This window comes from Bubalus bubalis, chromosome 17 (genome assembly GCF_019923935.1).
Source record: "Bubalus bubalis isolate 160015118507 breed Murrah chromosome 17, NDDB_SH_1, whole genome shotgun sequence".
In the NCBI taxonomy this organism is placed as follows: Eukaryota; Metazoa; Chordata; class Mammalia; order Artiodactyla; family Bovidae; genus Bubalus; species Bubalus bubalis.
The window spans coordinates 9,449,749-9,561,724 of NC_059173.1; the positions used below are offsets into that span (position 1 = coordinate 9,449,749).

The window sequence follows — 111,976 nt, forward strand, 5'->3', positions numbered from 1 at the left end:
ATCCCATGATCTTAGTTTTCTGAATGTTGGGCTTTAAGCCAACTTTTTCACTCTCCTCTTTCACTTTCATCAAGAGGCTCTTCTTCTTCACTTTCTGGCATAAGGGTGGTGTCATCTGCATATCTGAGGTTATTGATATTTCTCCTGGCAATCTTGATTCCAGCTTGTGCTTCTTCCAGCCCAGCGTTTCTCATGATGTACTCTGCATATAAGTTAAATAAGCAGGGTGACAATATACAACCTTGACATACTCCTTTCCTGATTTGAAACCAGTCTGTTGTCCCATGTCCAGTTCTAACTATTGCTTCCTGACCTGCATACAGACCTCTTGCTTTTTCAATGATCCAGCGGATGTTGGCAATTTGATTTCTGGTTCCTCTGCCTTTTCTAAAACCAGCTTGAACATCTGGAAGTTCACAGTTCACGTATTGTTGAAGCCTGGCTTGGAGAATTTTGAGCATTACTTTACTAGCATGTGAGATGAGTGCAGTTGTGCAGTAGTTTGAACAGGCTCTGCTAAATGTCCAGCCAAAAGCACTTGATAACTGAGGCTCTACATTTAACTCTTGCATGTATCTGGGTCCTGGTATCTCCCAGACTTGACCGGAAGTGAATCTTTAAGTACTGTAGCCATGGATCGTGTGTCTCCAGTATTCTTAAGTAACTGGAAATATGGGCTCTTCAGTGACACTGGAAACCAGAATCTCAAGTTTCTTTTTTAATACTACCCGAGTTTTGCATTCGAAAGTTCTTAGAATTCTGAAACTGTAAAGAATATCTGCAGACCTGAAGGAAAACTTTGAGTTCATTTATTGTCAGTCAATGCCTGGAAAGAAATCTCTTATTGCTATCATCATGTTTTATGGCATAGGGAAATATTAAAACGTAGGTGTATCAAAAACATGATGAGGCTTATTTTAAATGTTTTTGAGATTCAAAATATGAGGTCATAATGAAAGTTTATAAATTTTACTTAAAAAAAAAACCTTTATTACTAAACTCTTGAAGAAATCTGAGAGTTTGTTGATGTTGAACATGCTCCCACATATTTTGGATTTTTTTCTTCAAATATTTTAAACCCTGGACAGGCTTTAATTCTTGAGTGACAGTTGCAGACATATTTAATATTTGATTAATGTTGTTGCTGTTCATCTGCTAAGTCGTTTCTGATTCTTTGCAACCCCATGGACTGCAGCACACCAGGCTTCCCTGTCCTTCACTGTCTCCCAAATCTTGCTCAAATTCATGTCCACTGAGTCAGTGATGTCCACTGAGTTCATTCATAGTGAGAGACTTTATTTTCTTGGGCTCCAAAATCTCCACAGATGGTGACTGCAGCCATGAAATTAAAAGAGACAATTGGAAGAAAAGCTATGACAAACCTAGACAGCATATTAAAAAGCAGAGACATCACTTTACTGACAAAGATCTGAATAGTCAAAGCTATGGTTTTTCCAGCAGTCATGTGCAGATGTGAGAATTGGACCATAAAGAAGGCTGAGTGTCATAGAATTGAAGCTTGTGAAGTGTGGTTCTGAGAGTCCTTTGGACAGCAAGGAGATCAAACCAGTCAATCCTAAAGGAAATCAACCCTGAATATTCATTGGAAGGACTGATGGTGATGCTGAAGCTCACAACACTTTGGCCACATGATGCGAAGAGCTGACTCATTGGGAGAGACCCTGACGCTGGGTAAGATTCAAGGCAGAAGGAGAAGATGACAGATGATGAGATGGTTGGATGGCATCACCGACTCAAGGGACATGATTTTGAGCAAGCTCTGGGAAGCCTGGTGTGCTGCAGCCCATGGGGTTGCAAAGAGTCAGAAACGACTGAGGGACTGAATATGTCCATTGAGTCAGTAATCATAAAAGGGTCTAGCCGTCTCACAGCAACCCGCTAGGTGGCACTGTGTCAAAGTCTATGAAAGGACCTTGCTTTTCCCTGTTCTAAGCCAGACCTCATTGAGTTAGACAAGGCTATGGTCCGTGTGATCAGACTGACTAGTTTTCTATGATTATGGTTTCAGTGTGTCTGCCCTCTGATGCCCTCTCGCAACACCTACCATCTTACTTGGGTTTCTCTTGGACATGGGGTATCTGTTCATGGCTGCTCCAGCAAAGTGTGCTACGGACAGAGGTTCATGACATTGTACAGGAGACAGGGATCAAGACCATTCCCATGGAAAAGAAATGCAAAAAAGCAAAATGGCTGTCTGGGGAGGCCTTACAAATAGCTGTGAAAAGAAGAGAAGTGAAAAGCAAACGAGAAAAGGAAAGATAAAAGCATCTGAATGCAGAGTTCCAAAGAATAGCAAGGAGAAATAAGAAAGCCTTCCTCAGTGATCAATGCAAAGAAATAGAGGAAAACAACAGAATGGGAAAGACTACAGAACTCTTCAAGAAAATTAGAGATACCAAGGGAATATTTCATGCAAAGATGGGCTCAATAAAGGACAGAAATGGTATGGACCTAACAGAAGCAGAAGATATTAAGAAGAGGTAACAAGAATACACAGAAGAACTCTACAAAAAAGATCTTCATGACCCAGATAATCATGATGGTGTGATCACTCACCTAGAGCCAGACATCCTGGAATGTGAAGTCAAGTGGGCCTTAGAAAGCATCACTATGAACAAAGCTAGTGGAGGTGATGGAATTCCAGTTGAGCTATTTCAAGTCCTGAAAGATGATGCTGTGAAAGTGCTGCACTCAATATGCCAGCAAATTTGGAAAACTCAGCAGTGGCCACAGGACTGGAAAAGGTCAGTTTTCATTCTAATCCCAAAGAAAGGTAATGCTAAAGAATGCTCAAACTACTGCACAATTGCACTCATCTCACACACTATTTAAAGTAATGCTCAAAATTCTCCAAGCCAGGCTTCAGCAATACATGAACCGTGAACTTCCAGATATTCAAGCTGGTTTTAGAAAAGGCAGAGGAACCAGAGATCAAATTGCCAACATCCGCTGGATCATCGAAAAAGCAAGAGAGTTCCAGAAAAACATCTATTTCTGCTTTATTGACTATGCCAACGCCTTTGACTGTGTGGATCACAATAAACTGTGGAAAATTCTTCAAGAGATGGGAATACCAGACCACCTGACCTGCCTCTTGAGAAACCTATATGCAGGTCAGGAGGCAACAGTTAGAACTGGACATGGAACAACAGACTGGTTCCAAATAGGAAAAGGAATACGTCAAGGCTGTATATTGTCACCCTGCTTATTTAACTTATATGCAGCGTACATCATGAGAAATGCTGGGCTGGATGAAACACAAGCTGGAATCAAGATTGCCAGGAGAAATATCAATAACTTCAGATATGCAGATGACACCACCCTTATGGCAGAAAGTGAAGAGGAACTTAAAAGCCTCTTGATGAAAGTGAAAGAGGAGAAAGAAAAAAGTTGGCTTAAAGCTCAACATTTAGAAAACTAAGATCATGGGATCTGGTCCCATCACTTCATGGCAGATATATGGGGAAACAGTGGAAAAAGTGTCAGACTTTATTTTTTGGGGCTCCAAAATCACTGCAGATGGTGACTGCAGCCATGAAATTAAAAGACGCTTACTCCTTGGAAGGAGTTATGACCAACCTAGATAGACTATTGAAAAGCAGAGATATTACTTTGCCAACAAAGGTCTGTCTAGTCAAGGCTATGGTTTTTCCAGTGGTCATGTATGGATGTGAGAGTTGGACTGTGAAGAAAGCTGAGCATTGAAGAATTGATGCTTTTGAACTGTGTTGTTGGAGAAGACTCTTGAGAGTCCCTTGGACTTCAAGGAGATCCAACCAGTTCATCCTAAAGGAGATCAGTCCTGGGTGTTCATTGGAAGGACTGATGCTGAAGCTGAAACTCCAATACTTTGGCCACCTCATGCAAAGAGTTGACTCATTAGAAAAGACCCTGATGCTGGGAGGGATTGGGGGCAGGAGGAGAAGGGGACGACAGAGGATGAGATGGCTGGATGGCATCACCGACTCGATGGACATGAGTTTGAGTGAACTCCGGGAGTTGGTGATGGGCAAGGAAGCTTGGTGTGCTATGATTCATGGGGTCACAAAGAATCGGACACGACTGAGCGACTGAACTGAACTGAAGCCAGACCTCTCACCTCCCTTCCAAGTTCTGAAATATCCACCAGAAGGCAAGGACCCATCTGATCTTATGATTGTTTAGTTTTGTAACTGTTTCTGTCTCTTGATAACTACAATATCCTGACTATCTACTCCTCACAAGATTATTAAAAGTTCAGTTCAGTTCAGTCACTCTTGCTGCTGCTGCTGCTGCTGCTAAGTCACTTCAGTCAGGTCCAACTCTGTGCGACCCCATAGACGGCAGCCCACCAGACTCTCCCGTCCCTGGGATTCTCCAGGCAAGAACACTGGAGTGGGTTGACATTTCCTTCTCCAATGCATAAAGTGAAAAGTGAAAGTGAAATCTCTCAGTTGTGTTCAAATCTTACGACCCCATGGACTGCAGCACGCTAGGCTTCCCTGTCCATCACCAACTCCCAGAACTTGCTCAAACTCATGTCCATCGAGTCAGTGATGCTATCCAACCATCTCATCCTCTGTCGTCCCCTTCTCCTCCTGCCGTCAATCTTTCTCAGCATCAGGGGCCTTTCCAATGAGTCAGTTCTTTGCATCAGGTGGCCAAAGTATTGGAATTTCAGCATCAGCATCAGTCCTACCAATGAATATTCAGGACTGCTTTCCTTTAGAATCAACTGGTTGGGTCTCCTTGCAGTCCAAGAAACTCTCAAGAGTCTTTTCCAATACCACAGTTCAAAAGCATCAATTCTTCAGGACTCAGCTTTCTTTATAGTCCAACTCTTATATCCCTACATGACTACTGGAAAAACCATAGCCTTGACTAGACAGACCTTTGTTGGCAAAGTAATATCTCTGCTTTTTAATATGCTGTCTAGGTTAGTCATAGCTTTTCTTCCAAGGAGCAAGCATCTTTTAATTTCATGGCTGCAGTCACTATCTGCAGTGATTTTGGAGCCCAAGAATATAATAAAGTCTGTCACTGTTTCCATTGTTTCCTCATCTATTTGCCATGAAGTGATGGGACTGGATGCCATGATCTTAGTTTTCTGAATGTCGAATTTTAAGCCAACTTTTTCACTCTCCTCTTTCATTTTCATCAAGAGGCTCTTTAGTTCTTCTTCGATTTCTGCCATAAGGGGGGTGTCATCTGCGTATCTGAAGTTACTGATATTTCTCCCGGCAATCTTGATTCCAGCTTGTGCTTCATCCAGCCTGGCATTTTGCATGATACACTCTGCATATAAGTTAAATAAGCAGGGTGACAATATTAAAAATTACAGCAGTTTAAATTCATAGGTAAATGTTCAGCTTTCCTTCTTTTTCAAGGTTTTTAACCCTGAATGACAGCAAAATTCCACTGCACCCAATGCCCATTGATCAGCTGTTCCTTACTCTAAGAACCATTCCTTTTGTCTCCAGGCAAAACATTGGTTTATGTTGCTCTCCCAGGACAATTTATAAACATTTCTAACAGAATCTGTTACCAGTTTTATTTGGATTGTGCGTGCTAAGCTGCTTTAATCCTGCCTGACTCTTTGAGACCCCATGGACTGTAGCCTGCCAGGCTCCTCTGTCCCTGGGATTCTCCAGGCAAGAATATTGGAGTGGGTTGCCATTTCCTTCTCCAGGGGATCTTCCTAACCCAGGGATTGAACCCTGGTCTCCTGGATTGCAGGCGGATTGTCTGCCAACTGAACCACCAGGGAAGCCCATTGGTGTGATCTTAAAAATTCTTTAAAGAGATAAACTTAGTAGAAAGCGGAGTCTGTGGCCTTGATTTTGGAAAAATACAAAGATATCCAGAAAAAAGTAGGCCACAAACAGTTACTGTGGGATGATAAACAATTGTGTGTAATAATTTGAGGTACTTTCCTGGTGTTCCAGCGGTTATGACTCTGCGCTTCCAATGCAGGGGTTCGATCCCTGGTGGGGGGACTAGGATCCTGCATGCCTCAAGGCGTGGACAAAAAAAATATTTTTTAAAAAAGTAATAATTTGAAATCAGTCTGACTCCCTTTATATTTTCTCCCAATTTTCATCCTCCCTACACTTTTCTGGTCCTCTAGGTGTCATCTAAGACAATAAAAGGAGTCAGCTGGCCTCACACCTCCAGACCCTGAGAAAGGAATCCAATTTAGCCAGAATGGATTTCTGACTTACAGAACTGTGTGATAATTAATGGCTATTGTTTTACGGTGGAAAAAATTATGAATTAATAGTGTAATTTTATTCATTGACCAAGTGGGTGGTATTTATCCACTTATACTTATTTTATGACCAAGACGGGTGTACGGTATGTCACTTTGTTTGCTGTTTAATTCATTGAAGACACCTAGAGAAGACAAGACTTGTTTTCAACCTCAACCATGATGCTTCTGTAAAAAATTAATAAACAGAAACCACAATCAAATAGAGTTGGGAGGCAGAGTGGGAGCTCTCATGTCCTTTGACCATAGCAGAGCACAACAGGAAGAAGGAAGACTCCTTTTCTTTCCTGGCAAGGTTTCAGCCAATGAAAAGCCATGACCTCTTTTCTAGAGCCCGCCCAACTTCCTTTCCCCCTCTATAAAAACGTTCTCCTTCCCTTGCCCATTGGGGACTTAATACCAAGCTGTTAACACTTAACACCGCAGAGTGGGGGGTGGGGGGTTGGGGGGGGTGAGGGTTAGGGTGGGGAGAAGCTCATGACAACTATAACAAAGAGCAAAGGGTAACAAAATCTATATTGCTGTAAAGCCTCTACATTTTACGTGGTCAAAGCAAAAATTGCGCCCAAAACAAGTTAAACAGGGGATTTCCATGGAGGTCTGGTGGTTAAGACACCAGCTTCCACTGCAGGGTTCCAACCCCAGTGGGGAACTAAGAACCCTCATGCCTGGTGTGGCTAAAAAAATAGGAAAAAAAAAAAAAGTTACACTGCCGAGGAAGATGATATTGAAGACTACTGCAGTAATGGAGAAAGGCTAAGACTCAGTCTGAGCTCAGCTGAAACAAAAGGCAGGAGAGTCTCTCAGTGCTGAGGTGGGGTTGACCTATGGGGTGTGTCCAGCCCACTGAGTTATTCCTGAGTTCACAATGGATTTTCTCTGTGATTAGGACATCTCTCTGTGTTATTTAGTACCCATGAACTTAGACTCCTCCTCTCCCACTTGCACTGGGAAATATACAGGGAGTATAGGTCCCTCCCACCTGCCCTGGCTGCCATTTCAGTTGTCACCCCAACTGATGTGAGTGGCGTGGGTGCTTCTGTTCTTAGCAGCTCTCTCCAATGTAACCAGGTGAGAGGGCAAGAGGACCCGCAGTTCAGTTCAGTTCAGTTCAGTTGCTCAGTCATGTCCGACTCTTTGCAACCCCATGAACCGCAGCACGCCAGCCCTCCCTGTCCATCACCAACTCCGGGAGTTCGCTCAGACTCACATCCATCGAGTCAGTGATGCCATCCAGCCATCTCATCCTCTGTCGTCCCCTTCTCCTCCTGCCCCCAATCCCTCCCAGCATCAGAGTCTTTTCCAATGAGTCAACTCTTCGCATGAGGTGGCCAAAGTATTGGAGTTTCAGCTTTGGCATCATTCCCTCCAAAGAAATCCCAGGGCTGATCTCCTTCAGAATGGACTGGTTGGATCTCCTTGCAGTCCAAGGGACTCTCAAGAGTCTTCTCCAACACCACAGTTCAAAAGCATCAATTCTTCAATGCTCAGCTTTCTTCACAGTCCAACTCTCACATCCATACATGACCACTGGAAAAACCATAGCCTTGACTAGACGGACCTTTGATGGCAAAGTAATGTCTCTGCTTTTCAATATGCTATCTAGGTTGGTCATAAATTTCCTTCCAAGGAGTAAGTGTCTTTTAATTTCATGGCTGCAGTCACCATCTGCAGTGATTTTGGAGCCCCCCAAAATAAAGTCTGACACTGTTTCCACTGTTTCCCCACCTATTTCCCATGAAGTGATGGGACCAAGGAAAGATATAAGCATCTGAATGCAGAGTTCCAAAGAATAGCAAGAAGAGATAAGAAAGCCTTCCTCAGCGATCAATGCAAAGAAATAGAGGGAAACAACAGAATGGGAAAGACTAGAGATCTCTTCAAGAAAATTAGAGATACCAAGGGAATATTTCATGCAAAGATGGGCTCGATAAAGGACAGAAATGGTATGGACCTAACAGAAGCAGAAGATATTAAGAAGAGGTAACAAGAATACACAGAAGAACTGTACAAAAAAGATCTTCATGACCAAGATAATCATGATGGTGTGATCACTCACCTAGAGCCAGACATCCTGGAATGTGAAGTCAAGTGGGCCTGAGAAAGCATCACTACAAACAAAGCTAGTGGAGGTGATGGAATTCCAGTGGAGCTATTTCAAATCCTGAAAGATGATGCTGTGAAAGTGCTGCACTCAATATGCCAGCAAATTTGGAAAACTCAGCAGTGGCCACAGGACTGGAAAAGGTCAGTTTTCATTCCAATCCCAAAGAAAGGCAATGCCAAAGAATGCTCAAACTACCGCACAATTGCACTCATCTCACACGCTAGTAAAGTAATGCTCAAAATTCTCCAAGCCAGGCTTCAGTAATACGTGAACTGTGAACTTCCAGATGTTCAAGCTGGTTTTAGAAAAGGCAGAGAAACCAGAGATCAAATTGCCAACATCCGCTGGATCATCGAAAAAGCAAGAGAGTTCCAGAAAAGCATCTATTTCTGCTTTATTGACTATGCCAACACCTTTGACTGTGTGGATCACAATAAACTGTGGAAAATTCTGAAAGAGATGGGAATAGCAGACCACCTGACCTGCCTCCTGAGAAATCTGTATGCAGGTCAGGAAGCAACAGTTAGAACTGGACATGGAACAACAGACTGGTTCCAAATAGGAAAAAGAGTACATCAAGGCTGTATATTGTCACCCTGCTTATTTAACTTATATGCACATCATGAGAAATGCTGGGCTGGAAGAAGCACAAGCTGGAATCAAGATTGCCAGGAGAAATATCAATAACCTCAGATATGCAGATGACACCACCCTAATGGCAGAAAGTGAAAAGGAACTTAAAAGCCTCTTGATGAAAGTGAAAGTGGAGAGTGAAAAAGTTGGCTTAAAGCTCAACATTCAGAAGAGGAAGATCATGGAGGACCCGCAGTGTTGATGTCAAAGCTGCCATCCCATGCAGTGGCTGCTGAGCCAGGTACCCTGATCCCCAGTGTCCCCACTCTGCTGGGCAGGGACCAATCCTGTACAATTAGATCTCAGCCCCTGAGAAGGGGTGCCTGTCCTGTCAAGAAGCTCGTCACTTTCAGGGCAAACACCTCCAACCCACAGCCCCTGGAGATCTGGAAGCGCCCAAGCTCGGCAGCGCATCCCTATGCTGCCCCAGGGACACACACACACATACACACACTCCCCCGCGCATGCGCCGTCCCTCTAGAACCTTCGCGCCCCACACATGCGCGCCCATTCTTTGCTCACAGGTTCTAGAGCTTTGTCCCAGCAACACCCCAAGCAGTGCTCGATTCGCCTTTGGCTGACTTGGCAGCTGAACCAGAGCTCTCTGAGCTCAGCTCTCTATCCAAGCGCCGAAAACCCACACGTGCCCTATGGGCAGTTACCTGGGCAGGCCCTGCCCCTCATCCCCACCCCAGAGCCTGGGGGGCCAGCACCTGCCAGGAGGGCTTGACCGCCCCCAGCCCGATCCCCGCACCCGCCAATTTTCCGTGGCCGGCCCAGATCACCCAGCTGTCGCCCCGCTGTCCACTCGCAGGCCAGCCCGCAAGTATCCGGTGACTCTGCCTCTGCGCTTTGTCGCAGCGTCTCTGAGACGGTGTTCTATGATTCCGCAGACCCCGCGCTCCTTCCTGGGGGTCCTCACCTCCCTCTGCAGGCGACGCCATCAGAGGAAGGCGGTGCTGGGTGCTCGCATCTCCACGATGTGCCGCGGCTCAGCGTCCGCAGAGGGCACGGTCACCGTGTGTGGTGGGCACCAGCAGCAGGTCACCCCCGTGCCGCCCACCACACTGAGGTGTGCCCCGGGCTCCTGCACAGAGAAGATGGTGAGGAGGGCCCTGGGAGAGAGCGGGAAGGGCATGGCCCAGCAGGAGGAAGGCCCCGCATTCACAGGGAAGGACCATCAGAAAAGGGGCCCCGATGGCTCTCGGGGTGCACGATCAACATTTAGGCCCCTGGGGGCCCAGGGAGACCTCTCTGCCTTCGTGCCCAAGCCTGGGCCTCTGCGGAGAAACCTCCACGCCAAGAGCTCAGTAGACAGATCCTCCAAGACACTCCAGACCTCTTGTGTGAGCTTCTGCCCCCAAAGAAACGCCATCACGAGCTCCTACAGCTCCACCCGAGGTTTCACGCCAGGGCGGAGGAGGACGGGCCCCCGCATACCGCGAGGGCTGCCCTGGAGGTCCTCGAGGAAAGCGAGCGAGGGGGGCCCGCCGCTGCCCTGTGCCGCCCCGGTGGCTTCCCAGAGCAACAGCCGGTCTGACGAGGACGCGGAGGCAACCAGGGGGCAGAAACGAACCTGGAAGAAAGGCGCCCCTACGTCGGACAGTCCCAGGCCCGGAAGACGCAGGTTTGCTCTGCTGCCGCGCAGGCGAGGGGCGCCACTGAGGCTGCCCCCACCCCCTGAGCTGGGTTTCCGAGTCACCGCGGAAGACCTGGACGCGGAGAAAGCAGCGGCGTTCCGGCGCATCAACAGCGCGCTGCGGGTTGAGACCCCGGCCCCGCAGCCCTGCGGTCCCTTCCCCGCGCCCGCCGACCCTCCGGCCCCCGGCAGGGCTCCTCGGCCCGAGAGAGACCAGAGGGACTCGGGCTCCCCAGCGCCAGTGGACACCCGGGCGTCTGCTGGAGGGGCCTCCTCTGCGCATCCCTGGTTAGGAGGGCGGCACGGCTCCCCCGGGCCCCTTTCCCCCCGGTCCCAGCCCCTCCCAGGCCCTCCTTCCCACTCATGGCCCCCCGCCCCGTTCACCCTGCCCACCCGCGCTTCCTCCCCAGGATCGGGCAGCGCGGGCCTGTCTGCTCGGCCCCCAAGCCCCTCTGCCCCTGCTTCGGCCCCCGGGCCAGGCACGGCGGGTGCGACGGGAAGCCTGGCTCCGGCCCCGGCTGCAGCTTGGCTTGCCGGCTTCCAGAAGAAGCCCGTCTGGGGGCCTCTTACGAACGCGGCAGGAGGAGGAGGCCCTTCCCAACCCCCGGCGTGGGGCCCGGCTGCGGAGGATGCCAGACCAGCCTTCCCTGCAGCGCCCGGCTCCTTGGGCATGGGGTCCCCCACACCCATGTGCCTGGACTCTCCTGTCTTCACCCCCAGAGCCGCCCTCCCGTATCTGACCCTCGATCCCTGCCCCCCACCAGCCAGCTCATCCCGTCTGCTCTCCAAACCAGGCCCTCACCCTGCACATCTGGGGACCTGGCTCCCCACCCCGCTTCTGACACTGAGGTCACCCCCGTGGACACCATTCCACCCTCCCAGTCTCCCCTCTTCGGGTCTCCCCCTGGCTCCAGCGGGAGCCTCTTCCCATCTTCCCAGGCCCTGCAGACGCCCCCCAGGGACAGCGCGGCCTGTCACAGTCAGCGCCAGCCTGCCTGGACTCTTCAGCGGCTCCTCTCACACCGGAGCCCCTGCCCAGCCCATCGCTGGGGCCCCTGATGTGCAGCAGCAGGGAGCCCCCGCCTGGGACCACTCTCCACACTATGGAAACCCGGCAGCTCCAGCCCTAACCGGGACCCAACCTCTGCTCCAGGCCCCCCAGCTCCACACACCACCTCCCCCATGGGCACCCATGCCAGCACCCAGCCGGCCTTGGCTGCCACCGCAGCTGTATTCCCATCCGGCCCAGCCCCTGCCCCTGGCTCTGCAGCTGACACCTGCATGCCCCAGGCCGTGCCCAGTGCTGGGCCCAACAGCGGGCCTCGCTGCTCCACCGTTGGTGCATCGAGCACAGCCCCCTGCAGGCCGGGAGTCTCTGCAGAACCTTGGGGCATTGGGAGCAGAGCATCTGTCCTGGAGTTGAGCTGCCCCTTTGCAGCTCTCAGTATTTCAATGGAAAGAAGGCGAGCCCGGAGAACCACACACAGCAGAGTGGGAAGAGTGGCCAGCCACACTGGGGCCTTCCTGGCCAGAGCCCCCCCATGGTGACCATGGGGCCTAGGGCTAAGAATAAGCCCAGCGCTAAGAATAAGCCCAGCACTAAGAATAAGCCTGGCTTTGGAGGTGCTACTGCCCCCATCTTCAATCACATGCCTGGGGGTGCACCCAGGCAGAGCCCCCATACTTCCAGCCCAGAAGACAGCCCACCCCCAGCCAAGGTTGCCTTCAGGGGCGTGTCCACCCCACCATCTACCCCCAGCAGCCCCAGCTCCAGGGGGGTCACAGCCAGGAAATGCCATGCTGTTAGGGACCCATCACCTGCTGAGAACTTGGCTGGACACAAGACCGTTAGGCCATCAACCAAGTCCTCCTCCTCCAGGGTGAGATCCACTCCTTTGGAGTCTAAGAGGCGGATGAAGACCTGAGCCGAGAACTTTGGGGACAGACAGTGTCTACCTTCCTCCCAGGCTGGGCCTCGTGTGGGCCTTGTTTCCATGTGAAACCCAAGTCTAGCCCTAACCCCTCTAACTCCAGAGCAAACCCGGCGCCTTCCGTTCCCCCGCCTTCCATCTTCCCCTCTCAAAGGTGGGTGGTTCGAGGCTGTTGTCCCATCCAGTGGTCAGTCCTCAGAACAGCAGACAGAGGCCCTAGTCCTGTTCCCTTCGCTGTCCACCCCCTCCCCCGTTGCCTACAGCTGACTCCTTTCCTCTCCCTGTCTTCCTTCCAGAACCCTCATGTTAGCTTCCTAATGTATAATAAAGTTTTTTCCTCATTACTTTGCACAGTCCTTATATGTGTCAGTGATCTGTTGATCAAGTGTGGGAAAGTACCGGCTTGTACAAGTGGTTGGGCTTCCCAGGTAGGGCTAGTGGTAAAGAACCCGATTGGCAATGCGAAGAGACACAGGTTCAGTCCTTGGGTTGAGAGGATCCCCTGAAGAAGGGCACGGCAACCCATTCCAGCATTCTTGCCTGGAGAATCCCATGGACAGAGGAGCCTGGCAGGCTACAGTCCTGAGGGTCTCAAAGAGTCGGGCGTGGCTGAAGCAGTTGGCACGCATGTGGTGACATGGAAAGCCAGACCTGTTTATAGTTCCCTGTGATCTCTTTAATGGGTTGTGGAGAGTAGTACATTGTGACGGCTACAAGCACCAAATATTAAAAGTGTGTTTTGAGTTTAAGTGATGAAGCCCAGGGTGAAATGAGGCCAAGGTAGGGATAAACAGGGTCATTCTTGTCTGTTGGAATTCCTGCTTCTCACCCACATTTCTGGGCTTCCCAGGTGGTGCTAATAGTAAAGAATCCTCCTGCCAATGCAGGAGACACAGGTTCGATCCCTGATCTGGGAAGATCCCACATGCTGAGGAGCAGCTAAGCCCACGCATCGCAACTATTGAGCTTATGCTCTAAAGCCTGGGAGTCACAACTACTGCACCCCTGTGCCCTAAAACCCACGCTCCACACCGATGAGAAGCTCACACATGGCAGCTAGAGAAAAGCCCTCGCAGCAACGAAGACCCAGCACAGCCAAAAATAAAAGTAAATAAAATTATTAATAAAATAAAATGCTGAGAGACTTGGTAGATGTCAGGGATTCTAAAAAAAAAAAAACCTAAGAAGTAAAAAAATAAAATAAAATCCTTCAGATAGGCTCTTATTACATACAGAATTAAGTTCAAGTTCCTTTGTTTGGCATTCAGGATTCTTATCATTTACCCCTTGCTGGTCCTGCAGTCATTCTTCATCACTCTCAAAACATATCAGATGTGGCCAAACACTTGTAATTCCAGAACATTTAATGCTGGCTCACAACTCCATGACTTTGAGTCAACTACCCTTTTCCCCCCATGTCATCATCTTTCAGTACTCAAACCTCTGAATCATCAATTCTCAAAAGTAGAGATGGACCCCAGACCAGCAGAATCGGCATCACCTGGGAATCTCTGTGAACTACAAATTCTCAGCAACTATCCCAGACTTACCTGAGTCAAGTCCTCTGGTGGTAGGACTCACCAGACTGTGTCTTAAGACTTCCAAGTAACTATGAGCACAAATGGAAGTTCTAGGGACTTAACACTGCAGGGGGCAAGCCTTGCCCCCTGGAAAGACAGGAACTAGTGAGTACATACTCCCCTCTTCCACCTCTCAGATAGATAATTTTGATGCATGTTCTACATTGATCTCTCCAGTGGGATCAAACTGTTGCAGGAAGTGGAACGACTTCCAAGACCCAAAAGTGGGCTCTTGTCTAACACTCGGAAATGAATTGCCCAAGGAGATACATATGCTGACAAAGCAAGAGACTTTATTGGGAAGGGATGCCGGGACTGAGAGCAGCAGGGTAAGGGAACCCAGGAGAACTGCTCTGCCAAGTGGCTCGCAGTCTCGGGTTTTATGTTGATGGGATTAGTTTCCGGGTTGTCTTTAGCCAATCATTCTGACTCAGAGTCCTTCCTGGTGGTACATGCCTGGTTCAGCCAAGATGGATGCCAACAATAAGGATTCTGGGAAGTGGTTGGGCACGTGGTTTCATTTTTTGACCTTTCCTGAGCTCTCCTGCTTGGTGGTGGTTTATTAGCTCTGTGTTCCTTACCAGGACCTCCTGTCAAACAACTCATCCAAATGGTCACTATGGTGCCTGGCCAGGGTGGGAGGTTTCAGTCAGTGTGCGTACCCTAACAAAACCTCAGCTGCCCACAATAGTGATCGCTTTTGTGAAATTTCTTGGATCGGTTTTCCCTCCTCAGTCCCCCACACCCATCTCTTGGGATCATTTCCTAAAACAAGTCTTACGCAAATCATTGTCTCAGGGTTTGCATTTAGAGGTATACAAGTGAAAAGAAAACCCTTCTTTATGTATCGTCCTCCTTCCCAAGACCTAGCCCACACCCTTTCTAACCACTATCTCTTCCCTCACCCCCATAGAAACGTGCTGAACTGGGTGGCATTTTGACAAACCATAAAATCAACACACAATCTGAGACAGACTGGGACCTGGGACACTTTGCTCCAGTGCTCGCACATGGACACACCCCTCCTCAGGCAACAAAATACAACGAAACTGCAGAGGACTAAAAATGACTGCCTGTGGGTGCAGTTGGGACAAATGCTGGACCCAAAAGATCAAAGACCCAACTGCCAATTTTGAGGAGCCTGGAGCCAAAAAACAAGGTGTAGGGAGCAAAAACAGGGTACTGCCCATTCCACCCCACTACCCCTGCACACACCACCACCAGAGGGGTGGGCAAAACACCTAAGCCACCCCTCTGGCCAGACCCCTGGACACACCCCTACGTTCACCCCATGTAAGGAAGAAATGCGCCCATCCCCTTCGGGAAGGAGTGAGCCAGGGAACCTGCTGGTGTTAATTTGTTCTCCCTCACCACCCCCGCCCCGCAGGTTCGATCCCTGGGTTGAGAAGATCCCCTGGAGAAGGAAATGGCTACCCACTCCAGTATTCATGACTGGAGAATCCCATGGACAGAGGAGCCTGGTGGGCTGTATAGTCTATGGGGTCACAAAGAGTGACATGACTGAGGTGACAACACGCATGCACAAGGACACATCTATTCTATATTTGGGCTCCAAAATCACTGCAGATGGTGACTGCAGCCATGAAATTAAAAGACACTTACTCCTTGGAAGGAAAGTTATGACCAACCAAGACAGCATATTAAAAAGCGGAGACATTACTTTGCCAACAAAGGTCCGTCTAGTCAAAGCTATAGTTTTTCCAGTAGTCATGTATGGATGTGAGAGTTGAACTATAAAGAAAGCTGAGCGCCGAAGAATTGATGCTTTTGAACTGTGGTGTTGGAGAAGACTCTTGAGAGTCCCTTGGACTGCAAGGAGATCCAACCAGTCCGTCCTAAAGGAAATCAACCCTGAATATTCATTGGAAGGATTGATGCTGAAGCTGAAACTCCAATACTTTGGCTACCCAATGTGAAGAACTGACTTATTGGAAAAGCCCCTGATGCTGGGAAAGATTGAAGGCAGGAGGAGATGGGAACGACAGAGGATGAGATGGTTGGATGGCATCACTGACTCAATGGCCATGAGTTTGAGCAAGCTCCAGGAGTTGGTGATGGACAGGGAAGCCTGGCATGCTTCCATGGGGTCAAAAGGAGTCAGACGTGACTGAGCAACTGAACCGAACTGAACTGAACTGATATCTATTCTACAGCACAGAAAGTGAAAGTGAAGTCACTTAGTCGTGTTCGACTCTTTGTGACCCTATGGACTGTAGACTACCAGGCTCCTCTGTCCATTGAATTCTCCAGGCAAGAATTCTGGAGTGGATTGTCAGGCCCTCCTCCAGGGGATCTTCCCAACCCAGGGATTGATCCCACATCTCCTCCATCTAAAGCATTGAAAGTGGATTCTTTACCTATTGAGTCACCCGGGGAAGCCCTTTAAATGGAGTATAATCCGTAAAACTATTGAATCACTTTGTTGTATACCTGAAGCCAATACAGCATTGTAAATCAATTATTATTTCCAAAAAAAATGTTTAACTAAGATGTCAAGTCTGAATGTTCATTGCTTGAATAACTTTTCTATTTTGCCTTGAACCTCATTATCTGTCATTATAAACATTGGACAAATGTTTAGAATCTCAGTTTATTGTTGACTACCCTTTGCAAAACTGCTCTTGTCTTTTAAACCATTGTAATATAGGAATGTTTAAGGACCAAGCACCACCAGACTCGGGAAATCTGGATATGTTAAGAATTTATGTAATTAAAAATATGATTCTCTCCATTTGGGGTTAGCCAATTGGAATGTTTACACTGAAATGTGTCATGATTGAGGGTTTTCATTTTATTTGTCCACAAACGGCGTTTAAGACACTAAACAGACTTTACTTCACCACTTCGTCCAGGTCACACCCTGTCTTTCTCCATCTTTCACAACAAAGTTCTTGAAAGGGTTATCTCCACTTCTGGCATTCATGCCCCTCACCCAACCTACTACTCAACACCCACCCCAGCCTGGCCTCTGCTCCCAGCTCTCCCTACACTTGAAACATCATGATCACCAGCAGCCTCTTGGGTGCATCTCAAGCCTAGATTCCTGAACTCACCAGAAACATTAAGCAATATGGACACCTTTTTGAAGCTCTCTGGCTTAAACAGTTACCCTTCTAGACCTCCCTGCTTTCCATTCCTCCTTGTACCTTCCTCCCTTTGCTTTTGTTTGTTTTTCATTTGGGGTAGAGTTGCTTTGCAATATTGTGTTGGTTTCTGCTGTATAACAAGGTGAATCAGCTATATGTATGCATATATCCCTCACTGTTGACTCTCCCTCCCACCCTCCCACCACCCGCGCCCATCCCTCCCATGTAGGTCATCGCAGAGCACAGAGCTGAGCTCCCTGTGTTATTCAGCAGGTTCCTACTAGCTATCTGTTTTACACATGGTGGTGTATGTATAACCCAGTCCAGTACTCTTGCCTGGAAAATCCCATGGACAGAGAAGCCTGGTAGGCTGTAGTCCATGAGGTCACTAAAAGTCAGACATGACTGAGCGACTTTACTTTCACTTTTCACTTTCATGCATTGGAGAAGGAAATGGCAACCCACTCCAGTGTTCTTGCCTGGAGAATCCCAGGGACGGGGAGCCTGGCGGGCTGCCGTCTATGGGGTCGCACAGAGTTGGACACGACTGAAGCGACTTAGCAGCAGCAGCAGCAGCAGCAGCAGCAGTGTATGTGTGTCAGGCCCAATCTTCCAATTCATTCCCCTCTTCTACCACTGCCCCCAGCCATGCCCACAGGTCTGTTCTCTACCTCTGGGTCTCTGTTCCTGCCCTGTCTCTATTCCTTCACCCATTACCCAGGTACCCAAACCAGAAGGATGATAGCCATCCTGTCTTCTCCCTCACCTCCTACCTGTAGTCACCAAATCCTGTCCTCCCTTCCTTCAACATAGACCTAGAATCCCATCCCTTCTCCCACCTCCAGTGCTTCCAGTTGAATCCAGGACACCTTCTCTAACACCTGGGTCACAGTTCAGCATCCTGACATGTCTGCCTATATCTACCTTTGCCCCCTGCAACCCACTCTCCCTACAGAAGCAGCCAGGCCAATCTACCCAGAGTGGTAACCTTTCGTATGGTCACTCATCTGATTTGCCACTGCCCTCAGGACACAGTCACAGATTTGCCTGACATTTGACCCAGTGGATCACTTTCTGTTTCCCAGAACAATGTCTCTACTTGGCTATCAAGATACAGTCCTGATTTTTCTTCCACCTCCCTCGATACGCCTCATTCTTGTTTGCTGGATGCTTGCATTTCTCCAATCTATTAATATTATTAAGTGTTTCAGGGCTCAGTCTTTAGTCCTTTTCTCAACCTGTTCTATACTCACTGCCTTGGTGAAGTCATCCCGACTCATGGCTTTAAATACATCTTCGCTGTGTGCGCGTGCTTAGTCACTCATTGTGTCCAACTCTTTGCAACGCTATGGACTGTAGCCCGCCAAGCTCCTCTGTCCATGGGATTTTCCTGGCAAGGATACTGGAGTGGACTGCCATTTCCTTCTCCAGGGAATCTTCTCAATCCAGGGATTGAACCTGCATCTCCTGCATTGCAGGCAGATTCTTTACTGACTGAGCCTCCAGGGAAGCCCCTGTGATGTCCGGGATTCACTTCCAAATAATACAAGAGGGGAGATGGGGACATCATTCAAGAAAGACTGTCTCTAGATTGGGACTTCTCTGGAGGCCCAGCAATTAGGACTCTGTGCTTCCACTGCAGAGGTTCTATTCCTGATTGGGAAATTAAGACCCTGCAAGCCACATGGCCACACACACACACACACACACGCACACACACACAAATAGGCAGAAGACCTGAATAAACATAAAAAATTGTCTATAGGTTGATAATTGTTGAAGGGGTTTCCTGGTGGCTCAGATAGTAAAGTCTGCCTTCAATGTGGGAGACCCAAGTTCGATCCCTGGGTTGGGAAGATCCCCTGGAGAAGCAAATGGCAACCCACTCCAGTATTCTTGCCTGGAGAACCCCAGAGACAGAGGAGCCTGGCGGGTTACAGCCCATAGGGTCACAAAGGGTCGAACACAACTGAGCTACTTCACTTTCACTTTGATAATTGTTGAAGTGGGAGATGATACATAGACATTCATTATATTCTACTTTTGTTCATGTTTTAAATTTTCCATAAGAAAAATAAATAATACCACATCTCCCTCCCTTTCACTGCTAATATTCTCATCCAAGCCACCACATCTCTTGTTTGGACTGTTGCAGTAACTTCTTAATGAATTCCTGCTTCTGCTCTCACCACCTCTCCCACCCTCCACTTTTAATCTAATTCTCCCACCGGGAGCCAATGTGATTCTGTTAAAAGTCCAACCATGTCCCTCTTCTGCTTGGAACTCCCCCATGGTTCCCCATTTCATTCAGTGTGAAAGCTAGTTGCTCAGTCATGTCTGACTCTTTGCCACCCTTTGAACCGTGGCCCGCCAGGCTCCTCTGTCCATGGGATTTCCCAGACAAGAATACTGGAGTGGGTAGCCATTCCCTTCTCCAGGGGATCTTTCTGACCCAGGTATCAAAGCTGGCTCTCCTGCATTACAGGCAGATTCTTTACCATCTGAGCCATCAGGGAAGCCCATTTCATTCAGAGTAAAAGCCAGAATCTTAGTAGTCTTCAAGATCCTGCACAATTTGCCCCCAACTCTGTACTACTCAAACCTCATCCCCTCCCACTTTCCCCCCTTGATCATCCCATTTCCATCACACTGCTATTCTTCACACCCACTAGGCACACTGCTACCACAGGGCCTTTGTACTTGCTGCTCCTTCTCCCATTATTTCCTCCGACGTACATACAGCTTACTCTTTGCCTCCTTCATGTTTTGCTCAAATATTTGCTTTTCAGAACTTCCTTAACCGCCTTACTTGAGACTGACCTCCCAAATACCATCACCCCTCACTATCCACAGATGTGGAATAGAAGATGGTTTAGTTGCTAAGTCATGTCTGACTCTTGTGATCCCCATGGACTGTAGCCCACCAGGCTCTTCCATCCATGGAATTTCCCAGGCATGAATACTGGAGTGGGTTGCCATTCCTCCTCCAGGGGATCTTCCCAACTCAGAGATCGAACCCATGTTGCCTGCATTTGAGGCGGGTTCTTTACCATTGAGCCACCTGGGAAGCCTCACTAGATGTATAGTAAATGACTAATAATACTTGCATTTATTTTTTGTTTTTGGCCACGAGGCATGTGGAATCCTAGCTGCCCAGCTAGGGATCAAACCCATGCATTGGAAGCACAGAGTCTCGACCACTGGACTGCCAGGGAAGTCCAATATGTACATTTACTTAATACTTTCCCTTCTAAATATTCTCAGGCTTAATCCACACACCCTATGGGATAGGTATTATTCCTAAACCCATTTTAAGGATTATTTATGTGAAGGTCAGAGAGGTTAAGAGTCTGACAAAGGGCAGACTGGAATTCCAGAGTTTGTACTAGGGACCCTAGAATTCCCATGCTTCAGTTCAACCTAGAGCAAGTCCTGCTCTTTGTCAGCCTGTTTTGGATGACATCATAGGGGGATGGGATTGGTGGATACCATCCAACTGGAGGAGTTGCCTCTTTCAGGGCCATCCTCAAGCCAATGTCAGTTTGCAACTTATAAAAAGAAAACTAACAGTTGAGACATGAAACCTGCCACAGGAAGGGTGACTGAAAGCCACACCCATTAAGGTGGCACCTGACCTTCCAGTCATCACTCAGTATCTGGGGTGTGCCAGCCACAGTACACAGCCTCAATAAAGAGGAGCCCCAGGTCAGCCAGACACCCCTGGTTTCCTGTACACTCTGGCCCTTTATTCCACAGGGTACTGGAGAGGAGTGTCCTTAAAGAAGGGTGAGTGTGCCAGCAGATAGGTAGGTGCATAGCTGCATACCCAGCCACATGTGGTATTCTCAAGACAGATGGCAGTATCCCTGGAGCTGTTTGATACCCCAGCTTCTAGGCTGAACTCCTTTGTGGCTCAGTGCCAGCATAACATCAAGGCATGGAAAGAAGACGTGGTGAAGGCTGTGCAGTCCGTGGAGAAGTTCCTGAAGAAGCAGCACTTCCGGGGGGACCATGGGCTGGACCAGAAGGTGCTGAAGGTGATCCAGGTGAGACTGGTCCCCTCCACTTCCCAGCCAGGGCTGGGCAAAACCCAACCCGTGGGTCCATGTCTCTGAGGATGCTAGGGACCTCTTGCCTCATTATCCCTAGTCCATGCTACTGACATCTCAAGACACAGCATCCCAACACACTGCTGCCTCGAGCAGAGCAAGTTGAGTAAGGAAGCTAATAATAGTAGTGCACATTCTGGATGCACGTGCCTAAGCCCTTCACATGTACTGCCTCTAATTTGTACACCCTCTGAAGTGTGCGCCAGTCTTTCCAGTTTACAGATGAGCACAGTGCAAACTCAGTGACTTAAGATCTATAATGGCTAAATGCAATGCAAGGTCTCTGGTTGAATCTTGGTGTGAATGGACCATCCGTAGAATATAATTTGGGAACAACTGGGGAAATTTCAGTATGGCCAGAATATTAGATTTTATATGTATATATATGGGAATTTTTTTTTTTGAAGTGTAATAGTTTTGTGGTTGTGGGGGCAAATGTTCTCTTTGGTTGGACATAAATGCTAAAGTATTTATGGACAATGGTCCTTAGTTTCTGTAATTTATTTTATTATTATTATTTTTTAAGATTTTTGGATGCAGACCGTTTTTAAAGTCTTGAATTTGCTACAATATTGCTTCTGTTTTATGTTTTGGTGTTTTGGTCTCGAGACTTAGTTCCAGACCAGGGATTGAACCTGCATGCCCTGTGTTGGAAGGTGATGTCATAACCACTGGACAGTCAGGGAAGTCCCTGTAAATTACTTTAAAGTGGCTTAGTTGAAGCAAACATGGCAAGTTTAGACTTGTTGAATCTGATGGGGCGGAGGTATAAATGTTCTTTGTTTTCTCTTTCTATTTTTATGTTTACAATTTTTGATAAAGGAAAGTTTTTTTTGTTGTTGTTGTTTTTAAATGGAAGATCAGGGAGATGAGGACTTACTGAAGGTCACACAGCTGGTGGTGAAGCTGGGATTTCTTAGTCCACTCTGGGCTGCCCCCACTGAGCTTTTTCACCCCCAAACCCTTTCAGGAGCTGCCTCTCGTCACCTCTGGTCCTAACTAGGATAATACTCCAAGCGGATCAAAACTAGAAAGGTGTGATGAGAAAAAATTACTTTTGAGGTGTGATGAGGAAAAACAAAAAAACAATTTTCTTTTTCTGAGTTGCTGCCTAGGCGCCTTACAATATGATGATCCTGCTAACACCAAAAGTCCAGAGTCTGGACCTTTAGATAAATTTTGGGCACCCTGCAAGTTTATGCTTTGCTTCTCCTGGTAGAACCTTTTAAAATAACCAGTTATTAGGCTTCACCGGCGGTCTGGTGGTTAAGACTCTGAACTCCTACTGCGGGGACACGGATTTGATTCCCGGTCAGAGAAATTCCATAAGCCACACAATGCAGCCAAAATAAATAACGAAAATTTTTTTAAGTTTTTTTTAATATAGAGTCAAGATGGACTTTTTAAATTAAAAAATAAAATAAAATAACCACTTCAAAGTTAAGCCTGCGAAACGTTAGTAACCTCTGCCCCAATCACCTTGTAAGAACTAGATGCTTTCTACCCTGCTAAATTGTGACCTGGGGAGAAGGCCTGCTCTCTCCCCAGTTCACTGAGTCCCCTTGCTTCTGGGATCTGTAGTAATAAGCCTTTTTTTAAATTAATTTTTAATGAATTTTTATTGGAGTATAGTTGCTTTAGAATGTTAGTTTCTGCTGTACAGCAAAGGGATGCAGTTGTACCTGTATATATATCCACTCCGTTTGACATTTCCTTCCCATTTAGGTCACCACAGAGCACTGAGTAGAGTTCCCTGAGCTGTACAGTAGGTCCTCAATAGTTATCTGTTTGTGTAAGTAATAAATCTTATACTCCACTTCCTCTGTATGGGTATACTGAAACTGTGTCTTTCCTCCAAATGGCCCCGTGAGTTTCATTACCCTACAGGGGAGCTTGCTGGGGCAGCTACCTGCCCATATGGATGGCTTGTGCCCCCTCATTCATCAAGTAAAAATCTACATATTCTTAAATTTATTTATTTATTTTATTTTTGGCTGCACTGGGGATTTTGCTATTGCACCAGGGCTTTCTCTAGTTGTGCTGCGTGGACCTCTCAACCACAGTGGCCTGTCAGGTTGCAGAGCACAGGCTCTAGGCACACGGGCTTCAGCAATGGTGGCACAGGGGCTCAGTTGCCCCACTGCATAGGGGATCTTCCCGGACTAGGGATCAAACCGGTGTCCCCTACATTGCAAGGCAGATTCTTAACCACTGGACTACTAGGGAAACCCTACATGTTCTTAATTCAATCCACCAGCTTCAGCTTCCCAACATGAAAGGTCCTGGAGGCAGACAGTCTCAGCCAATCCTTCCTGTAAACGCTAAGGAAACTGAGGCAGAGAGGGTGAGAAACTTTCCACATTCACACAGCAAGCTGGTACAGGCAAGACTAGCACTAGGACTCCTGACTCGAAGCTCAGTGCTCTAGTTCTGCCTTTAGGAGCAGTCGCTTGAGGGAAGGATCTAGAAGCCGCAGGCCCCTGTTACTTTGTAACTCTCAAACCCAGCACCCAGAGCCTGAAGCCATGCGATTTAGAAGTGAGACACCGTACATTCTGACATGAGGCGTGGGCTTGACTCTTGGCTTCTTCCCTCACTAGCCAGGTGACCTTGGAGTCACAGTCTTGTCTCTCAAACCCTCAGTCTCAGTCTTCTCATGTGTAATTGGGATGACATCACCGGCATCGCAGTGGGGGTGGGGGGCAAGGGTTCCCCAGTGGCTCAGTGGTAAAGAATCTGCCTGCCAATACAGGAGACTCAGATTCCATCTCTGGGTCAGGAAGATCCCCTGGAGGAGGAAATGGCAACCCACTCCAGCATTCTTTTTTTTATATAATTTTATTTATTTATTTTTGGCTGTGCTCTGGGTCTTCGTTGCAGCATGGGCTTTCCTCTGGTTGTGGGTATCAGGGGCTACTCTCCATTGCAATGTAGTTTTCTCATTGTGGTGTCATCTCTTGTTGCAGAGCACGGGCTCCAGGGCACACCGGCTTCAGTAGTTGTGGCACGAGGGCTCGGTAGTTGCAGCTCCCGGGCTGTAGAGCACAGGCTCAATAGTTGTGGCACATGAGGTTAGTTGCTCTGTGGCATGTGGGATCTTACTGGACCAGGAATTGAATCTGCATCTCCTGCATTAACAGATGGATGCTTTACCACTGGTCCATCAGGGAAAGCCCCCACTCCAGTATTCTTGCCTGGAGAATCTCCATGGACAGAGGAACCTGGTGGGCTGTAGTCTATGGGGTCCCAAAGAATCAGACACAACTGAGCAACTGAGCACACACCCACACCATCATCATCATCTCTCCCTCGTCAACCAAATAGAGTGGTGCAGGCTAAATGATTAGTCAATGTTCAAAAACAAAAGCATTGTTATCAACTTTTGCTCGAGTGTTCTTCTGGGCCTGGAGCACCAGTATGACTCCTTCCAGACCAAACCCACTCCACCCCACCAGCCCTGAGAATAACGCAGATGGCATGGGGCAAGTGAGTGGGACGGAAGGATGTCTCAAACATGAGTTTTGATGGCAGGAAGTGGTATTAACCCAGCCCTCAAATCCTGCCTGCAACCTTCTCCAATCTTGAAACTAATAAATAATAGAGACACCCAAAGAGCAACGGCCATTGAGAAATTAGCACTTTATTTGGGCTTTAAACCCTCTGCCCTCCCATGAAAATCTGGTGAGCTGTGCTGGCCCATATGAGTGAATGCTTATCCTTGGGTTAGAATAGGTTTAGACCGGAGCAAATCATACAGCCTGCTCTAGAATGTTCTTCCCTCTCTGCCCATATCTTCCCACTGGGAAAGGTAGGAAGGGCACAGCCTTCAAGGGGTTGTGGCTTTCTTCGGCACACAGAGTGCCATCCCCAATGCTCTCACATGGGGCAGAAAGGCTGACTCTGAATGCAGGTGGAGAAAGAAAAATGGAAAAGAAAAAGGAGGACTTCCTTGGAGGTCCAGTGGTTAAGACTCCCACGCTTCCAATGCAAGGGATGTGGATTCAATCAATCCAGGGATTGATTCCTGGATTCCTGGATGGGGAACTAAAATCCTGCATGCCACATGGTGAGGCCAAAAACAAAGGAAGAAGAAAATAAAGATGTCAGACTTCTCTTCCACAGAAGCAGGGCCTGGCACGTAGACTTGGGTCACTGGAAATAAAGAGGCAGAAGAACCACACCCTGTGTTCTGACCTCTGTCTGATTGTGACCATGACTCCTGGTTATGAGTCCATGGCAAATCAGTTAACCCCCAATTGCCTCCTTTTTTTCATCTGTACAATGGGGATAATTATCCTAGTCCCTCCACCTCAACTGGGCGCTTCCCTGATGGCTCAGCAGGTAAAGACTCTACCTGCAATGCAGGAGACACAGGAGACTTGGGTTTGATCCCTGGGTTGGGACAATATCCTGGGGATGGAAAATGGCAACCCACTCCAGTATTCTTGCCTGAAAAGGCTCATGGACAGAGGAACCTGGCAGGCAATAGTCCGTGGGGTCGCAAAGACTCAGACACGACTGAGAGACTGACACACACCGCCACAATTAGTGAGAGTGAGGATTAAAAGACTGTTTGTATAAAAGACTTTCAGTGGTGCTGGACACAGTGAGGGCTCAGCTGGTGGCAGCTGGGTCATAGTCAATGTTCAGTGATTCCACCCACCAGCAGAGGTAACCCACCTGAGGTCTGATACATCTGTGGCAATTCCACCTCTCCATCCCGAGTGAGAAAGAGAGAAAGCCAAAGAGTTGGGGGCCTTGTATACCAGAGGCCACAGGACTGGAGAGCAAGTCCAGGATCTCGGAACATCAAAAAGACCCCTTCAAAATCATTCAGCTCAGTCTCCTTCAATTCTGCCTGAAGCTCAGGCAGAAGAGGTGATCTAAGTCAACTTGAGAAAGAGAAGGAAGAGAGCTATATGGCTGACTTCCTGTGTAACCGCACACTGCAAGCACTTGACACACATAGTCTTATCGAATCCTCCCAAAACCCGGTGACTCGTGTGCTATCGTTACTCTGAGATGACTGACGAGGAACAGGGGCAAGAGGGGAAGTCAAGATTAGGCTGCCCCATTCCCAGCCCATGGCTCTGATCCACCAAGAAACCCTGTGCCCCCTTTTTATTGAAAAAAATTTTTTTTGCTGAAGTAGAGTTGCTTTACAATGTTATGTTTTTTTCTGCTGTCCAACAAAGTGAGTCAGCCATACGTATACATATAGCCCCTCCATCCTGAACCTCCCTCCCATTCTTTTCATCCCACCCAGCTAGATCACCAAGGGCATGCATGTGTGCTAAGTCACTTCTGTCGTGTCTGATTCTTTGCGACACTATGGACCATAGCCCGCCAGGATCCCCTATCTACGGGATTCTCCAGGCAAGAATACTGGAGTGGTTTGCCATTCCCTTCTCCAGGGGATCTTCCTGACTCAGGGATGGAACCCATGTCTCCTGCATTGGCAGGCAGATTCTTTACTACTAGCACCAACTGGGAAGCCCCTAGGTCTCCACACCCTTTTTTTAATGACATAAAATTATGCCAGTGCAGGAGATGCTAAGAGACACAAGTTCGATCCCTGGGTTGGGAAGATCCCCTGGAGGAGGGCAGGTGGAGTATTGCAGGTGGAGTCTTTACCTGCTGAGCCATCAGGGAAGCGCCCAGTTGAGGTGGAGGGACTAGGATAATTATCCCCATTGTCCCTGGAGAATCCTATGGACAGAGAAGCCGGGCAGGTTATACAGTCCACAGGGTCCCACAGGGTCAGACAAGACTGCAGTGACTTTGCACACACACACAGAGCACAGAATTATTCAGACCTGCCCCTCCCATCCCCCAGAACCCTCCAACTGTCACCCTGTAGAGGATGACGGTTTCCTTGAAGTGGGGATCACTCTTGAAGATAAGGCTGAGTCTCAGAAGCAAGGCAGTGGAGTAAGTAAGAAACATGGGTTGTGGAGTCCGGCTGCCTGGGTTTGACACATCCACTGTGTGACCCTGGGTGAGCGGCTTGCTGTCTTGACCTCTCCACTTTCCTCCCCTGTAAAGAGGTCATGTGGGTACTCCCCACCCGTCGGTGAGGCGGGTAGTGATGAATGGGATCATCCGTGGAAGAGCCCTAGGGATTCCCTGGTCCCAGCAGTGGCCTTGGGGTGATGGGACTCTGTGTTCCACAGGTGGGCTCCTTCGGGAATGGCACGGTACTCAGGAACCACGTGGAGGTGGAGCTGGTGATGTTCCTGAGCGGTTTTAGCAGCTTCCAGGAGGAAGCCAGCAACCACAATCACCACGAGCACGTTCTGAGCATGCTCTGTGAAAAGCTCACGGATTGCCCGGATCTGCTTCACCTCCAGCCCCAGAACCTGAGGCTGGTCCACGGAGTCACCTCTGCTGTCGCCTTTGCCATTCAGACCTGGGAGATGGAAGAGCAAGTCACTGTCACCATCGTGCCGGCCTTCAGGGTCCTGAGTAAGGGAAAGCCCACCTGACTCACACACCTGCCCTCCCCAGGGGGGTACCCACAGCTGCTTCACCTCTCCTTTGCGGCCACGTGCAGACACCTGCATGCACCCATTCAACCCACATCCCGTGCTCGGTGCTGGGCGACTGAAATGCCTGGGACTGACTCAGCTCTGGCTATCCTTGTGGTTCAATGGGGCAAACAGATTTATCAAGGAATCACGCAGATAAATACATGATTGGAGAGGAAGGGAGAGTCAAGGAAGGGAAAGCATTAGAGCAACTCCTGGGGTGACTCTGGAATACTTACCCTGGGGGTGGGTGTTTCCCCACGCTATATATAATAGTTTGCGTCATCAGCTAAACCCGAATTTCCAATCTATCCCTACCCCACCCATCTGTCTCCCCCTTTGGCAACACAGGTCTGTTCTCTAGGTCTGTGAATCTGTTTCTGCAAAACTCACTTTTCATTGTCAAGAAGGCAAGCCTTTAGTCTCTCAAGCTATGTGGTTCCAGGCTTCCCTGGAAAGTGAAAGTGAAGTCGGTCAGTCGTGTCTGACTCTTATTGACCCCATGGACTACAGCCCACCAGGCCCTCTGTCCATGGGATTTTCCAGGCATGAGTACTGGAGTGGGGTGCCATTGCCTTCTCCGTTAACAGCGGCTAGGCATATTATATTTACTTGGAGCTGGTATACTTGGTGACAGCCTTAGTGCCCTCGGACACGGCATGCTTGGCCAGCTCCCCAGGTAACAGCAAGCACACGGCCGTCTGGACCTCCCTGGATGTGATAGTCAAGCGCTTGTTGTAATGCGCCAGGCGCGATGCCTCGCCAGCGATGCGCTCGAAAATGTCGGTGACAAAGGAGTTCATGATTCCCATGGCCTTGGACGAGATGCTGGTGTCCGGATGGACTTGCTTCAGCACCTTGTACACGTACATGGAGTAGCTCTCCTTGCGGCTGCGCTTGCGCTTCTTGCCGTCCTTCTTCTGGGCCTTGGTCACAGCTTTTTTAGAGCCCTTTTTAGGGGCAGGAGCAGACTTAGCCGGTTCAGGCATGTCTATAATGACAACACCCAACAACACAGAAAGATCTTGAAAGGCTTCCCTGGAGAGATACTCAAATGAATTAGCAGTCTCCTGAGAGCTTCCCCACGGGCTCAGCGGTAAAGAATCCGCCTGCCAATAGAGGAGACATGAATTCGACCCCTGGGTCAAGAAGATCCCCTGGAGGAAGAAATGGCAATCCACTCCAGTATTCTTGCCTGGGAAATTCCATGGACAGAGGAGCCTGGTGAACTATAGTCTACGGCGTCACTAGAAGTCGGACATGACTTAATGACTAAACAACAAAAACCCTTGAGGACTTATTAGCAACTGGGGCTTTCTAAGCCCTCACTGTCTCCCCTTTGTCTCCTCAGGGCCTTCTGTTCCCAACTTTTAGCCCTCCCCAGAGGTCTATGTGAGACTGATTAAGGCCTGCTGTACTCTTGGACAGTTCTCCCCATCCTTCAGCGAGCTGCAGAGAAACTTCGTGAAATACAAGCCAACCAAGCTGAAGAGCCTCCTGCGGCTGGCAAAACACTGGTACCTGGAGGTGAGGAGGCTGCCTGATGGGGGCAAGAGCAGAAGATGGGGGAGGGAGGGGAAGAAAAGGCAGGAACCAGACTTGTCATCAGGGGGATACTGTGAGGAGGGGCAACGGTTGTGGGGAGAGGATTTAGTTAGTTACCTGTTTTATGACAAGCTACTTTTTAGATTTCACATAGGATGTCTACATGGTACCAAAGGGTATTTCCAAATACCCAGATGAGCAGAGTCATCTCCGCTTATGAAAGGAAGACTCAGAAACAAACAAAAAATGAGAAAGAAAGAAAAAAAATGATTTCTTATTTTAAAAAAATTGGTAAGAGTCAGAGTTTAGACTGGTTTAACCAAAAAAGAAAAAAATACCAAAAAAGAAAAAAATAGTATTTAAAGATAAAAATCAAGATACTATGAAAGTTTAAGTTAGTATGTGTATGGTGGATAAATAGCATTTTCTTACATATTATCACCTCAACAAAGGTTGTGATGTATCTTCAGATATTAGCAACACTGAAGTCAAGAAGGAAATTGGTTTTTTTGGCCAGTCAGTCACTTAAACAGGAAATGATCCAAAGTTTTGTGGATTTGAAGAGATGGAACTCAAAAGAATGATCTGTTTGTTTTGTTTGTTTGGCAAAGTGTACAAAGTGTTTTCTTCCTGAATACGACATGCACATTTATTGGCAATGTCCACAGAAAAACATACCAGCTTTATTTCTATAGCCCTTTCTTTGTACAAGTCTCTGCCTCTGAGGGACTTCTCCAGCGGTCCAGTGGTTAAGACTCCACGTTTGCACTGCAGGGGTATTTGGCTCCATCCCTGGTCAGGGAACCACGGTCCCCACAGGGCCTAAAAACTAACAGCCTAAAAGACTCTGCCTCTAAGACAAGATGTTGGCTGCATATGGTTTTTTGAAAGTTTCTTGACTCAGTATTATTCATTTGATGTTTTCTTTTATTTGAGAATTTTTATTTAACCAAGTGTTACAAGACGTGTTGATCAATCCTTAAGGACACAAAGAGTTCATATTATACATTAAACAGAACTAGAGTCCTGTGATGCTAAAAAGGTTATTAGTTCATTTTTATCTGGAGACTTTGTAACATCCCAGGAGTTATCATTTACTATTATGATTCAAAAGTATTTTTTGATTCTTACCAATTCATCCACTGAGGCCAAGGAATGTGTAAGTTAGATTCTCTGGGTTTTATTTGATTTCACCAAATCTTAACTGTAAGAATATCACTGATCTCAGAGATGTCCAAGTTTGTGCATGCTCACGCACAAAGTCATTTAAAAAAATTTTTTTTGAGATGTCAGTTGGAATAATTTATCATTTAAGTTTGTACTATGTATAGCCATATACTGAGGGTGAGTGAGTGAAGTTGCTCAGTCATGTCTGACTCTGCGACCCCATGGACTGTTGCCTACCAGGCTCCTCCATCCATGGGATTTTCCAGGCAAGAATACTGCAGTGGGTTGCCATTTCCTTCTCCAATACTGAGGGTAGGAGATAAAGAAAGAAAGCTTTGTCTCCCCCCGACCACCTCATATAGCCATCAAAAATAGAACATTAACCTGGGTAGTTTTTTAGAAATTAGAAAAAATTCTAATTTTTTTCTTTTTGTTTTTTAATTGAGAGTAACAGAAAAACCAACTCTAATGGGCTTAACCAATAAAGAGAATTATCAGCTCATGTGTGAAAACCTACAACAGTGGAGAGAGCTTCAGGCATTGTTTGGTGAAGGCTCCAGCTCTGTTTCTCTGTAATTCTCTTGTGTGTGCGTGTGTGCTAAGTTGCTTCAAGTCACATCTGAGTCTTTGTGACCACATGGACTGTAGCCCACTAGGCTCCTTTGTCCATGGGATTCTCCAAGCAAGAATACTAGAGTGGGTTGCCATTTCCTCCTCCAGGGGATCTTCCCGACCAAGGGATGGAACCGCATCTCTTGTGTCTCCTGCATTGGCAGGCAGGTTCTTTACCACTAGTACCATCTGGAACAGCTTCTCTCAATATTATATGTCAACTTGGTCCCCAAGCTGGTTTCCCTCATGGTGGCAAAATGGCCACATCTGTTCCTGCCCTCACATTCACTTAGACTTCTCTTCTCTCAACCACAGAACAAAAGAACTAGATTTGACTCAAATTGAACCAGCTTAGATCACCAGGCATCTCTTGAACCAACCACTTGGCAAGGGGGAATAGGTTTATCCTCGTGATCCTGTCCAGTCAGAGCCAACCCTGGAGATGAGGATTGGGCCAATCGCATCCAAACAGCATGGCCACTAAACAATGGGGGAGAAGACATGCCTATTAGAGAAGCAACCCCAACATTCACTACAGATTCTCAGCTATTACCTAGTCCTGGAGGAGCCTGGCAGGCTACAGTCCACGGGGTCGAAAAGAATCAGACCCGACTTAGCAACTAAACAGCAATGATAACATAGTCGCCCAACACACACACAAACACATTTTTTTCCTCTTTAGCTAAGAAGATTTTTCTTTAAAAGAAATCTCCCGGAAGCCCAAATAGATTAAAATAGAGTTATTTCGGTTGGGGTGCTGGTGACAGAGCCCAACCTGCTGACTCCCTTTTTTCTCTTCTAAGTGTTTATCTGTTTGGCTGCACCAGCTCTTAGTTGCAGCATGCAGCATCTTTTGCCTTCACTGTGGCATGATCTCTAGTTATGGCATGTGGGATCTAGGTTTCCTGACCAGGGACGGAACCTGGGAGCATGGCATCTTAGCTATTGGACCACCAGGAAAGTCCCTGCTCACTCCTTGGGATACTTCTTCATCACTCCATTCCGGAAGTTATGTCAAGTACAGTTTGAAACCCACTGGACTCACCCAGTTGCTTAATTTTAAGATGGGGAAACCCAATTAAGGCCAGAGAGGAAAAGTGACTTGGCCAAGAATACGCTGCCAGTAGGTAGCAAAGCTGGGACAAGAACTTGGATTTTTCCAGTTTTGGGTCCAACGTCATCCTTCTAAGGAATCTTGGGATCTCTCTCTCTCTTCCCATGTCTTTCAGTAGTATATGAAAGCCAAGTGCCCTAGGGCGGAGCTGCCCCCAATGTATGCCCTTGAGCTACTGACCGTCTATGCCTGGGAAACGGGTACTGAGGAGAAAGAGCGTTTCAGGTTGGACAAAGGCCTGATCACTGTGCTGCTGCTGCTCACGAAGTATCAGCATCTCTGCATCTACTGGACCAAGTACTACACGTTGCAGAACCCGGTCATTGAGGACTTTGTCAGAAACCAGCTCAAAGAAAAGAGGTACTGGATCGTCGCATGCCAGCCACATCTCAGAGAAAGAGAATTAAGGGAAAGGTGGTATCGAGTTTCCTGGGTGGGTTTTATTTTATATATAAAATCAGTATATATAATATATATATTTAAAGATTTGTCTATTTTATGGTTTGGCTGTGCTGAGTTTTGTTGGTGCACATGCGCTTCTCCCACTTGCTGCGAGGGGGGTGCCCTCTAGCTGCGGTTCAGAGGCTTCTCACGGCAGTGGCTTCTCTTAGTTGTGGAGTGCTGGCTCTAGGGTGCACGGGCTTCAGTAGCTGTGGCTACTACGGGCTTCACTGCATGTATAATTTTCCTGGACCAAGGATAGACCCTGTGTCCCCTGCATCGCAAGGCTGATTCTTAACCACTGGACCACCAGGGAAGCCTGGGTGGACTTTATTAAATAGAAAAGCAGATATCTCACCCCGACACAGCTGACATCTCAAGCTGATTGATTGCCTTTCAAATCGCCAGGCCCTTAGGGGCTATAAGCCTTTTCCTTATTCCTTGAGCTATCACTCCACTCTACGTTAATCCTCTTGCCCTCAGAAGACCATTTCAGTGTTTTTTCCCAACATGAGAAACTAAAAAGAACCACGGAGACCCAAGTTAAATCCCAGCTCTGCCATTTTCTCATCTCTGTAAGCCTCCATTCCTCATCTGTAAAACAGGAGTTGTTGTTGTCCAGCTCTTTCGAGACCCCATGGACTATAGCTTGCCAGGCTCCTCTGTCCATTGGATTTCCAAGGCAAGAATACTGGAGTGTTTTGCCATTTCCTTCCCAGCAGATCTTCCCAATCCAGGGATTGAACACATCTCCTCCATTGGCAGGCAGATTCTTTACCGATGAGCCACCACGGAAGCCCAACACAGGAGTAATTGGCACCAGCCATGCAGGACTCTTAGGATAGTCAGAGAAAATATACATAAAGGGCAACTGTATCTAGTCTATGATAGATGCCAGCTAAATGTTCAGTATTGTAACACACATTGCTTGTACCCATTTGTATCCTCTGGGCCTTTACCATTTCAGGGAAGGTTGGTTCAACCTCCAGCTGTCGGCACCTATGTCCCTTTGCCTGTGGGTTTTCAGCTTCCCTTAGTGACTGGTGGGGATTGGTGTGTAAATACCTCAGCTCCCTGCCATCTCAGATGGAGGGACTCTTTCTGGGTCATGTGTTCTACACTAGTTCTCAGAGTCCAAGCCCCAGATGCTCACAGGGATAATTACCTTGATGCATATCTTTTATTGGCATCCTTCCCGTCCCTATCTCACTTTCCCACTTGCTCCTGGCACCTCCTTCCAAATAAATGACTTGCACTCAAATCCTCATCTTAGGTTTTGCTCCTGGGAGAACCCAGCCTGAGACAACTCTTTGTACTAGAAGCTTTAGGTCATTGTAAGCAATATCATAAGAATATTTATTGTTCCCTCATGTGAGTGTCCAGAGAAGGCAATGGCACCCCACTCCAGTACTCTTGCCTGGAAAATCCCATGGACAGAGGAGCCTCGGTCCATGAGGTCGCTAAGAGTCGGACATGACTGAGCGACTTCACTTTCACTTTTCACTTTCATGCATTGGAGAAGGAAATGGCAACCCACTCCAGTGTTCTTGCCTGGAGAATCCCAGGGACGGGGGAGCCTGGTGGGCTGCCATCTATGGGGTCGCACAGAGTCGGACACGACTGAAGCGACTTAGCAGCAGCAGCAGCAGCAGCAGCATGTGAGTGTCAGGTCTTTTTTTTTTTTTTAACAAGAAAGAGTAACCAGGTCTCCTTATGAAAAGACAGTTTATTGTACGGATGCCCCGAATATTGACCTAGGAAAACCATTGGGACCTGAGGCAAACTAGTATAGACTCCTCCTGTCATTCCTTCTCACGGCCCATGTGCTTCCTCCCCTCTCACTGCCTCTGTTTCTCTCTCCATACCTGCCCTGCTCCCCTCTTACTCCAAGGTGATGAGGAACATCCATTATTTCTGGTCCAAACTCCAGAGGGAACTAATTTGATTACTAGGCAGAGGCTCCACATGCCAGCTCACCTGGTGGGTCACTTGGATCAGGTGAGTTGAATCCACAGGACAGAGTGGCACTGCTCCCTGACTCCATCAGGCAGGAGCATTTCGGGGAGCCAGGGATGCTGAGGGTTGAAAGCATGGAGCCTAAAGTGTCCAGTTCATGTCACTAGCATGCTAACACATTCTGTCACTTAGATAAAGTCTCAGCTGCTGCCTAAGTCAAAAGTTCCTGGGGCACAAGGGCCAGGTCTTGGGACTTCCCTGGTGATCCAGTAATTAATGCTCCATGCTCCCAATGCAGGGAGCCTGGGTTTGATCCCTAGTCAGGGAACTAGATCCCACAAGTCACAACTAAAAAGAACCCCACGTACCGCAGCCAAGATCCTATGTGCCACAATGAAAACTGGCAGACCACAACTAAGACCCAGCTCAGCCAAATAAAACAACAGGAAACCACACAAGGGCTAGGGCTTCATCATGGGCTTGACATCCAAGACCTATGGTCACCCCATGCAACCTCAGTCAGCTGTTAGACCCCTTCAAGCCAGTAGTCTTTAAAATATCTATTCAACAGTCAATTAGAGGAGAGACACTTGGAAGCTCAACCTCCCCTCCGTTGAGGCAGAGGAGATGGATCAGAATCCCATGTTCAGGTTGGGAGAACCTAGGGAGGTCTGTGCCTCAGTTTTCTCATCTGTAAAGTGGGGAGAAATTACCATCATCATCATCACCACCACCATCATTGCCATACCTTAGAGAATTGTTGCAGGGATTACAATAGGTTACTTAGAGATTGACCCCGTGCCTCAGGACACGTCAGTAAATGGTACCAGCGGTATTGTTATCGTCCAAAGCAATTCAGAAGCTCTAGGTTTGAACTCATTTACGTAGTCTGTTCAGCAAAGTGAAAGCTCTGAACTTAAGAGGCCCACACGCTGGTGTGGTCTGCCTGAGGGACCGCTATTCTTGTTCCATCATGGCTTTAGGGGTCTCAACCTCTGTACACCTCAAAGATTCCTTACAAACACCTAAAATACTCTCCCCAAGAGGAATTTACTTCAAGCATTTATTCATTTATTTCGACCACACTGGGACTTAGTTGTGGCATTTAGTCAGGATCTTCGATGGTAGTTGCTGCCTGCGGGATCTTTACTTGCAGCATGCAAGATCTAGTTCCCTGACTGAGGGTGAACCCAGGCCCCCTGCGCTGAGAGTGCAGTCTTAGCCACTGGGCCACCAGGGAAGTCCTGAGGAATTCTTGGAAACAACCCTCTTCACTCTGTTGCTGCTGCTGCTCAGTCGCTCAGGCAAGTCTGACTCTTTGTGACCCCACAGACTGTAGCCCCCTAAGGCTCCTCTGTCCAGGTGATTTCCCAGGTAAGAATATTGGAGTGGGTTGCCATTTCCTCCTCCAGGGGATCTTCCTGACCCAGAAATCGAATCCAGGCCTCCTGAGTCTCCTGCATTGGCAGGCGGATTCCTTATCATTGAGCCACCTGGGAAGCCCTTGTCATTGTATTACTCTCTGGCAATATTTGTGGACCCTCTTGGACTGACGACCCTGGGCTCTGAACACAGCAGATGCTCAGATGATTGCCAAGAAGATTTCTTTCTGGCCTTCAGGCTTCCAAACAAGAAAGAACCTGGGCTCCCTCTCTCTGTGTTGCAGGCCCATCATCTTGGATCCGGCTGACTCCACCTACAATGTGGCAACAGGCTACAGATGGGATATAGTGGCTCAGAGTGCCCGACATTGCCTGAAACAGTCCTGTTGCTATGACAACAATGAGACATGCATCCCCAACTGGAAACTGAAGGTAATGTCTCCTCTCTGGCTGCCAGAGGCTAGAAGTTCAGAATGAGCTACTGGTGGCTCAGTGGAAAAGAATCCACCTGCCAGTGCAGGAGACACAGGTTTGATCCCTGGGTCCACAAGATCCCCTGGAGAAGGAAATGGCAACCCACTCCAGTATTCTTGCCTGGGAAATCCCATGGACAGAGGAGCCTGGTGGGTTTCAATCCATAGGGTCGCAAAGGGTCGAACATGACTTAGCAACCAAACAAAATGCAGCTACTGCTGTTGTAAAGACAAGGACAGGTGAAAGGCACCTTTTTTTTTTTAATGTCCATCCACACAATAGAATTTTTTTTTTAAGATTTTTTTTTTTTTAAAATGTGGACTACTTTTTTAGTCTTTATTGAATTCATTACAACTGTTGTTTCTATTTTATGTTTTCAGTTTTTCTATCACAAGGCATGTGGGATCTTAGTTCCCCAACCAGGGATCAAACCCACACTCCCTGTACTGGAAGGTGAAGTCTCAACCACCGGATCACCAGGGCAATCCCTGAAGGGCACGTTTGTCCTCAGACAGCAGAAGGTGGATTTAACCCCCCTCTGTCCTCTCCCTTCCAGTTTGCATGAGACATCAAGGTGACAGTGGAGCAGTGGGGCTGTGTGGATTTCATCATCCAGGTGAACCCTTATGAGACCATACAGAAGCTTAAAGAGAAGACCCAGTGTAAGCTGGAGTCCTCGGCCCCACAGCATCTGTCCTTCCAGGATCCTGGTGCAGAGCGACAGGTCCTCAGGAACATCTCCTCCTTGGCAGATTACAGTATCTTCTCTGACGCTCGCGTCTCTCTGCTGCAGATCGTCTCTCCTGAGATGCAGGTCTTTGTGAAGAATCCCTGCGGTGGGAGCCACACCTATGCCATTTACTCCAGCAGCTTAGTCCTTGACCTGAAGTGTCAGATTGAAGTGAGGGAGGGGCTACTCAGAAAGAAGCAACAGCTAGAGTTCCAAGGACAAGTCCTGCAGGATGAGTGGAGTTTGAGTTTCTGTGGTGTCTGAGACAGCACCACCCTCATCCTCTCCAAGAAGACAGCTGAATAGGTTCCATTTCCACCCAGTTAGTCTCCTCTGAAACATCTCCCTGTGCGTTTTTGCTGTTTAATCTAGGTCCCATGGATTTCACCTAACCTTGCCAGTAGAGGGATGACAAGGGATATGAGACTAGGTATGCAAACCAACAATAGCCAGAGCATGTTTGACAATAGAATTCTGACCCACAAGCTCTGCAGCCACCAGTCTGGAAGCCAAACCATTGTATCAATCAACTGGAAACCATCAGGATTTGATCAACAACTACTAGCTTCCCTATTCCCTCCCTTCCAATTAGGACTGATGAAAGAAATCCAAACAAGCTCCCTGACCAATCATATAGGATGCTCTGCTTCTAATTAGCCCACCTCCAGCTTCCCATGCAAACAACCTCAATCGGGGTATACCTTAAGCCTTCTCTTTATGCCATGATAAAGCTGTCTCACCTCCCTCCTTGCCTTGGTGTCTTTGCCAAAGGCAAGGGATGGTGGCTAACCCCCTGGCTATAGTGAGTTGGGAATAAATAATCTTCGTTTGTTCTCTTTCGGGTGGTCCTCGTTTATTTCCACAGGTGCTAAGGCTGTCCTGGGAGTTATAGCCTAAACATATGAGCCTCTCAACTCTGGAAAGTAAGGACTGTGCAGAAAGTGAGATAGAGATAAGGGAAGTCTGGGAGATGGAGGATGATGTAGTTTTAAAAATCCCCTCAACTTATTTACAAAATAGAAGTAGAGTCAAGGATGTAGAAAACAAACTTATGGTTACCAGGGGTGAAGGGGGAAAGGGAAGGGATAAACTGGGAGATTGAGACTGACATAGACACACTACATATAAAACAGATAACTAATAAGAACCTGATGTATAGCATGGGGAACCCGACTCAGTACTCTGTAATAGCCTATTGTTGTTGCAGTTGTTGAGTCGCTAAGTCAAGTACAACTATTTGCAAGCCCATGGACTGTAGTCCGTCAGGCTTCTCTGTCCATGGGATTTCCCAGGCAAGAATACTGGAATGGGTTCCCATCTCCTTCTCCTGAGGATCTTCCTGACCCAGGGATCAAACCCGTGTGTCCTGCATTGGCAGGCAGGTTCTTTACTGCTGAGCCACCAGGGAAGTCCGTATCACCTGGAGATCCTGTTTAAATGCAGGTTCTGATTCAGGTCCAGGCTGAAACCAAGACTACAAATTCTAACAGGCTCTGGAGTTTGCTGATGCTGCTTGTTCACGGATTATACTAGAGTAGTAGCAAAGCCCTAGGATATTGAAAGGAATACGGATTCCTGAGTCCCACCTCTCAGAGATTCTGATTTGCCTAGTTTTCAGTGAGACTCAACAATCTGCATTTTAAAAAGTCCCCTACACAACAATGTGAAGCGTACAGTTAAATATGGTTAAAATAGTATGTTTTATATTATGTGGTCTTCCCTGGTGTCTCAGCAGTAAAGAATCAACCTGCAATGCAGGAGGTGCAAGTTTGATCCCTGAGTTGGAGAGATCCCCTGGAGAAGAAAATGGCAACTCACTCCAGTATTCTTGCCTGGGGACTTCCATGGACAGCGGACCAGGCAGTTTACAGTCTATGGGGTCGCAAGAGTCAAACACGACTTAGCAACTAAACAACAAAATATTATGTGACTTTTACCACAGATGTGCGTGCGTGCGTGCTTGCTAAGTCGCTTCAGTCGTGTGCCACTCTATGGACTATAGCCCGCCAGGCTCTTCTGTCCATGGAATTCTCCAGTCAAGAATACTGGAATGGGTTGCCAGGCCCTTCTCCCAGGGATCTTCCTGACCCAGGGATTGAGCCTGTGTCTCTTATATCTCCTGCACTGGAAGGCAGGTTCTTTACTACTAGCACCACCTGAGAAGCCCCTTGCCCCCCACCCAACCCCGCCACAGACACAAAGGTCCCTAAGGTACTTCTGATGCCCAAATAGACTTCTGAATTTGTAGAATAAGTGGATAAGAATCAAAGTGCATTGGACCAAAATATGGGAACCGATCCTGACTGTCATTAACCCCTTGTGTGACCTTAGGCAATTCCTGCCTGTCTATAGGTCTTATTTTCCTCATCGAGGATAGATCTGTTGATCTCTTAGTCCCTTCCAGCTCTCACGTTTCAGGAAACCCTTCAGGACAATTTAGGACTAATGATGGCCTGAGTCTAAGAACTACAATCCCCACAATGCCCTGCGTTTTTCGGCTCCCTTTTGGGATCCTAAGAGGACGACCGCGCCTGGAGGCGCTCCCCACAATCCTTTGCGGTGCTTCAAGGTGGCGGCACCCAGTGGCGCCATGAGCGATCTGGAGAGCAGCAGCAGCAGCAGCGATGAAGAGGAGCTGGAACGGTGCCGCGAGGCAGCGATGCCGGCTTGGGGCTTGGAGCAGCGCCCGAAGGGTCCAGAGAAGCCAGGAGTCGGTAGGGGACTATATTCGGGGGGTCTGGCCGTAGAGCGTATGATCTTCCCCTCAGGCCTGAGAGGATGGACGGTGAAGAGGGTGTCACCGGGATTCGACTTCTTTCCCTGAGGAGGCTCCACGGCCTGGGTAGGGTTCAGAGTAGGATTTAGAGTCAAAATACGGTCCAGGGCAGCGGGGCGGGTTGTTCCATTATCCCAGTCAGGGAAACCAAGGCACCAGAGTATCTCTTGACTCTGTCTCCTTGGGTGCATCCTAACTGTTGCACCCTGGGCGGCCCGCCACTCCTCGGAGATCACTGCGACAGCTGGATTCTTGCATCCAGCCTTTCTTCGGCTCCAACACTTCGCCAGCGAGCTGCGTCCCACACCTCCTTGACCGTGACTCCCTTTGCTGTTGTTCAGTCGCTCAGTCATGTCAGACTCTGCGACCCCATGGATTGCAGCACGCCAGCCTTCCCCATCCTTCACTATCTTTCCTGTCCTTCACTGATTCCCTAGTGCCCTGGGAATAAATCCCAGACCCCTGAACATAAGGGCGCCCAATGGTGGGTAAAGTGCAGAGGACCTGTGAATCTTAATGGGAAAAATATTTCATCTCACTTTCACCAGTCTCTGAAATTTAGCCTGTCTTTCCATCATGCGTGTGAACAACCGCAGTAGTTTTGGCAATACCTGTTACTTTGTCTTAACAGAAGTCTCAGACTTTCAAATCCCATTAGTCTTTCAGATATATCAAAAATATTTTATTCACAATATGTTGGGAAAAAAATCGTTTCCACTCATCCCTGCTTTAAAATTAAAGTAATTTTGGACTTCCCTCGTGGTCCAGAGGTTAAGAATTCACCTGCCCGTGCAGGGCACACTGGTTTCATCCCTGGTCCGGGGAGATCCCCCATGCCACAGGGCAACTAAGTCCTGAGCGCTAAAACCACAGAGCTGGTAAGCTCTGGAGTCGGCGCTCTGCAACAAGAGAAGCCGGTTTCTGCAATGAGAAACCGGAGCACAGAAACTGGAGAGTAGCCCCCAGTTGCTGTAAGTAGATAAAGCCCGCAGGCAGCAACGGAAACCCAGCACAGCCAGAAATAAATAAATTAATTAATTTTTTTTAATTACAGTAATTTTTAGGCCCATCAGTAGATTTTAATACATTAATGAAGAAGCATATGTATAAAGTATCCCAAATTTTGCTTTTTACTCTTAATGATAACTGAATTTCACTATCACTGGTTTTCTTTGTAATCCTATGTGTTGTATTTTTTGCTTCTAAAAGATTATTCTGAGAAGGATCCAGGCTGCCAGAGCAGGCCATGGCAAAGCAAAGTTAACTCCTGCTTTTGTTTTAAAGGACTCACAAGCCCTCGGGATCCAGTGGCTAAGACTCCATGCTCCCAATGCAGGGGGCCTTTGTTGGATCCCTGGTCAGGGTACTAGACTGCATGTTGCAGCTAAGAAGTTCATAGGCCGCAGCTAAGGATCCAGAATGCCGAAACTAAGACCCGGCAGAGCTGAGTAAATAAATAATTTCTGTAAAAGTTAAAATAATAAGTAAATAAAAGGACTTACAAACCCTTTGGTAATCAGTTCCCAGCCTTTGGTAATCAGTTCCCAGCTTGCTTTCCCGCCACACGTTCCACAGCTAGGCTCCAGACCATACTATGTCCTCTCGTCTGTGGTCACCATAACTCTGCCGTTTTCTTTTTATTTTCTGTGTGCAGAAATGCCTTTCCATCTCCACCACTCACTCAGTTCAGTTCAGTTCAGTCACTCAGTCACGTCCAGCGCTTTGCAACCCCATGGACTACAGCATGCCTGGCTTCCATGTCCATCACCAACTCCCGAAACCTATTCAAACTCATGTCCATCACGTTGGTGATGCCATCCAACTGTCTCATCCTCTGTCGTCCCCTTCTCCTCCTGCCGTCAATCTTTCCCAGCATCAGGGTCTTTTCCAATGAGTTGCTTCTTCCAATCAGGTGGCCAAAGTATTGGAGTTTCAGCTTCAGCATCAGTCCTTCCAGTGAATATTCAGAACTGATTTCCTTTAGGATGAACTGGTTGGAATTCCATGCAGTACAAGGGACTTTCAAGAGTCTTCTCCAACATCACACTTCAGAAGCATCAGTTCTTTGGCACTCAGCTTTCTTTATAGTCCATTTCTCACATCCATACATGACTACTGGAAAAACCATAGCTTTGACTAGACGGACCTTTGTTAGCAAAGTAATGTCTCTGCTTTTAATATGCTGTCTAGGTTGGTCATAGCTTTTCTTCCAAGGAGCAAGAGTCTTTTAATTTCATGGCTGCAGTCACCATCTGCAGTGATTTTGGAGCCCCAAAAAATAAAGTCCTGCCACCACTCACAAGCAGGAAGAATTTGGGCAGGGTACTTAAGTCTCACTGGATTTAAATTTCCTCGTCTGTAATGTGGGGTTAAGGATAGTACCCACCATTGTAAGGAGCGGAGATGATGTATCTGCAGTGCTTGGCACACATTAAAGGCCCTGTAAAGAGCAGTTATGTGGTTGGTCTCTCGTCATGGACTCATTTCCCCTTCCTGTCTGGCTCCCATTTATCCTTTAATACAGCTGAGACACCATCTCTTCAGGAGGACTGGGTTACATGCCTTCTCTCCACGATCGTCATACTTTATGTGATTCCCTTCATATGTAATGCTTTCCTTTCTTCTACAATTGCTTCTTTACTTATCCTGCCTTTTTTCCTTTCACCTCTCCAACCCCAGTACCTGGAGTCAACTGTGGCTCATACTTGCTCCACAAATTTATTGAGTGAGAGGTTGCATGATGTGAACTTCACAAGGACTGGTGTCTGTTCACTCTGGTATCCCCAGGGCCTATACCTTGCTCAGGAAAATGATTCTTAAATGAATGAACTTGCTGGAAAGGGGCCTCTAAGGAGTGAGGAAGCTGAGACCCTAGCAAGACTCCCCGTCCAGTGATCAGCATAACCGAGCCCCCTTCGTTTCTCTCTTCCAGAGCACTTAGCACACAGCTAAGCACACAGTGGGCACTCAATAAATGCTGGAATCAAAGTACACTTAGACGTGCTCATTCAGCATGGTGATGAAGAGGGGCTGTGGAGCCAGACAGCCTGGATCCTCATCCCAGTTCTTGTCGCTTGTTAGCTGTTTGGCTAAGCTATTTAACAGGGCTTCCCCAGGGAGGCATGGGTTTGATCCCTGGGTCAGGAAGATCCCCTGGAGAAGGAAATGGCAACATTCTTGCTTGGGAAAGCCCATGGACAGAGGAGCCTGGCAGGCTACAGTCCATGGGGTCGCAGTCAGTCAGTCATGACTTAGCACTGAACAACAACAAGCTATTTTACATCTCCTCTTCTGTAAATGGGGGATGGTGACTGCTGCACCCCCACCCCCACCCCCATTAGCCCCATCAGGTTTTTGGAAAGATTCAACAAGTTATAGGCGTAAATCACATAAAACAGTGCCCAGCACACAACAGATGGTATAGTTGTTTCCTCTGTAAATACCTCAGTGTTCATTATTTCCACAGGTGCTACAAATGCTAAGTTGCCAGCCAACCAGCCAAGCCTCAGGTACTGTGCACTTTGGATTCAGGTTTCATCTTTTCATTCATTGATGTTGGCCCCTGCCACCTGCCCCCCCAACACACATACACCCCATGTACTCCCTGCTACACCTGGTATATCAGGGTGAGCAAGACACATGTCTTCCCCACCCTCTCGGGGGCAGCCTCTGAGCTGGCAGGAGGTGAGATCCTTTCGTATGTGTTGCAGGCACAAGGTAGATGAGCACGAACAAGATGGCAACGAGCTTCAGACCACCCCCGAATTCCGAGCCCACGTAGCCAAGAAACTGGGAGCCCTGCTGGACAGGTGACAAACACCTACATTCTCTTTTCCTGCCCTCATTCATTCATTCCAGAAGTAATGGCCCCCGAGGCCTGGGAGCTCAGCAGATGTCAGTTGGCACCGTGGTAAGCACAAGGCATCACCCTGCCGTGCAGGGCTTGTCATTGTCCTTGTCCTCCAGCTGTGGGAGAAGGCTCCCATCTGTAAGAAGAAGCATGTGCCTGCAGTCACGGAGGAGGGAGCAGAGTGGGCTCAACTCCAGGGCCCTGCTCTTAACCGCTGTGCTTTCCTGCTGCCCCCAGAGGAAGAGGGAACCCCAAGATGCAAAAGCTTATTCCCACCAGAAGAGGGCAAGGCACCAGCGGAATTCCTGTTTCTTGAGTGCTTACTGTATGACAGGTGCTGCGAGAATATAATCTGTGAAGATCCAGGTCGGCAGGACTTCCCTGGTGGTCCAGTGGCTAAGACTCCACGATCCCAGTGCAGAAGGCCCAGGTTCAATCCCTGGTCAGGGAACTAGCTCCCACATGCCACAACTGAAGAAAAAATCACGTGTGTCACAAGTAAGATCTAGCGCAGCCAAAGAAATACTTTAAAAAAAAAAAGATCCACATCAGCATTCCTAACGTAGGTGCCCAGGAACTCGAGTCCAGAGTGTGGCTCTGGGCACCAGGGTTCCAGCGGCAAAGAGGAGGTGGAGAAATGCTGTACTCTGCATACCCACTGTGCCTTGGGAAGTTAATTAATTTATCTTTATAATTTTATTTATTTATTTTTGGCCGTGCTGGGTCTTCGTTGCTGTGCGGGCTTTTCTCTAAGTACACAGGCTTCTCATTGCAGTGGCTTCTCTTGTTATAGAGCAAGGGCTCTAGAGCATGTGGGCTCAGTAGTTGTGGCTCCCAGGCTCTGGAGCGCAGGCTCAGTAGTTCTGTTAGTTGGCTTAGTGGGCTTAGTTGCTCTGCGGCATGTGGAATCTTCCTGGATCAGGGATCGAATTCATGTCTCCTGCATTGGCAGGTGGATTCTTTACCACTGAGCCAGCAGGGAAGCCCTGCCCTGGGAGATTTAGATTCTTAGTAGTGTCTTCAAGGCTCTGAGAAGTCCTACAGTAAAGAGTCGTGCATAACTTTGTGTAGTCCGGCATCTTCCAAGCATGTTTGGCCACAGTGCCTCTGTTCTGCGGATGACCAGTGGCGTGGCATGGGACTCAGTCCCAGGTAGGCTGGGCTAGATCCATCCTCACTTGACAAAGCCCTAGCAGATTTTGAAAGGGAGACTCAGGATGTTTGGGCCATAGTCCTTCAATGTGAAGTAACCATCAAAAAGGACAGATGAGCCCTCCCAAAGTGCACAGCTGCTGCTAATCCCAGACAGAACTTTGGGCCAGCCCTCAGCAGCCTGCACCCCCACGGCCTTAGTGCCAGTCCCCAATCTGGGAATGTGCTTAACATGTTTAGGAAGGTCAGTTGGGCATCTCAATCTGAGGGAGTGATTTTTCTCAGTGACCGTTCGGCTTCAGGGTAACCAGGGCCACCTGGCATTGCAATGATCCGTGACGAGCGTTTCCCCAGGTGGAAATCCACCAGGGTGTTGGTCACCCACCATCAGGATAGTTCCTGCAGTGTTCTGTATTTATTCCTCTCCAAAGAAATGACTTAGCACAGCTACTCTGAGCCAGTATCTTGTGTTTTAAGGGCTTCCCAGGTGGTGCTAGCAGTACAGACCGCGCCTGCCAGTGCAGAAGACATAAGAGAGATGAGTTCGATCCCTGGATTGGGAAGATCCCCTGGAGAAGGAAATGGCAAACAACTCCAGTATTCTTGCCTGGGGAATCCCATGGACAGAGGAGCCTTGATGGGCTGTAGTCCATAGGGTCGCACAGAGTCAGACACGACTGAACCAGTGTAGCACGCACAAAGAAATGATACCCCAGTTGGTCCCTTGGCACCATGGACGTGGTTTGTCCATGGTGGCAACATGACTTGGCACCATGGTTTCTTATTTTGGCCCAGATTGTTCATGGTTGTGTGGGGCTGTACTGAGCGCTGTAGGAGAATTAGCAGCGTACTTCGCCTCTACCCACGAGATCCTAGTAACATTGCTCCACCAGCCGTGACAATCAGCTGTGTCTCCAGACATCAACTAATGTCCCTGCCGACTGACACTGAACCACCAGGTTAGATACCCAGGTCAGGGTCAGGACCCTGTTGGCATCATTTCTGTTCCCTCTCCCTAGACCGTGTCCCGTGCAGGACGAGGCCTCTGGCACCTACACAAGGCAGTTAGGAGAAGCGCCCAGCACATCGTTCTGTTTGCTGCAAGGACGTTGCTGAGAGCGTTGGTCTTCAGTTGCGAGGTGACTGCCTCGCCAGCACTCCCCGAGACCTGCTTCCTGGTCTCGGCAGTTCTCCCCTCTTTGTGTGTGCTGGAGAAAGGGGTCCTGTGGAGCTCATTGCTTATCTTTTTTTTTTCGGTTGTGCCAGGTCCTCATTGCTTTGCTCAGGCTCTCTCTAGTTGTGGCGAGCGGGGGCTCCTCTTTATTGAGGTACAAGGGGTTCTCACTGCGGTAGCTTCACTTGTTGGGATCACAGCCTCTAGGCTCACGGGCTTCAGTGGTTGTGGCACGTGGGCTCAGTAGTTGCAGCTCGCAGGCCCTAGAGCACAGGCTCAGTAGTCGTGGCTCACGGGTTTAGTTCCCCACGGTGTGTGGGATCTGCCCAGACCAGGCATTGAACCTGCATTGGTAGGCTCGGTCTTTACCACTGAGCCACCAGGGAACTCTACTGATTGCTTATCTTACAGCAGTAATCATCTTCATCATCGTTACAGCTGGCATTTACCGGCTCCCAGCCGGGCTCCATCCTCAGGGATTAGAATTCACTTTCTCATTTGAGCCTTGTAACAGCTCTAGGAGGCCGGGAGTCTCATCACTCCCAGTGTTCAGGGGGGTAACACAGGTTCAGAGAGATGAAGTTCCTTGTTAGTAAGTGACAAAAATCAGAACTTAAAACCCAGGTCTGAAGTCTGAGAAAGGTCAGTGGATTGTAACAAAGTCAGTTTCTCAGCTGTGATCATGGATGTTAGTTACACACAGTGTTACCCGAGGGAGAAACCAGGTGGGGAATACATAGGGTCTCCCCATGTTATTTCTTGGCACTGAGTGTCAATATGTATTAACTCAAGCTTTTTAAATATTTAAAAAAAAAAAAAAGCAGGTCTGCCTGTTATAGGAGCTGAACCTCTGAAACGTTCTTTTCCTCAGCTGATCATATTTCCCTTTTCGTGCTTGCTGCCAGGAAGTTCAGAACCAAACGTGTGCCCTCTGTCTAGCAAGTCTGTCGGGCTTCCTGGCCACACTTCTGGCTCTTTCTGTCCCTCTTGTTCTCATTTTCTCTTTGCCTTATTTGAAGTTGCATTCTGTTATACTATGAGTATCTTCAGAACTTCTTCAGCACTTTGTGGGATAAAGTAGGGTTTGAACCAGTGAGTCACCATCGTTTGAGCTGACAGGGGCTGTTCACCACGTTATGGCTGTGACCAGGCATGTTCCCATCAGCTGGGGGCCCTCTGCATCCACGCGTAACATTGCATTACTCTATCCCCTCCACTTAGCAACAACAAAAAGAAGTTTTAATTAAAAAGAATATTTGTTGTTGTTACCCAAAATCTCATCCTAAATCCACTGTCTCTTCCCGTAGCTCCATTACCATTTCAGAAATCGTGAAGGAGCCAAGAAAGGCCGAGGTGCAACAAGGCGCCCTGGAGGATGACGGTGAGCAGCTCAACTGTTGATAACAGCATTCCTTTATTAAGCCCCTCCTGTGAGTCTTGAGCTACGAAGTGCCCTTTTGGCATATTATCTTCCTTCATGCCTGCAGGCCCTGTCTGAGGCAGATGTTATGGTGACCGTGTTCACAGGGGGACCCATGAGGGGAGCTGGGGCCAGGAATGTGGCCACTGGCCTGAGGTGACCCTGAGCAGGAGCGCCTGCTGCAGCCCACAGCCTCTCGCACACGAGTCTCTGTCCCCTGCCCGACTCACTGACCAGTCTGCAAGCTGCCATAGGCAGGCAGCTCAGCTGCTGAGTCCCAGAAGCCTAGGGAGACTTGCTGCCTTGACTTGGTGGCCGGCAAACCCTCAAGCACCCAGTCCCCTCGCTGCAGCAGAAGGAAGTGTGCTGCCTCTCATCCTGTGAGGCACCGCTCTCTATTAGACAGGAGCGATGCCCTCTGGACCAGGGGCTCCGTGAGGGCAGAGATGGGGCAGCTTCGGCACTTGGGGGCCCCTGGCTGTGCTGACTCTGTCCCCATGGGTTGCAGGCTTCCGCCTTTTCTTCACGTCCATCCCCGGAGGCCCCGAGAAGGAAGCTGCTCCCCAGCCCCGCCGGAAACGGTTGCCTTCCAGCTCCAGGTGAGATGACACATCCTCTCCTCAGGTTCCCTCATTTTGGTCAGATCCCCCCCACTTCCACCCACAGATAGCCACGTGGACCCCAGTCAGGCCTGGGCCTAGGAGGAGTCCCACCAGGTAGCTGGAGACAGTAGCTCAGTGGGAGCAGGAGAGTTTCCACTGGGGGCTGGATGTTGACTGCTCTCGGAGCACCTATCTCGTGCCTGACACCACACTCCTGGGACATCCCTGTGAAGCCTGGGCTCTGTTAAGATCCCCACTTGATAGGTGAAGACCCTGAGGGTTGGAGAGGTTAAGTCACGAAACGAGGTCACACAGCCTGGAAGGAGAGAAGCCTGTGTGGGAACCCAGGTCCGCCCCCCGGCCAAGCCTGAGTTCTCCACATACCGCCGTCTCTCCCTAGCCTCCGTCTGGTGGCCTGGCCTGGGGCAGGCGCGGCGCCTTTGGGGCCCAGTCCCGAGTCCCACTAACACTCCCCCCACCCTCCCCGGCAGCAGCGATGATGGCGACGAGGCGTTACGGCGCTGCCGGGAGGCGGCTGTGTCCGCTTCTGACATTCTCCAGGAGTCCGCCATCCACGGCCATGTCCCCGTGGAGAAAAAGAAGAAACGGAAGTTGAAAAAGAAAGCCAAGAAGGAGGACAGTACTGACGTGGCCACTACCGCCACCAGCAAGGCCGCAGTCGGGAGGCAGGAAAAGGAGTCTGCCCAGCTCAACGGAGACCAGGCGCCCCCTGGGACCAAAAAGAAGAAACGGAAGAAAAAGACAAAGAAGCCTAGTGAGGCCTCCCCGTCCCCGCCAACAAAGAGCGCTGCTGCTGTGCCCTCGAACTGAGCCCAGCGTGCGGGCCGGGAGCCCACCAGCTCAGGCTTCCCACAGGGACTAGCCTGTCTGAGCCCTGAGTCCCTCTCCAATGCAAGAACTTGGCTGGCGAGTCCAGGCTCTGCCCGTGACTGGGGCCAGCCCAGGCGTAGGGGCCGAGAAGCGGTCATAGGGTGAGCAGGGCCTGCCCTCCTGTGCTCCCCCTGGGCTGTGGCAGACCTGTGGTACCAGAACATTCTGTGACCCCAGGAAGAAGGAGACTCCCAGTCACTCAAGGCTGAAGGCCAAGTAGTCGAGCTCCCGCCGCCTCGGCCTGGTGCAGGAGACGACCTGAAGGAGGCAGGGTGGGGTGGACCCCCGAGGCCCCAGAGCCCCTTGTGTGTCTCCCTCCACACAGACTTCGTAAAACACTGTCTAGAAAAGACAGAGATCTACTCTGCACCCACACCCGGTTTTCCAGAATTTTGTCTCCATAATGTGAATATGCCGTGTGTGATCGTGTCTCTGAGCCAGCCAGATTATGGAAATGTCGAGGGAACGGAAATGTAACAGAGATCTGGGTGCTGCCCCTGATCCCAGGTCAGTGCTGAACTTGATGAGCATCATGCAGGTGGGGTCCCCCTGCCTGCACCCCGGGAAGTGTCCCCACCCCAGCTTCAAGGCGCAGGAAGTGGCACAGCACTCGCCTGGGGCTCCTGGACCCACGTGTCCTGCAGAAAGGAGCAGAAGTTCACGGTGAAGGAGGCGTTCCGGCTCGGTGGCCTGGCCGCGGAGATTCGGTGGAGCCAGGAAGACAGAGGTGGGATGTGAGAGTGTGTGTGCCGGCCTCGCCCCTCCTCAGGCCCCGAGCCCCCGTCCACCTGCCCACCCCACCTACGCGACAAGCAAGATACTGGACACGGTCCGTGTTTACTTTACTAAAAGTTAAATAAATGTACAGGCTCACTCTCAGCTGACTGCAGGCTGCGTTGATGCTAGTTCTCCCCTTGCCCTGTCCTCAATCCAGGATGGAGGTGGTCTACGAGGGCCGGGTTATCTGCAGCAGCCCCCCCCCCCCCGGGAGATGAGGTCATGTGAGCCCTGGGCTGACATGGCTGCCTTATCACTCAGGACCTCAGCCTCCTCAGCGGTGGCAGGGGTGGGCTGGGAACCCTCCCCTCAGCCAGCTGGCCCTAGCTCCCAGGTGCAACCCCTCCACTGATCTTGCCTCTCTTCTCCCTCTGGGCCCCTCAGCTCTGCTTCCCCGGCCTTGCTGCTTTCTGAGCTCAGCAGCTTCACTCCCGAAGCCAGGAAGGGTGTTCCGCCCCACAGCCTCGACTTGGCACCAGGCTCTCACCAGGGGCAGGGATGATGCCTAGGCCTGCAGGGGTGGGGGGCTTTCCAGTAGATGCAGGATGCCAGGCTGGCCTCAGAAGGTGTAGTGCTCAGGGGGGACAAATGTCGAAGAAAACCGGAGGTCAGGGGCTGGGGAGAAGTTTGGCTTCGGCGGAAGAAAGCTGGAGAGGCCTGCGTTTCCCCAGGCCTCAGCCCAGAGGAGCCACTCAGGTGAGGCTTAGGAGAGTGGGGACAGGTAGGTCTAAAGGGGCATGTGGTTAATAGCAAGGGGGCTTGGTGGAATGGCCTGATTGGGGCATAGGTGACAGAGTTGGGGCCACATTGACCTATGACCTCTGCCAGCTACACGGGCTGCTGTCCTGAGAAGTGTGGCTGGCAGTTCCCTGCGGGATGCAAGGGCTCCCAGCCTCGGGGTGGTTGTGTTCCAAGCGACAGGATTTACCCTGGGCAGCAGGGACAGTCCCTCCCCGTGACCCACCAGGAACAGGCTCTGCTCTCCAGCTCTCCACTGTCCCCACTTGAGCACTGAAGCAACCCTCCTCAGGTTGGGGCGCCTCTGAAGGCCCTGTTTCTGAAGCTGGCAGGATGGGGATGGGGACTGAGGCGCAGTTTTCCAGGGATGAGCAGCTGCCCGGTGAGCAGTAAAGGTTTGCAGGCTCAGATGTCCTGGTCACCTGTCCAGCAGACTGTGGAGGCTCCGGGGCCCCTGGGAGGCCGTGGTTACTGGGAAGAAGAGGCCATCTGCGTGGAGATGAAGGTCTCGATGACACTGTGGTTGGATGGCAGCAGGTGGCTGTGGCCATTGGTGGAGTCGGAGCTCTGGTACAACACCAGGCTGCTGGAGGATACTGCGGAGGCAGAGGAGGCAGCTGGTGCCCGCCACGCCAGTCCCGACCCCATGCCCCACCACCACCGTCCCTGAGGGTGTTTGGGATGGGAAAGTAGCAACCCCCACCTCCTGAGTCTCAGCAGGTTAGAACCCCAAGGTCACACCTCAGCTCTCAGGCCTTATTAACCCAGCCCGGCTCCAGGGCCGCCAGGGTGTGGCCCCCACAGCCCCAGCACAGTTTAGCGAGCACGTCAGAGGAGCCCTGGTGAACCGGCGTCGTGGTTAGTTTTCATGCCTCAGCTTTGCCTTTTAGTACCCAGTCATGATCCAAAGCCCAGTCCAGACATTGCTGTGTATTTTGCAGTTGTGGTTAACACCTACATAAGTTGGTGTTAAGTAGAAGAGATTTCCCTTGACAGTGTGGGTGGGCCTCATCCAATCAGTCGAAGCCTTTCACGCAAAAGCTGAGGCTTCCCAGAGAAGGAGACTGCAGCAGGGCCTCCTGCCCTGCAGCTTTCAGACTTGCAGACCCCACGGTTGTATGAATCAATTTCTTAAATACACACGTGTGTGTGTGTGTATCCCTATTGGTTCTGTGTCTCAGGAGAACCCTGACTGATTCACATGGTTAATGAATGGACGTGGAGTTTGGACCTGGGTCTGGGTCCTGGCCCCACCACCTCCAAGTCCCTCTCCTCCTCAGGTGCTTTCTCCTCTGGAAAACAGGGATGCTGCTGCCCACCTCATGGGTCGAGCACAGAGCCTGGACCGCGGAGCCCTCAGGGACTGTCCCTGCAGCCTCCAGGGCTGGAAGGAGGACCCCAAGACTCACACTTAGCAAGTAGCCGGGTCTCAGAGCCCAGCAGCCTGACTCCACAGTGTCTGCTTGTCACCGTGGTGTTGTGGGCTGCAGACTCGGGTTCTCAGGGAATGAAAATGCAGGGTTCGGGTGGGACATCGTGGTCTCTGGTCGCTACAGGGGAACGTGAGTCCTGACTCCCCAGGAGAAGCCAGAAAGGTGTGAAAGCTCTTAATTTTTTAACTGTTGGCAACAAATTCAAAAAACGCCAAATGCGGAGCCAGAGCAGCACATCCACGAGTCACCTCCGGCGCCCCCAGCAAGCCCTTCCCGCACCTCCTGATTCCGCCCTACTTCAGGTTATCTTCTTCCTCCACCAAGTTAATGGATGTTCCAGTGAGACAGCAGAGAAGGCAATGGCACCCCACTCCAGTACTTTTGCCTAGAAAATCCCATGGGCGGAGGAGCCTGGTAGGCCGCAGTCCATGGGGTTGCTAAAGTTGGACACGACTGAGCGACTTCACTTTCACTTTTCACTTTCCTGCATTGGAGAAGGAAATGGCAACCCACTCCAGTGTTCTTGCCTGGAGAATCCCAGGGACGGGAAGCCTGGTGGGCTGCCATCTATGGGCCACACAGAGTCGGACACGACTGAAGCGACTTAGCAGCCAGTGAGACAGGCCCGCTTCTGTGGTTTCACACCCCTCTCGTCTCACTTCAGGGGAGCACCGGTGCCCCCTCATATGTCCACCCCTCCCCGCCACCTCCCTCAGCTGTGGGGACAGCAAGAAGGGGTGGGGTGGGGCAAGGGGGCTCACCGGTGGGGCTGGCGCTGAGCCGATGGCTGGGCTGCAGCTGCTGGATGCCAGCAGGGTCCTGGCCAGGGATGTGGATGGTGGCGGCCTGAGACACCGGCGTGTGAAGCCCGGACTCGCTGGAGGCCTCAGCATCTGAGGTGAAGACCTGGAGGAAGAGCAGCTCCTGAGCCGCCCTAGATGGGGGCTGGGGCAGGGCCCATGGAGGGGCGGGGCCTTACCTGCTTGGTAGGCGTGAGGCTAGCCAGGGCGCTCAAGTTGGTGGTGTCGGTGATGAGCATGGTCTGTGGAAGCAGGCCCGTGTGGGTGTACTGGGCCACCTCAGGCTTGTGACTGTAGAGGGCTGGCCAGGAGGGAGGAAAAAGGAGGGTACAGACATGGCACCTGGGTCCAGCTGGGCTCCTCCCACGAGGGCCCTCAAGGCAGGGGCATGGGCCTGGTGAGCCCCCCAGTGGGGCAGTGGTCAGGGACTCAGGGCTGATTTCTAAAATCTGGGAGCTCCAGGTAGAAGAGATGGGCACTGCCCCCAACCGCAGGGCCCTGCTCTGCCTGTCTTGTGGGGAGGAGCCTGGGGGAGGCGGGGAGCCCACTCCTGCCGTCACCTGGAGAGCACAGGTGTGGAAGGGACCCAGAGATGCAGGTGCTGATGGGGTACTCAGTACGGGCCCTGGATGGAAGGGTCAGCGCCCTGGTGAGGGAGGCGCATCTTATCCCCCACCTCCAGGGCCCCTCTCCACAGCGTAACCCAGCATTTCATCTGCAGTCCCAGCCCCCCCAAAACACACAGATGCCAGCAGAAAAGTGACACAAATCACATATGGTCACGTGGACTCAGATGAAAACACAGCCACCCACATACACACATAAATGGTGGCCTCCACCACACACACACACGTTCAGGTCCACAAATCCCTCATCCAAGAATCCAAGTTCCAGAAAGGTCTGAAAACCAACAGGTGTTCATCAGGTTGGTATTAGAGCTTGTCTGGTGGTGAAGTTGGTCCTAAGCCTATTAACCTTGATTCTTGGAATTCTCCCTTTGGCTGCAGAAACCATGGTGTTTGATGAAAGGGTGTTGGACCAAGCCTTGCTGAGAGTGTTGTACGTCCTCATGGTATATGCACCATATCACCTTTCTAAAAGCTGAGGGGTGCACGTGGCCCCAAGGGCACACACGGGTGTGTACACACAACCACATGGATTCACACCTTGAAATGTATTCAGCCCATGTACGTGCATCTGAGCACCCCCAGAGCCCCCATCACAGAAGCACTCACACTTCTGTGGGTATCAGACACACACACAGACCACAGCATCTGCCACGCCGCCCCTTCCCCTGGGTTCCCACCACCCCACCCCCCAGCAGGGGGCCAAGGGGTGCTCACCGTGGGGGCTCTGCAGCTGGGCCATGGTGGCCATGAAGGGGCTCTGGGCCACGTGGCTTTGCACAGAGGGCATGAGTGGCTGCTGATAGGAAGGGTGCAGCGGCTGCGAGAACTGGACGGGCTGCAGGGTGGTCAGGCTGCTGCCCATGCTGTTGATGACCGGCACACTCTGTGCCTGCGTGGAGGCCAGGCCTGGAGTGGTGGGAGGGGCAGGGGTTAGCCAGGCCTCTGGCTACCTCCGTGGTGTCCCCAGGCCCAGCCTGGACCCCCAGGGGCACCAGCCCTCCCTCCTAGAGCCCGTGGCTTGGAGGAGGGGACGAGGTAATCCGGAAAAAGCCTTGCACTGCATTAAGGCCCAGGCAAGTGACTCCCCCTCTCTGAGCTGCCAGCTCACTATAAGGGCAGGGAGTGTGTCAAGGAGGGTTCCTTGGTGCCCTGGGGTTCTACAGCCGTGCAAAAGCCTTGGGGCTTAACTCTGTACCTCTTCCCCAGCAACTCCCTGTCTGTCATATATTGAGCTTCTGCATAATAGTTCTGTGAATAAACTCTTTCTGAACTTTAAAAAAAAAAACCTAAAACCTAGAAAACATCAGTCCCCCTTACACTGCTCTGTTTTCCTGTAGCTGTTTCACCGTCTCAGGTATTGTGTAACTTGTGTATTATGTTTATCGTCTGCCTCCCCCACTTAGGTGACTGAGTTCTGGGGCTCTTTGGTTCACTTGTGTATCCCTGGTGGAGCATGGCGCAGGCACTCAATAAATCTATGAATGAATGAGTCCCAGTGGCTCTCCCCGTTCCTGGATTCAGCGGGAGTCCCCATGAGGCCCTCACTCAGATGGCCCCCTTCCAGCCCCACCAGCTTACCAATGACCAGTGTGGAGGCTCCTGTGTTGGTGAACGTGGGGCCCAGGGAGGCAGGCTCTCCAGGCCCAATGGCCATGACCCCGGGAAGCGAGGCCATGATGAGGTTCTGGGGCTGCTGGCTGAGGCCTGGAGATGTCTGCTCCAAGCTGTGCAGTGCTGTCAGGGTGCTGACTGGGGGCAGGGGGCCCCCAGTGGCTGAGACCTTGGAGGGGAAGCCAGACTGAGTCAGGGCGGGGCCCCACCCTGCCTCCCAGGGTACTGCCCCAGAATCTCCCAGCCGAGCGCAGATGGGGGAGAGTGGGGGGACACTCACCAGCTTGGCCTCTGTGCTCAGCAGACTGTGACTGGGCTCCAGGCCGGTGGGAGACACTTGATGCAGGGGTGCAGACACAGTCACCAAGGGACCGCCACTGCTTGAGGGCACTTCCGCCCCCTCACTGGTGGCAGGCTGTCCATAGCGCACACCTGGAGTGGGAGCAGTGTCCAGCATCAGCGCCCCAGTTTCCTGCCTGCGCCCACGGCCCCCAACACCCCAAATTGTATTGGCTTGCTCCGGCCACTCACACCATCTTTATCTATGCAGCCAGCAGATTTTGCTGGAGTATCCACTTCCTGCCAGGCCCTGTGCTGGCTGCTTGTTCAACCCCTTGAACACAAGCTTTGTGTTTTATTAGCTCTGTGGCCCCCCACTGCCCAGGGCTACACCGGACATGCAGTCAGTGCTCAGTGAAAGACAACAGAGCCAAACTGAACTAGGCTAATGAAATTAAACCGCAGCAAACTTGAATAGAATGAATTGGAATTAGGTGAATGAAACTGATCAAGCTGAATCAAACCCGAAATGAACTGAGATTGAGTTGAATTGGATCAAATTGAATTGGATTGAAATTGAACTCTACGATATGAGATTAACCGAATTTCCTTGAAATACATTTAGTTAAACTGATCAGTTGGGAATGGGATTGGACCAAACTGTATGAAATTTAAATGAAACTCAGACTACAGTGAGTTGAACTGGATTGAGTTGAACTGAGCTGAAAGGAATTGAGTTGGCTTGATCAAGAATGAATTGCAGTAACCGAAATCCAGTGGGGTCGGAGTGAATGTGGTGGACAGAAGAGAGGGCAGTGGGTGGAGCTGAGTGGTCAGAGGAGAGGAGAGGGGTGGGGTGGATAGGGTGCAGATGGAGCTGGAGCCATAATGAGGTGCTAAGTGGTTTACCCCATATTCCCTTTGCCCACTGCCCAGTCCCCCTGCCCACATGGCACTCACCGTGGACCTTACTGGGGGAAAGGGCAGGCGGGGGCAGACCAGGGGAGCTGTGGGCAGGCAGCACAGGGCTGGGACCTGGCCCCGGTGGCGGCCCGCTGTACGTGTCCATGGCCAGCTTGTGCCGAAAGGCTTCTTCCTTGCGGCGATTGGCAAACCAGTTGTAGACACGCACCTCTGTGACGAGGTTGGAGCCCAGTCCCTGGGCCTGCGACGGTGACACCCCCCTCTGGATGCACTCCGCCCTGAAGAGACGGGTACTGTGAGCCTGGGGGAGGTACTGAGAAGCAGGGCTCTCTACCCGAGAGTCCGCTGAAGCTGACAGACCTGGTTTCCGAGCCCAGTCTGCTCTGCGATCTTGAGCAAATGGCTTAGCCTCTCTTGAGTCTCTTCATACAGAGGGAGCTCAGTAAGCGGAGGGTGAGTGAGACGAGCAGCCCCACTCAGGGGCACTTGGGTAGGCAGGGCAGCAGTTCCTAACCGTTTTGGCACCAGGGACTGGTTTCATGGAAGACAATTTTTCCACGGGCTGGGGTGCGGGGAATGGTTTTGGGGTGATTCAAACGCATTACATTTATTGTGCACTCTGTTTCTGTTGGGGCTTCCCTCTGCCTGCAATGCAGGAGACCCAGGTTCGATCCCTGGGTCAGGAAGGGAATGGCTACCCATTCCAGTGTTCTTGCCTGGAGAATTCCATGGACAGAGGAGCCTGGCAGGCTACAGTCCATGGGGTCACAAAAAGTTGGACACCACTGAGTGACTGACACTTGTTTCTATTATTATTACATCAGCTCCACATTGCGTCATCAGGCATTAGATTTGGAGGTTGGGGACCCCTGGGTGGGGGGCTGGGTGCCAGAAACAGAGCTAGGTTTCAGGCCCTGAATGGGAGCTGAGAACTCCTGGGCCAACAGCAGGAGCTCTCAAAACCAGGGGGGGCCTCCCTCAGGATCCAGAGCCCTCCTTGCCTTCCCCAGCCCAGACCCAGCCCAGACCCAGCCAGCCCTGCCGACCGCCAACCATTCTACCTGTTGCACTCCTCCACCAGCGCCTCCCGCTCCTCCTTGCTGGGGTTCTTCTGCCTCTCATAGGCCTGGAACAGGATCTGCTGGGAGGCTGGGCCCCATTTGAATCGGTTTCTGCGCCCCTTCTTGGTCGGCAGCTCATCTCCCGCAGGCTCTTCAATCAGCCCACCCTGGCCTGCGTGGGTGAACTCTGCGGGCACAGAGAGCTGTGAGCAGGACACTGGCCAGCCCACCTTCCCGCATCAGCCTGAGCATGCCTTTGCTTCTTTCTCATTCCCAGGGTGCTGAGCCAGAGGGGCTTGCAGCTCGAACCCAGAAATCGCCTAATCCAGTGATGACAAACACACAGCACACGTCACCCCTTGCCTAACCTGTGTCCAAGGCAGACATCACTAATCAACCCCTGCACACTCTTCTATTGGGCCAAGATATAATCTCACAGTCCTCAATATAAGGCTCCAGGTAAGCATCACCTTTTATTCACATTGGACACATATGCCATCCCATTTTACAGAAGATGTAACTGAAGGTCAGGGAGGTGAAATATTTTTCCAGGGCCACACAGTAGAGCAGAAACCTGAACTTGTATCTCCTGAGTAGATTCAAGAGTTATTTTCAACATTCTAGCCTTGAAAATCAAGCCTGAAGTACAAGTATTAGCCAGTAGAGAAGAGACCCAGCCACTTTCTCAGCTGATTCTTTGGTAGGAGGCCAGTTAATGGCACCCCAAATAACAGAACAGCTAGCTGCCCTTCAAACAGCAGAGGAAATATATATGTGTGTGTGTATATATATATATATATATATAGAGAGAGAGAGAGAGAGAGAGAGAGAGAGAGAGTATATGGCTCATGTATGCACGGGGGTCATCCCTGGTGGCTCAGTGTTCACCATATTCTTGCCGGGGAAGCCCCATGGACAGAGGAGCCTGGAGGGCTACAGTCCATGGGGTGGCAAAAGTCAGACACAGCTAAGTGACTAAACAGCAGCAGTATTTGCATATAATACCTCTGGAAGGATCTGTATGAGACTAGGAATGCCCATGGCTGCTTTAGGAGAAGACACCTAATTTTTATTGTAAAATCTTTCTTCTGTTTTATTAAAACTAAGTATGAGTATTGCCTTAAAAACAAACCTGGATAATTATAAAAGAAACATCAAAACCCATCTTTTTTACACTTTTTTACACTTAGGCTCAAAAGTGTGGAAGTGCACTTGGGATTCTATAGGGTATGAAGCTCAGGTGGTAAAACCCACCATGCCCTGAATGAGAACATGCCTAGCTCTCCCCAGGTTTGCAGTGGAGGGTTCCCTGAGCATACACCTCACCTCTGAGCCTTCGTTGCTGCTGTTCCTTCTGCCTGAAACACCCTTCCCTGCATCTTCAGGGGTCGAAATTCAACTGACACTTCAAGACTTAGTCGAGAGGTCATATTCCTTGTGTGATCACTCCTGATGCCCCTGCCTCCCTGAGGAAGAGGAGCTGCTTCTCTGCAAGCTCAACACTTGGAAACGTTCCCTGTGGTGCCCTGTGCTGGGCCTGGAACATGGTGCGTGTTCCAGAAACGCTGGCTCTTGTTGGTGTTATCACATTTTAATTCTTGTCTCACCAAATCATGCGGATTTGTCCTCTGGCTTCCCCTCTGCACAGGACGCTCTTAGAAGGCAGGGACCCAGTTCATCCATCTCTCGATGCCCAGGATCAACCCTCTTTCCCTCCACCAGAGCGCCTCCCGCAGAACAGGTGATACACGCTGGTTGAATCCCCCGCCCCCCCACCACTCCTACCACGGCTCCTCGACTTTGTCCGTCTGCCTATCCAAGGAATGGGGAGGGGGCCAGACTTCCAGCCCCCGCCCTCGAGCTGCAGGGGGTCCCAGGCCCTGCCGGGAAGACGGGCTGCTGTCGGTCATTACTTACGCTGGGCCACCTCTCGCTGCTTGCGGACGTACCAGGTGTACAGGGCGGCTCGCTTCTGCGTCTTCATGGGCGTGCCCTTGTTGAGGTGCTGGGACAGGTGGGACTGGTTGAGGCCGGTGGTGTCGACCACCTCCCGCTGCGGGATGTTGTGCTGCTGCAGGTAGGACTTGACCATCTTGGCCACGCGCCACGGGTCCTCCCTGGGGGAAGGACCGTCTGCTGAGCCAGGGGTGGGTGCTGGGAGCCCTGTCCACCCGGGAGGCGGGGATGGTGGATGGAGGCAGGTGTGGAGCCTAGGGGCCTGTGGCCTGACTCGGATGGGGAGGTATGGGCACTCATGTCAGGACACAAGGACATGGGGGCAGAGATTCACAGACACACACACGTGGCAGACGTGCAGACAGGCCCCATCCAGCCCTGCACACACCCAGGAACAGATGAAGGTTTAGAAGCACACAGTGACACGCGGACACACATGTGGACTTAAACAGGCTCGCCCTGGAAGCCACACAGGCCCATGGGGAGGGTCCTCTGTTAAAGACCCCTCCTCATTCTACCTAGGAATGTTATCTATGACTGTGTCTTATCCACTGAGAGACTGTACACACCTGGAGGGCAGGAACTGTCTGGTTTTCAGCACCCAACATAGGCCTGACGTAGAGTATGCCCTTGGTGACTGCATGAATGAACGAGTGTGCGTATATATGGATGGATGCATGCATGCATGGATAGTAATGTGATGGCCAATGGATTGATGGTGGCTGGTGGGTGAGAGGATGGATGGATGGATAAATGCGATGGTTGATGGGTAGATGGTAGATAAATGGACGGATAGGTGGGTGTATAGATGGACAGATGGTAGGGTAGATGGGTGGATAAGTGGATAAAAGCATGGATGGATGGATGGATAGGTAATGGGATGAACAATGGATTGATGGTGGGCGGCGGGTGAGAGGACGGCTGATGGATAAAGCAATATGATGGTTGATGGGTAGATGGTAGATGGATGGATGAACAGGTGGTAAGGTAGGTGGATGGATGAGCAGTTGAAAGCATGGATGGATGGATGTGTGGATGGATAGGTGGGTAGGCGGGTAGATGTACAGATGAGAGTGACCTGCTGGAAGAAAAAAGTTAGATCTGCCAAGAAGGCAAGAAACATGATTCTCCCACTTGACAGCCAGGGTCACTGAGGCTCAAAGCACTGTGTCACATGTATCTCTTGCCCAAGGTCATGGGATCAGCCCAGCAGAGTCCCACCCCAGCTCAAGGGATTTAGTTCTAAGTTGGCTCATCTGATAAAAATTACATAGCGTCAAAATGCCTCCTGAAAGTCTGCACTTAACCCTAGACAGTAGCGTGGCCAGTCTCTGCACAGCCCTGAGGCGGATGGCTAGTTTTTCAAGAGTCCCAGGGTTATGGGCTGGCATCCCAAGAACTTCTTGTAAGAAAAAATGTACGTAGTTCTGTCACTGGAGGGATTCAAGGGACCTGAGGCCACTGGGGCTCAGCCTCCTGCCCTCAGCTCACCATGGGGAACAGAAAGGGTCAGGCTGCCTGTACCATATAAGTCCTTCCCTCTCCCTCTCCTGCTGTGTCTCAGCCTTCCCCTCTTCCCTTCATCCTCTCCTGAGCTTTTGCTACATCACGTGGCAGATGCAACCGTGCTGAGAGAGGCAGAACTGGGATTTGAACCCCGGTCTGTGCAATCCTAAGCCTGTGTTCCCACCGCCTCTTTGCAGCTATTTGCTTTCAGAAATCGGAGGCTTCCAATACTGGCATGTGTGACAAATGGCGTGTTGCTGCGTCACGTGTCGCAGCCAAAGATTGGATACAACCTGAACGTCCAGCAAAAGGATGCTGATCAACCAAATTGCAGGGCCTCCCTCCAACCCCCTGAGAAAGCTCTGCACAAGCCCAGCTGGAACAGTTCATCTGGTACATCTGCTGTGTGGGGCCTTCCCTAATGGTCCAGTGGTAAAGGATCCACCTGCCAATACAGCAGACACAGGTTCGATCCCTGGTCCTGGAAGGGCCCCACATGCCTCAGGGCAACCGAGCCCATCTGCCACAACTGCTGAGCCTGTGCTCTAGAGCCTGGGAGCCACAACTCCTGAGCCCAGGTGCCCAACTACTGACGACCACATGCCCTAGAGCCCGAGCTCCCCAACAAGAGAAGCCACCACTATAAGAAGCCCACACACTGCAACTAGAGAGTAGCCCCCACTCGTTGCAACTAGAGAAAAGCCCACACAGCCACAGAGGCCCAGCACAGTCAAAAAATAAACAAATAAAATTATATATTAAAAAATAAAATTTAAAGTGGGACAGGGTCTTTCCTGGTGGTCCAGGGGTTAGGACTCTGTGCTCCCTAGGCAGGGGGCCCGGGTCAGGGGACTAGATCCTATATGCCTCTGCTAAGAGCCCGCCCGAGGCAACAAAGCTCTTGCATGCCGCAATGAAGACTTGGTACAGCCAAATTAAAAAAAATTTTTTTTTAATTGGGATAAAAGATTTCTACATATTTGCTTGTGTTCACATAAAATACCGGAAGGATACAGAATGAACTGGAGACACTGATTGGATGCTAAGGACGGGGCAGGGTGGGGGGCTTTTCTCTGTTACTCTTCTGCACTTTGTAAATTATATGATACAGGATCATGTGTCATATATACCAATATCATATATTGATAATATACTACATAGATCATGTTTAAAACTGAATTGTGAAAAAAAAATCTAAAAGCAAATTAACCTCGCCCCCAGCACTCTAAAGCCCACCCCACAGTACCTTCCCCCCCGGGCCTTCTCTTTCCTCCAAGAACCAGTCTCGCCTGCTCCCCTGACCGTGCCCTTCTGAGACCCAAGGGCACAGAGACCTTCATCCTCATTGGCCCTCTGACTTCCTCCTTTTTTATCAGCAGGTCGCATAGAGGGAGGGAGGAAGGGAAGATAGGGACAGATGCAGTTAAAACAGTCAGCAGTCAGTAGCTGATTGGCAGCCGGGAGAGTGCGTGTTTTTGGGTATTCACAGTGAGCCAGGCACTGTGCTAAGGGCTGGTCATTTAAATCTTAACCCTGGAAGCTAGGTGCTACTTGTCGACTCATTTCCCAGGTGAGAAAACTGAGGCTCAGAAAGGTGTGTGCTTGTCCAAGGGGACCCACTGGGGCTCAGGACTATTTCTCTCTGCCTGTACCCCTGACATCTCCCTGAGCCCTGTCTCCCTGCTTTCAGGGGCCCTTAGAAGCCTCTCCTCCCCGCCACCACCCCATCCACCAGCTCACCAGATGCCAGTCAGTCCTGGGAGGGAAGGGCAGGACAAAGTCCAGCCTTGTGCTCCATGGCAAACATGTTTATCTGATTCCGGGGCTGGGCTGCCCATGGCCTCCCTCCTCCCCCAACTGCAGTCATCCCCCTCCTGAGAGAGAAGTCCTCCTTCCCTCCGTCTCTTCTCCAGAGAGAAGGAGCCCAAGCTTCCTTCAGCAGCGCCTCTCCAGGCTCAAATTAAAGATCTGCTGTCTCTCCCTGTCCATCTGATCCCGTGTGTCTCTGTCTGTCACTGTTTCACACACACTCTCTTTCTGTCTCTTTGTCTCTGTTTTCTGCTTTCTCCACCTCCACAAAACACACACACACACACACACACAGAGTCTCCAAGAACAGGGCTCAGAGTCTCCAAGAACAGGGCTCTTTTCAGGACATTTTCCCCAAGGCAGAATTAAGAGGCCAGGTCTCCAGGCATCTCCTGCTTTCACGCTAATGGGTTTGAGTTAAGCCAATCCCTGGTTCAAATCCCACCTCTGTGACCTCAGGTACACGCCTCTCATCCGCCCTGTAACAGGATGATAGTTCCACGTCTGCCTCCCAGTTGTCTATTGGGAGAACTGGATGAGTTACTAGTAGGGGTGAAATGCTGAGGTCAGGGCCAGGCGCACAGTAAGAGCTCAGTAAGTGGAACGATATTGTTACCACCACCACCTCCATCATCACCATCCACAACTTAGTCCTGGGGCCTCCCAGCCCCACAGCAGAGGGAAGAGGGCTCAGGAATGGTGGAGACCTGCCCATATCTCCCTCCTCCCACCTCCTGCCGGTTCTGGAGTCCCTCAGAGGTTTGAGGCCTTGCTTACAGGTCCATGGGATTTTGGTGGGTCCAAGGTTGCAGAGCTGGGAGACCAGCCTGAAGGGCCATTTATCTAGAGGGGAGCTGAATTCTCAGCGTGAACCCCAGCTCTACCACTCACCCTCCAGGTGGCTCTCGGAAGTTGCTTAACTTCCATGTGCCTCAGTTTCCTCAACCATGATAGGGGGTTAATAATATTTCATAGGTTATCAGGAGGAGAAGATGAATTTCATGCATTTGTAAGCCCTTCATAAGCCCTAGGGGACTTCTCAGGTGGCTCAGTGGTAGGGAATCCGCCTGCCAATGCTGGAGATGCAGATTCGATCCCTGCGTCGGGAAGATCCTCTGGATGAAGAAATGGCAACCCACTCCAGTATTCTTGCCTGGGAAATCCCATGGACAGAGGAGGCTGGCAGGTTACAGCCCATAGGATCTCAGAATTGGACACGACTTAGTGACTGAGCACACACGCACACGTCAGCCCTAGAGCACTGCATGGAAGTCAGTCAATGGTTAACAGTGAGACTGATGGAGGAGGGTAAAGAGGGAGATGAACGTGTCAAAGAAAGGCATGTGACCTCAGGGTGCTGTGTCAAGTGTGGAGGACTTGGGTCCAAGTCCTGGCCTTACTGCTTTGTAAGACTGCCTCGGGCAGGTCACTTTGCCTCTCTGAGCCGTAGTTTGCTCATCTGTAAAATGGGACCATTGATAATAGCAGTCGTTTTTTGCACTTACATGCCGTTTAACCCTGTGGGTAAGTATTATGATCAACTCTGCCTTGCAGAGAATACTGGGGCTCAGAAAACTGAAACTGCCTGCCCCAGCCAAGCTGGGGATCAAGTCCAGGCAGGCTGGCCTCTGTCGGGGTGTCAGACTGTCCCACCTCAGCCCCTGTCTTCCTGTGTCTCCAGGCCTTGGTACTGCCCAATGGAGAGGACCAGAGACCCTCGAGTTTGAGTGGCTCAGGGATAGGAGGACCTAGGAGGACACTCAGGAAGGAGCCCTGGGGACAAGCTCCTCCCTTGGCCATAGCAGCAGATATCCCCAAGGCTCAGAGAGACCTAGTTGTCACTCATTCATTCATGAATGTCAGCTACCAGGCTGGAGATCAGGGGTCTGAGTGGTGAACACAGATCTGGAAGAGCTTCGGTAGTCATGGCCCGAGACAGAAAACAGACAAATAAGATGATCATAAGTAATGATACATTTCAGGAGAAAGTCAGCGAAAATAGAGGAAGAGAGTGATGATGCTGGGACCTTCCTTTAGATGGGGTGATCAGGGAGGGCCTCCCTGACGAGGTGATATTGGAGCAAAAAGGGGAAGGAATTGGTCATGGGAAGATCGGAAAGAAGGGTCCAGGGAGAAGGTATAGCACATGCAAAGGTCCTGAGGTGGGAATCAGTGAAATCAGTGTAATGTAAGTGGAGGAAAGTGGTGGCGGGGAGAGAGGTACCTGAGGAAGAGGTCAGGGAACCAGGGCAGGGAGTGTGAATTTTACTCATTGTCCTGGTCAGGGAAACCAAGGCAGGATGAGAAGAGACATGCTCTAGGTCACACCTGGCTTCCTGGGAAAGTCCTACCCCTTCGCCATCCTTTCCAGCCTCAACTTCCCCCACCACCCAGCGCTGTCACAGGGGTCCCCCACCCCTCTGCAGCCTATGTCCTGAGGCTTAAGGCCCCACTTTCCCCCCTCGGGGTGTTTTCAGATCCCTTTTGTTACCTGAACAATAAGTAACCCAGGTAGTTAGTTATAAACTCCGCAGGAACAAGGAGCTGGTTGATAATTTATAGCAACATCTCAAATTTAAATGGAAAGTAAATAGCATGCTGTTAGCATTAAAGAAAACCCAATCGGGGCGGGAGGCAAGCACTCCAGCTTCCTCGCAGCTTGGGGCACCTCGCTCTCTCCCCAGCCCCTTCTCCCAGCTGCATGTCAGCCCCAGGCCCCTCCTGGCTCCTCTGCTCCACTCTGCTTCTCCAGGTCTCTCTCTCCATCTCCTGAGACTCACCCCCCACCCCCGTCTCTTCCTTCTTGTCTCCCCTCTCTCCCTCCACCTCCAGGTCTCTGCTGGTCCCCAGGGAGCACTTTGACCCCTGCGTGCTGTGGATCAAGCCTTCCTGTCCACCCATCATCCCGCTGGAGGGGCTACTAGTCAAGAGGCCCCACCCAGCCAGGTAAGGCCTTTGGTACCCCTTCTGCCCCCTACTCCCCCCTGAAAGCCCCCAGGCCCATCTGGGGCCCTGAGCAGTTCTGGCCCAGCCCCACCCTGTCCAGGTTGCCCTCTCCCTGGGTCTGGTGATGCCTGACTCTATGCCCCTCCCCTGCAGCCCGGCAGGGCCCTTTGCCCTCCTCCTCCTGCCAAGTCAGGGGGCCCTGGCTGCTCCCCTGCCCCCTCCCCAGCCCTCAGAAGGCCTGGCAGGCCCTGAGGGCTCCCTGAGGGATGGATCACGCCCTCCCCCACCCCAGGCTGGGATCCAGACCTTGGACAGAAAAGAGATAGTCTTTAGGAACTCTTCCTCAGCAACCCACCTCCCCCCCGACCCCGTCACCCCTAGCTGCCCCCAGCTCCTAGCTGCCCCCAGCTCCGACCCCAGTCCCAAGAGAGGGGCGTGGAGCCCCAGCTGGGCGTCCTTATCCAGCTCCTTCCCCTCTCTGAGCCCCAGTTTCCTTTCCTCATCCTTCGCTTTATGTAGCTTCCTCCAGAGTTCATCTCAACATTGCCCGAAATGACGCCTGTGAAACCTCAGCCGGGCACCCCTCCCCGGACTGTTAGGAGGGAGGTTACAGAGCCTCGGAGGGGGGCTGTCCCTGAAGTCCCCAGGTTTCCCTTCCCTCACCTCCAACCTCCCCCACCCCCACCTGGGGGGAAGTCAGAGATGGCTCAGACCTCCCCAGGCCACCAGCCCTACAAGTTAATGATCATAGGCCTTATCAGAGCCTTTCGCCATTTATAAATTTATAAAACAAAAGAGAAATAATAAAGCCCGTGGGTAATTAGTAACCAGCTCAGCTCTGCTGAGGAGAGGGGAGCAGAGAGCTCAGACCCACCCCGTCCTCCAGGAGATGGGGAGAGCCAGCTGGTGGGTTGGGGGTACGGAGCAGGGAGGCTTCTAGTGGTACCCGCTGGTGATGGGGGCGCCTGAGGCTGTGCTGGAAAGGGGAGTAGCTCCCCTCCTGAGGCTCCATTTCCTGCAGGTAAGAAAGACCTGGGTTCTCCCGGCTGAAAGCTCGAGTTCTGCGGAGGCAAAGGGGGCCCCTCAAAACCCTAGCCAGGGGTGTGCCCTGATGCTTAGCAGGGAAGTTAGGACTGGGGGACTAGAAATGTGCCTAGTAGCTAAAAATTCCCACCACCACCCCTTCCCCAGTTCTCTCCCTGGGTACTCAAATTGTGGATTCTCTGCTCTGTTCCCATCTTGGGGTTCCCCTGTGGGGCATGCCCCACTTCCCAAGCTCTGGGCTGGAAGCCTTGGCTTATGGGGACGGGACCATGCAGAGGGCCGGATCGGGTGCTGGAGACTCCAACCTCCAAGCCAGAACCCCCCTCCCACCACCTCCAAGCTCTAACGGGCCCTTTCCCCGTCGCAACAACCAGGCTACAGCCCATGGGACTCTGGACTGGGAAGGGCGGGCAGAAGCCGAGGGTGGGTCCCTGTCTCAGGGCTCCTTGGGAGCGGGGGACAAGGGAGGGGTCCTTACTGCAGCAGGGTCTCCACCACGGCCTTCTGGTGAGCCGCCTCTTCTGGGCTGAGGCTCTCCAGCTCCTTGAGGATGGGCGGCGTGAAGTCGTCCCCATCGTCGTCCGTCTCGTCCTCTGAGCCCCTGGTCTCCCCCAGCCCATTGGGCAGCTCGGCCAGCTCCCCTCGGCCGCCGCCACTGCTGCAGGACTCCCCCTTGTCCAGGGGGCCATCTCCAGCCAGCAGGTAGGGACCCGGCTCACCCAGCGCCTGGATCAGCGCCTCTTTGCTCAGGCCTGACTCGAGCAGGGCCGCCAGGAGCTCCGTCTGCAGCTGGCTCAGTTTAGAAACCATGGCTCCACTAGCGCCGGGCCACGCGGCCAGGGGCCACCGGGCCGGCCGCCTCCCCCGACCGCGTGGGCTGGCTCCGTGCTGGCCGGCCCGCAGGCAGGCCCCAGCCAGGCTCCTTGCACCCGCTGCCCCCCCCAAGCCCCACTAGCCAAGCCCTGTGGGCACCCCCAACCCCCAACCCTGGCCCCAGTGGCCAGTGAATCAGGGCCCCTGCCCGCTCTGTTTACATTGGAGCTGGGGAAATTCTCCAAGGTTCATATTTATCCGTGTGCTTAGCGAAGGGACTGAACTTTGGACTTCACCCTGCGCAGTGCAGGCCTCATGGCAGTGCAGAGAGTGGTAGAGCCGCGGCCTTCAACGGGAATGGGCAGAGTGGAGGGTGGGGGAGGCGGCGATGGGGGGCCAGACAGCTGGGGCTCAAGGTGCTGGGAGCCGGGGAGGCCTCTGGGTGACCAGCATCCAGTCCCACCCCCGCAGGACCTTGCAGTGGGTCAGGCTGGAGCAAGAGAACCAAACAGCAGGTTACCCTTGGGAACAGAAGCAGCAAGGATTTCCAGGCTGTTGGGCCAACTCTCCTCAAGGGCAGGGCAAGGTCACATCCACTTGAGGACACCCCCCACAGCCAGCCAGGGCACCAGGCCTCCCAGGAGGAAAAACGCGTTGACTCACGTCTACTGTGGACTGGGTCTCTAACTCACGTCATTACCTCCATGCAGCCCCCTACAGCCGTGAGTGGGCACAGGGATTATGCCCTTTTTACAAAGGAGGAAATTAAGGCTCTGCGAGGGTAAGCAACTCACCCAAAGTCACGCAGCTAGCAGGGACAGGACCTGCAGGGTGGAAGCAGAGTGAGGCTAGTCAAGTTCTTGACTCAGGAGCAAATTTTAAGGGGATGATGGAAAAACTCAGTACATCTAGATAAAATAATAGTTTATATAAGGATATTAAAAGTTCTAAATTAATGCAAACCCTAAAAGAATTTAAAAGAAATGTCCACACAAAAACCTGCACATGAATGTTCACAACAGAATAATTCACCATAGCCAAAAAAAAAAAAAAAAAATACATATCCATCAGTGAAAGAATGGATAGAAAAAAATCTGGTCTGTCCTTACAGTGGCATATTATTTGACCATAAAAAGGAGTGTGGGCTTCTCTGATGGCTCAGCATCCATCTGCCATGCAGGAGACACAGGAGACTCAGGTTCGAACCCTGAGTCAGGAAGATCCCCTGGAGAAGGAAATGGCAACCCCCTCCAGTATTCTTGCCTGGAGAATCCCATGGACAGAGGAGCCTGGCAGGCTGCAGTCCATGGGGTCGCCAAGAGTTGGACACTACTGAGCGACTGAGCACACACAGCAAAAAGGAGTGAAGTCCTGATTCATACTCCAATAGGCGTGAATCTGGAAGACATTATGCTAAGTGAAAAGAAGCCAGGCACAAAAGGCCATCTATTGTACGATCCTATGTGTAGGAAACATCCAGAATAGGCAAGTCCATATGGACAGAAAGTGGGTTCATGGTCGCCAGGGTTTGGAGGGATGGGGGTGGGGGCAGGGAATGGCTATTTGGTGGGAATAAGGTTTCTTTGGGGACGATGGAAATGTTCTAATATTGATTGTGTGATGTTATACAACTCTGTGACTTTACTAAAAACCGCTGAATTTTGCACTTTAAATGGACAAATTTTATAGTATATGAATAAAACATATTTCTTAATTAATGCAAAAAATCTGATGAACAAAAAATATCAAATTTTAAATAGAGGCAGGTTCCAGCCCTCCCTCACTTCCTACTGATCCCAGCCCTGGACAAAAACTCATCCTCACACCCCACCAACCCACCTCTTCCCTTTTCCAGTAAGAGCCTGGAAAAACTTCCTGCTGTCTGTTCCCTGGGGTGGCCATAAGCCCCCAAAACGAGGGGTGCACACCATTGCCTGGAGTGGGCAGGGTGGTGTTGAGGAGCCCCCGGGCTGGGGCACCTCTCAGGGGTCTGAGGAACCAGGGTCATGCTTGCCAACAGTGGAGGGGAGAAGGTGTCATGTGGCCAGGAGGCTCTTGCTGCAGACCAGGCCAGGCCAGCAGAGGGAAAAGCGGGCTGGTCAAGTCTTCATTTTTGCACTCATTTGACACATTCGGCAACCGTGAGGCCCATGTGGCCACTGAGCACCTGAAATGTGGCTGATGCCTCTGGTCGAAACAACAATATTTTAGGTGAAAGCTTTTTTTGTGTGTGTGTATTTAAAAAAAAATTTTGGCCACACTCCGTGGCCTATGGAACCCTAGTTCCCCAACCAGGGATCGAACTCATGCCCCCTGCATTGGAAGCATGGAGCCTTAACCACTGGACCGCCAGGGAAGTCCCGAAAGATTTTAATCTTAAAACTACATTTTTAAACATCTTACATTAAAAATTAGAAACCTTAATTTCCCCCATTTCTTTTTACTTTTATAATGGTGCCACTGGAAACATTTAAATCACACGCACGGCTCACATCCTATCTTTACTGGACTGTACCTCTCTGTCATTTACTTACACTGCTGTTGTTCAGTCGCTCAGTCATGTCCCACGCTTCGCGACCCCATGGACCGCAGCATGCCAGGCTTCCCTGTCCTTCACCATCTCCCAGAGTTTGCTCAAATTCCTGTCCATTGAGTCGGGATGATGTTTGTTTTTTATGGTCTGTCTGCCTCTGCTAGAATGTCCGCCTCACTCCTCCCAGGGCTGGGCTTTTGTCTGTCTTGCTCACTCCCAGTGCTTAGAATGTTGCCTCATCTGTACTTAGTAGGCACTCAATAAATATTCATGGAATGAATACATTTCATTGCACACCGACCACATATACTCAGCTCTGCATTAACCTTTAGTAATGTATGAAATGCTCAGAACCACTCTACGAAGTAGGCACTGTTATTCCCATTCTGCGGAGGAGAAAATAGAGGCTCAGAGGGGTGGAACAGCTTGCTCAGAGTCCCCCTAGAGCCTGGCAGTCTAGCTGCACAGGATGGTGCTGGCAATTGCCCCTTGGGAAAGTGGGACCCCCACATTTCTTCCAGCGCTTCCCTTTATCTCTAGCATAAGTAGCTTTGGGGTCAGGCAGCTCACCACTGGGGGCAGATCCTCAAGTCCAGCCGAAGGTCAGGGAGGACGCCATATGCTGTCCCCTCGTGGCTCTCCCCCTTGTTACCCCCTCCAGGAAGCTGCTTGCCACCTGCAGCTGCCCCTCGGAGACTCTCGCCTAGAAGGTGGAGCCAGATTGCGTGGGACCTGGATGCCCAGCATGACTTTTTTTTGCCACACCAAGAGGCCTGTGGGATCTTAGCTCCCCCACCAGGGATCGAACCTGCATCCCCTTTAGTGGAAGCACGGTCTTAAACACTGGACCACCAGGGAAGTCCCATGGCACGACTTTTAAACTCCTTAACTTCTGGGGCCCCTGGCAGCCAGGTGCCTGAGCCAGTGACTTGGGGACGGAAGGTGGATTTAATTGGGAGGGGGACTAAGAGCAGGAGTGGGGAGATCCTGCAGGGTATCTAAGGAAAGATCCCCACCACCAAGGGCCCAACTTCAGCTCCCACCGCACACAAAGGCTGTTGTCCTGGGCCCCCTGAGTAGGGCTCCCTTCTTGAATGAGAAGGGTGTCAGATATTGATGCTTGGCAAACAGAAAGGGATGGATCCAGGCCCCAATCTGCCCTTCTTCACAATCAGGGGACACATCTGAATGGACATAGAGGTTGGGAGAGGCATTTTGCCTTCTTGAAAATCACATGAGACCTAGTGTGAATTTCACAGACCCCACACACACACCCCAACCCCAATGGGTGGCCTCAGGCAATGAATTTGCCTTTATTGACTTATGTATAAAACAGGTATAGATCTCCAACTTTTTATACCTAATGCAAGTATTCCAAACTTTCTTGGTTCTAGGCACCCTCAATGTCTCAGTAATTTTTTTTTATGGCAGCCCCTACTTGCCTCCCCACTTCCCTGCGGGGGGGAGGGGGAACCCAACAGTTATGTTTAGTAAGTAAGTGAGGTCAAAACAATTAAGTATTTATGTCAACTTAGTTGCCACTTGAGTGAAGTGAAAGTCGCTCAGTCATGTCTGACTCTTTGCGACCCCATGGACTGTAAAGTCCATGGAATTCTCCAGGCCAGAATACTGGAATAGGTAGCCTTTCCCTTCTCCAGGGGATCTTCCCAAACCAGGGATCGAACCCAGGTCTCCCACATTGCAGGCAGATTCTTTATCAGTTAAGCCACAAGAAAAGCCCTTGAAAATGCATGTAAATTGAAAGAAAAATAATATTTTAGCTGCTTCTTCAGTTCAGTTCAGTTGCTGTCAGTCATGTCCAACTCTTTGTGACCCCATGGACTGCAGCACACCAGGCTTCCCTGTCCGTCACCAACTCCCAGAGCTTGCTCAAACTCATGTCCATCGAGTCAGTGATGCCATCCAGCCATCTCATCCTCTGTCGTCCCCTTCTCCTCCCACCTTCAATCTTTCCCAGCATGAGGGTCTTTTCAAATGAGTCAGTTCTTCGCATCAAGAGGCCAAAGTATTGGAATTTCAGCTTCAGCATCAGTCCTTCCAATGAATATTCAGGACTGATTTCCTTTAGGATCGACTGGTCTGATCTCCTTGCTGTCCAAGGGACTTTCAAGAGTCTTCTCCAACACCACAGTTCAAAAGCATCAATTCTTCGGCGCTCAGCTTTCTTTAGTCCAACTCTCACATCCATACACGATTACTGAAAAAACCATAACTTTGACTAGACAGACCTTTGTTGGCAAAGTAATGTCTTTGCTTTATAACATGCTGTCTAGGTTGGTCATAGCTTTTCTTCCAAGGAGCAAGCGTCTTTTAATTTCGTGGCTGCGGTCACCATCTGCAGTGATTTTGGAGCCCAAGAAAAGAAAGTCTGTCACTGTTTCCACTGTTTCCCCATCTATTTGCCATGAAGTGATGGGACCAGATGCCATGATCTTTGTTTTTTCAATGTTGTGCTTTAAGCCAACTTTTCACTCTCCTCTTTCACTTTCAGCAAGAGGCTCTTTAGTTCTTCTTTGATTTCTGCCATAAGGGTGTTGACATCTTCATATCTGAGGTTATTGATTTTTCTCCCATCAATCTTGGTTCCAGCTTGTGCTTCATCCAGTGCAGCATTTCGCATTATGTACTCTGCATATAAATTAAATAAACAGGGTGACAATATACAGCCTTGACATAACTGTTCCCAATTTGGAACCAGTCAGTTGTTCTATGTCCGGTTTTAACTGTTGCTTCTTAACCTGCATACAGATTTCTCAGGAGGCAAGTAAGGTGGTCTGGTATTCCCATCTCTTTAAGAATTGTCCACAGTTTGTTATGATCCAAAAAGTCAAAGGCTTTGGCATAGTCAATAAAGCAGAAGTAGATATTTTTCTGGAACTCTCTTGCTTTTTCTATGATCCAATGGATGTTGGAAATTTGATCTCTGGTTCTTCTGCCTTTTCTAAATTCAGCTTGAACATCTGGAAGTTCTTGGTTCATGTACTGTTTCTTCTTAAATAATCCTAAGTATGTACTAATGAAATAAGTGGATCTATTGGGCTCTATACAACTGCTCAAACCCGGGAACTAGATTGAACATGAGCCCCTTCATTTCCCGTCCTACAAAAGTTTTTACATGAAACTTTTTTTTTAAATCAGAACAACTGCCATAAACCCAGCTTCACAGAGTTATGACATCTGACATTCAAAATGCAAATTACCTTGACCTGGTAGTTTGAATGTTGGCCGATAGATGTCGCTGTGTTCCTGTCAAAAATCCTCTAAAATATTCTGTGGTGCCCAGGGGCACCTGGAGGCACAGTTTGGGAACTGCGGACCTAAGAGATGATCTTGGACAGAGGGTGTTCAGTAAACTGTAGTTGTGAATTTTTACCACCGTTCTCGCCTACTGCGTGAGCAGATGTTTGCAACATTCTGGCAAGACATAGGCTTCTACTTAGGAAGCAGCACAAGAGGGGTGCCCTGTCATCCAATCTCAGGGCTCTCTCGGAATTTAGTTACCACCCCCACCAAGCCCACCTCAGGACGCATCTGTTTTCATTCTCAGACTATTCTTCCTCCCAGCCCCACTGCCTTTTAACCTTTATTGAACAGTTGCTGCTATATGCAATTTTCATGCTTTTTTTCATTTAACCTCTCAGCAGCCTCATGAGGTAGGTACTTTTAGCCTCGTCTTACAGGTGAGCAAACTGAGGCTCTAGGAGGCTATATAATCTGCCCATCTAGTGCTTGGCAGAGCTAACTTTGAACCCAGATCTCCCTGATGTCAGAATCCAACCCCTTGACCACTATTCCATGCCACCCTGCCTTTGAGGCAGTTCACGCTCGTTAAACACTTGCTACTATTATTTTGGTTGGTGTCGTCATTGTTTGTTGTTCTGGGTAAGTGTGACTTCCCACTGGCCTTGTCATCTTTGTGCTGGTTTTTACAGATGAAGAGACTAAAGGTGCTGAGGTGGAATAAGGCACAGTGGTTAGGGACTTCTCTGCTGGTCCAGTGGCTGAGTTCACGCTCCCAATGCAGGGGCCCAGCTTTGATCCTTGGTCAGGGAACTAGATCCCACATACCACAACTACGAGTTCCCATGTCCCACCTAAAGATCCTGTGTGCCACAGTGAAAGCTGAAGATCTTCTGTGCTGCAACTAAGACTCTGCACACCAAATAAATACCTAAATACTAAAAAAAAAAAAAAAAAAAAAAAGACACAGTGGTTAAAAGCAGAGACTCAAGTCCAACTGCCTGGATTTGAGCCTGGCTCTGTCACTTACACTCGGACATGACTGGGCGACTCAACAACTGCCACTTACCAGCTGTGTGACCTTGGGCAACTTACTTCTCTGTGCCTCAGTTGCCTTCTTCTGTAAAATGAGAATGAAAATGCTATCTGTTCCGAGAGCTGTTAGGAGGACTGATGAAGTAATTCACAGAAAGCACCGTGCCTGACCGGAGAAGGCAGTGGCACCCCACTCCAGTACTCTTGCCTGGAAAATCCCATGGATGGAGGAGCCTGGTAGGCTGCAGTCCATGGGGTCGCTAGGAGTCGGACATGACTGAGCGACTTCACTTTCACTTTTCACTTTCCTGCATTGGAGAAGGAAATGGCAACCCACTCCAGTGTTCTTGCCTGGAGAATCCCAGGGACGGGGGAGCCTGGTGGGCTGCCGTCTATGGGGTCGCACAGAGTCGGACACGACTGAAGCGACTTAGCAGCAGCAGCAGCACCATGCCTGACACACTACCAGCACTCCCCATGGCTGAATGAGTGGCTGCTCCACTCCCATTGTTTGTTGCTTGTTCAGTCGTTCAGTCATGCCCGACTCTTTGCAACCCCATGGATTGCAGCACACCAGGCTCTCCTGTCCTTCACCATCTCCCAGAGTTTGCTCAAATTCATGTCCACTGAGTTGGTGATGCTATCTAACCATCTCATCCTCTGCCTCCCCCTTCTCCTTCGTTTGCAAAAGTTCTCCACATCAGAGTTCCTGCTCTCTGCTTTATTTGATTCTTAAGCCCTGATTCTGGCATCCAAGGCCACCAATACCTCAACCCCACTCTATCCAATCACAGAATTTGTCCTCTCCACAGCATACCTGAAACTGTCTCCCATCCAAGGCTTTTGCACACACTGTTTACCTGGAGACCCTCATCTGTGAACCTGTCTTCAGGATCCTCCTGAGTCTCCTCCTGATTCCTTCTGCTGCCCACAGCAACATGAGCCTTCACTAGCCAGCCTTCCCTAACTCAAGGGAGCAGAACCAGCAGCCACAGAAAGCCTGGGGTTGGGGATTAGAAGCTCAGATTCCTGACTCCACACTCAAAGGGTTAAGCTCAAAGTGTGCCTGCTCCTTGCATCAAAGGGTAGAAAACTGAATCGTGTTACTTTGCGAATCAACAATAAATGGGGTTGTATGTGTGTGTTTGGGAAAGATGAGAAAGGATATAATCCAAGCTGTCAACATCTTTGACACAGAAGTATGCATAAAGAAAACCAAAAACAGTAGCGGGAGGAGAGAAAGAGAAATAAATGTCGAAAGAAAGGAAGAAGAATCTGTAACTATACAAGGTAATAGATGTTAACTAAACTTACCGTGGTAGTCATTTCACAATATATACGGACATAAACCGAGCCGTCACGTTGCACCTTGAACTAATACGATGTTATAAGTCTACTAAATCTCAATTTTAAAAATTGGGGAAAATTAGATTATGATGATGGTTGCAGAACTCTGGTTATATACTAAAATCATTAAACTGACTTTGTCTGGCTGTAGGACATGGGGGATTTCAGTTCCCCGACCAGGGATCGAACCCATGCCCCTTGCATTGGAAGCATGGAGTCTTAACCACTGGATGGCCAGGGAAGTCCCTGAACTGACATTTTAAGTGGATGAGTTATATATATGAATTATATATCAATAAAGATCTTAAGAAAACAAGAAAGGAAGCCTGAATAAAACGCTGCATGTATAATAAAGTGGGTATACATACGTGCGTCAGTATAAACCACAGTGTGTGTGTGTGTGTGTGTGAGTTGCTTAGTTGTGTCTGACTCTGCAAACCCATGGACTGTAGCCCACCAGGCTTCTCTGTTCATGGAATTCTCCAGACAAGAATACTGGAGTGGATTGCCATTCCCTTCTCCAGAGGAACTTCCCCACCCAGGGATCAAACCCTGGTCTCCTGCATCACAGGCAGATTCTTTACCATTTGAGCTACAGGGAAGTCCCTAAAACACAGTGCGTCATGTGGAAAGATGGACTTCAAAGGCACATTTGCAAACATTGCTAGGTGGTTAGACTTCAGGGCTTCCCTGGTAGCTCAGACAGTAAAGCGTCTGCCTACAATGCGGGAGACCCAGGTTCGATCCCTGGGTCGGGAAGATCCCCTGGAGAAGGAAATGGCAACCCAGTCCAGTACTCTTGCTTGGAAAATCCCATGGACTGAGGAGCCTGGTAGGCTACAGTCCATGGGGGTCACAAAGAGTCGGACACGACTGAGCCACTTCACTTCACTTCTTCACTTAGACTTCAGGTGATTTTTACTTTCTTGTTTATCCTTTTCTGTATTATTCAAATAGTTTAGCATGAATATTTATTTTCATAGATATAAAATAGAAAAACAATAAAGGCACTTTTATTTGGGTGGTACCTCCTCTCCAAACCCCACCCCAGGTTCACGTGATGCTCAGAGTTTGGTCCCCCATCTTAGGTGTCTGTCCCTGGACCCCCACCAAGCTATAAGCTACAGCTGTAAGAACCATGGTATGTCTACTCCCGGGCGCCAAGGGCTCCCAAGTACTGATACCTACATTCGTGAAGCTCCAAACACAGCGCATGCTCAAGAGATACTTGCCGGATGGAGCCCCGTCCACTGCTTCTGAATGAGCTTCTCATGATTTCCTGAAGATGTCTTATTCTGCGAGAACAAGGGGAACCTTGACCTTCCTTTTCCTCACCTTTGCCCCTGCCCAGCTCTGATCTGGGCACATAGTGACCCTGAAGGGTAGAAGAAAAATCGAGGCAGGAGAAACACCTGCTGAAGGAAGGGGCCCGACAACCCCGCAATGGCTGCGTCCGTTTTACTGTCATCCTCTTTACCGATAGCAGAGGGCGCTCATATTCCACACAGCAGAAATTTCCAACCCTGTCTTTTCTTTAGAACTCCGGGTCAGGGGAGCAGGAAAAAAAAAAGACCCAGAAATCCAAGGCCCCTCCCGCATTGTTCCTGAATCAGACTTGCTAGCAAGCCTGCCAAGGAATCCCTCCTTTGAACAAACACCTCAGGAAATTTTCTCTGGATCAAGCAAGTGCAAAAACACAGCCCTCCTGGACCTCCGTGATACTCAGCCGGTAAAGAATCTCCTGCAATGCAGGGGACCCGGGTTTGATTCCTGGATCCAGAAGATCTGCTGGAGAAGGGATAGGCTACCCACTACTGTATTCTTGGGCTTCCCTGATGGCTCAGACAGTAACGTATCTGCCTGCAATGAGGGAGACCTGGGTTCAATCCCTGGGTTGGGAAGATCCCCTGGAGAAAGGAATGGCTCAGATCAGATCAGTCGCTCAGTCATGTCTGACTCTTTGCGACCCCATGAACCGCAGCACGCCAGGCCTCCCTGTCCATCACCAACACCCGGAGTTCACTGAGACTCACGTCCATCGAGTCAGTGATGCCATTCAGCCATCTCATCCTCTGTCGTCCCCTTCTCCTCTTGCCCCCAATCCCTCCCAGCATCAGAGTCTTTTCCAATGAGTCAACTCTTCGCATGAGGTGGCCAAAGTACTGGAGTTTCAGCTTTAGCATCATTCCTTCCAAAGAAATCCCAGGGCTGATCTCCTTCACAATGGACTGGTTGGATCTCCTTGCAGTCCAAGGGACTCTCAAGAGTCTTCTCCAACACCACAGTTCAAAAGCATCAATTCTTCGGCACTCAGCCTTCTTCACAGTCCAACTCTCACATCCATACATGACCACAGAAAAAACCATAGCCTTGATGAGGGAAAAGGAGTACGTCAAGGCTGTATATTGTCACCCTGCTTATTTAACTTATATACAGAGTACATCATGAGAAACGCTGGACTGGAAGAAACACAAGCTGGAATCAAGATTGCCAGGAGATATATCAACCTCAGATATGCAGATGACACCACCCTTATGGCAGAAAGCAAAGAGGAACCAAAAAGCCTCTTGATGAAAGTGAAAGTGGAGAGTGAAAAAGTTGGCTTAAAGCTCAACATTCAGAAAACGAAGATCATGGCATCCGGTCCCACCACTTCATGGGAAATAGATGGGGAAACAGTGGAAACAGTGTCAGACTTTATTTTTCTGGGCTCCAAAATCACTGCAGATGGTGACTGCAGCCATGAAATTAAAAGATGCTTACTCCTTGGAAGGAAAGTTATGACCAACCTAGATAGCATATTCAAAAGCAGAGACATTACTTTGCCAACAAAGGAATGGCTACCCACTCCAATATTCTGGCCTGGAGAATTCTGCAAAGAGTAGGACAGGACTGAGCCACTTTCATTTTCTTCATATAGCCCTCCAGGTGTTTACAAGGTAACTAACCATGATTCCTACAAGCAAAGAGCCCAGAGAGACCTGCAGTGGTGTGAATCAAAATGAGGAAACAAATTCTTTAGCCAGGTTGTCACACTTCAGCCCCAGGGCTACATAATGGTGTTGCCCAGAGGGCCGGCTATTACAAGCTTTCAGTTCAGTTCAGTTGCTCAGTTGTGTCCAACTCATTGTGACACTGTGGACTGAAGCACGCCAGGCTTCCTTGTTCATCACCAGCTCCCAGAGCTTGCTCAAACTCATGTCCATCAGTCAATGATGCCATCCAACCACCTCACCCTCTGTTGTCCCCTTCTCCTTCCACCTTCAATCTTTCCCAGCATCAGGGTCTTTTCCAATGAGTCATTTCTTAGCATTAGGTGGCCAAAGTATTGGAGCTTCCATTTCAGCATCAGTCCTTCTAATGAATATTCAAGATTGATTTCCTTTAGGATTGACTGGTTTGATCTCCTTGCAGTCTGAGGGACTCTCAAAGTCTTCTTCAACACCACAGTTCAAAAGCATCAATTCTTCTGCAGCTCAGCTTTCTTTATGATCCAACTCTCACATCCATACATGGGAAAACCATAGCTTTGACTATAGGGACCTTTGTCGGTAAAGTAATGTCTCTTCCTTTTAATACGCTGTCTAGGTTGGTCATAGCTTTTCTTCCAAGGAGCAAACATCTTTTAATTTCATGGTTGCACTCGCCATTTGCAGTGATTTTGGAGCCCAAGAAAAGAAAGACTGTCACTGTTTCTATTGTTTCCCTATCTATTTGCCATGAACTGATGGGACTGGATGCCATGATCTTTGTTTTTTGAATGTTGAGCTTTAAGCCAGCCTTTTCATACTCCCCTTTCACTTTCATCAAGGGTTCTGTAGTTCCTCTTTGCTTTCTGCCATTAGGGTGGTGTCATCTGCATATTTGAGGTTATTGATATTTCTCCTGGCAATCTTGATTCCAGCTTGTGCTTCATCCAGCCCGGCATTTTGCATGATGTACTTTGCATATAAGTTAAATAAGGAGGGTGACAATATACAGCTTTGATGTACTCCTTTCCCAATTTGGAACTAGTCCATTGTTCCATGTCCAGTTTTAACTGTTGCTTCTTAACCTGCATACAGATTTCTCAGGAGGCAGGTCAGATGGTCTGGTATTCCCATCTCTTTAAGAATTTTCCACAGTTTGTTGTGATCCACACTGTCAAAGGCTTTAGAGTACTCAATGAAGCAGAAGTAGATGTCCTTCTGTACTCTCTTGCTTTTCTATGATCCAACTGATGTTGGCAATTTGATCTCTGGTTCCTCTACCTTTTCTAAATCCAGCTTGAATATCTGGAAGTTCTTGATTCACGTACTGTTGAAGCCTAGCTTGGAGAATTTTGAGCATTACTTTGCTAGCATGTGGGATAAGTGCAATTGTGCAGTAGATTGAACATTTTTTGGCATTGTCCTTTTGGGGATTGGAATGAAAACTGACCTTTTCCAGTCCTGTGGTCACTGCTGAATTTTCCAATTTGCTGGCATATTGAGTGCAGCACTTTCACAGCATCATCTTTTAGGATTTGAAATAGCTCAGCTGGAATTCCATCACCTCCACTAGCTTTGTTCCTAAGGATGCTTCCTAAGGCCCACTTGACTTCACACTCCAGGGTGTCTGGCTCTAGGTGAGTGATCACACAATCGTGGTTATCTGGGTCATTACGATCTTTTTTGTATAGTTTTTCTGTGTATTCTTGCCACCTCTTAATATCTTCTGCTTCTGTTAGGTCCATATCATTTCTGTCCATTATTGTGCCCATCTTTGCATGATATGTTCCCTTGGTATCTCTAATCTTCTTGAAGAGATCTCTAGTCTTTCCCATTTTGTTTTCCTCTATTTCTTTGCATTGATCACCGAGGAAGGCTTTCTTATCTCTCCTTGCTATTTTTTGGAACTCTGAATTCAGATGGATATCTCTCCTTTTCTCCTTTGCCTTTAGCTTCTCTTCTTTTCTCAGCTATTTGTAAGGCCTCCTCAGACAACCGTTTCGAATTTCTTTTACTTGGGATGGTTTTAATCACTGTCTCCTGTACAATGTCATGAACCTCCATCCATAGTTCTTCAGGCACTCTGTCTATCAGATCTAATCCCTTGAATCTATTTGTCACTTTCACTACATAATAGTAAAGGATTTGATTCAGGTCATCTGTGAATGGTCTAGTCGTTTTCCCTACTTTCTTTAATTTAAGTCTGAATTCTGCAATAAGGAGTTCATGATTTGAGCCACAGTCAGCTCCTGGTCTTGTTTTTGCTGACAGTATAGAGCTTCTCCATCCTTGGCTGCAAAGAATATAATCAGTCTGATTTCAGTATTGACCATCTGGTGATGTCCATGTGTAGAGTCGTCTCTTGTGTTTTTAGAAGAGGGTGTTTGTTATGACCAGTGCATTCTGTTGGCAAAACTCTGTTAGCCTTTGCCCTGCTTCATATTGTACCTAAGGCCAAACTTGCCTGTTATTCCAGGTATCTCTTGACTTCCTACTTTTACATTCCAGTCCCCTATGATAAAAAGGACATCTTTTGGGGGTGTTATTTCTAGAAGGTCTTGTAGGTCCTCATAGAACTGTTCAGCTTCAGCTTCTTCGGCAGTTGTGGTTGAGGCATAGACTTGGATTACTGTGATATTGAATGGCTTGCCTTGGAAACAAACAGAGATCATTCTGTTGTTTTTGAGATTCCACTCAAGTACTGCATTTTGTATTCTTTTGTTGACTATGAGGGCTATTACAAGCTTTGCCTTGTACTAACTGTTGATCTGAACGTTCCCATAATCTTTAAACTCGTTTCCTCATTTCCAAAGTAGGGACGAGGTGGACCTGAGAGACTGCTATGAGAATTCAGTGAGATAAACGGCAATTGTATTTATACAGCAAGCAGGCATTTGGTTAAACGTCAGTTTTCATCCTTCTAAAATTAGCTGATTTTTGAGCACCTACTACCAGCCAAGCCCTGCTTCACATTTTACATTCAAGTGATGTCCATTTATCTTCTTTTTGTTTTGCCATGCAGTATGTGGCATCTGGAGAGTCCCTTAAACAGCCAAGAAATCAAGCCAGTCAATCAACCCTGGTTGATTCAGGGGAAATCAAGCCTGAATATTCATTGGAAGGACTGATGCTGAAGCTGAAGCTCCAATATTTGGCCACCTGATGCAAAGAGCCAACTCATTGGAAAAGACCCTGATGCTGGGCAAGATTGAGGGCAAGAGGAGAAGAGGGTGACAGAGGATGAGATGGTTGGATGGCATCATTGACTCAACGGACATAAGTTTGAGCAAACTCCAGGAGATGGTGAAGGACAGGGAAGCCTGGCGTGCTGCAGTCTATGGGGTCGCAAAGAGTTGGACACAACTCAGCAACAATGTGGGATCTAGTTCTACCACCAGAGGTAGAACCTGTGCCCCCTGCCTTGGACTCACAGAGTCTTGACCACTGGACGGCTAGGGAAGCCCCTTCCTTATTTGCTCCTTTAAGCCTCGAAACAGCCCTATGAGGTAAGTTCTGTTTCTCTCCCTATTTCACAGATAAGCAAACTGAGGCAAGGAGGTTAAGCAACTGGCCCACTGTTTCCCAGCTAGGAAGTGGCAGAACTGGAATTTGAATTCAAGAAATGTGGCTCCAAGCCCCAGGAGGAACTGACCCCATGGGAACAAAACTAAAACATCATTTAGGAATCCTAATAATTGGGACTTCTCTGGTGGTGTAGTGGTTGATTCTGGGCTTCCAATGCAGGGGCCCAGGTTCGGTCCCTGGTCTGGGAGTTAAATCCCACATACCCCTGTCACAACTGAAATCCTGCATGACCTGGGGTAGCCAAAAAAAAAAAAAAGTTGCCCTTGGTTTCTTTGGGGAAAAGTATACCACTCAGGTGAGGGAGTCCAAAAATGAGTTGAGGGGCCAAATGCAGGCTGCCAGCCAGGATTCCTCATCCTAACTTGTTTGCCCGGATTGACTCTTACACACCTGAATTACCAGGAAGGGCTTAGGGTCTTGCTAAAGCCGGTTCCTGTTGGCCCACCTGCCTTGGACTAATGTCCGTTAGTTGCGATCTCAACATCACTTCAGTTCAGTTCAGTCGCTTAGTCGTGTCTGACTCTTTGCCACCCCATGAATTGCAGCACGCCAGGCCTCCCTGTCCATCACCAACTACCGGAGTTCACCCAAACTCATGTCCATTGAGTCAGTGATGCCATCCAGCCATCTCATCCTCTGCCATCTCCTTCTCCTCCTGCCCCCAATCCCTCCCAGCATCAGAGTCCCTTCCAGTGAGTCAACTCTTCGCATCCGGTGGCCAAAGTACTGGAGTTTCAGCTTTAGCATCATTCCTTCCAAAGAACACCCAGGACTGATCTCCTTTAGAATGGGCTGGTTGGATCTCCTTGCAGTCCAAGGGACTCTCAAGAGTCTTCTCCAACACCACAGTTCAAAAGCATCAATTCTTCGGCGCTCAGCTTTCTTCACAGTCCAACTCTCACATCCATACATGACCACAGGAAAAACCACAGCCTTGACTAGACGGACCTTTGTTGGCAAAGTAATGTCTCTGCTTTTGAATATGCTATCTAGGTTGGTCATAACTTTCCTTCCAAGGAGGAAGCGTCTTTTAATTTCATGGCTGCAGTCACCATCTGCAGTGATTTTGGAGCCCAGAAAAATAAAGTCTGACACTGTTTCCACTGTTTCCCCATCTATTTCCCATGAAGTGATGGGACTGGATGCCATTATCTTTGTTTTCTGAATGTTGAGCTTTAAGCCAACTTTTTCAGTGTCCTCTTTCACTTTCATCAAGAGGTTTTTAGTTCCTCTTCACTTTCTGCCATAAGGGTAGTGTCATCTGCATATCTGAGGTTGATATTTCTCCCGGCAATCTTGATTCCAGCTTCTGCTTCTTCCAGCCCAGCATTTCTCATAATGTACTCTGCATATAAGTTAAATAAGCAGGGTGACAATATATAGCCTTGACGAAATCCTTTTCCTATTTGGAACCAGTCTGTTGTTCCATGTCCAGTTCTAACTGTTGCTTCCTGACCTGCATACAGGTTTCTCAAGAGGCAGGTCAGGTGTTCTGGTATTCCCATCTCTTTCAGAATCTCAACATAGGACCTAGTTAATTCCAGAAAGCCCTGGTTTCTGGACTCCGCCCACTGGAAGCAAGGCCTTTGTGTGGACACAAAGGGGCAAGAGGGAAATCGCACTGAACCAGTGTCCTCCCCACATAGCGTTGGGGTCACGTCCACTCACAGGCCTGGCTTGACTCACAAGTTATTGATAATCCCGAACAAGCCAACAGAAACCTCGCAGTCACATTTCTGGATGGAGAGATGCAATGGAGCCTGGGAACACTGTTTCCTGGGGGAGGGGAGCCCAGAGTCCAGAGGACAGGATGGGACGAAGATTTTGCTTTTGTGCAGCTTTCAGTTTTACACCCAGAGCGAGGTGGTCAGGGTCCTGGCAGGACACAGCTGGCACTTTCTCAAGTGTGTGCATGAGTGCTCAGTCACTTCAGTTGTGTCCCACTCTTTACAACCCCCATGGACTGTAGCCCACCAGGCTCCTCTCTCCAGGGGATTCTCCAGGCAAGAATACTGGAGTGGGTTGCCATGCCCTCCTCCAGGGGATCTTCCCGATCCAGTGAGATGATGCAAACAGGCTTTCCTGCCCAGGATCTTTACCAAAGTGGGAGCAGATGTAGGCAGGCCTAGGGATGGCGTGTCCAGGGGTGGGGCTGGGGCAGGTAACAGTGGGGAGCTGTTGGCAGGCCTGGGCCTGGCTGGGTGGGGGGGGCTGGGAATGGCTACCAGTGCCATGGGAAGGGCTGTCCTGGGAGGACTGGTGACTCAAAGCCCAGAGGCGGGGAGGGGCAATAAATACCTCCACCTCTGCCTTGCTTCAGTGCTGCCCTCCAGCCTTTTTTTTCCCCCCCAAATATTTATTTATTTGGGTGTGCCAGTTCTTAGTTGTGGCACACAGGTTTTTTAGCTGCCGCACGAAGGATCTCTGACCAGGGCTTGACCCCGAGCCCCCTGCATTGGGCGCTGGGAGTCTCAGCCAGCACACCAGCAGGGAAGTCCCTGCCCTCCAGTCTGCTGCTGGCCGCTCCACTTGCTGAAATCAACCACCAGGCAGAGACGGGGGAGACTCCGAGGGGCGCAGAGCAGGGTGGAGGCATTCAGAGACCACCTGTGCGGAGCAGACGAGACCCCCGCACTGTAGGCATGGTTATGGAGATCTGGTGGTGTCAGAAGACATGTGTGTTTGGTCTCCATCCCAGGTTCCTGGCACAGAGCTTGTAAACCCTCGTAAAACTGAGCGATGGGGTGATCAGAACGTCTTTTGTTACACTGTTTGATGTTAGTCCCCGTTCCTGACGTAGAGCTTCTGAGACCTTTGTACCTCCAAAGTAACTGAGTGTCTTTCTGTATGTAAAGGAGATGATTGATGACTGGGAACTACACGGTGAAGGGGTGGGTGGTCTTCATCTGGACTGGAAAGACCTGGGCATGGTTAGAGGGTTAAACTTTTCAGCCCCATCCCCACCCCTGACCTCTGGGGGTGGGATTAGCGATTGAGGTAATCACCTGAATGGGTGACTCATTCATGCTTATCTAAGGAAATCTCCATGAAAATCCTAAATGAAAGGGTTGGCTTTGTTTGTGCTTGGGGATATTTTCATGAGCCTGGAGGGTGGGACACTTGTGTCCTTTGTAACATCCTTTATGCGTACTGGGCAGGCTTAGTCCAGTCCGATTCTTTGCAACCCTACGGGCTGTCACCCACCGGGCTCTTTTATCCATGGAATTTTCCAGGCAAGAATCCTGGAGTGGGTTGCCATTTGCTACTCCAGGCGATCTTCCTGAGTCAGGGATCAAACCCGAGTCTCTTGTGTCTCCTACATTGTCAGGTCCATTCTTTACCACTAGCGCCTCTTGGGAAACCCAAATATCCTTTATAATAAGTAATTGGGACTTGCTTGGCGGTCCAATGGCTAAGACTCCATTTGCTTCCACTGCAGAGGGAGCAGGTTTGATCCGTGATCGGGGAACTAAGATCCCCCATGTCCCGCGGTGCAGCCAGAACAGTAACAATAAAGCGGTAAGGTGGCACTAGTGGTAAAAGATCCGCCTGCCAACGCAGGAGATGCAAGAGATGTGGGTTTGATCCCTGGGTCGAGACGATCCCCTGGAGGAGGAAATGCCAACCCACTCCAGGATTCTTGCCTGGGAAATCCCATGGACAGAGGAGCCTGGAGGGCTACATTCCATGAGGTCACAAAGAGTCAGACACGGCTGAGCATGTACAAACACTCGCAGTAATATGTAAAGTGTTTCTCTGAGCCCTGTGAGCTGTTATAGCAGATCATCCAATCTGAGGAGGAGGTCACGGAAGCCCCTGATTTTGTAGCCAAGTCGAGTAGAACCATGGATGCCCCAATACTTATGAATCCAATATTTGTGACTGGTGTCTGGGGTGGGGCTATCTTGTGATATAAAACCCTTAACCTGTTGGATCTGCATGGACCCCGGGTGGTTAGTTTTAGAATTGAATTAAAGAATTAATTAATTAATTAAATTAGTTCATTGAAGTTAAAAATAACCTTTAATTAAATCGAATTAAAAGTTGAGTCCTCTAAAAGTCTCATGCAGGGTTTGGTGGTCCAGTGTTTAACAGCTTTCACTTCTGTGGCCCAGTTTCAATCCCTGGTCGGGGAACTAAGATTCCACAAGCTGAGTGAGTGGTGTGGCCAAAAAAAAAAAAAAGTCTCCTGCAGTATTTCTGCCTGTGATTCACTGAACAAAACGCAAAATCACACGACCACACCTTGGTGTGAGAGAGGCGGAAAAGTATCTTTATTGTAGGCAATGAGACCAGGGTTCTATTACTAAAGAAAAAAAAGAGGAGAATGTATATTAGGTATGTAACTAGCTACAAAGGATAACCATAGCATCTCCATTTATTGAGCACTTACTGTGCAGGAAGCACAGTGCAGAGCACTTAATCAGTGTGGTCTGGTCAAACAAGATTGCCCTCTGGTAGCCAGGAAAACACACACAAACTCACAGAGAGAAGCCTTTTAGGCTCAGCCTGTTCACTGGGAGCCATTGATGTGGAAAGTCTCTGTAATGTGATCCAGCGGGAGGGAGGGGGTGAGGTCCCCTTAGCATAATAAGGTCAGGATTACTGAAATCAAATCAAAATCTGTAACCTGGAGGAAATATGAGTGTCCCGCGCAGAAGGTAAGGGGGAGGGATGTTTTCAAAAGGAAATTAATCTTTGTGGTTTGTGACATGTTTGATTTTAAGTACCTTGAGAGAAAAGCAGCCACTACCTGACCGGGGAAACCCCCGCTGTTCCAGCCAACCCCATCCTCCCCACTCCTGTCCCCAGAGGAGTCAACAAACGATGGGGACCAAAGTCCCTCTGTCCCCCCTCTTCGAGTCAGCAGAAACTCGGAGAAGAAAGACTTTTAACAGTCAGCAGACTCCGCGAACTGTGTACTTAGCAATTTACAAAGAGGGGCTTCGCCAGGGACTTTGACATTTTTACAGAGAAGGGTGATGTTTCATGAGTTGTTAAAAGGTTGGAGACAGAAGTAGGCGGTTCAGAGAGAAAGGGAGCATCGCAAGGCTGCCATTTCGCACAACCCCAGGGTCATGCCCACCCACAGAGAAGAGAGGATGTCACCAGCTCTAAAGACTCAGGACACAGGGGATTGGAATGGGAGGAGAGGGAAGGGGTTGGAAGAACTATTGGAGGGCTAAAGGCTGAAGCAATGGGAGATGCCCTGGGAATGGAGACAGGCTTGGGGTTCCCAAGTATCTGGGGAGGCTGCATCTGAACTACAAGCAGCCAGTCTGAACAAAGACGCCTGAGCCAACACTTGGCACAGAGAGAGAGATGTTGCCAGTGTTCAGGGGCTCCGTAGGACTAATCAAAGGGCATGTGAGGGTCACGGGTGTAGACCAAAGAACAGCTGACCCAACTTTGTCACATAATTCCATCTGGCTTTGCTAGCTAGTCTGGCCTGAACAGGTGGACCAATGAGATGCAAGGAGGACCGTGGTCTGAGCTAAGGCCAGAAGGCTTCCCCCAAACTGTTTTGCCTGGATAGGAATCCCACCACTCCCGTACAAGACAAGAGATAGGAAGCCCTGAGTTACGATTAAGCGTGCATGCGTGCGTGCTATGTTGCTTCAGTCGTGTCCGACTCTGTGATCCCATGGACTGTAGCCCGCCAGGCTCCTCTGTCCATGGGTTTCCCCAGACAAGAATACGGGAGTGGGTTGCCATGCCCTCCTCCAAAGGATCTTCCCAACCCAAGGATGGAACCCACGTCTCCTGTGGCTCCTGCATTGTCGGGCGGACTCTTTACAGCTGAGCCACAGCCTAAGCCTACATACTGATTTCCCTAACACGTGGAAGTCTTGGGTCAGGAGTAAGTTGATTTCAGAACGCTTAAGTGATGTTCCCAGATTCCAGTCACCATCACCATCATCCCAAAGCTGAGAGGGTCTGATATCATTCAGTTCAGTTCAGTTCAGTTCAGTCACTCAGTCCTGTCCGACTCTTGGTGACCCCATGAATCGCAGCACGCCAGGCCTCCCTGTCCATCACCAACTCCCGGAGTTCACTCAGACTCACATCCATCGAGTCAGTGATGCCATCCAGCCATCTCATCCTCTGTCGTCCCCTTCTCCTCCTGCCCTCAATCCCTCCCAGCATCAGAGTCTTTTCTAATGAGTCAACTCTTCGCATGAGGTGGCCAAAGTACTGGAGTTTCAGCTTTAGCATCATTCTTTCCCAAGAAATCCCAGGGCTGATCTCTTTCAGAATGGACTGGTTGGATCTCCTTGCAGTCCAAGGGACTCTCAAGAGTCTTCTCCAACACCACAGTTCAAAAGCATCAATTCTTCGGCACTCAGCCTTCTTCACAGTCCCCAACTCTCACATCCATACATGACCACAGGAGAAACCATAGCCTTGACTAGATGGACCTTTGTTGGCAAAATAATGTCTCTGCTTTTGAATATGCTATCTAGGTTGGACATAACTTTCCTTCCAAGGAGTAAGCATCTTTAATTTCATGGCTGCAGTCACCATCTGCAGTGATTTGGGAGCCCAAAAAAATAAAGTCTGACACTGTTTCCACTGTTTCCCCATCTATTTGCCATGAAGTGATGGGACCAGATTCCATGATCTTCGTTTTCTGATTCTCTTCATCTTCCCTCTCAGCAGTCCACAGCATCAGCTTCCCTGAAGGTCAACTGTCCAGATGGTCACAAAGTGGCTGCCGCTACTCACTGAGGCACCTTGGTTTCGCAGAGGGTTGGGGGAGGAAAGGGAGGGGCTGCTCACACCCCTTAGCTCAGACCACGCCCCTCCTTGCATCTCATTGGTCCACCTGTTCAGGCCAGAGTCTGAATCCATCGCTACCAAAGCCAGATGGAATTATGTGACAAAGTTGGGTCAGCTGTTCTCAGTATGGTCCCAAGACCAGCAACATGCACATCGCCTGAGAACTTGTTAGAGATGCAGATCCTTCAGCCTCGTCTCACACCTGCCCAATCACAAACCCTAGGGGTGGGACCCAGCGGGCTGGATTTTCACGAGCTCTCCAGGGATTCTGATCCAGGAACCCCTGCTTTAGGTAAAGGTCTTCTGGAACTGCTCTCAAGGTCTAGTCGTGGGGATGACTTTGGAGGAAGATAGTGGGGCCGTTTGAGGGTGGGGGAGGGGAAGAATACCCTCTTCAGTGGGCATTGCAGAGCCTGCTGTGGACAGCAAGATGCCAGGGACAGTGTGGACTCAGGAGTCTGCATCTGCAGTAAGGAGACAGCAAGACTAAAGTCTCCTCTTAGGACCAACCCGCCGACCCCCACCCCAGAGGAAAAGGATAAGTCAAACGGACAGGAGGAAAAAAAAAGAACTACATGCATACTATGTCATTTGACCTCACAGCTTCCCTCTAGAAGGGGTGTTATTAAATTCTCAGTTTTTAGTGATGAGGAAATCGAGGTTCAGAGAAGTCACTGCTGCAAGTCTACACACAGCCGCCTATTCCCTGTGCATCTCTTCCAGCTTCGTGTCCACGTGATGTACCAGTGGCAGGGGCAGTGGGAGTCGTGGGCATCAAAGGGGTGCATTTGGTGTAGACAACTTTAAAACTGTAATAAAGCAGGCTAAAAGTCCTTCATTGTGAAAGTGTAACAGCAATTTTTAATGATCAAAATGCAATAGCAATTCTAATTATTTCTCAAAAAAACTGGGGAAAAATAATAAAAGAAAAAAATGGAATAGCAATTCTAAATAAGGTCAGAGGCAAGATTCTCTCCCCTGAGTTGATTTTGGGTTCTAAACAATCTCTGTGGTTAACTGTTGAATTTTAATAATAGAAATGATAATATAGGGAATTCTCTGGCCACCCAGTGGATAGGACTCTGTGCTGTCACTGCCGAGGGCCTGGGTTCAATCTCTGGTCAGGGAACTAAGATTCCACAAGCCCCGTGGCATGGCAAAAAAAAAAAAGTAAAAGACAAAATAAAAGTTAAAATATGACACAAATAATATAAATTAAAAACAAGCACTTTTAAATAACTCCTCTTTTAACAAACCAGAGAAGGCAATGGCACCCCACTCCAGTACTCTTGCCTGGAAAATCCCATGGACGGAGGAGCCTGGTAGGCTGCAGTCCATGGGGTCGCTAAGAGTCGGACACGACTGAGCGACTTCACTTTCCCTTTTCACTTTGATGCATTGGAGAAGGAAATGGCAACCCACTCCAGTGTTCTTGGCTGGAGAATCCCAGGGATGGGGGAGCCTGGTGGGCTGCCGTCTATGGGGTCGCACAGAGTTGGATACGACTGGAGTGACTTAGCAGCAGCAGCAGCTTTTAACAAACATTGTAGTCTCTGCTAAGTCACTTCAGTTGTATCCAACGCTCTGTGACCCCATGAACTGTAGCCTGCCAGGCTCCTCAGTCCATGGGATTCTCCAGGCAAGAACACTGGAGTAGGTTTCCATATGCCCCTCCAGGGGATCTTCCCAACTCAGGGACTGAACCCATGTCTCTTTTGTCTCCTGCATTGGCAGGTGGGTTCTTTACCACTAAGCTACCAGGGAAGCCCTCCATGTAGGGAGCTAATTCAGAGAATTCTCAGTTATACAGCTAATCCCTGACACAGTTGGTCTCAGCCATCTTGGTTTCAAAAGAAAGTTTATAATAATACAAAATTACAGGGCATGGTTTATCACTTCCAGCCCCTTTGGTACTACATCTCCCTCATTTAAGCAGTAGATTAAAAAAAAAAAAATAGTACAGTGATTGCCAAGCTGAAGAAACAGAACCTAGCCTGCTTCATTTCTGTCAATCTATATGGCCACTTGGAGTTTTTATTTGTGTTTAAAATTTAAAATAGTGAAATAGCAGGTAAATGATAAGGTGGAATGCTTTTGTTCAGTCAGTGTTAATTGTAGTTCATGCATGAAATAGTTTCAGTTCAGTTCAGTTCAGTTCAGTCGCTCAGTCGTGTCCAACTCTTTTCGACCCCATGAATCGTAGCACGCCAGGCCTCCCTGTCCATTACCATCTCCCGGAGTTCACTCAAACTCACAACCATCAAGTCGGTGATGCCATCCAGCCATCTCATCCTCTGTCGTCCCCTTTTCCTCCTGCCCCCAATCCCTCCCAGCATCAGAGTCTTTTCCAAGGAGTCAACTCTTCGCATGAGGTGGCCAAAGTACTGGAGTTTCAGCTTTAGCATCATTCCTTCCAAGGAACACCCAGGGCCAATCTTCTTTAGAATGGACTGGTTGGATCTCCTTGCAGTCCAAGGGACTCTCAAGAGTCTTCTCCAACACCACAGTTCAAAAGCATCAATTCTTCGGTGCTCAGCTTTCTTCACAGTCCAACTTTCACATCCATACACGACCACTGGAAAAACCATAGCCTTGACTAGACGAACCTTTGTTGGCAAAGTAATGTCTCTGCTTTTCAATATGCTATCTAGGTTGGTCATAACTTTTCTTCCAAGAGTAAGTGTCTTTTAATTTCATGGCTGCACTCACCATCTGCAGTGATTTTGGAGCCCAAAAAAATAAAGTACTGTTTCCCCATCTATTTCCCATGAAGTGATGGGACCAGATGCCATGATCTTTGTTTTCTGAATGTTGAGCTTTAAGCCAACTTTTTCACTCTCCTCTTTCACTTTCATCAAGAGGCTTTTTAGTTCCTCTTCACTTTCTGCCATAAGGGTGGTGTCATCTGCATATCTGAGTTTATTGATATTTCTCCTGGCAATCTTGATTCCAGTCCAGCGTTTCTCATGATGTACTCTGCATAAAAGTTAAATAAGCAGGGTGATAATATACAGCCTTGACGTACTCCTTTTCCTATTTGGAACCAGTCTGCTGTTTCATGTCCAGTTCTAACTGTTGCTTCCTGACCTGCACTGAATGTCAATAATACTTTTAAAAATTGAAATGCGTTCCTACTTCCTAGTTGTTGACAGTTTTAAAATGAAAGAATGAATCAAGAAAATGATGATGATTAATAGTGAAAATATTTTTATCATCTAGATGTTACCTAAAGGTGAGGGGTCCAGCTGCTCATCTCTCAAAAGCCAATAAACAGGACAGGTTGGTGGAAAGGAAAGTTTGCTTTATTTCAGATGCCAGCAACTGGGGGCAAAGTCCGACTCCACCCGCACTGGCAGCCAGTGGAGCAAGAGCCTTTATAGACAGAAGGAGGCGGCTACATGCAGAAACAGCACAGTCAGCTCTGACAGTCACCTTCAGATTGGTCATCAGTGGTCTGACCAGTGTCATCTTGGTTAAGTACAGTTCATCTTCGGTTCCAGGGTCCACTTGTTCACATTTCTTTGAGGCCAGTTCTTGGAATTGTGGCGGTGTATGTCATGGGTACAGTCTGGTCATCGTGTAGTTAATTTCTTCACCCTGGTGTTTTAGTATCTATAAGACAGCTCACAGGATGTGGCTCAGAATATTATTGGTGGCCCTTGAGAAAGAGCTAAAGGTCTTGACTGTCCTTAATCACTACATTATTTGGTCTCCTTTGACTGTTCCTTTTTTTCTGTATTTCTCATTTCTCTGATTAAACTTATTCATTGACTAAAGTTTTCCACAGGCAAAAGGCGAGCAGACACTTTGTGACCCCATGGCTTGTAGCCTGCCAGGCTCCTCTGTCCATGGGATTTTCGGGAATGTTAAAGATGATATATGCTGGGTCAAGTACAATTCTTCAAATGTCTGAAGACGATTTTATGCCATTGCTGCGAGTTCTCTCTTCCTGGCTAAATGGCTCTAATTCCTTTGCTCCTCAGCTGACACATTTCAGATGTCTGCTTGCCCAGTGTCACCGCTAGAGCCTAGTGGAGGCCTTCTCGGACTGTGGCATCCAGAGAGGAGAATTCTGCAGGAGAGGAGAGCCAACACAAGCCTTAGAATTGGGTGTGCCTGGCTGCAAATCCAGGATGTGGCCATGTGAGCTTGGGCAGGTCATTTTCTCACTGAGCATGTTTCATCATCTCTACAATTTGGTTAAGGATGTTTATCATCTCTTAGGGTTAATATGAGAATTAGATGAGCTAATTTATTGTTTATTGAGGTGTGGTTATTCATCCTTTTTCCATCCCCACCTTCTAAGCGGAGAGGATTCTTGCCAACTCAGCTCCATGATACATTGCCTTTATTATGCAGGACCCTAGTCCTGGGTTATATCTTGGGAGAGAAGGGGTCGGGCAGTTTTGAGATCTGAGAGTGTGTCTAGGGACTGACTTCTCTAGGGAGAGCTCTCTGTAAGGGAAGAAGAAATGTTTTGAAGAAGTCATACTTTGCATTGAAAATAAGCTCCCTCCAAATCCAAATCCATACCTATTAGAATAGCTACAACGAAAAAGACCAACCTAATCAAGTGCTGGTGAGCATGTGGAGCAAATGCAACTCTCATGCCCTGCTGTTAGAAGCATCAGGTGGGAGGATTTCCTGGTGGTTCAGTGGTTAGAACTTCATGCTTCCACTGCCGGGGCACAGGTTCAGTCCACACACACACACACACACACACACACACACACACACAGAAATGTAAAGCGATGCCAATACTTTGTAGTTCGTAGTTCTGGTTTTTTGTGGGGGCTTTTTGTTTTTGTTTTTTTGGCCACAGAGCAGGCAGGATCTTAGTTTCCCAGCCAGGGATCAAATCTGTGTTCCCTACACTTCAGGGAACACTAGAGTACTAGAGTACTAACCGCTGTATTGCCAGGGAATTCCCAGTTTGCAGTTTCAAAAAGCTGAATATATAACTACCATCTGATCTAACTGTTTCACTTTTAGGTATCCACCCTTAAGACACGAAAATATGTGCAGAAGCAAACTTGTACCACTAATGTGCCTAGCAGCTTTATTTGTGAAAGTGAGAAGCGGTTTAGTCCCTCAGTCTTGTCTGACTCTTTGTGACCTCATGGACTGGAGCCTGCCAGGCCCTTCGAGCCATGGAATTCTCCAGGCAAGAATACCGGAGTAGGTAGCCATTCCTTTCTCCAGGGGGTCTTCCCAACCCAGAGATTGAACCTGGGTCTCCCCACATTGCGGGCAGACTCTTTATCGTCTGAGCCACCAGGGAAGCCCAGTTGGAAGCAACCCAGTGACCATCAACCAGTGAATGGATAAACACAGGGTGTTGCATCCATACCATTGACTGGGACTCGGCAACAAAGTGAAAGGAGTTAATTATACATAAAACTACGTGAGCAAATCTCAAAATAATTACACGGAGTGAAAGAAGGCAGGCGAAAATGAGAATTACTGTGTGATTTCACTTAGATAAAAGTCCAGAAAATACAGAGTCATCTGCAGTGACAGAAGGCAGTCCAGTGGTTACTGGGTACGGTGGGAGGGCGGGAGAGGCAGGAGGAAAGGATTCCAAAACGCAGGAGGAAACCCTTGGAGGTTACGGGTGTATTCATTATCTTGATTGTGGTGATAGTTTCACAGGTGGACTTCTGTCAAAACTTGTCAAATTATACACTTTAAACACGTGCAGCTCATTGTATGTCAATTACACTGCAACAGAGCCTTGTTAAAAATGTACTCATCCATTTGCATTCTTTTGAGAGACAGGGAAAGGGTCTTAATTACTTTCATTTTTCCTGACAAATAAGTCACCATGCAGCGACAAGGCCACCAGAAGCCCTGGGTATATTCAGTTTACATATATGACGCAGACAGCTTGGTGGCTGGCTCAATGAAAAGCAGTGATTGGGATTATTAATGCAGCATTCCAGGTACCATGTGAATGAATTCTCTATTTAGACCAGAAGCTGAAAATTTAGAGAACTTTAGGGGCCAGGCAGGTGAAATAAAGCAACAGTGAGACAGGCATATATAATAGGTAATGGTAGAGACTGGGCTTCTCTGGAATCTGCCTGCAGTGCAGGAGACCCGGGTTCGATCCCTGGGTCGGGAAGATCCCCTGGAGAAGGGAACAACTACCCCATCCAGTATTCTTGCCTGGGAAATGCCTGGTGGGCCATAGTCCATGGGATTGCAAAGAGTCGGGCAGGACTGAGCGACTAACACACACACAATGGCAGAGACTATGGCAAAAATAATTTATGTCCGGTCCAAATGCATTCAGGTTCTAAGTGTTAAACAGCACACATGGGTGGCCTGAATTGGGCAAGTTTTGGGGTAGGGGGTGGCATGGCAGTTCCCACACTATCCCTATAACAGAATACATCAGGTCAAGCAGGTCCTTGAAACTTAGTGATGTGATAGCAACAGCTGACATTTTTTTGTTTTTATATATAAAAAAATCTTGACCACACCCCCATGACATGTGGGATCTTAGTTCCCCGACCAGGGATCGAACCCTCACTCCCTGCATTGGAAGGCAAAGTCTTAACCACTGGACTGCTGGGGAATTGCAGCATCAACTGATGTTTCACAACATGCTTTTATTCGGTCCTCCTGACAACACCCTATGCTTGATAGGATTATCCCCATTTTCTAGATGAGAAAATGGATGTTCACCAGGACTCCCACCCAGGGCCAGTGAAACTAAGACTCTGCCTTGCTGCTTCTCATCCTGGCTTGAGTTTTTCCCCATCCAGCTGCACCTGTGATTGTATTAGCTTTGTTTACTCTGGTGGAGAAAACTCAGCTATCTCTCCATTCTCACAGTGGTCACCTCTGAGACCAAGGGTGTTCTGGAAGGAGAAAGAGCTCAAGAAGCCCCCTGGTGGACATTCCAGGGAAAAAAGGAGTTGGAAACGCTGCCTGTTATGACTCTGATTTTTTAAAAAATAAATTCCCTTTGTAAGGAGTTCATCTGTGTCTGAACATCCTAGGGTATAATGCAGGTAAGTTCACTTTAAGGAAGCTATTATATATGGTCAGTAATTATGTGATATCTTTATACGGTGTCAGATGGTAACCAGACTTATCATCGTGATTGTTTTGAAATGTATAGACATACTGAATCACTGTGTTGTGTAACAGGGACTAATGTAGTATTGTGGATCAATTACACTTCGAAAAACAAACTGGGGGACTTCCCTGGTGGTCCAGGGACTGAGAATCTGTGCTCCCAATGCAGGGGGCTCGGGTTCGGTCCCTGGTCGGAGACTTAGGTCCCACTTGCCACAAATAAGAGTTGGCATGCCACAACTAAAGATTCTGAATGCCAAAACTAAGACCCCCTAACAGACAAATAAATCAATATTAAAAAAAGAAAAAAACAAACTCATAGAAAAAGAGAACATATTTATGGTTATCAGAGGTGGGGGCAGGGGGAGGAGGAATTGGACGAAGGCAGTCAGTCAAAAGGCACAGCCCTCAGGGAATTCCCTGGCGATCCAGTGGTTAGGACTGCACACTTCCACTGCTGAGGATCCCTGGTGTGGGGACGAGGATCCTGAAAGTTGCGGGGCGTGGACAAAAACAGAAGTTATAAAATCTCAGTTACTAGGGGTGTAATGTACAACATGATAAGTATGATTAACACTGATGTATGTTACATACGAAAGTTAAGAGAGTACATCCCAAGGGTTATTCTCATCACAAATAAAAATTTTTTTTCTATTTCTTTAATGTTGTATCTATGGCTTCCCATGTGGTTCAGTGGTAAAGAATGTGTCTGCCAAGGCAGGAGATGTGGGTTTGATTCCTGGGTCAGGAAGATCCCCTGGAGGAGGAAGTGGCAACCCACTCCAGTATTCTCGCCTGGGACATCCCATGGACAGGGGAGCCTACGGGGCTACAGGCCATGGGGTCGCAAAGAGTCACGACAGCGACTGAACAGCAACAACAATGTTGACAGATGATGAATGTTCACTAAACTTATTGTGGTCACCATCTTGTGATGTTTGTAAGTCAAATCATTGTGCTAATCAAATAAAAAGCAGTCAAATAAATAAATTTATTTATTTATAAATAAATAAATAACTTTAAAAATTCTATCATCTCCACAGAGGAAAAGCGGGGTGGGCGGGAGTTATTCAGGCCTAGAGAAGTGGAACCCGTTCTGGTTTGGGGAGTCAGAGAAAGGGACTTTCCTGAGGAAGTTCTGGTGAATAAAGCGGGGGAGGTGGAATGACAGGCAGACTGGAAAACCTTGAGACAGATGGGAGAAGAAACGTGGACGTGATGCAGAAAGCCAGTGGAGAACCCAACAGAGGACAGTGGTCAAATTGGGGGTGTATTGCGAATATCGCTGACTAAGAGGGACAGAGGGGAGCAGGGGATGTCCCTGCCAAGTCCCGGCTTCCCCTCGCATGATTATTAGGAGAAAGGCAGAAGCGAGGGCAACTGTGAAGCCTGTAGCAGAGTCACTGGCTCCCAATGTGAGCGGCTCAGGGCAGTGGAGAGACCACGCAGCCCTGGGACTCAGACTTTGAGACCTCCCCTCGATGGCTTATTGGGCTTCCCAGGGGGCGCAATGGTAAAGAACCCACCTGCCAAGGCAGGAGATGCAAGAGACATGGTGGATTCGATCCCTGGGTAGGGAAGATCTCCTTCAGTAGGAAATGGTACTCCACTCCAGTACTCTTGTCTGGAGAATCCCATGGACAGAGGAGCCTGGTGGGCTACAGTCCATGGGGTCGCAAAGAGTTGGACACGACTGAGCACACGCGTGCACACACACACACACACACATTCAATGGCTTATCAACTGGGTGTCCTGCAAATAGTTTGACCTCTCTGGGCCTCTGGGGGCTCTGGATGGACTGGGGGAGGTGAGGCTGTGAGGCTCTGAGCTGCCTTCTCAGCGTTTCTCAGCACGTTGTACTCTGGCCAGCCTCAGGCTGTGCTGACAACCGCTGGAGTCCCCACGCCGCCGCCTCCTACGCATGGCTTCAGAGTCTCTAGGTAAATTCCAGGCCCCGCCCGGCCAAGCCTCAGCTCTTAAATGACAGAGTGCTGCGTTAGGAGAGTGTGTCCCCACTCCAGGACTGCACCTCTGTTCCATGGTTTCTTGAGCCCAGGCTTGTCCCCAGCCGGCCTCCAGGGGCAGGGAACAGGCTCTCTGAACCCCAGTTTCACCATCTGCATCACGAGGATTTGTGAGGATTCAAGGAGATTTCTCGGCACACAAAGTGTTCAACCCACAATGTGGTATGCAGTGACTTCCAATAACACTTTTCATTTTTAAAAAAATATTTATTTATTTGGCTGTGCTGGGTCTTAGTTGTGGCATGCAGGATCCTCAATCTTTATTGGGGCATGTGGGATCTCTAGTCGCAACGTGAGCAATCTAATTCCCTGATCAGGGATCAAACCAGGGCCCCTTGCATTGGGAGCTTGGCGTCTTAGCCACTGGACCACCAGGGAAGTCCCTAACTTTTTTATTTTTTAAAAGACATTTTATTACATAATAGTCAACACATACCCTGTGACATATTTATTCTAAAAACATTGATGAAGGACCTGCTGGGTACCAGACCCCGCGGTAGATACTGGGGATACAGCAGGGACTAAGATCTCATTGCTGTCTCTGTAGAACTTACCCTGTAGAAAGAGTGATGGGTGCGTGAGTGCATGTGAAGTCATGTCCGACTCTTTGTGAGTCTATGGACTGAAGCCCACCAGGCTCCTCTGTCCATGGGATTCTCCAGGCAAGAATTCTGGAGTGTATTGCCATGCCCGCCTCCAGGGGATCTTCCCAACCCAGGGATCAAACCCACATCTCTTACATTTCCTGCGGGTTCTTTACCACTACCACCACCTGGGAAGCCCTCAACAAAGCAATGGCTGTCATATTATTATTTACATTTCTCTATTACAGCCTACCCCAGTTTTAGCCATCTTAAGAGATCCCCACTGGACTTCCTTGGCGATCCAGTGGTTAAGACTGAGGACTTCCACTGTAGGGGGTGTGGGTTCAATCCCTGGTCAGGGAACTAAAATCCTACACGCCACAGGGGGCATGGCCAAAAATAAAGAAGCGGTCCTTTAGTCTTTCTCCATCCTCCTCCATCAAGAGGGCTTCCTGTTTTGCCACACCTCACATTCGTCTCCTTACTGATGAGTCCTGAAGCGCTTTACAGCTCAGTTAGAAAACCTGAGTCAGGAGTCCTGGGTTCAACATGTTGCTTAAACATAGGTTCTCTCTGTGACCTTGAGCGAGTCATTGGTCTGCTCTGTACCTCAGTTTCTCCATCCTGAAACCGAAAGATAAGAGCCTCTTCAAGACCCCTTCCAGCTTAGACCATGGATTGGACTGTCTATGTTTGTATGTGTGTGTGTGTGTGTCTTTCCAGTCCCATCTCTCATTCCTGTAGTTTGGAGGATCCACCTTGTAGATCAGATATCAGATTTTGTATGGAACAAAAATATCAAATACTTGTTCTCACCAGGCTGGATCATTTGGATGGAATCCCTTGAAGCACAGGCAGAAGGCTCCGTGGGAGGAGAGGTGGCCTGGACTTTGGGTGGCTACCAGTGTCCCTTGGAGGCAGCAGGCTCTTTGTGGCAAAATCCTTAGCTGTGGTTTCCGTCATCTACTTCCGCTCCCCAGGGTTTCTGCCAATTTTCAAACCTGTCTCACTCGCCAATTCTCTAAGCTTACAGGTATCCTTCCAACAACCTCCTTTCTGCTAAAGTTACCTAGATTCTGTTGGCAACCCTTGGGCTCAGACTTTCAAGTGGTCCCTGTGACATAACCACAGGTCTTGCCTTTTTTTTTTTTATTCTTAACTTTTTTTGTTATGTCTTGTCTTTTCTGAAAAAAATATTTATTTTATTTATGGCCTTGCTGGCTCCCTGTGGCTGCACGTGGTTTTCTCTAGTAGCATCTAGTGGGGGCCAGCTTCTATTTGCGGTGCTTGGCTTCTCATTGCGGTGGTTTCTCTTGTTGCTGAGCACAGGCTCCAGGCACGAGGGCTTCAGTGGTTGCAGCACGTGGGCTCTAGAGCACAGGCTCAATAGTTGCAGCACACGGGCCCAGCTGCTCTGTGGCATGTGGGATCTCCCTGCATCAGGGATGGAACCTGTATCTCTTGCATTGGCGGATGAATTCTTTACCACTGAGTCACCAGGGAAGCCCTAGTTGTTTGTTTGTTTGTTTGTTTGTTTTAACATGTGTGGGATCTTAGTTCCCTGACCAGGGAGCGAATCCTCACCCCCTGCGCTGGAAGCATGGAATCTTACCCACTGGATAGCCATGGAATTCCTCCCATGTGTCTTTCCTTAAGTGTGTCTTGCCTTTTGGATGCGTGTGACTTATGTCTCCTCACCCTTAACCTCCCCTCCCCAGATAGAGGGGTATCTTGAGGGCTCCAAAGCAGTGCGAAAAATCAAAGCCAGGTGTTTCATAGAAATGGAATCCTTCCAAAGTTCATGGAGCATCTTCTAGAGGGTCAAATTGTCAGCCTGATATAGCCAGGCTATATCAGAATTCCATGGAATGTATAGTCCATAGGGTCGCAAAGAATCAGACACGACTGAACAACTTTGACTTTCAAGAGGCACTTGAATTTGCATCTCTTGTTTCGGTGGGTAGAATGCTGCAGTTTCTGCCTTATTGTCCTTGTGCGCGTGCACGCTCAGTCATGTCCGACTCTTTGCAACCCCATGGACTGTAGCCTACCAGGCTCCTCTGTCCATGGGATTTTCCAGGCAAGGAAAATTGGATTTTCCAATTTTCCAGTATTGGAGTGGTTGCCACTTCCTACTCCAGGGGCTCTTGCCGACCCAGGAATTGAACCTGTGTCTCCGGCATCAGTCGGTGGGTTTTTTACCACTGTCGCCACCTGGGAAGCCCCTGTTGTCCTTGAATGTGTCTTTTAAGGCCATGACTGGGATAGGGGTGGCAGAGTGAGATGAGCACAGACTTTGGAGTCATTCACTAGCTGTGTAACCCTTGGAAAGTCCCTTAACCTCTCTGACCCTCAGTCTCTTCACCTCTCAAATGGAAATAATAATTTGCAAGAATGTTGTGAAAAAGATCAGCCTGACACCGAGGAGGTATTCATTAAATGTTTATGAAAGACAGGATTCTGAGATCTTAAATTTGGAAGGGCACAGCAGGAGACTTGGCTCAGAGTGGGTGCTTTGAAAATGGGCTTTCTCTTCCCTCAGCTTGTTTTTTTTCCAAAGTAATCTCTCTCTCTCTTTTTTTTACTTTTAATTTCATATTGGTATATAGCCAATTAACAATGTAGTGATAGTTTCAGGTGGACAGCAGAGGGAACTCAGTCATATGTATCCATTCTCCCCCAAACTCTCCTCCCATCCAGGCTGCCACAACTTTAAGCAGAGTTCCCTGTGCTATACAGAAGGATGAAATAATCTTTTTTGATTGAAATACAGTTGCTTTAAATATTGTATTAGGTTCAGATGTACAGCAAAGTGAGATATATATATATATATATACACACACACACACACACATACTTTTAATCTCTTTTTCCCATTATAGGTTACTATGAGATATTGAATATAGCTCCTTGTGCTATACAGTAAATCCTTGTTCCCCCAGCTTTTTGATGGCTGGGCGGAGTTCCTGGCTAAGGATGTTTTGGCTGAGCTAGATTTGGGCACTCAGGCCACAATGCCTTCCAGTGAGGCCCTGTGGGTTAGAAATAGACGAGTCCCCAAATGGCTTGGGGACCATAGGTATAAGGTACGGCTCGTGGGCTTCTTGGAAACGAATTGATATCCTGTCCAGGCGGGTGAACCTGGAATTCAGACAGGCTCAAACCAGCCCAGCAGGCTTGGAGGGGCAGAAAGAAGCCAGATAGAGGGAGGAATAGGGCCCTGAGGCAAAAATCATAGGAGGAAGGCAACTGGCAGAGAGGGCAGGCTTGACAGAGGACGGGGCTGAGATGCGAGAGAACGGCTGTGCTGGGAACAATCGGAGACTGTGTGTGCCCACGTGGTCCTCGCTGGCTGTGGATGGAGAAGCCTGTGGTGAGAAGGCTAAAAGGGACTCAAGTGGGGCTCTGGCAAGGGGCCCCCCTCCTCCCTGTAGAAGGTCCACGGGAAACACGGCAGGGGTCAGCAGATAGCCTCCCTGGTCAACAGGCAGGGGGACAGGGCCTGAGACGCACCCCTTCCACCCCACCCTCCAGACAGCAGACAGCAGCTCTAGCTCTCCTGAAGTAACTGCTCTCTTCTGGGACCTCACAAAGCGCCACAGCACTTGTCAGAACCCACAGCATCACTAGGACATTCGGTGAAGGGGACCGTGTCCAGGACAGGACCTGCGTGCCCACCATGCTGTGGGGGCGGGGCACGAGCGGTTATGGAGGCCTTGGAGCACCAAGACCGTCAGCGTAGGCCTGGCTGTGGCCGTGGTCCCTGCTGTACTCAAGGCCCATCTGCAACTGTTTGTTCGCCAGCTCTATGCCAAGCTCCAACCCAGATGTACAGTGGGAGCAACAGGGAGGAGCTTCAAGGCAGCAGGGGAGATAACAAGCAAGTGATCAGGCGATCAGGTGAGTCACTGGTGATTTGGGGTAGATCAGCTGGGTGGGGCTGAGCGCCCAGGGCAGACTCGGTCCTTTGTGTCACTGTGGGAACAGTGAGAGAGGGACAGAGGGGCCACTGTTCTTTCCCCCCCAGGATTTGCCTTGTGGGGGTGCCTGGCCCACCTGAGAAGTCAGGTTGGCAGAATGGCCTGCCCAGGAGGGCAGGTCAGCCTGGTAGCCCCTCAGCAAGCCCACCCCAGCCTTCTCATCTTAGGAATGAGGCCAAGTGGGCGAGCATGCTCAGAACCACTGGTGGGGTTGGCATTGTGCTTCTGCCTGTCCAGGCTCCAGGGCTGGGGCGTCACCTGTGACTCATCCCAGGTGGTGCTGGGGAGCAGCCTGCCATGCCCCACCCCCACCAAACACACCACACACACACACACACACACACACCCCGGCTCTGGACTTCTACGAGAGGACCTGATCAGTGGTGTTTATGGCAGTGGGGGCTTATGATCACTGGGGCAGCAGCCCAAACCCTCCCCTTTGCAAGCTCCACGGTGGCCGCGACGAAATTCAAGGCTCCTTTCCACCCCTTCCTGTGGGCAGGGGGTGTGGTTTGGGGGGACATTATATCAGCGTTTCTTAGGGCAGGGGCCTGGGCTGTCTTGCCACATCCAGAACACTTGCTCTAGGAGGCGACCAGCTGGCTGTCCCCCCACCCCCACCCCCTTTGCTTCTTCTCCCTCAAAAGTGCTTGCTTCAAAGTCCACTCTGTTTCTGCCTTTGCACCCCCATTGCATTCATTCAAACTGGGACACCCCGCCCTTTTGCTTCCCAGGTCATCACCTTTCTCTGGATTCAAAGCCTGGTCCCCGTCCATTTATTACCTCTGTATTTTCAGTTTCTCTATTCGTAAACTAGGAAGAGTCTAGCCTCATAGGGCAGTTATCAGATTTTTCATCCAGCAAGTACTGTGTGAGTTAAGAGACCCAAAGCCCTTTGAAAAGTGCCTGGCATACAATAAGCACTCAATAAATGGTAGCTATTTCACTATTACTGTAATTAAATATTTACCGAGTGTCTATTCTGCTAGGCCCTGGGGATTCAGTGGTGAAGAAAACAGACAATATTACAGTGGATGAGGTCAGATAAAGGATGTGCGGCATCTGACACCTAAGGACCCCCAATAAGTAAGGGGGGTCCTCCTGCCTTTCCCCCCAGGAGTATTCCCAGCTCAGAGACCCCTCTGGTTCTGTGTTCATCAAACCTATAGGCTTGACCTGAGATGGAGGTTGTGAGATGCTTCTGGCTGGCGGTAGGGCCCCCAGAGTGTCTAGTCACCTTGGGGTGGGCCATGTGCCACCTAGGAAAACTTTCCCTGGGGAGGAGTCCTGGGGAGAAGTCTAGCAGATGCGGGGGTGCAACTTCGAGGGTGGTGGTGAGTCCTTTCTCGTATCCCAGCCAGCTTCTAGAAATGGGGTGTCAGGAGCTTGCCTTCCATGAGTCCTTTTGGTCGGGCCCAGGTTCCCCTTAGGACACTGACTCAGGCCTGACTCTCAGCAACAAAGTTGGTTCATCTCAAAGGTTTAAGCCTGGTTTTGCAATTTTCACATCTCATTCTGGAATGCAGACTTGCCACTCAGGGCTTCACGTGAGGGTGTGGCCCGGTGGTCGTGGTGGTTTAGTTGCTCGGTTGTGTCTGACTCTTAGCGACCCCACAGACTGTAGCCCGTCAGGCTCCTCTGTCCATGGGATTTTCCAGGTAAGAATACTGGAGTGGGTGGCCATTTCCTTCTCCAGGGGATCTTCCTGACCCAGGGATCAAACCCAAGTCTCCTGCATTGGCAGATGGATTCTTTACCACCATGCATGCAGAGGGCATGGCCTAGGAGGTCCCAATCATAGGCAAGAAAGAGCACAGGCTGAGGCGGAGGGTATCTGAGTCCGTTGTAAGAAGCACTTCCAGGCTCTGGGCTCAATTTAAAATGCTTCTTGGGCCTTCCCTGGTGGCCCAATGGTTAAGAATCTGTCTTCCAATGCAGGGGAAGTGGGTTCAATCCCTTGTTGGGGAGCCAAGATCACACATGTCCCAAAATGAAGACCTGGAAGAATTTTTTAAAAAAACCTTCTTGCTCCAGGGCAGAGGGACATCATTGGGGATGGATCAGTTGCAAAGATAGAGGCTGGGTTAACTTTGCAGAGAGAGGGATTTTAAAATACCTTAGAAGTTATAGATATGGTTTAACTCTGGAAGTTGGATTTAGGTAGGAGACAGGACAGAGCTCCAGGCAGCAGAAAAGCTGAGGATGTTTATCATAATAAAGTCTCCATGGAGTGTTTATAGGTGTCAGGTGCTGTGCAAAATACATCATGTGCATTATCTCATGGAATCTTTACAACAGCCTCATGAGGTTGCTGCTGTTACCATCTGCACTGAAGAGGAAAGAAGGCAAAAGGCTCAGAGAGGTCAGGTCAGCCGCCCAAGGCCACTCAGCTAACAGGTGACGGAGCCAGAACGTGGGCCCAGTGCCACTGTCACTGCCTGGGCGAAGCACGATGCCAAAGTCAGAGTCCTGAGCTACAGAAGAAAAGGAATACTGGTGGGAGGTGCTTTGCCTTTATTAGAGGGATTTTTTTTATTTGACTGCGTGGCCTGAGGGCTCTCAGTTCCCCCACCAGCGACTGAAGCCAGGCCACAGCCATGAAAGCGCCAAGTCCTAAGCATTGGACCACCAAGGAATTCCCATACCACAGGGATTTTTAACCCTGGCTGGGCACTAGAATCATAAGGAAACAGGGACTTCCCTGGCATTTCAGTGGTTAACACTCTCATTTCCACTGCAGGAGGCTAAGGTTCGATCTTCCATCTCCCGATCTCTCCAGTTGGGGAACAAGATCCCACAAGCCTCGCGGCACTGCCGGAAAAACAACAACAACCAGGAAACAGTATAAAATGTAGATTCTTCGTCCCTACTGCCGGAGATACTAATCCAGTAAATGGAGCCTAGCATCCTTATTTTTCAGTTTTGTAAATGACTCTGTTGATTTGGGTTGAAAACTATTGCCCTACCCTGAATGGGGGTTTTCAGGGAGCTGACCTCTTCCCAATTCCAGTGGGCTTTAGGCTGGAATCCAAATCATCCTGAAGATGTTTGGGAATGGGTGTGAAGTGGATCGAGGATACGGTTATGTCATTTGGTTGGTTTCAAATTGTGACTCTGCCGTGAACTAGGTATGTCACCTTGAACAAATGGGTTCACTTTTTTCAAAGCCTCAATTTAATAAAGGGGGCTAATTATACTGACTGTAAGGGGACACCCTGATTAATAAAAGGGTTAAAGAATGTAAGGGGTGGCAATGGCCAAGTAGTTTCATCAGAATATTTTTGTGTGTGTGGCCTCAGTTGTGTCTGACTCTTCGTGACCTCATGGATTGTAGCCTGCCAGGCTCCTCTGTTCATGGAATTTTCCAGGCACGAATAACTGGAATGTGTTGCCATTTCCTCCTCCAGGGGAACTTCTGGACACTGGGATCAAACCTGCATCTCTTGCATTTCCTGAATTGGCAGGTGAATTCTTTTACTGCTGCACCACCTGAAGAATAAAATGAGCAGTCTTGAGAGAAACAACAGAATCCAGGGTCTGTACAATAACCAGCACACAAAAATCAAGTGCTAGACATAGGAAGAAATAGAAAACGGACTCAATCTCAAAGAGAAAAAGTGATGACCCAGATGTTAGAGTTAGCATCAAGAACTTTAAAGCAACTCATAAATATTTTCAAACTCTGTGCGCCCCCCCCAAATATAGTCATAATGAAGGAACAGATGAGGAACTTCAGCAGAGAACTGGAACTATTAAAACAAAATCAAATGGAAATTCCAGAAGTAAAAAGTACAGTAACCGAAATGAAGAACTAACTTGATAGGTTCAGTAGCAGAATGAACATGACAAAGGAAAGAGTGAATCTGCAGATTGATCAACACAAATTATCCACCCTTAAGACCAGGGAGAAAAAGAAGTCACTGGAAAAAATTATACAGAGTTTCATGGACCTGTGGGACAACATTCAAAGATCTACATACCACATGTCATTCAAATTTTAGAAAAAGAAAAGAGAAAGAATGGGGCATAAAAATATTCAGAGAGAGGGAGTTCCCTGGTGACCTAGTGGTTAGGACTCCAAGCTTTCACTTCTGTGGCCTGGGTTCAACCCCTGCTCAGGGAATTGAGATCCTGAAAGCCATGGGGTGTGACCAAAAGAAAAGTATTTGAAGATATAGTTACTGATGATTTCTCAAATTTAATAGATACATTTATAGATTCATGGGGAAAGAAATGGCAACCCTCTCCAGTATTCTTGCCTGGAAAATCCCATGGACAGAGGAGCCTGGCGAGCTATATAGTCCATGGGGTCGCAAAGAGGTGGACACAGCTTAGCAACTGAGCATGCACATGAATGATGATAGTGACATTAAGGATCTCTGCATGGATGTGTTTAACATCTTTATGTCTTCTTTGGAAAAATATCATTTGAGTCTTTAGTCCATTTTTAATTGGATTGGGTTTTTCTGATATTATTGTATAAGCTGTTTATACATTATGGATATTAATCCCTCACTGGTCATATCATTTGCAAATATTTTCTCCCATTCAGTTGGTTGTCTTTTTGTATTGTCAATGGATTCCTTTGCTGTCCAAAAGCTTTTAAGTTTAATTAGGTCCCATTTGACTTATTTTTGCCTAGGTCTCCTTTATCTTACGATATATATATATATATATAACTACGATTTATGTCAAAGAATGTCCTGCCTATATTTTCCTCTAGGAGTTTTATGGTTTCCAGTCTTGTATTTAAGCATTAACCACTTTGACTTTATTTTTGTATGTTATGTGACAAAATGTTCTAATATCATGTAACTGTGCAGTTTTTCCAGAACCACTGATTGAAGAAACTGTTTTTTTCATCATGTATATTCTTGCCTCTTTTGCCATAAATTAATTGAACATAAAAAATGTATAGATTCCAAAATCTCTGTGAATATTCACCAAAATAAGTCAAAGGCTGAGCCATAAACAAACTTTAACAAATCCCAGAAGGTTGAAGCCTTACAGAGGATGTGCTCTGACCACAGCAGAATTAAATCAGCAATTAATAACCATAGGATAGCTAGGAAAGCCCCACATATTTAGAAATTAAACAGCACACATCTAAAAATCCCATGGTATTCCAAAAACCTGCACAAAGATATTTGTTCTATTTTATTCATACTTGCCAAAACCTGAAAGCATCCTAGATGTCCTTCAGTAGGTGAATGGATAAGCAAACTCTGGTACATTCATACAATGGAATATAATTCAGTGATTAAAAAAAGAAAAGTTATCAAACCATGAAAAGACAGAGAAGACTTAGCATATTGCTAGGTGGAAAGAAAAAAAAAGGCCCAACTGAAAAGTTTACATACTGTATGATTCCAACTATATGACATTCTAGAAAAGGCAAGTCTATGGAGACAATGAAAAGATTGGTGGTTGCCAAGGATTTAGTGAGTGGGGGGCGGGGGGAGTGGGAGGGTGGGAGAGAGGGAGGGAAGGATGAACACAAGGGAATTTTAGGGCAATGAAAGTATTCTCTATAATGGTGAATACATATTATACATTTGTCAAAACAGAATCTACAACACTGAGAGTGAACTCTAATGTAAACTACAGACTTTAGTTAATAAGGATGTACCATTAGTGGGTCATCAACTGTACTGAACGTACCACGCTAACGCAAGATGTAAATCATAAGGGAAAACTTGTTGGGGAAGAAGGGGTGTGTGGGAACTCTCTGAACCTTCCCATCAATTTTTCTGTAAACCTAAAATTGGTCTTAAAAAGTTAAAAAAAAAATTTTTTTAAAGGAACTCATGATCAAAGACTGAAAGTGACCTGATACCTAATAAGATCAGCATTATGTCCCTTCCCTTCAATCCTCTGTCTTACCCATGTCCCTAAGAGAGATTTCTCTTCCCTTAAGGCTTCTCTTTCTCAGTCAGAGAGAAGGTCGTGGGGAACAGGGAGGGATGCTGAATTCGAGATCATGGGAGTCATGGGACTATCAGGTAGAACCAGTTGTTTTGAAACCTGGTTTGCCTTTTCGCTCACTCAAGCATTCATTCCATGAACTTTGAGCTTCTTTGCGCTGAGTTCTGCACTGGGATCTGAAGGTGAAACTGGCCACAGTCCCTTCCCATAAGGCATGCACAGCCCAAGGGAGAGGATGACAAGTCAACAGGCACTGACCGTTCACTGTGCTAAGTTAAAGGACACGGGGAAACTCAGGGGTCTGTGGGAATGTGGGAGAGGAGTGTCTAACTCAGCCTGGATTTGCTCAAGTGAGACTTTCTGAAGGAGGGGACATAGAATTTAGTCATTTCTGACTCTTGCAACCCCACGACTGCAGCTTCCAGGCTCCTTTGTCTGTGGGATTCTCCAGGCAAAAATACTGGAGTGGATTGCCATTTCCTCCTCCATGGGATCCAGGGATTGAACCTGTGTCTCCTGCATGTGCAGGCGGATTTGTTACCACTGAGCCACCAGGGAATCCCGGGGAGATAGAAACCAAGCCTCAAGTTTACGAGCAGCTGTTAAGAAGCAGAAAGCACAGCCCATTGGAAGCTGCAAGCGGTTCACTCTGTGTCTGTGTGTGTGTGTATGTGTGTATTGGAAGGGAGTGTTGGAAAGAGGTGATAAGTGGGCTGGAGAGCCAGGCAGGGCCTGGTCAGACCTGAGCCCTTAACCCTCTCAGAAGCAGCGCCTACGCAGCCCAGTCAAACCTGGCAACGCCTGCTCCTTGGAGCCTGCACCTGAGGCGGGTGACGCGTCATGGGGAGACTCACCAAGTCTCTTTTGAACACACTGGGTAGGAGGAGCAATCCTATAATTACTGTGGTGATAATTAGAGGAACTTCCCTTACCTCTTTCAACAAAAATTTCACAAGCTGTGGCCCTCTCACCTGTGCAGCGGTGGAGGGTGGGGTGCGGGGAGCCGGGCACCCCTCCTGTGGGGAGCCATGCCTGCGTCTCCTGCCAGGCACACCTGACTCCCTGGCTGAGGCCCAGAGGTGCCATGGATACCACCTGGGACCGCTCCAGCTTGGAGCTGAGTGCTGCTGGCAGAAGGACTGAAAGTGACTCCCCAGGTGCCCCAGGCTGGGCAGCCTCCAGCTGATGCACAGACTTGAGATTTACTCCGGCCTGGCCTTCTCCGGGAGGCTTCAAGCCTGAAGCAGTCCTGACCGGCACCTGGAGGTGCCTTCCCCATCTGGGCAACCTTAGCCTGACATACTCCAGCTACCAGTTTCTGGGCACACACTCCATCTGCCAGGACCACATACACAGGCTTCCATGGCCTGGGTGTCCTCTGGCCCTGCCCAGTGCTATTTGGCTTCCCATAATGGTTCGCGTTCACGTGTTTTCCCAAGAGACACTTGGAGGGGCCTCTAGTTTACATGGAAGAGAAGGAAACCTTTCTTCTCATTTCTCACCCCATACTTTCTCCCAGAACCCTTCTCGCCCCTTTCTTCCAGTGGAATCCAGGGCCCAGGATTCTCAGGGCCCAGAAGGGTCCCTTTGCTTCTGGGAAGGCCTTGACCTTCTTTCATCAGCACCTCCTGTTCCATCCCTCCAAAACTTGAGTTTTCTCTTGGCTTTGAGTCCTGTGACTCAGCGGGAATGAAAGCCCAGGTGAACTGCCCAGGGGCACAGTGTGTCTTTTTGTTTTGTTAGTGACATGTCTGATCGGTTTTGTTCTCAGTTCTCCAGGGAAGGAGCTTCCTCACCTCCCAAAGCCATTTGTGCCAGTAGCTTCTAGCCTTTTCCAGGGCCCCGATGTTTCACGTTTTTGAGACTCAGAATGACTACGTGTCACATTCAAGGGTACACTTGGCATTCTGTAAGAGCATCTGGAAAAGTAGTAAGGGCTAAATGAACATCAAAAATTTAGGCTCTTTGCTTTTCCATCTCCCCATTATATCCCCACATCCAGTGCCATTTAGAGCTGGGTAGGTATTTGCAGGGAGAAGGCAATGGCAACCCACTCCAGTACTCTTGCCTGGAAAATCCCATGGATGGAGGAGCCTGGTGGGCTGCAGTCCATGAGGTCGCAAAGAGTCGGAGACGACTGAGCGACTTCACTTTCACTTTTCACTTTCGCACATCGGAGAAGGAAATGGCAACCCACTCCAGTGTTCTTGGCTGGAGAATCCCAGGGACGGGGGAGCCTGGTGGGCTGCCGTCTGTGGGGTTGCGCAGAGTCGGACACGACTGAAGCGACTTAGCAGCAGCAGCAGCAGCAGGTATTTGCAGGCTGGTATCTTTCTGTGAAAGGTCAGAGGAAGGGCCCTTGGTGGTCTGGTATATTCTTGGGGTCCTGCCTCCAAATGTCTGGGGGGAACCTGATCGTATCATCTAGCCCTCTCCCAAGACTCACTAGTGGAGCTTCAGGAAACACATTGAACCCAACTGGTCCTGGTCGCCAGCAGTGGGGGAAGGAGGAAGGAGAGATTGCTTCTGAACGAAAAGTACATTTGGCTTTCTCATGAAAGGGTTCCCCTTGGGGAACAGGCAAGCAGCAGATGTATGGGCAATGGCCAACTGATCCATTTGAAGATAGATTCAGGGCGTGGTGTTCCCCCGTAAGGCTGGGCAGGTCCTGGGAAACTGGAGCAGCGCTTGATCCCGGCCTGAAATTGGGCCAGCTACAGAGGATCTTGAGAATACTGGTTTTGGGTGTGCCAGCTCTGCTCCCTGTGGAGACTAGGGGTCTGAGAAGTCTACTGTGTCTGTTGCCCAGGCATGCTTCTAAAGCCTGGAGCTGCACTGATCATTTTCATTCATGAACCTAGTAAGTGGCCAGGAGGCTTAGCTAGGCCCTTCACAGTCTAGCCTCAGAGCAGTCTTTCAGTCTCTTCTCTGAACACTCTGCAGCAGGAATCATCCATCCCACTCCTGGATCCAAGCTCACTCCAAGCCTTCACATCGTTGGGACTTGCCTCATGTCATTCTCTTTCTAAAGAGTGTCTTATCTCCTAGTAACAGGCTCACTCTTTCAGACTGTCTCATCAACTCCTGGCAAAGCATTCCCCAGTGCCCCGGGGTTCAGTTCATCTCTCCCTTCTCTCTCCTCCTAAGCCCCAGATTCACTCTGTGAATCTGGTCTGCTGCTGCTGCTAAGTTGCTTCAGTCGTGTCCGACTCTGTGCGACCCCATAGACGGCAACCCACCAGGCTCCCCCTTCCCTGGGATTCTCCAGCCAAGAACACTGGAGTGGGTTGCCATTTCCTTCTCCGATGTGCGAAAGTGAAAAGTGAAAGTTAAGTTGCTCAGTCGTGTCCGAC

General features: G+C 49.2%; 4 protein-coding genes and 1 long non-coding RNA gene across 7 annotated transcripts; 3 read left to right on the forward strand and 2 right to left on the reverse strand.

Annotated features, from left to right (window-relative positions):
* Positions 1-20,927: 20,927 nt before the first annotated feature.
* On the forward strand, positions 20,928-38,155 carry OASL (2'-5'-oligoadenylate synthetase like). Its single transcript, XM_045163058.1, is given in 6 exon segments — positions 20,928-21,311; positions 27,548-27,839; positions 29,253-29,428; positions 32,458-32,699; positions 36,403-36,550; positions 36,973-38,155. Coding segments are annotated over 6 exon segments (1,248 nt in total). The 5' UTR covers positions 20,928-21,119; the 3' UTR covers positions 37,171-38,155.
* LOC112579914 (histone H2B type 1-C/E/F/G/I-like) lies at positions 28,510-29,019 on the reverse strand. The gene has a single exon (XM_025267488.3). It carries the CDS (start codon positions 28,888-28,890, stop codon positions 28,510-28,512), a length of 381 nt encoding a protein of 126 aa, XP_025123273.3. The 5' UTR covers positions 28,891-29,019.
* A 1,699-nt stretch (positions 38,156-39,854) lies between the features above and the next one.
* Positions 39,855-50,066, forward strand: C17H12orf43 (chromosome 17 C12orf43 homolog). The gene is made up of 6 exons (XM_006052942.4): positions 39,855-40,036; positions 43,565-43,607; positions 43,809-43,907; positions 47,582-47,655; positions 48,203-48,293; positions 48,788-50,066. Exons 1-6 carry the CDS (start codon positions 39,913-39,915, stop codon positions 49,125-49,127), a joined length of 771 nt encoding a protein of 256 aa, XP_006053004.3. The 5' UTR covers positions 39,855-39,912; the 3' UTR covers positions 49,128-50,066.
* Positions 50,067-51,160: 1,094 nt separating this feature from the next.
* HNF1A (HNF1 homeobox A) lies at positions 51,161-68,270 on the reverse strand. Of its 2 annotated transcripts, none has more exons than XM_006052941.4 (10): positions 67,179-68,270; positions 59,357-59,556; positions 57,440-57,626; positions 56,415-56,656; positions 55,456-55,607; positions 55,143-55,344; positions 54,279-54,470; positions 53,115-53,236; positions 52,897-53,041; positions 51,161-51,298 (listed from the first exon to the last, which is right to left on the reverse strand). In XM_006052941.4, the coding sequence occupies exons 1-10, from the start codon at positions 67,508-67,510 to the stop codon at positions 51,171-51,173; spliced, it is 1,902 nt and encodes a 633-aa protein (XP_006053003.3). In that variant the 5' UTR covers positions 67,511-68,270; the 3' UTR covers positions 51,161-51,170. The 2 variants fall into 2 exon arrangements, with proteins under 2 accessions (XP_006053003.3, XP_025123274.3); XM_025267489.3 differs by lacking the exon at positions 67,179-68,270 and adding an exon at positions 62,642-62,907.
* Positions 63,154-106,466, forward strand: LOC112579915. 2 transcript variants are annotated; one of them, XR_003104206.3, is made up of 3 exons: positions 63,154-66,677; positions 95,864-96,042; positions 105,439-106,466. It is a non-coding gene; the product is annotated as an uncharacterized LOC112579915 (long non-coding RNA). The 2 variants fall into 2 exon arrangements; XR_006545501.2 differs by lacking the exon at positions 105,439-106,466 and adding an exon at positions 96,804-96,858.
* Positions 106,467-111,976: the final 5,510 nt, after the last annotated feature.

Coding starts and splice junctions, on each gene's coding strand:
- LOC112579914 (XM_025267488.3), bottom strand. CDS start 28,890: ATGCCTGAACCGGCTAAGTCTGCTCCTGCCCCTAAAAAGGGCTCTAAA.
- C17H12orf43 (XM_006052942.4), top strand. CDS start 39,913: ATGAGCGATCTGGAGAGCAGCAGCAGCAGCAGCGATGAAGAGGAGCTG. Junction 43,908..47,581: donor CTGGGAGCCCTGCTGGACAG/GTGACAAACACC, acceptor CTCTTCCCGTAG/CTCCATTACCATTTCAGAAA. Junction 48,294..48,787: donor CGGTTGCCTTCCAGCTCCAG/GTGAGATGACAC, acceptor CCTCCCCGGCAG/CAGCGATGATGGCGACGAGG.
- HNF1A (XM_006052941.4), bottom strand. CDS start 67,510: ATGGTTTCTAAACTGAGCCAGCTGCAGACGGAGCTCCTGGCGGCCCTG. Junction 57,627..59,356: donor GCAGCGAGAGGTGGCCCAGC/GTAAGTAATGAC, acceptor CTGTGCCCGCAG/AGTTCACCCACGCAGGCCAG. Junction 53,237..54,278: donor CCAGCTGCAGAGCCCCCACG/GTGAGCACCCCT, acceptor CCTCCTGGCCAG/CCCTCTACAGTCACAAGCCT.